Source organism: Panthera onca, chromosome A2 (genome assembly GCF_046562875.1).
Source record: "Panthera onca isolate mPanOnc1 chromosome A2, mPanOnc1 haplotype 2, whole genome shotgun sequence".
NCBI classification, from domain to species: Eukaryota; Metazoa; Chordata; class Mammalia; order Carnivora; family Felidae; genus Panthera; species Panthera onca.
The window spans coordinates 143727106-143862125 of record NC_138340.1 but is presented as its reverse complement, the minus strand read 5'-3'; the positions used below and the strand labels follow the sequence as shown (position 1 = coordinate 143862125).

The 135020-nt window shown below is 39.1% G+C and overlaps 1 protein-coding gene across 4 annotated transcripts; it reads left to right on the top strand.

Annotated features, from left to right (window-relative positions):
• The first annotated feature begins 36060 nt into the window (after nt 1-36060).
• Nucleotides 36061-83796, top strand: ZNF800 (zinc finger protein 800). 4 transcript variants are annotated; one of them, XM_060633026.3, is made up of 6 exons: nt 36061-36985; nt 37463-37581; nt 42668-42763; nt 51453-51596; nt 53770-55462; nt 83487-83796. In XM_060633026.3, the coding sequence occupies exons 2-6, from the start codon at nt 37521-37523 to the stop codon at nt 83671-83673; spliced, it is 2181 nt and encodes a 726-aa protein (XP_060489009.2). In that variant the 5' UTR covers nt 36061-36985; nt 37463-37520; the 3' UTR covers nt 83674-83796. The 4 variants fall into 4 exon arrangements, with proteins under 4 accessions (XP_060489009.2, XP_060489013.2, XP_060489011.2 ...); XM_060633030.3 differs by lacking the exon at nt 83487-83796 and adding an exon at nt 75491-76022; XM_060633028.3 differs by lacking the exon at nt 83487-83796 and adding an exon at nt 56711-60816.
• Nucleotides 83797-135020: the final 51224 nt, after the last annotated feature.

Here is a 135020-nt window from a genome sequence, read left to right as displayed (position 1 = left end):
ATATCCCCAAGAGAAATGAAATTATACATCTGTACAGAAACTTGTACACAAATGTCTATTCATAATGTCCAAAAGTAGAAATAACCAAATGCCTGTTAACTGATGAATGGATCAATAAAATGTGATAAATCTATAAAATGGAATTTTTTGGCAATAAAAAGGAATGAAGTACTGATATGTAGATGAACCTTGAAACCATTATGCTAAGAAGTCAGACACAGAAGGGCATATATTGTATGATTATATTTGTGTGAAAATTGCCCATTTCTAGAATAGGCGAATCCTAGAGACAAAAAGTATATTAGTGGTTGCCTGGGGCTGAGGGGAGAGGGCCTGTTGTTGGGGAGAAATGGAAATGACTGCTAATGGGTTCAGGGGTTCTTTTGGGGGTGATGAAAATGTCCAAAAATTGCGACGTTTGTACAACACCCATGAATGTACTAAAAACTACTGAGTTGTGCAATTTACATAGCTAAATTGTGTTTATGTCAATAAAGAAGAGGGTTAGAAAGGGTAGTGGGCGAATGTGTCTGTCTCAGCCCTGGGTTACTGGCAGCTACAAAAACGAAACAGTTCTGGAAAGGAAGTTCCCATCCTGTTTGATTAGTGGGCATGGCAGCTCTGTGTCAGACCTGCTGGGTTTTACCAGCAGCCCTAAGACCTAAGATCTGTCCTCCACTTCCCTAAGATAGCTCCGGCTTGGTAGTCTGGACACGGCCATTTGTGGGAAACACTGATCTTACTCCTACCCCAGATTAGATGGCTCAGTTCCCTGCTGCAGCCTGGGAAATCCTTCTCACTGAGGGCAAGGGGCCACGAGAGGGCCACGGTGAAGAGGGGTTAGAGACAGGCTGGTGGCTATGGAGGGGAGCAGAGAAGAATGCATCCAGTTTTCTTTTGAGGGAGGACAGTATTTGAGAGAGAGGAGATAATCTTTGGCATCTTGTGCAGAATAAGCAAAATTATAAGTTTGTTTTCTTTTTTTTTTTTTTTTTTTTTTTAATTTTTTTTTTTTCAATGTTTTTTTATTTATTTTTGGGACAGAGAGAGACAGAGCATGAAAGGGGGAGGGGCAGAGAGAGAGGGAGACACAGAATCGGAAACAGGCTCCAGGCTCTGAGCCATCAGCCCAGAGCCCGACGCGGGGCTCGAACTCACGGACCGCGAGATCGTGACCTGGCTGAAGTCGGAGGCTTAACCGACTGCGCCACCCAGGCGCCCCTATAAGTTTGTTTTCAAAAGCCAAACTCAAAATATTGTATGCTTTTCAAGTGATATAAACCTCATGTTGCTTTTCAAGTCGCTTCCAAATTCATGTACTTAAATCACTTTATATATGTTGTGAAAATTACAGTGATTCAAGAGACATCCTGAATTATTATGTGGGAGAATGTTAATAGACACGATCAGAAGACAAAAACAGAAATGGAAGTAATTCAAAATGGTTTGATATTCTGAATGAAACCAGTATCGATTAGGGATGAAAAAATTTTAATGCAGTTGGCTTCAAATGGTAACAGAGCATATGGGCTCTCAGTTGTTATCCATAGAAAGGGATGAAAAAACACACTGACTTCAGTGAGCATGGAGGTAGTCCTTACGACATTCCAGCAGAGGTTCCTTATCAAGCTGCACCTGTGGTGCAATTCACGCTTCTGTTGCTGGTGGCCGACTGGCTCAGCGCCACACTGTTTTGCCCGCAGCATCAGAGTTCTCGTCTCTTCCTATGTTGAAGTTATATGATTTGACTAGGCTGCTAGCACTTGTGCGATGGGTTTTTCTTAAAATATTTTCACCAGCAGAGGGGCACCTGGATGGCTCAGACGGTTAGGTGTCCCACTCTTGATTTCCGCTCAGGTCATGATCTCATGGTTGGTGAGTTCGATCTTCACACTGGATTCACTCTCTCTCCCTCTACTCCCTCTCCCCCTGCTCATGTTCTCTTTGTCTCTAAAATAAATAAATAAATAGATAGATAGATAGATAGATAGATAAATAAGTAAGTATTTTAATCAGCATGAATTCTGTAGTCAGTCCAACTCCCAGCATTTGCCTCTGCGTGGTAGGCCAGTAATGCCCAAACTTTGCTGCACATTGATTCTCTTGATGATCTCTAAATATGCTGATGCATGGCTCCTACTCCCAGATATTTTGGTTTAAGAGGTATGGTATACAACCTGATCATTGAGATTTCAAAAATTCCCCAGATGGTCCTCTGCAGCAAAATTTGGGCACGACGGTACTGTACTATTATTTAAAGACTCCACGTAAGCCACTCCCAGACCAAAAGGGAAGAGCATTAACCCTGGCAAGTCACTGTATACGGAGAATAAGACTATTATATTATGCAGTAGCATGTAAAGGCAAGTAGTAAGAGATGTTCCAGTGACACCATTTAAATACTTCTTACTACAATTTTTTTTTTTTTTCAGTTCTTAATTTTATTTAACGCCGTTATTCTTAGCTCCGGGCTAAATGCTTTCTCTTGCTTCTTGGCATTAATAGCTTTTACGTATTTTTGTAAACTTATCTCTTTATTCTGTCATCTCGTGGCAGGTTCTGCATATTTAATTTAATTTCTTGGTCTTTTTGATGAATGGATCCCTGAAGGCTCCTATTTATATGCTTTGCTAGCCATACTGTTCACAGGTTTCTTTCTTGTGTGCCCAGCTTGAACGTGGCATGGGACTGGATGGTCTCAGCGAGCAGGGAGGAAAGGCAGTGTTCTGCCTCCATACCCAGCCCAAATCAGCACTGACATGGTTTTCACTCACGTCACTGGAAACCAAATCTCTAATTTGTTTCCCATTATCATTCCAAGGGCTCTCCCGTTTCTCCACTGCTGTTCCTCCTTGCCATTTATTGCTTTCCAGGCTTCTCTATGATTGAATAACTATGCAGAAAAGAATTCCCCCGGAGGTATTAGATTGAATTTTTTCTCAAGATTAAAAAAAATGTCCTGTTTATTAATGAATTGTACGGGCAGTTTGTATCTGGGTTGGCCTGTTTTTGCAACCCTCCCTCTTGCTTTGCCAAGATACTATTTGAAATATGACTTAATATGCCTTGAACTTCCTTTTGGAAACTATTAATATATTAAATAACGTCAGAACCAAAGTAACAATAGACCAACATCCCTGTTGCCTTAAATGGGTAGGCTTTTTATTTTTTTCACTCACAGTTCTACCTAATGTCTGTATTTCTTTTACTCACTTTTTCTGGTTATAAAAATAATATGTAATCATATGAAAAAAAAATTGAAATTACAGAATAATATTTTTTAAATTGAGACAGAAATCACCTATAGTTATATTGACATAATTACTGCCAATATTTTGGTGTATTTATTCTTAACCTTTCTCCTATATACATTTTTCAAATTTTTATGAGGAAATTTTTAAATATATAAAAAAATGGAAACACCAGCGCAAGGAACACTTATCTATCTATACATATACTTACAACCTAGATTTGACTGTTTTTAGAATTTTGTAATAAAATATTCATATCCCTCCATTTTTTCCCCCTGTGTAATTGGCAAGAGTAATTATGGTATGAAATTTTGGTTCTTTTGAATATCATCTTTTCATCTTAATAGTTTGCGCATCCTCTGAGATTCTTGCCTGAATAAATGATTTCATTCGGGATTGCAAAATGGTGTTTTCTAATTCTGTTCCCTCTACATTTATTAGCTGGAATTATTTTGTAAAGAGCAGCTTTTCTTCACAAACTTTGGTTCCTCCTAAAAAGACAGGGCAAATGCTTACTAATTTCCCTTTATTTACTAATTTTCAGAGTAAACAATTAGTGTGATATTTCATAGTTGTATTATAAGCCATGAAGCTGAGATCCTAATGCATCTATGGTTTCTAGCCTTCTTTTTAGTTACTATGCTAGTTTATTGGAGTTAGCATTTTCCTGTACTTAAAATGATTTGTCAATATCTCCTTTAATGGCTACATATAATTTTTCTGTATAGTTGGATCAAAGTTCTTTCCTATTAAGTATTTAGAGTGTTTCCAGTTATTCATGGTCACCAGAAATGTTTTTGCAATATTTTGTGCCTAGATTTTTGCTTAACTTTTGGATTATTTCTGTAGGATAGAGTCTATTTTCTTAAAACCCAGATTAAGCATGTAGCTATGAAGAACTGGCTCACATGTATAATGGGTCTTTGTTAAAAGCTGGTTTCCCCCTTTAAGACCCAATGCTCATCAGTGCTGTAGTTTCCCCCAGGATTCCTTGTGTTTTGTTTCACTTGCCATGTGTATGTTCTCTTTCTAAATGATTCATAAGCCCTCTGAGGTCAGGTATTGTGTTTTCTTTCTCTGCGTATCCCTAGCATCGTGCGTTATGTTTAACTCACCATAGACACTGAAGAAATCTTCGTTGATTAATGATGGTGATTTTGTGATTTTTTTTTCTTTTTTTGCCATATTGTGGTAAATTTAGTAGCCTTAGCGTCACTAGAGCTGGCTGTGATTTTGAAGGCTTCTGTCTGATGGAAGGCTCACTCACGTAGGTCTATCCTCCTATTGAAATGTTTTGTGGAGGCCTGGGTGGCTCAGTCGGTTAAGTGTCTGACTCTTGATTTTTGGCTCAGGTCATGATTTCACAGTTTGGTTTGTGAAATCGAGATGTCTGTCAGGCTCCCTGCTGAGGGCACAGAGCCTGCTTGGGATTCTCTCTCTCCCTCTCCCTCTCCCTCTCCGCCCCTCCCCTGCGTGTGTGCATGCCCTCTCTCTCTCTTTAGATAAATAAATAAATAAAAAATAATTTCGTGTATGAAGTACAGGATTGGCAAAGGTGATGCTATTGTGTTTCCTAAATTACTCCTATGTCCTAGATAATATATTGTAACGTTGGTGCTGACGATTGTTTATGATAACACAAAATTGACTACATCTTCTGCAGTATACTGCTGAGAGCTCCTAGGTGTGGACCAATTAGTGAGCAATGTGGCTGGATGTCCCTCTCCATAGTGTGGCAGTATCTTCTCCTGGGAAGATTTCATTGACAGATGAGTCTGCATAGAAGGGGGGAGGAATTATCTTCAGACAGCCAAGTTAAAGGAGATAAAAGCTTTATTACCTACCTCGTTATTATTTACTTGGTATTGCTAGACATCAGTGATGCCCCCCAAACGACTACTTTTTAATGACTGATTTTTATGAAATGATTGTTTATCAGTGGTAAAACTTTCTCTTTGAGGATCCTTTGGTTTTAGTTCAATTAGGTTAAAGTTGATATTTAGATCAACATTATTACTTATAACCTATTTAAATAATCTGTCTTTGTTGTACTTCACATATATTCTCTTTTTAAAAAATTCACAATTTTTTTTTTTTTTTTAGTTTGAAACATTTTATATTTAGGAATGTCTAGACCTGAAAGTATGACATGTTTTTTAGAGTAACATTGGCAGATGGACAGAATTATTCTCTATGAGCAAATTATATCTCTGTTGTATAGACCACAAAGTTTTAAAATGCATGATTATATTTTCCTTTTTCATTGTTTTGAAATGAGAGAGAATTTCTTTTTTTAAAATTTTTTTAGTGTTTATTTTTGAGAAAGAGAAAGCAGTATGAGTGGGGAGGGACAGAGAGGGAAAGAGACACAGAATCTGAAGCAGGCTCGAGGCTCTGAGCTGTCAGCACAGGGCCTGATGCGGGGCTCAAACCCGTGAATTGTGATATCATGACCTGAGCTGAAGTCAAAAGCTCAACCAACTGAGCCACCCGGGTGCCCCTGTAATGAGACAGAATTTCTTAAATAGACTGTATCTATAGTGAGGACAGGAATCATGTCTTACTAATAAAATTGAATCTCTAGAGCCCAGTGTAGCATATCATAGATGCTCAATAAATTTTTCTTTAAAAAAATTTTTTTAAATGTTTATTTATTTTTGAGAGAGAGAGACAGAGAGAGAGAGAGAGCGAGTGGGGGAAGGGCAGAGAGAGAGGGAGACACAGAATCCGAAGCAGGCTCTAGGCTCTGAGTTGTCAGCACAGAGCCCGATGAGGGGCTCGAACCCACAAACCATGAGATCGTGACCTGAGGCGAAGCCAGACGCCTAACTGACAGAGCCACCCAGGCACCCCTCAATACATTTTTCTTGAGTCGAAGAATGAATTTGTCTCTGTTGCTGTCATTGGTGCCTAATCAAAGAACAAATAAAGTAGCTCCTCTAGTCTCTGAACAACCTAAAATCCTTTGTGGTTCTTAGAATAAATGATGAGCGATAGGTGATGGGGACTGAGGAATGCAGTTGTGATGAGCATGGGGTGGTGTATGTAAGTATTGAGTCACTGGATTGTGCATCTGAAACTAATATTGCACTATTTGTTGACTAACTGGAATTTATTTATTTTATTTTATTAAAAAAATTTTTTTAACATTTATTCATTTTTGAAAGACAGAGATAGAGTGTGAATGGGGAAGGGGCAGAGAGAGAGGGAGACACAGAATTCGAAGCAGGTTCCAGACTCCAAGCTGTCAGCATGGAGCCAGATGCGGGGCTTGAACCGCAAGATCATGACCTGAGCTGAAGTTGGTCCCCCAACCGAGTCACCCAGGTGCCCCTGACTAACTGGAATTTAAATAAAAACTAAAAAAGTGTAAAGTTATAATTAGAAGAGCATAAACAAATAGAATAGATGGTAGTAATGCTTTCTTTTAAGTTAAAATGAAGTACTCTAATCTCTGTCTTTTGGGCCAAAGTAGATATTGCCATTTTTTTTTTTTAAGGAGTTTTACACAACACATACACACATCATGGAAAAATACATCAGAATTAATTAAACTGCAGTATTTTCTATGCTTTATAAACATTAGCCCCATTCATTATCATAATATCCTTATAAAACAAATATTATCATCTTCTGCAAATAGGTGGTTAAATTGAAGGACCGTGTCTGCAGTGAATATGCTGAGTCATTTAGTGTCCTAAGAGTTTTCTTGTTCTTATATTAGGTACACAGAATCCATCTGTAGTTTTGATGAAATGCTATTTTCCATTATTATTAATTATGGTTAGTACAAATAATTTTTTTAATTCTGGGAACTATCAAACTTAAAAAAAAAAGAGAGAATAGGAGGTAGGTGAAATATCCTCTACTGGACGAAGATTATAATTAGCAAAGCCAAAAATGCAGTGAAGTAAGAGAAACTAACCACTAAATTGCGATCCCTAGTATATTTGTACTTACCACCAACCACCTTGTTGATGTTACATATCAAATATTAGTGACCTAGAACTATGACTTCTGTTCCCCTCTCTAGTTACCCTAAGACTCAGCTCTCCCTGTACACCTGTCTGACTTGTCAAACTCCAAAAGGTGGCTCTGGAACTGTGCCTTTCATCCATTTCATATAGTCCATCTTCCTTAACTGACTTACTTCCAATACTCCATTTATCCCCGTGAAACCAAGTGACCCGATGTATACCTAAATGCACACCTGCATAGCCATCCAGCTGTCTTTATCCCTGTTTATCCCCAAAATGGTTTGACAGAAGAATGTACCAATGGTTTCTGGAGGGAAACTATATAGGTTGGACAGATGGTTCAAGTGCTAGATCAGATTTTGTTTCCTTCTAGGATTTTTTTTTTTTTTTTTTTTTTTTTTTACCACTAGCCTCCAACCACCCCACTCTGGAAACTGTTCCAGGACAGAAACTCCTCCTAGGCCTAGTTTAAAACCTCCCCAACCAAGCCATCTGGAAAAAGATTGTGAGCTGAAAAAAAAGATAAGGAGTATGTAGGGGAAAGGTGTATATGTGGCAGACAGACTGTGACAAGGACAAGTTCTAGGCTCAATTCTGAAGACAAATTGTAATTCTTTGAATTACACTTTTTCCATTCCCTTCTTTAGTTATTTCATGCTACCTGGGGCACTTGCGTCAGGAGAGAAAACAATAAAAGTAATTACTCTAAAATTTTATGGTCTCACTATGATATCATTTCTTTTTATATAATATTATTTCTTTTTTATAGCCTCTGTGATGTAGTTAATAGTACTTACATTTTACAGCTGAAAAAAGTGGAGTTCAAAGCAGTTAAGTGATTCATAGAATCAGTAAATGGCGGAAATTGGACTTAATCCAGGGCTTTTGATGCTAACTAAACCACAGTGCAAAGACAATAAATAGCACCGTATATGGGAAATGACAAAAATGAACATAAGAAAAGAGGCCATATTTAAGATTTCAAAAAGTTAGCCTAACAACATTACAGAGTCATTATTTGGGTAGGAGATTGTCGAGAAATGAAATGCCAAACTTTCTTCTAGCTCACTAGATTGGTACAAGTCAACCCTGTAAAAGGTTGTGCTTCATTGATTTCAGAAATGACAACTACTGCAGTAATAAGAATGGAGGCCCATAAAATTCACAGGAAGTACCTAAAGGAAATCTAAATGAAAAACATTTAAAAATGGAAACAATAGATCTATGTTAAGGAAAACACATCTTGAAGAATCAAAGTGAGGAAAATAAAAGAATTTCAATCTCAGTTGCTGCAAGAGTAAGTAACTAAAGTATGGCTCCCTTCTCATTACAGCGTAACTGCTAATCAACCAAACTGCCATCAAAAGCCCATGGAACTGAGGACCATTAAGTATGATGAGGGGATACATACAATGCCTCCATGTATTATGAAAAGAGTCCTCTATATATTCCAAAGCATATTCTTTACTTAGTGTAAAAAACATTTTGGGGTGCCTGGGTGGCTCAGTCGGTTGAGCGTCCAACTTCAGCTCAGGTCATGATCTCGCGGTCGGTGAGTTCGAGCCCCGCTCTGTGCTGACAACTCAGAGCCTGGAGCCTGTTTCAGATTCTGTGTCTCCCTCTCTCTCTGACCCTCTCCCATTCATGCTGTGTCTCTCCCTGTCTCAAAAACAAATAAACGTTAAAAAAAAAATAAAACATTTTGCCATCTTAAAAAACCCTATTACAATTAAAATAAATCTTTCTGGACTGCTTCCCTAGAATATTTCCTAATTTCCATGTGATGCATTCAGTCCATCTGTGACTTGTTAGAAGGAAAAGATGAAAAACAATGGGAAAAAAAGTCTCTGTTCAATCCTGTTCATTGAAAATGCTTTCTATGTCAATTTATTAAAGAAAAAAATTTGTACCTGTCAAGAGTCAGAGGCTTAACTGACTTAGCCACCCTGGCGCCCCTTATCTTAATATTTTAAAGAAAAAATATTAAAACTAAAATATAAGGACAAGAATAAAATACATTTATAATAATTCTGCCCAGAACTAACTACTGTTAACATTTTGGCATATTACTTATTTAGATTTCAAAATGCTAAATGGAATAGGTTATGCTTCAAAACGATTATTTTCATAGAAATGGCACTTTTTAAAAACAGAATATAAGGTCAAAACTTTGAAAAAAATTGAAGTGCCAATTATTTGTAATTACATAATTGCTCAATTAGGATTGTTCTCTCTCAATGCTCACAGACTCTTGGTATCGAAAGGTACCCAAAAGACCAAAATACAGGAATCACTTCAATAGGTGGTATTGAATCTTTGACAGAAGATGATTTAATAATTGGCTTGGGTCATTCTGACAACCTTCCCCTTTAAATCATTTTACTTATTAAAGATTTTGGACTCAGTATTTAAAGACTCTTTCAAAATTGAAGCAAATATTTGTTATAGAGCAGAGCTAAAACATAGGTGTGCATCAGAATCACCTGGAGGGCTTACTAAAACCCAGATTGCAGAGTTTCTCATTCAGTCTGGGGCTTGGATGTTGCATTTCTAACAAGTCCTCATCCCATGTGGTGCTAGTGCTGCTTCCCTGGGGATCACACTTTGAGAATCACTGATATAGGGCATACTTATGTAAATGCAGCTTAGGGGGCACCTGGGTGGCTCAGTCAGTTAAGCCTCCGACTTTTGATTTTGGCTGGGGTCATGGTCTCCGGGTTTGTGAATTTGAGCACCGCCCCCTCTTGGGCTCCTCACTGACATCTTAGGATCCTGTTTGGGATTCTGTCTCCCTCTCTCTCTGCCCCTCCCCCACTTGTGCGCGCGCGCGCGCGCGCTCTCTCTCTCTCAAAATAAATAAAAATAAACTTAAATACATACATAAATAAATAAATGTAGCTTAGAAGAGGCAACTTCTCCTAACACTGCAAAAAATAGTTTCGTGCGTACAATTAACACGTTCCGTTTCACACCATAGAGGTGAGCGGTAGGTTTTATTTAGGGGTTTTAAAATGAAATTTAAAAACTGATTTTAATGAGGATGCAGGAACAAACTCGAATATAAAGTAAGGGTTCAGTTTAATGCTGTATAGGTATGAGAGAAAAAAAAAAAACCCCACAATTCATTCAAAAGAAAACCTCCCAAATCCCAGAATTTCCTACTTTGGTGCAGGTTGTCCATAAAAGCATGGAGGGTGTATGCCAGTTTACGAATCAGTATGTAGGGTGAACACTTCTGTTTCTCATGTGCTAAACTCCTGCTCTTTGAATTTTCCTCTCCAAACCCTAAACCTTATCAGCGTGAAACTCTTTCCCTTCTCTTCCCTGTGATCAGTATCTGGCCACTCTCACAGATACTCCTAGTCCAGAAGACTCATACATTTTCTGCTTTATAAAATATCTGCAGAGCACAAGACAAGAATGAGTTTCAGGGGGTCTCAGACCTTTGCCAGACAACCACGCACCAATGCACTACCTCTATAAAACTTTGTATTTCTTTTTTTTTTAATGTTTTTATTTTTGAGAGAGAGAGAGAGAGAGAGAGAGAGAGAGAGAGAGAGAGAGAGAGAATGTGAGTGGGGGAGGGGCAGAGAGAGAGAGGGAAACAACAGAATATGAGGCAGGCTCTGAGCTGTCAGCACAGAGTCCGATGTGGGGCTGGAACCCATGAACCGTGAGATCATGACCTGGGCTGAAGTCACTTAACTGACTGAGCCACCCAGGTACCCCAAAACTTTGTATTTCAAATTGTCATTAATGAATGTCTTTATGGCCTTTGAGGCAGGATACTGGTTTGGGGATGAAGTGACCTCCATTCCAGCTCTAGTCCTGCTGTGACTCAGTTGTTAACTTGAGGCAAATTGCTTAACTCCTTCCGTGTAGCGTTTAAGAGTTCATGACTTTGGTGCCAAACAGACCTGGGTTTGAATCCCAGTTTCTGGTACCAACTGGCTTTGGGAATCTGTAAAAATGGGGATAATAACAACTAACAAATATGAAGGGCAGGGTATCGACATTAGAATATATATATATATTCTATATATTTGGGCTGTCTTTATCCTTGTTTATCCCCAAAATACACTCCTCACAGTGCACACAGTAGGTGCTCAATACTGCTCATTACTATTACCATCCATAAAATGGTAGGGCTGGATTGGATAATGGATGCTTGGGCACATTTCACCCCTACGATGCAATAATTTTAGCCTGAAATATATCGTTGAAAAATAATTATGGCTGTATTAGTCTTGCCATGGCTGCCATAACAAAGAATGACAGACTAGCTGGCTTAAATGACAGAAATTTATTTTCTCACAGTTGTGGAGGCTGCAAGTCCAAGTCAAGGTGTCAGCAGGGTTGGCTCCTTCTGAGGCCTTTCTCTTTGGTGCGTAGATGGCTGCCTTCTTCCTAAGAAGGTCTTCACGTCGTTTTTTTTCTCTGTGTATATATTTGTGTCCAAATTTCCTCTTCTTATATGGAAACCAGTCATGTTGAATTAGGGTCCACCCTAATGACCTCAGTTTAACATAATTACCTCTTCGAAGACCCTGTCTCCAAATACAGCCACCTTCTGAGGTATGGAGGTGAGGGCTTGAACATATGCATTTTAAGGGGACCCAATTTAGCCCATAGCAATGGCTAAGCAAGGAATGTGGGTTGTGGGTTTTTGTTTTTTTTTTTCCCTACTGGGGTTGATGAAGAATTAGGAGTTTTATTTTTGCTTTGGTGTGTCGTTTTATGGTGAGCCTTTGGCTAGCCAAAACCAAAACACAAAAGAAACCCAAACGCCATGACCACCACCAGCACGATGTAGAGGAAAGCAGTGGCATTAATAATGTATTCTGTATTATGTTTTACACTTTACAAAATATTTTTAATACATATGTTGAAGTAGTCTAAACTGTGGTGACGAATGGACTCGAGCCTGGACTCAGTGCAACAGAAGTTTATTCCTCTCGCCTCTAATAGCCCTGGGCCGCTGTTGAGGTCAGCGTGTGACTCTCCTCCACGTTGTCCGAGAGACTCCTTTCATCTGTGATTCTGTTCTCCCCTAGCAGTGTTTTTGTTTTTGTTTTTTTTTAAGTCAGGTTTATTTAGATGTAATTTAACATATAGTGAAATTCTACCCCCATGTCCTTTTTTTTTTTTTTTTTTTTTTTTTTTTTTAAGTAGGCTTCACATCCAGCACAGAGCCCAATACAGGCTTTGAACTCATGACCCTGAGATCAAGACCTGAGCTGAGATCAAGAGTCAGATGCTTAACCGACTCAGCCACCCAGGTGCCCCTGAAATTCTCCCTTTTTTCGGTGTGCAGTTCAAATAGTTTCTATGAACATATACAGCTGTATGGCTGTCATCAGCTTTGAGATCTAGAACGTCACCAGCTCTCCAAAAAGTACCCGTGTAGCCCTTTGCAGTCAATCTCCTTTCCTCCCCCACTGATTTCTGTCCCTATAAATTTGCCTTTTCCAGAATGACATGTAGATGGGATCACATAGTAAATAGGCTTTTATGTCCAGATTTTTTTCACCTTGGCATAATCCGGGGTCTTAGGCTTTTTGTGTCATGGGCCGCTTTGGCAGTCTGGTTGAGCCTCTAAACTTCCTTCTTGGAATAATGTTTACAAATGCATAGAATAAAATATTTACGATTACATAACGAAAATTATGTTGAAATGTAGTTATTTAAGTTTTAAAAGAGCTAATTTGTGATATAGTATTATAGGTACTTTTTTTTTTTTAATTTTTTTTTCAACGTTTTTTATTTATTTTTGGGACAGAGAGAGACAGAGCATGAACGGGGGAGGGGCAGAGAGAGAGGGAGACACAGAATTGGAAACAGGCTCCAGGCTCCGAGCCATCAGCCCAGAGCCCGACGCGGGGCTTGAACTCACGGACCACGAGATCGTGACCTGGCTGAAGTCGGATGCTTAACCGACTGCGCCACCCAGGCGCCCCAATACTTTTTATGAATTCCTTAAATAATAAGATCTAGACATGAGTCTAATAACTACTATAACATCAAAGTAGTGATGAACACACTGTATTTTGAGATATCTCCAACAATTGTAATGAAATATGACAATATTGCTGATTTTTATTGGTGAAAGAGTCAGATGTTGGTCTTGGTGATGTGCTTTCTTGTTGCCTTCATTACTAATGACAGGAAAAAAATAATGCAAGGAAATGCAGCGTTTTAAATAGAGGTTAGTGGAAATAAAGGTTTAAAGATTTTTCTCATTTGTATCACAGACTCTCTGAATTCTATCCATAGACCCTTTGGGGCTCCATGTACCCCAGACTAAGAATTCCTATTTCTAGGGCCTCCTCATCACTTACAACCAGCCTATAGAATGGGAAGGGAATAGAGAAGTAGTTGAGGGAGATGTTTCTGGGCCTGGCCTGGCAGTGGCATATGTCATTTCTGCTCACATTTTGTCACAGAGAACTTAGTCATATGGCTCCACCTATCTGCAAGAAAGACAAGAAACATAGTCTAGCTGTGTACCCAAGGATGAAGTGAAGGGATTTTGGTGGCTGGCTTGTCGTCTGTCAGGCTAACTTATTTAATTTAACCCTTATAGGATACCACCTTACATGATAACATCATGAATGATAAAAGCATGCTTTTGAAAAGTTTAATGATAACATAATTTAGTTAGTAAGTTAGAAACTCAGGAAAAAAATCTGGATCTTCTTATTCCAAATCCTAAACTGTTTGTGCTATGTCTTGGTGTCCTTATGACGCCATGGGATTGAAGCATCACTCCAAAGATCTATGTGCATGAAAATATCGCCTCCTTTTCTAGGGTGCCACTGTGCTTGGGGCTTAAAGCTATGTGGCTACTGTCTTGAAACTCAATAATTTTATCTTTGAATTGGTGTTTTGTAGGTGAGGTCTGATGGGACAGTGGAGCACTCACTGGGGTTTTGGAGCCTTGGTTCACATGCAGTGCCACCTGCCACCCCCTCCCTTAGGTTCTTGGCTACCTGCTCTCTGCCCCCTGGGACCTGGGCCCACCTTGCCTCTTCCTCCCCACTCTTGCCCCAAGATCATCACTATCCTCTGCCTGGTCCAGCAACCAGGCAGCCTCAGCAGAAAGGGGGAAACCTGCATTCTCTTGTTCCCTTCTGCCCCTGGGAGCGGCCTGGGTACAGGTGCAGGTGGGGCAGAGTCAGGTGCATGTCCTTGTGGTGTCTCGAGTGGCGGCACCCCAGCATCTTTGGCAGGTGCATTGGAGGGACCGTCCCTCTTGAACAGGCACTGAGTGTGTACTGGTGTGGAAGTTATAATCTTTTGGGGGTTGCTTGTCCTCTTTGTTTTGGGGCACTGGTTCCAAGCCCCTTCATCTTCATTTTGCACTGGACCTTGCAAATGATGTAGCTATTCCTGTGTGGGGATCCCAGTGAAAGGCACTATGCTGAATTATACAACAGAGGCATCTGCCATTGTGTCAGAAGTTTTTTGTTTCTTGTTTTTTTTTTTTTTTAATCCAACACAGATTTACCTAGAAGGGATGGAAGGATCCTTTATCAGTCTCCTACAACCACATTACCATGGATCAAGTTCATTAATTTTGCAAATTATGATCAAAGATCAAAGCTTAGAAACTGATCCTGAGGAAATCCAGAACTGGAAGATTTCTGCAGGTAAATGCCATGATAATAAACCCTGACAGGTAGTCGCAGGATGGGCCAAACAGCAAGGTTGGCAGGCTCAGGCAAAGTGTCTACAGGACTCCAGAGGATCTGGGCCAAGAAAGGCAAAAAAGAGACAGGGAAGTATGTGAGGCGGGCTGTGCAAGGGGAAGAAGCAGGACAAGGAAGAGAAGGGAAGAGCCAAAAGGCAATTCTCCTTTACTGCATAATTTTGCTTGGTCTGGGGTTTGCTTTGAAGACTCTTAATCTTGAGGAAAATGGCAGCAGGAAGCTGAGGTGTATGTCAGCAGTGTTTATATGCTCAAATCTAAAAGTAGCAATTTCTTGACACTTTGAAGTTTGGCTGGTAATTTTGCACATTCTTCCAAGATGAGTAGTTGTATCTCTATTGCTATTATATAGCCTCTCACAAAAAAACATTCACAGTGACTTATGGACGCTTACAATTGTCCAAGACTTTTGTTATTTTTCTTCCTTAGTATCAAGAAGAAAAATGAGCAGGAGGACTAGAAATTGAAACTAGAAGTCGTGGTTGCCACATCACTATTCAAAACCACTCTTTTACTTCCTTTCCCACAACCATAATTTCACAGACAAAGCATTACTGCTTCAAGCAAGAAGGTAAATGCTATGAGTTGAATTGTATCCTCTCGCCTCCAAATGTATGTGTTAAAGTCCTAACCCCCAGTACCTCAGAATGTGGCCTTATTTGGACATAGGGTTGTTGCAGAGTGATTGGTTAAGATGAAGTCATACTGGAATAGGGTTGATCCTTACTCCAATAGAACTGGTGTCCTTATACAAAGGGGAAATTTGGGCACAGATACGGGTACACTAGGAGAGCATCATGTGAACATTGTTAGGCTTTCACAAGACAAAGAACTATCAGAAATTAGGAGAGAGGCCTGGAACAGATCCTTTCCTCATGTCTTCAAAGGAAGTGTGGTCCTGCCGACACCTTGATCTTGTACGTGGAGGCTCCAGAAATAGGAGACAATAAATATCTTTTGTTTAAACCACTCTGTGGTTACTTTACATGGCAGCCTTAGAAAACTAATACAGTAAGCAAAAGGATTGCTGAATCTGTGCAATAAGAAGTCATATTTCATAGAGATTCTCCATTTTAGGGGCACCTGGGTGCTCAGTCCACTGAGTGTTTAGCTCTTAATATTGACTCAGGTCACGATCTCAGGATCGTGGGATCAAGCCCTGTGTAGGGCTCTGTACTGACAGCTCAGAGCATGCTTGGGATTCTCTCTCTCCATTTCTCTTTGCCCCTCCCCAGCCTCCAAATAAATAAATACACATTAAAAAAAGATTCTCCATTTTATTAATTACTGGTGAAACAAGAAGAAACAGAAAGCATGTATTACCAAGATACACAGAGTAAACTAAAAATTGCAATCAAGTAATCAGCCAGCAAATGACCCCCAAAACCCTAAATTGTTTTATTTTAGTTATAATCCTTAATGAATCACAGAATCTTCTGTCTGAAAGGGACAAAGAAATCCATCCTTGGTTCTTCTCTTTGTTTATCACCAATAGGAACAGATGTATTTTTTCTTATTGAATGTTTCCCATGCAAAGATTATGATCCTTCTCAGGAATCTTTTTCTTGGCCATCTTGATGTAGGTATTCCATCCCATACAGTTTATATCTACAGGAGGTAGATATAAATAATGTGAGTCAGTTGATGACTCTTTCCTCCTCTCTGGTCTGGAATGACAATAACCATATTGGTGGCTGGATCTACAATACGATGTTCATTAAATAATTCACATGTCACCAATGTGACTCTTATTGCTGTAATACTATGTGATAATTATAGGTGATGTCTTGAGATTGGGCCTAATTCAACTTTGTCAAATTATATATTTAACATAAAATGGGAGGATTCAGATTGAGAAAGCAAGAATGCATAAAGCCTCCATATTTTCCAGTTCATGCAACAGCAACTGCACTCCAATTCTAAGACCTGCCTGCCTTTATTAGCTAGAAACTGTAGAGACCCAGTCCACAGCTAAGTACCTATGCGGCTTGGAGATGGTCAGTACATAAAGTTAGAATACAAAGGAATTAGATCCGGGGTGCCCAGGTGGTTCGGTCGGTTGTCAGACTCTTGATATGGGCTCAGGTCATGATCCCGGATTGAGCCCTGCTTTGAGCCCTCGGGCTCCCTGCTGGGCATGGAGCTTGCTTAAGATCCTCTCTCTCTCTTCCTCTGCCCCTCTCCCTTGTTCTTGTTCTCTCTCTCTCTCTCTCTCTCTCTCTCTAAATAAATAAATAAATAAATAAATAAATGGATTAGATTCTTAAGATCACTAAGCCACTCCCCAATTGTATGTTTCATGTCTTTGTAAATTATACTATTTTATGCTGTTAATCCCTTAAGGTCCCAGATGACTCTTAGTGACAAAGGATGAATATAATGATACCTTGTCCCCTGGGGGAACATGGGGGAATATCAGCCATGTCTTCACTAGATTTCAGAGAAAACCAGAAAGGGTTTTATGTTTCTCTTGAGTCAGTACATGAGCCTCTCACAGTCCATTATCTACACTATCAGCTGTAGTTTATAAAACCCAAACATGACTATGTTACCTTCTACCCTGCTTAAAACGTTTATAGTTAGCAATCATTAAAATACCAATTTTAATTTGGCCTTTAAGTCATGAGTTTATCATCTACGTTAGAAGGTAAGCTTTGAGGCTTACTGCCCTGGGATGAGAAAGAAGTTTCCTGACTTTTTAACTCTTGAAACCAGGCTTGGGCTAGAGATGATTATCTAAATTTCTGTAGTGTGTAAAGAACCAAGCTTACTAATTTGAGATCACAGAGTGTGCCAAGGTGTAGAGAGGCTAACCCATCCTCCTATGATAGGATAGCCAGCCCATGAAGCTTGCTGTCCTATGGTGGATGAAGGTTTGGTGTAGAGCAGTGGTTCTCAACCTTCTCAGATCCAGTGTCCCATTTTCGTAACTAATGTTTTATAATGCTTCCCTTATCATCCTGCAATGAAAGGCATAGATAATGTAAATTATCTCCACATAGAATTCCAAAAAATCAATATAATAACCTAAGCCTAATATAAAGGAGAAATAAAGGGAAAGTAATTTATTATAAAATAATAAGTTTTTCTAGCCTAGACATGTCTAGACCAGAAGACATAATGAGGGGGTCATATGCTTGAATCTTGTTTCAGTGAAAAAGTTTGAATTTAAGAGAAGTAAAAAACTCTTCTGTATAAGAAATACAAGAAAATGAAAGGGCAGAAATACAAGTGGAAATGAAAAATAAAAACCAGAATTAGGATATGTAATACCAAGAGACACTTAATTATATATGATAAGAGAAAGGGAAATAACCATAATTGAAGTGTGGATAATAGCCAAGACAAATTATAGATAGTTGAAATGGAGAAAATGAGGAAATAAGATATTGGTACAAATGAATTTGGTTTTATTTCTTATACAATGTAAAATAATTCCCTTTATTATGACATCAGTGATCAAGTGTCACGCACACACAAAACCTATCTCCTGCCTTAAAATTCCTCTGCATCCCATCTCTGGTCTTTAAAAAGACCCTGGATACTATATTCTTAGGCAAAGAGGAAGAAGGCAGATTGAAAAACAATACCATATCAGAAGAAGGTTGTTTGACAGGCTTCTGGGAACAGAGTCAAAGTAAGATTAAAAAACAACAGGCTGTTACAAATTACAGTACCTAATTTTAATATGTAATTTTCACAGCACAGGCAATGGTGTGTTATATAACATTTAAAAAGTTAGAAATGATGTGAAATATTTTTAAAAACTTATTATTAACATGTGGTGAGATCCTTGTGTTTCAAACTCTGTTAAAAGGAGTCTCAAACTCCCTCAGGTACATATTTGCATGTCATAGGAACAAACGGAGACTGATATAGAAAAGCATGTTACACCAGTAATTCAAATACCATGAGGGCACTGCCACTGGTGATATGTTCTGAAATAATGAAGAAATCTTGCTAAACTTCCAAACAAAACAAGGTATAAGCAACACTCAATTTACATAGTAGTTGCATTTCTTGAATTCACTGTATATTAAAATCATGAAAAAATACTTCATGATTACAGCTGACTGTTGAACAATGTAGATTCTTTTGGAATAAAAAGAATCTGCTTATATGCAGATTCTTTTTGATAAATACAGTACAGTACTGTAAATGTATTTTCTCTTCTTCATGATTTTCTTAATATTTTTTGTTCTCTAGCTTACTTTATTGTAAGAATGAAGTATATAATACATTTAACATACAGAGTATGTGTTAATTGACAGTTTATGATTGGTAAGACTTCCCATCGACCATATGCTATTAATAGTCACATTTGGGGGGAGTGAAAAGTTATACGTGGATTTTCAACTGCGCTGTCAGCACCTAGCCCTAACCCTTGTGTTGTTCAAGGGTCAAGGGTATATGTAAACTGGAATTCGATTCTAGGCTCAGATAATAAGCAATTTTTCCACCTTTCTGTAAGCCTAGTGGGTTGTTAAAACATCAGGCATATTTCTCCAGAGAAGATATACAAATGGCCAATAAACACACGAAAAGATGTTCAACATCGTTAGCTATATTTGGGAAATACAAATCAAAACCACAATGAGATAGTACTTCATATTAACTAGAATGGTTATAATACAGACAGACAATAACAAGGATTAGCAAGGATATGGAGAAATTGAAAACTTCATCCACTGCTGGCAAGAATGTAAAATGGTGCAGTTACTTTGAAAAATAGTCCGCATTTCCTCAAAAAGCTAAACAGTTACCTTGTGACCCAGTAACTACACTCCTAGGCATATACCCAAGAGAAATGAAAACATATCTCCACAAAAACATGTCTATGAATGTTCCAGCAGCACTATTTATAATAGTCAAAAGTGGAAAAAAAACCCTAAGTGTTCATCAACTGATGAATGGATAAATAAAATGTGACATATTCATACGATAGAATATTATTTGGCAATCAAAAACTTGAAGTACTAATACGTGTTACAACAGGGGTGAACCTTGAAAACGTTACACTAAGTGAACGAAGTCAGACACAAAGGATCAAATATTATATATGGCCAATTATACAACATATTCAGGATAGGCAAATCCATACAGAGGGGACGTAGATTTATGGTTGCCTTGGGATAGGGGGTTGAGGTGAAATGGGGGGTCATTGCTAATGGCCACAGGATTTCTTTTGGGGGTAATGAAATGTTCTAAGATTGTAGTGATAGTTGCATAACTTTGTAAATATACTAAAAGAATTGAATAATACTTTGTGAGTTTTATCTCAGTAAAGCTGTCATTAAAAAAATGTCAGACTGGGGACACCTGGGTGGCTCAGCGGTTAAGCATTGGACTTGTGATTTCGGCTCAGGTCATGATCTCACAGTTCATGAAATTGAGCCCTGCATCGGGTTCTGTTCTGACAGCCCAGAGCCTGCTTGGGGTTTCTCTCTCCTTTCCCTCTGCCTCTCTGTCTCTCTTTCCCCACCACCCCGCTCCCCCCCCCCCCCCGTCTGTCTGTCTCTCTCTCAAAATAAATAAATAAATAAATAAACGTTAAAAAGAAATGTCAGATGGAATGCTGCACCGAGTGTCCTAAGCACTGTGAGACGTCTGGTATCTTCTATACTGTTCTACTAAATGCTAGTTGCAGCTGCCAATCATTGTGACAACCAATAATACCTCCACAGAGTTCCAAACATCCCCTCTAGAGAGTCACTGAACTGTGGAAGAAGCAAAAATAAAGTCTACCCATGTCGGTGGACTAGATGGGTAAAGCAGAAATGAGGGTGTGAAGATAATTGGACAAATCCTCTTTATTCTGAGTTCCCAAAACTCTGGAGAGGAGATCACACATGATACCCTTCTCCTGGCCTCATCCATTTTGGGCAGGTATGTTCAATAAACTGGGAGGAACAACAGGAGTGGACAGATTATTCATCCACTCATTGTTTGGGATCCTGGCAGGAAGCTGCAGCACAGGGCAGTCCTGCACCCACTTGGGGGAGTACACACCATAGTTAAAGGATGCTGTGGTGTGTTTAGTCAGAGAGGTTTAGTTTGCATTCCTGGTTCTCCCTCAGTTCCATGTGGCCTGGATGCTGAGTTTAGAGCTGGCAGGCCTGTTATGGACAGTCTGCCAGAGGCTGGACAGAATATGTGGCAAACATACAGCTTGATCCCAGGAGAGGCTGGGCAGGGACTGAGGGGGGCACTACTGGGGCTCTGGCTATGCAGAGTGAAGAACAGTCCAGATGTTCATCTACTACAGATGTTAACAGTGAGCATTAAGAAGACATCCATATGACCCAGCAATTCCACTCTATGGTATATATCCAAGAGATATGAAAATAACAGGGCACCTGGGTGGCTCAGTTGGTTGGGCGTCCAACTCCAGCTCGGGTCATGATCTCACGGTTCGTGGGTTCGAGCCCTGTGCCCTGCATTGGGTTCTGTGCTGACAGCTCAGAGCCTGGAGCCTGCTTCAAATTCTGTGTCTCCCTCTCTCTCTGCACCTCCCTCACTGGTGCTCTGTCTCTCTCAAAATAAATAAACATTAAAAAAAAAGAGGGGCGCCTGGGTGGCGCAGTCGGTTAAGCGTCCGACTTCAGCCAGGTCACGATCTCGCGGTCCGTGAGTTCGAGCCCCGCGTCGGGCTCTGGGCTGATGGCTCGGAGCCTGGAGCCTGTTTCCGATTCTGTGTCTCCCTCTCTCTCTGCCCCTCCCCCGTTCATGCTCTGTCTCTCTCTGTCCCAAAAATAAAAAAAAAAAAAAAAAAAAAAAAAAAAAAAAAAAGAAAAGAATATGCCCACACAAAAACTTGTACGCAAATTGTTCATGGCAACATTTAATCGTAATAGCCCAAAATGGAAACAACCCAAAGTCCATCAACTAATGAGTAGATAAATAAAATATGGTGTATCCATACAATAGAATATTATTTAGCAATCAAAAGAAATGAAGTACTGATACATGCTACATGAATAAATCTTGAAAACATAATGCCAAGTGAAAGAAGCCACACATAAAAGACCACATACTATATGATTCCATTTATGTGGGTGTCCAGAAGAGACATATCCATAGAGACAAGAAGTAGATGAGTGGTTGCCCTAGACTGTGGGGAGACAGGAATAGGGAGTTACTAATAGGTACAGGATTTCTTTTTGGTCAGTGAAAAGGGTATGAATTACATAGTGGTGATAGTTGCACAATTCTACAAGTATACTAAAACTGGGTTTCACCACTGAATTGTTCATTTTAAAAGGGGAGTTTTATTATATCAATTATATAATGTCTGATATCTCAGTTTCATTATATGTACATGTAAACACGTACAACATAATGACAATACATTCTGTGTGCGTGTTTGAATGTAATGATTAGATCTCTAACCTTGACTACACATGCGGACGCTTTTTCTTTGCTCTGAAGATAAAGGACCTGTACACATGGCCTGCAAAGGTCTTTCCATCCTTATGCCACACCACGTCCAGTGTGCAAAGTCACACTCGCCATCCTTCTTCCATAAGAACTTTGCACTTGCCAGGCCCTCTTTCATCCTCACTTCATTCTGGATAATTCCATGTCACTTCCTTTTTGCAAGCCTTCCCTGACCTCCCTGACAAGGTCAAATCTCACTATTATATTCTCTCATGGCACCATGTGTCTTATTATACCACTTATATTATGCACATTATATTTGCATTGTCATGAGTGATTTTTGGGTTAATAGCTCTCTCTTCAATTAGTCTGTAAACTCCTTGAGGGCTAGTACAATCATGTCTGGTTTTGCTTCCCCCCCATACACCCTGGAGCAGCATCTGACACACCATGCCTGATCTATTTATAGAGATCAATACATATTCATTGAATGAGTTAATAACTCCCTTTCTCTCTAGTCCCTTTCATGCTGCTTCTGAGTTTATTTCCACTTCTGCCCACGTGTTCATTTAGTCAAAAATGTCCATTGAGTGCCTACTGTGTGCCAGACTGTATATGGTTGCCTGTGACTAACGAAATGATAACTAGTTTAATCAGTTGTGACTGTAAAGGTAGGAGTCCATTTACCTACAAAAGATTCTGAATAGGCCTCACGGATACAGGAATTCATTTGCTCGTAGCATGACTATACCGACAGCGCCAGTGGAGGGTTTTGTAGACTTTTCCTTCAGAGTTTTCAATATATTATTCTTGGTAATGTCAGTCACCTAAATCGCATAGTCTTGACTGTTTTTTTCTAGCTCCTAACCTAGTCCTGCTACCAACATCCACCTCATCTGCAAATTTAATTTTGTAGCGAATTGAACTATTGGAGTATGTAAGAACCAGGCACACTAACTACAAAAGTTTCTATCCTATCTGAAAACTGCAAAAAGTCAGCTACTTGACTGTCATGAATGATTTTGATTATTCAAGTAATTGTATTCTCTTAATGAATCATATTGTATGCATTTTTTAAATTTATTTGATAAATAAATCATAGCAAATGACATTCTTATATACTATGTATATCTGTACTAGCTCCGTAAGTATAAGTAGTAATGTATTTTTGGTAGAGGTATGGTTCCTCAGTGTTGACAATTATGAGTTTTCTGCTGAATGCTTACTAGAAGGAATTTTTTTTTCCTTTTAAAGTTGTTTTAGCATCTTTAATCAGAAAGTAAATTAATGAAAGCATGTGCATGGAAACAGTAGATTTCATATAATCTGGGGGAGATAGCAATTGTACAACTGTAAATTCCATGAGGGTCAGGTCACGGTTTTTGTTTCAGCTCATCGTGATATCTTCCCATTCCTAGGACTGTTACTGGAATAAAGCAAGTCCTCACTAAACACTGTTACATGAGTGAATCAAAATACTCTAACTCAATAGTTGATATTTTTAGAGGATGAAGTAATGAAATTTTGCCTAGTCAGCAAACACTTCAAGTACATATGGGGGATGGAAGAGGAATTATGTCTGTCCCATATACTCATCCTTGCTGGGTATGAAAGGCTCAGGAAGGCCAATTTCTTTTCTTTTTTCTTAAGTTTATTTGTTTTGAGAGAGAGAAAGAGTGAGCACGAACTAGGGAGGGACAGAGAAAGAGGGAGAGAGAGAATCCCAAACAGGCTCTACATTGCCAGCAGAGCCTGATAAAGGGCTCAAACTCACCGAGCTGTGAGATCATGCCCTGAGCTGAAATCAAGAGTCAGATGCTTAAAAGACCGAGCCCCCTGGGTGCCCCAGGAAGGCCAATTTCAATGCAATTGAATAAAGTGGAATGTATTATCTCAGGAGGTGGTAAATTCCCTGTTACTCAGAAATGTTCAAACTTTAGCTGGGCCTTTGATAGGAATATTGTAAGGGAGATGCAAGTTTTAGACGGAAGGTTAGAGCTTAAAAAGATGACTTTGAAGGTATTTCCAACCCTGACATTGTGCAAAGATGATTGGTAATTGAGCCAAATCTTTATTCCTCTAACCTCATATAGTACAAAATACAGTAAATTTGAACAAACTTTTCTCACATGAGCCATGTAATAGTAAATCAGACTTATATTCTCTTGCTTCTCCTAATTCAAAGTTAGAATATATATTTTACTCACTGGTTTCTTTCATAAACGGAGACACAAACCAACAACCTACCTATTAAAGCCAATTACTTTTCCTTTCTCCTCACCACCTCTTTACATTTTTTTCTTGGATCCCCCCCAACCCCCAATTTTTAACACAAGGATGATGTAGGGATGAACAAATAGACTACAAAATATTTTCTGTAGACTCTTTTTTAGTACTCAGAGGACATGAGGTCTTTGTTTTCTTTCAGTGACATCCTAAGACACAGTTAGATGAGATACAAATATCTCAGATGTTTTCCAAATAAAATATAGCACTGAAGTTGAAGAGTCTTTGGACATTCACAAGTGGTTGGCTTGTGCATTATTTGCATCTTCACTCATCTGGCTAGGTGCCATGTTTATTTTTTATTTTTTATTTTTTTTAATTTTTTTTTCAACGTTTTTTATTTTATTTTTGGGACAGAGAGAGACAGAGCATGAACGGGGGAGGGTCAGAGAGAGAGGGAGACACAGAATCGGAAACAGGCTCCAGGCTCCGAGCCATCAGCCCAGAGCCTGACGCGGGGCTCGAACTCACAGACCGCGAGATCGTGGCCTGGCTGAAGTCGGACGCTTAACCGACTGCGCCACCCAGGCGCCCCACTAGGTGCCATGTTTAAAATGACCTTCCTATGACCAGAAAGACCACAATTTAAAAAAGGAAGGATTTTGGGGTTCCTTGGTGGCTCAGTCGGTTAAGCATCCAACTTCAGCTTAGGTCATGATCTCACTGTTCACACGTCTGGTGCTGTGCTCACAGCTCAGAGCCTGGAGCCTGCTTCAGATTCTGTGTCTCCCTCTCTCTCTGTCCCTTCCCCACTTGTGCTCCCGCTCTCTCTCTCAAAAATAAGTAAACATTAAAAAATAAAAAATAAAAAAGGAGGGACTTCAATGAGATCTTCTCTCACATTACTGTATAACTGTTCTCAGTTTCACAAGTGATGAAGAAAAGAGAACTAACATTAATGGGGGATTTTTCAATTTTCTATAGCAATTGTTCCTTTTTTAAAAAAATTTCTGAGAAATGCAAAGCGAGTTTATTCCAATAAATGAAACTGTCATTCCTGACTGTGTTGGCACATTGTCTCTTCTAGCAATAAGATGTTTAGAAAGACGCTGAATTTGACCCACTTTTTTTTTTCCTTCAAAGGCATTTCTTTGAGAAAAGAGAGTGACCGTAGATTTAGATACTCCCCCACAAAGTACTAAGAAGAAAGTGTCATTCTGTGGCATTGAAAACAGTGATATTAACTCCAGCCTGTAGGTGTCATGAGCTGATTTAGTCCTGCCTGGCAACACAGGTCTTACAGAGAATCTTGCCCCTCTGGATCCTGTGGTGCTTTCTCCTAAATAGAAGCTACTCTGCTTGAGTGGAGGGAGTAATTTCTCAAGGCTCTTTTCCAAAATTCTTACCAATCTAACTTTTTCTTACTCCATATATGACAATTACAATACTGAAATTGCTTTATGAACAGTCTGTTCTGATGACTCGAAAGAAGAAACATTCAGCAAGCTTCCTGACTATATAAAATACCATCTACTTTCATATGCTCTAATTTTAGAGATTTCTCATATTCAAGGTATACAACTTTCATCTGAAAAAATTAGAAAGTTTGGGGCGCCTGGGTGGCTTAGTTGGTTAACTGTCCAACTGCGGCTCGGGTCGTGATCTCACGGTCCATGAGTTCGAGACCTGCTCTGTGCTGACAGCTCAGAGCCTGGAGCCTGCTTCGGATTCTGTGTCTCCCTCTCTCTCTGCTCTTCCCCTGCTCATGCTCTGTCTCTCAAAAATAAATAAACTTGAAAAAAAATAGAAAGTTGGAATGGGAAAATTAATGTTAATTTAAGATATGAATGATCGTTTTGCAGAAATTGTTTTAGAAATTATTTAACATCTTGGATAAATATAAGTTCAGAGGGGCGCCTGGGTGGCTTGGTCGGTTGGGTGTCCGACTTCAGCTCAGGTCATGATCTCACGGTCCGTGAGTTCAAGCCCCGCGTCGGGCTCTGTGCTGACAGCTCAGAGCCTGGAGCCTGTTTCAGATTCTGTGTCTCCCTCTCTCTCTGCCCCTCCCCTGTTCATGCTCTGTCTCTCTCTGTCTCAAAAAGAAATAAACGTCAAAAAAATAAAAAATAAAAAAATATATATAAGTTCAGAAACCAACCATTTACTTAAAGTGTTTCACTGAAATAGTATTTTGTTGTAGGTTACGGTCTGATTGACAGTAGTCTATGTATTCAGCTGGAATTAAGACCTGAGACATATGTATGGATTTTTAACTTTTGACTCAGTTTCTAGAAGCCAAAAGCGTACATTTTTCCTGATACTCTGTCATTAGAGAAGATTTTGGATTTGGTAGTTCCAATCAATACGCTAATGAAGTGAGAGTTACATAAAGAAGTTAACTTCATTCTGTTCTACAGTCTTGAACTACAGCCTTATTTACTCAGTCTTGCAAATAAACCCCTTTGGCCATAAGGAGGAGCAGTTGGGAGAATGAATGAAAAACTCACAATGCCTTTTTAATGATGTAATATCAAGTGCAAAACTCTTCAATGACTATCTATTTAAATAGAATCATAAAACATTTACAATTTAGAATTTAGAATGCATTACCTTGCAAATACATAGCAATAGATAATCTATTAGCCAGCTATCCTTAAGGAATAGGTTTTGGAAATATCACATTTACTTGGGAAAAAACCAACACATTATTATTATTTTTTAAAGTTCATTTTGAGAGAGAGAGAGAGAGAGAGAGAGAGAGAGAGAGTGTGAATGAGTGGGGAAGGGACAGAGAGAGAGGAAGAGAGAATCTGTGCTGTCACCACAGAGCCTGATGTGGGGCTCAAACTCAGGAACTGTGAGATGAGGACTGGAGCCGAAATAGAGTCTGATGCTTAACCACCTGAGCCACCCAGGCACCCCCAAACCAACACGTTATTATTCATCCTCTATAATGCTCTCTTCTCTAATTCAAGTGAGTTGAAAAACTGTTGCTGCAAATGCTCCCTTGCCTTGTCCCCTGTTGTGTATGACACCTTATAATTCCAGGGTTTCAATCATCTCTTCTGTGCTTGTCTTATGTGATTATTATGAAATAATATACTTTTTTACATGTTATCATTTAGATTGGGAACCTCAAGGTGCCTGGGTGGCTCAGTCGGCTAAGCGTCTGACTTCAGCTCAGGTCACGGTCTCACAGTTCGTGGGTTCGAGCCCCGCGTCGGGCTCTGTGATGACAGCTCAGAGCCTGGAGCCTGTTTCGGATTCTGTGTCTCCCTCTCTCTCTGGCCCTCCCCCGTTCATGCTCTATCTCTCTCTGTCTCAAAAATAAATAAACGTTAAAAAAAGATTGGGAACCTCAATAATTAGACTAGAAACTGCAAGAGGATAAAAACGTCCTAAATTATTCATGGATGCATTCGTAGGACCTAGTGTATAGGCACTAAGTAAATTTTGACTACAGGGAAGAAAACTTGTCTTACTATATATTCTCAGTTTGGCAGGATGTTTGAAATATAACAGATACTCAGTAAATGTTGGTTGAATGGATTTTCCAATAATAAATTAGTTCACAGGATAATTATAAACTTTTTTTTTCAACTTCATATAACGTAAGAGTAAACCAGAAAAACAGTTTCCAGTTACACAATTGATTATTAGTTTTTAATTATAAGTTAGAAATAAAGATTCAATTCAATTAACTTTTATTCTTTTACTTTTGTTTTGATAATTTCTAAAACCTACATAGAATTCTCAAGAATACTGGTTAAAAGGAGTCTCTATAATAAAACCATTGCTATATCTTCACAAATTACTTATTCATAACAAAAATAGAACTGTATAGTGGAGAAACTGAACGACCACTTAAACCAGTGATGAAGATTAATATCAAACAGATATCACATGCTTCTGGTTGTGATACGCAGGAGAAAGACACCACATCCCTTATGTTGTATTCCATTCAAAATATATAAAACCTTAATCTAATCATGAAGAAACATCAGACAATCCCCAACTGACTCTTTCTATAAAACAACTGGCCTATATTCATCAAAATGTGGTTGTCACGAAAGACAAAGACTGAAGAATGGTTCCAGGTTGAAGGGAAGTAAAGAGATAGAACTAAATGCAGTATGTGGTTTTGGATTGGGTTTTATATTGGAGCAAATAAAAAAGATTCACAAAAGGCATTATCAGGATAACTGACATAGTTATAATAATATAACAATATAATATAAATATCATATATAGTAATAACTATAGATGTAATAAAAGTATAGTTGTCCCTTGAGCAACTCAGGAGTTAGGGGTGCTGACCCCCACTTACCCCTCACAGTTAAAAATCCATATATAACTTTTGGCTCCCCCAAAACATTACTCGTTGCATGTTGACCAGAAGACTTATCAATAGCATAAACCATCAATTAACACGTTTTGAGTGTCATCTGTATTACATACTCTATTCTTACAATAAAATAAGCTAGCGAAAAGAAAATGTTAAGAAAATCATGAGGAAAAATACATATATAGTACTATATTGTGTTATTGAAAAAAGTCATGTATAAGTGGACCCATGCAGTTCAAACCTGTATTGCTCAAGGGTCAGCTGTATTGTATCAAATCATGAGTGTGTGTGTGTGTGTGTGTGTGCGTGTGTGTGTGTGTTTCAGTAGGCTGTATGCCCAACATAGAGCTCTGACTCATGACCCCGAGATCAAGAGTCGTATGCTCCACTGACTAAACCAGCCAGGCTCCCCAAATCATGTTTAATCAGACCAAATCAAATCAAATTTAAATAAAATCAAATTTATCATGTTAAATTTCCTAAATTTGATAACTGTACTGTGGTTATGTAAGATAATATCCTTCATTTTGGAAAATACACCCCGAAGTAATAAGGGATGTGAAGGGGCATGATGTAGGCAACCTACTCTTGGATGGCTCAAAAATCAAATATGTGCATAGAGAAAGAGAAAGAAAACAAATATGAGAAAATATTAACAATTGATGAACTTTGTATTCTTGCAATTTGTGTCTAAATTTGAAATTATTTCAAAATTAAAACTAAAAAAAATCTAAACATAACAGCCACCACCCCTCAAAAAAACAAAAACAAAGTCATGGATGGTTTTACATGATGAATGGTTAATAGTTTCAAGTATCAATATGCTACATATTCTACAGCATTAGTACACAGTATACAATAGGAGTTCCTTTAATTGTCCTTGTATGATTGTTCTCTACATTGGAAATGAGTGTCCTTTTAGGCCAAGGGCCTTACTAAACCAAACTCCTAAAATTGATTTTCCCCACTAATTTTTTCTTATTGTATTTATTGCTAATCCAATCACTCAAGCGCATCCAGTAACTTTTAATGGTTGCTTATCATGTGACAGTAGTGTGCTAGATGATGGCAAAACAAAGAGGAGTAAGTTATGGTCTGTGTTCTTGATGAATTCTAAATGATGTGAGAATCAGATATTTAATCAGAATGGTGTACCACAGGAGAAGTAATGTGGAGCAATTATTTATCTGTGGAAACTGGTTTCATGGAAGGAATGACATCCGAAGTGGGTCTTGAAGGAGGAGTAAGAGTTTTCTAGATGGAGAGAAAACATATTTCCAGGCATAAGGAGTAGCATGTGCAAAGGCACAAAACCAGTCCAATAATCGTTTCTAATTTCTGATTTCTAAGTGTAGTTCACAGGCATTGAAACCTAGGTCAGCTACTTTAAAAAATATTTTTATTGCGAAATATTATACACATTCACAAAAATGCATGAAACTATCAGCTTACTGAATTATTATAAAGCAAATATATATGTAATGATCATTGAGGTAAACATCTATAAAATGGCCAGTAACGCCCAAATTGGTACCCTTTGCCAACCTTCTCCTTCCCCCCAAAGGTAACTACTATTATTTAAAAAATTTTTTTTAATGTATATATATTTTTGAGAGAGAGAAACAGAGTGTAAGTGGGTGAGGGGCAGAGAGAGAGGGAGACACAGAATCCGAAGCAGGTTCCAGGCTCTGAGCTGTCAGGGCAGAGCCCAGTGCGGGGCTCGAGCTCAAGAACTGCAAGATCATGACCTGAGCTGAAGTTGGACCCTTAACCAACTGAGCCACTCAGGTGCCCTATACTATTCTATTATTTTAATAGTTGCTTTAACAAATGGATATGTGCACACAACTGACACCTCTATCATCTCCCTCTAAAATTCCCTTGTGTCCTTCACTCCTTCCCCACCCAGTTTAACTACTTTTTGCTTTGTTGATTTCTGAAAAGGGTGAGAAATACAGTGTGTTTAGAGCATAAAGTTATGAAGTTGTGGGCGGGCCAGGTATAATAACGAGTATTTATTATTATTATATCTGTACTGTATTCCCGATCCTGCTGGGTGCTTTATTCATTAACTGATTTCTCACTACACTGAAAATAGCATACGCCTGAGGAAACTGAGGCTCAAAAGAGGTTCTCACTAGCCTACAGACACAAAACCCATGAGTGATGGGTAAGGCTAACTAAAATCCAGATTTTTTTGACCCCAAAGTGCATGCAGTTTTCATGCTCCTTGTTAAGATTTGACTCCTTGTAGAAAATTGGCAGTCAATGGGGATTTTAAATTGGAGAGTAGTACTAGATTTGTTTGGACCACAATTCTGTTGATAGTGTGGAATAATTGAGGGAGAGAGAGATGGCCAGTAGGGAGACCATGGCAGTAGTTATTGCAATGGTTCAGAGATGAGGTTTTAGACTAGAGAATTGGTGGTGCATATGGAGATAGGAAACTGTATTTGCTTGACCTTTCTGAGGTATAACCAATTGTTTATGGTGCTGGGTTAGACATTGGGAATAAGCAAGATAAGAAACCTGTATACAAGTAACTTTCATTACTTTGTATTTGTGCATGTGATCTTCTTTATGACTCCAAGGCTTCTGTCTTGAGAGCCTAAATGGATAGGATGTTGATTAAAATTTGGAAGAGGAAGAGCAGTTTGGTGAGAAGTTCGGTTTTGGTCTTGTTAATTTTGAGATGCTGGGGGAAATTTAGATGGTCTGTCTCCTGGGTAGTTAGAAATAGAGTTTAGAGAGGCTCCAGGGACAGGTCTGACCTGGAGAGAAAATTTTAGTAATAATTAGCATATATGTAACTTGAAGCATAGGACCTGGACTCATACCTATATTTAAATCTTGGCTCAGACACTAATTATCTGTTTCTCTTTATGTAAAATGGGATAATATCTAACCCAGGATCTTTGTTAAGGATTCAGTGAAAAACTAGAAAGCACTTAGCACATTGTCTGAGTTCAAAAAGTGACAAAATTGTCATTAGCTATTATTATTAGATTACAACACAGACTTATAAACAAACTCCATTATAACAAAAAGCAGTTTTTAAAAATGGGATTCACTTAAATGCTATCTGAAACGCATTTGAATGGCAGACTTGTTTGTCAAGGATGGTTTGGTGCCCACGAGGCAGCATGGTACATGCATTATGTCACCTGGCTAGCGAGACCTAAATGTGCATTAGTGCCAGGAATGAAAGATACAAGTCCATGTCAGAGACTTTCTGGTAGGCGACTTATCTCCAGGGCAGCAACCCAGGTATAACCTACTCCTTCCTCTCCTTAAAATAAACATCTTAGGAAAAGCATTATCGTCTTTTTTCATATTATGTTGCTGGCCCAACACTTAGGTGTTAAATTCTATATAGTTGATAATCAATTGTTTAATATTCCTCCCTCCAAATCAATTTTTCCATGACTGTTTTTAAACTTAGTCTCTATTTTGGCTCAAAATTTGATTTGTACCTAATTATGAACTTATTTGTATTGTAAAATGACACATCATTAGGAAAGCTAGCAAAATTTAGACCAGAGTAAATGTTCTATAGGAACCATAATTGCTCTTACTTGGTGTTAGGTTTTTATGCTGTGATTTAGTGGGATGTTTGAAACAGATGGAAAAACCTTTGAAAAAGTAACAAAATGATTAAAAAAGAAGTCCACTTAGAAAAGTTGAGGAATCATCAAAGTTTATCTACACAGGGCCACCAAATTGGCCCACCTAAAGAATACATTTGATTACTGTCTCCTTGTTTTGCTATTCTTTGTTTTTTTAAATGTTTATTTTTGAGAGAGAGAGACAGAGGGGCAGAGAGAGAAGGAATCACAGAATCTGAAGCAGGCTCCAGGCTCTGAGCTGTCAGCACAGAGCCTGACGCGGGGCTCGAACTCACGGACCGCGAAATCATGACCTGAGGCTGAAGTCAGACACTTAACCGACTGAGCCACCCAGGTACCCCTTGTGTAGCTATTCTTAAAGGAATCATACAGCATTAAAAAAATTCAGCAGCTTTAGCCAGTATCATTCTTGAAATGATCTGTGAGTGTATACAAAGATCATCACAATAATTCTCCCATTCCTATATGCATGTCCTTTTGAAATGGGACTTTGCTGTTCTTCCCATCAAGAGGGGACTCTCTGCTGTCCTTTTGATCTACTTTGACTAATAGAATGTGGTAGAAGTGAGATCATGTAACTTCTGCAAGAGGTCTTATAGCTTCCTGTTTGTACCTGCCTGACATGCTGCCTAGATATGAAGAAGCCCAGGCTAATCTCGAGGAAGAAAGGCTAGGGGGTAAGTACAGACAATAGTCAATACCAACAACCAGTCAGGAGTGTGCCCAGTTAAGATCAGATGACTATATGCATGATCCCAGACAAGGCCAGTCGAAATCACTGATGTATAGAATTGAGAGTACATAAAATGGTTTTAAAGAACTATTTCTCGGGTGGTTTCTTATGCAGTAATAATGTGTATGTGTGTGTGTGTGTGTGTGTGTGTGTGTGTGTGTGTGTGGATTTACGGTAGAATTTTCCTGCCTTGAAGATGAGACAATAATTTTAAACCATAAAATGGTCTTGGGTTAATCATTGGGATGTGCTTCCAGACTTTAGAGATCAAAAAGTTCCTTAAAGCTGTAATAGTGTGTCATGTAGGTTGTTGCAGTGAACAAGGAAAGGGGAAGACAGATACTTTTTCAGGGATGATTTGTGCAGAGTCGTTTTAGAGGTAGGATGATAATTCTAGATGTCCAAAGTCTAAGCTCTAGAGCCCTGTGAAATTTCAATTAAATTCTTGTGATTTAGCAACTCCATTTCCACTTCATAAACTTGTACATAGCATTTTAATACATTTCACAACTGACAGGATCTACTGGCTCATCTTTCACATACAGTGTGATCCAAAAATGGCTATGATGTGGAGGGGCGCCTGGGTGGCTCAGTCAGTTAAACGTCCAACTCTTGATTTCAGCTCAGGTCATGATCTCATGGTTTATCAGTTTGAGCCCTACACCAGGCTCTGCACTGACCTCATGGAGCCTGCCTAGGATTCGCTGCTCCCTCTCTCTCTGCCACTCCCCGCTTGCTCTCTTGGGAATAAACATTAAAAAAAAAAAATGGCTATGATATAGTGTAGACAACACAGAATAGGCAATACAGCATAAAGGCTAAGGTCATGAATTTCAGAGCCATACTGCTTGGGTTCAAATGCTGGCTCAGTTGTCTGTCAGCTGTATGTTTTTGCCTCGGTTTCCCTACCTGTAGAATGAAAGGATAACAAATCTCATTGAATTGTTGATAGGATTAAATGAGTTATTCTTGAGCTTAATACACTAATTAATAAATGTCGGATACTAGTATTGTTACAGAAGGCTCTGTTACTCTGTTACCTTCAGCAAATCAGTTAATCTCTGTTTTCTCACTTACAAAATAAGGTTTACAAGATAATTTCCATGGTTTCTTTTTATATTTAAAATTCTATAATTCAGTGTTCAATCTTTTACCCAGTGTTCAATATTTTACCCACACAAACATTCCAACCATGTCTATAATTCTAATTTCTCAAAAATTGCTTAAAATTTATTCCATTAGCTGGGGCGTCTGGGTGGCTCAGTCGGTTGAGCACCGACTTCGGCTCAGGTCACGATCTCGCGGTCCGTGAGTTCGAGCCCCGCATCGGGCCCCTGTGCTGACAGCTCAGAGCCCCGGAGCCTGTTTCAGATTCTGTGTCTCCCTCTCTCTGACCCTCCCCCATTCATGCTCTGTCTCTCTGTCTCAAAAATAAATAAACGTTAAAAAAAAATTAAAAAATAAAATTTATTCTATTAGCAAGCAGTTTTGGGAACCCTCTAGTACCAGGGTTACCCTGTAGGTTACTCAGGAAGCTAACCATTCTTTACTCATATGTGGGCAGCAAACATTTAGAACTCACATATCTGAAGCAGTGACTTTTCAGGTTTATGGCAACTTAAAATTGTATGTTCATTTTTTAACTTGTGCTAAGTGTGCTTATAAAAGTAGGAAAAGATCCTCTGAAAATGAAAATATTTCACCTTAAATTTTACCAAAGAACTCCAATGTTAAAAATTACTGTTCAGGTGTCACATTTTTTTCGATACGCTTAAGTATACTGGATACAATTAAATATTACACAAAAGGATTTTTATTGGCTGCATAACAAACACCGTCACATGGACGTACCATAATTTCTTTTACATATAAGTTGTGGCATTACATTTTAGTTTGACGTTGTGTGATGCTTCTTGACAATGGCACAGAAAAAAATGATCCAACATAACACTCATGTGACTGGTGTGTAAATGTCCAGTACCTGGAATTCCTTTAAAAAGGTGGATCGCTTTCCTTCCTTTTCCTGTCACCCCTATAATCAAGCTGCTACAATCGCTCAAGACCTATGCAGATGCTCCGTTCAGTATTTTTACAATAAGTTTATCAATTAATTACTGGACCGACCACAAACTTCCTTATGCATTTTGAAAACATTTCAGCCACAGTTTGCTCTTCCAAAATACACACTGAGCCTACCTACTGCTAAACTGCTCTTTCAGGACCCAGCAAACCGACAATGTCGGCGCGAGGAGCTAACAATGCGAATGGGCTTTTTTCTCCCTTCAAATTTCCCGACCGTCGGTGGACACGTATTTGCTAGGAGAACCAGAATTCCGTTCTGGGCGGTGAGGAGGCAGCCTCTCCGGCCCCAAGAGGCGGCCACACGGGTTTGCGGAATTTGACAGACGACCTCGATCTTCGGGGATTTTCCGAGCAGGACGCGGGCGCCGAAGAGGAGGGAAAGTGCATACTGCCCATGTGACGCACCTTCGCCTTCAGGTCCCAGAAGCGCAGTGCCGCTGCAGTCCATGCCTATCCTCCACCACTAGTTTTCCTCCCAAAGACCTGATGAAAACCACCGAGTTCTGGGAGGCACGCTTCGAAAATTGTTGGTTTTTTTTTTTTTTTTTAAATCGACTTTTACCATTTTATAAGTGTGCTGACAATCTTTTCGGAGTCACCACTACTTACGGCTCACCCATTTGCCAACCTTTCCCTACAGTTCATTCCCGTGCTTTTCCAACCCTCCCAGGTTTGGTTCCACTCAAAGGAGAAAAGCGAGAGCAACAGTTTGGTCGCCCATCAGCCCGTCCGTCTCCCGGGCACAAAACGACCCGGGGCTTCGGCTCTCCGTCGGCCCGCAGGAGGACGCGCGTACGAGGGGCCGGCCCGGGACACCGGTCGCGGCCCGAGGGCCACCGGCCAAGGTTCCCTCGCCTGGCCCGGCCGCGGCGCGTAGCCTCCCCACAGGCCCGGGCGCCCGGCCGGGCGCATGCGCGCGGCGCTCCCGGGCGTGCCGGCCACACTCCCCCCACCCACTCGGAGAGCTTGTCACTTCCTGCCCTCGCCCCATCTCCGTCCGGGGTCAGTCAGTCGCTCCCTGTCGCTGCGGGAGTCTCTGCTTCCCCCTTCCTACCCGCTCCGCGGCGGTAGCTCAGGCTCTTCGGGGAGGGGGAGACGGAGAGAGAGAGAGAGACTGACTTAATAAAGTTTCCTGAAACAACAACTACTACCAAAAAAGGCCCAAGGTGGGGGGGACCCCCATTCTTCCCCGCCCTCTCCAAAAGCCTGAGGGACCGTTGCAGGTGGAGCGGCGCTGGGGGGAGCCGGGCTCCGGCGGCAGCCGTTGCCCCGGCGAGGGGCGCCCAGGTCCTGCCCGCCGTGGTTCCGGCTCCTTCGGTGGCGGCTGCGGCTTCTGCAGGGCGGTTCCTCCTGTCAACTGCCTGCGCCCGCGCGCCACCCGCCCGCCCAGCTCCACAGCGCGGAGGGACGCCGTGAGCCGCCGCCTCCGTCGCCGTCGCCTCGGGCCGCGGAGGGACGTGGTGAGCTGTGGCGCTTCCGCGTCAGCGCCGGCGGGGACTCTTTGGGAGCGCGTCGGGCCCGAACCCCGGTTCCCTTCGCGTGGTCCGCCGAGGCTGCGCCAGGTGGGGCCCGAAGCCGCCTCCCACGCCAGGCTGTCCCCGCGGCTGCCCGGCCTGCCTTCCTTCCTTCCGCCTGCCCGCCGGCCCGCCCTAGGAGTTAAGTAAGTTGGGCGCACTTGGTTATGGGGACGGGGGCTCCGCCGGAGAGACCCCAACGCACGTGCGTGGCGGGAGAGCGCGGCGAGGGCCGGCCTCCGGCGGGAGTCGCACCTCGGCCGCCCCTGTCGCCGCGCCCGCCGCCCCGCGGGCCCCGGCGCCGGCCGTGCCCGCCGCGCTCCGCGCCTCCGTCTCCGCGCGCGCCCGCCCGGGCCGGCGAGGCCGCTGCCGCCCGCGCAGCCGGCCAGGCCCTCGCCTTGCGCTGCGCGCCCCGGGCTGCGTTTCCGGGTAGGGCGGTGAACCTGTGCGGGAGTTTGGGCTGGAGAAGCCTTCGTGCATGTTTCTTTTTCAGCTCTAGAGGAAGGTGCGGGTCCGTGGAGGGAAAACGGAGCGCGCGGGTGGAGGGAACGTATCTGGAAAATAGAACCAGAGCCCCCCCAGGAAGTTCAGGGTGAGTGACGGGTTTGTGCTTCTTTCAACAGCCAAGCCGCAATGAAGAGCTTCTTACAGTGAAAGGAAAGTAGGTCTCGCCCACTGAAAATGCCTTTAAGGGACAAATACTGTCAGACTGACCACCATCATCACGGATGCTGTGAACCAGGTATACTCCTTTCTTCTCCAGTCACTTTGCCCTCCGTCAGGGTCACTTTGCCTTGTGTTTCCTTCCTGCCCGAGAAGTCATTTCTAAGGAAGCAGGCTATAATTTTCCCCAGCATAAAACTAGTTATGAAACCAAAAGCTTGTACAAACAAGAGGTTTCCCCTGCTTGATCCCTTAAAAAAAGTACTGCAAGTGTCACCTTAAATCTTTTCCACAAGATCAATCACTCAGTCCCTTTTCCTGCTTTCAAGGCAGCCTGCAGTTAGTAGTATACCCCCTTGCCCTTTGAATGTTTAAAACTGAAGAGAAAGGAGAAAATAGGTAATAGAATGCTAGCATTTGTCTTCGTGAAAGTGGATTCATTTAAACTTTTGAAAGTTAAAGTTTCTCATGCGTTTTTATCAGGGAATAGCGGTTAGAGCCAAAAAATGAGTTTAGTTTGGGCTAAAAAGTTTGTTAAACTCAACTTGTTGGAAGAATCCGCTCTTTGCTCACTGCAGCCTTTAAAAATTTTTTTGGACAGAACACAGTGTATGGCAGAATAAAAAAAGCTGATTTTTTTAGGTAGAATACATAAGTGTTTTTACTTAAGGATCCGTAAGGATAGTGTACTCAGTGGAACTGTTTTTAGTTGGATTTATGGAATGAAAAAGTTCCTTTTTTGAGTCTCATGAAGAATATTAGAAAACTTTGATAAATGGAGCATATAAACTGTTAAGTTTTTCTAGTTGTTAGAAGTTTGATGTGTTTTGTCACAAACATATAGAGGTACAACTTACAAGGGAATCATTGAATACATATGTGACCAGACCAGACAGAGGCTCTTCTAGTTTAAAGGCAGGTGTTTATCATTATTTTTGACCTAAAAGGTATTAGAACTTTTTACACTTGTGCTTGTTTTTTGTTGGAGTATTTTAACCGCTCTAGTGTACTTGGTCCTATATCACAGTAGACTTCATTTCAAGTAGTGAACTTTTTTGACTAATGGGAAAAAAATGGTAGTGGTAAAGAGGAAGAACTCCCATTTTCAGAAAACTTTGGTACACATGAGAATGAAATTTGCTGTGACCCATCCCCCCCACTGGCTGGCTGGAAATCAGTAATAACTTACTTCTGCTAATAAAATAGTCCCAGGATGGGACCCAGTTTCTGTTCAACTGTCCCTGACCTATGTAATTTTCGGCACCCCTCCATACTGCATATTTTGTGTGTCATTTATGTTTTACTAAATATTGGAGTTTGCTAGTTTTGAAGTAGAAGGCTGTGAATGCCTTTTATAATTGTGTTCTACTGACCTTTTATTCTAGTTTTGGGGGTTTTTTTGTTTTTGTTTTTTGTGGTTTTTTTTTTTTGAAAACATTTCAAGTCATTTAAGTTGAATTAGTTAATGAAATCATTTTGTTAAAGCTTCTTATTTAGGAAGAAGTTTATGTGTTTATTTTGTTTCTTTATTTCTTTGACAAGTTATTATTGAGCACCTGTTAGGTGCTAGGTACTGTCCAAGGCAAAGGGGATGTAAGTGGCGAACAAAACAGATAAGGTCATTCCCTTATAGAACTTTTGAGTGGGAAGAGATGGAGATAAAGTAAATAAGATAATTTGTGGCTGTACCTTATTTAGTGTATTCTGATAATTAAAGTTTCCTAGAGACTTCAGTGTCTTTTTAAAGGTGTTTTTCACAGTTGAACTTTTTAATATGTATTGGAACCTCTTTGCTTTTTCTCCCTCATTAACAAATCATCTAAGTTGCATTAATTTTAAAAGTTAAACTTTCTTCTGTGAGAAACTTTTTCAGTGACCAGGTCAAAAGTAGTTAGTGTCTCTTTGCTTTCTTAGCTAGAATTAAACACTTTCCAAAGACTACTTTGGTGGAAAGCTAAAAGTTTGTTAACCTATAGAGTAGTTAATTGTCATTATTTCAGAGGAAGTTATGTGCTGAGTGGGAGGATATTTCCAGTACCAAGAGGAATATGTTATGATGTGCTAGTTTTTGAAAGAAGATGCCTTCTGAAGGCACACCAAGATAATATGGTGTTTGAGAAATTCTTCTAATGGCCAATTACCAGAGGTCTGTTCTCTTGAATTATGAATGGGGGGTGGGGGGTGGGGGAGGGTTCCTGGATGGGAGCACTGTGTTCCTGAGGAGGCCTTGAGAGGATGGTCAATTCGTAGTGAAGGGTGGTGTTATAAGCCTGTCAGTGTGTGTGAAGTACTTTTTTAGTTATGTTTTAAGAATGTTCCTGACAGAAATTTTCAAATATTCAGAAGTAGAGAGAATGGTATAAGGAACCTGATATAACCGACACACAACTCCCATCAGTTATTAACACATGGACAATATCTTTTCGTCCTGTATTCTCCCCTTCTCCGCAGTTCCCTTCTCCACCCTCCAGCTACTTCCCTGTGCTCTATTGTTTGTAAGTAAATGCCAGATGAAAGATCTTTTAAAGCACTCGTTTTAAGCTAGGAGAGACTGTTGCAAAAGTAGGTATTTGATTCTGGGAAATGTGTTCTTGGAAGGATGTAAAGACAGATGTTAACTTCTGAGTGTTTGGGTGTTTTGATTGGAGGGTGATGATGGTTTTTTTCCTAATGGTCATGTAAACTGATCTTGGGAGGGATGATGGGATATATGAAAGGAAACTTTTATAAAGTACTAATATATAAATTTTTTTAGGGTTGAGAGTGTATTTTCAAGTGAAGAAGTTTTTTGTTTGTTTTGTTTTGTTTTTTTACAATGGGAACTACACAGATCTGTATATTAAGTGGATGTATCTGTGGATAAGTAAGCTAACCCTGGGGTTCTTACACACATGTTGATGTGTCTCGTGGTAGCAGTGTTCTGAAGGTGATTAGGTAACGAAATTTTGCTCTGGCTTTGAAATCAGATGTTGTCATGTGGAAGTGGAAGATGATGTATTATAGAAAGTTTTCTGGAGCATTTTTAAATGAGGAAAGGGGACTCTCAGGACGAGTTATCATTTCTTCCCCTTATCCCTTCCTTATTCATTACTGTTTTTTTATTGTCCCTTTCCAGATTTCTTGTCACTTATAGAGCCAAGCCTTGATGCTTTTGATTCTTTACAATTATAAAATTTTTACCCTCTTTTTGTAGTTAACTACTGTTTTTTTGTAAACTTTTGTCACATATTATAATGTACCAATAGTGAAAAGAGATTCATCTAATCCCAATAAATGGTATCATCGATTTATTTACAAACTTCTGCTCTTGTATCTTTAAGGGGTTGAATTCTCCTTCTCTTAGATTTTGGAGACAATTTTTCAGTTTTTTGTGTCAGAAAGCAGTTGATTTGTACATGCTGATGTTGGTCGTGGTGGTGGTGATAGAACATTTATTGAGCACTTACTATAACATAGGCTTTGTTTTAACCAGTTAACTAGTTTACTTGCATTAACTCATTTAATCCTCGTAAAACCCTGTGATTTGGGTACTTTTATTATCCCCATTTTAGAGATGAAAAAGAGATCAGAGAGTTTAATTTGCCTTAGTTGTATCTAATAAATGTCAGAAAAAAAAATTCGGTGCAGTAAGTCCAAGTCTAGAGTCTTTATGTTCTTAATCACTGCAGGTAGTACCAATATCAGTGTTCTCAGAGTGAATTGTGGGTGTGTGCATGTTATTCATTTAAAATACTCCTAGAGTATCTCTTAAAATTGGGAAAGTTGTACTTAATAAAATCACTTAGTCCTGAGACATAGTCCCTCCCGTTTGGTGACCACTGAGCACCAGACTTGAAGACTTAAAGAGAATCTAAGGCTGTGTGTATATACAGAGCACAGCAAGCTTTAGCCCCCTTATCAGAAAGCTAAATGCTGTCCAAGACCAGGTCCTGAAGCAGTAGCAGCACACATCATTGTTTTCCCTCTTAATTTTCCCACAGACTGGACGATCCTGGGTTTAAGATGGTAATAGTTGAGTAGAACATTATAACATACTGAAAAAAGAGTTAATTAAAGTGGCTGGTGTTTTGTGCCACAATCATGTCTTTATTTGGTATCTGATGGGAAAACTCAGTTTTCCTTCGCAGTTACTTTTTATCATAATCTAATTTATTACATAATTACACTGTGAGCCTGAGAATTTTGGAAGAGACCTTTGTATATGAAAATGAAAAAATTTATTTTTAAAGTGGAAATATTATTTTTACTCATTATAGAAATGTGTTTTTTCTAGCATGCACTCTTCTAAAAGCCCAGGCAGGCTCTGAAGCACTAGTGAAGTATGAGACAGAAAGTGAAAATCACCCCTGTAAAACCCGCCGACAGAACCCTTGTTTTGTTGGTATCCCACCAGACTTTTTGTGTTTATATTAACGTCTGCACATACACACATGTATGTTAAATTTCTTTCTGTATTTATTGAAATACACATTAATATGAGTGAGATCATATTCCACAACCTGTTTTTGTTGCTTAATCTATTACTGACATTCTTTGTTGTTAGTATACGTAGATCTAGCTCATGCTTTCTAACAGCCATGAAGGATTCCATTGTAGGGATATTTCATAGTTTATTTAGTCTGGTTCCTGTTGAGAGACTTTTAAATTTGAATTTTTTTCTGAATTATTTACAGCGCTACAGAGTGCTGCAGTGAACATTTTTGAACATCTATCATTGTGCACTTCACTAGTTCTTTCCTTAGGCAGTGGTTTTTGAGTTTTGCTCTCATAATTGCCCGTACAGTTGTACTAGATTGTCCAGAGGGTTTTGGAATGGTTTATGAGATGTGGCTAGGCCATGATTGCCCTAGAATTTTGGTTAAATACAGTAGTTCTTCTTCAAGGGGAATAAAAAGGCAGACATGACAAATAGGTACTAAGTAATACCAAAATAGTAAATCTTTGTGTTTGAAGCCTTACATAGCTTTAATTTAGCCTTGAATTGAGGGTAATTTTATTTTTTCCCATTATTTCATTTTGCCTTACAAAGATGCTGGTGAAATATATACGAACAAGTGTGATTATCGTTAACATGATTGTAGCAAACCATTGTTTTACTTTAATAGTAAATGATTTAAATAACCCTTTTTTGTGGGGATTGGGGTGGGTGTTTGTCTTCCATGTAGTTTATATCCTGGAACCTGGAGATGCTCCTTTGTTACAGCAACCACTACAGACATCCAAATCTGGTATTCAGCAAATAATTGAGTGCTTTCGATCAGGTATGAATGTTTTAGGATGTATTTTTCAATCTTCACATAGTAGTTAAAAACTACCTAGAAATCCTGAGAATTAATTTTTTTTAAATATTAAAATGTATACATTGGTTTTATAGAATACTTTTAATTGCCATATTTTAAAAAAGTGGGTGAATATTGACTTGATCTAGATTCTTTTTCAGTACTATGTATTATATATTCATATGGAAATAAGCTTGTTTATTATGGTTTAAAGAAATACATGTGGTATTTTTATTGGTAAAGTGCCTCTTAATGATTTATTTTTATTTTTTGGCATATTCTTTATAAACTCTCAAAGGTGAATTCTACTGGGTCTTTAAAAGCATTGGCAGAGTAGACTATTCACAGCGTCTGAGATGTCACTTATTTTAGGTTAATTACTTTATCATCACTCTTTATGTGACTCCCCTTCTTTGGCCTAACCCTGGAGTTTCAATATCTTAAATAGAGCACCAGATAGGAAAAATACATATTCCAGCCCTGGGATCTTCGGATACAAGTGTTTAGCTTTTCTTTCTATTAGATTATTATAGTATTTGTATGTATAATAAGGGTACTTGTGCGGGTGCAATCCAATGCTTTAAAATAGTTGTTGCTTACTACATATACATAAGTGAGAACTGTCAGAACTGTGTTATCAGTAAGATCTTAGGTTGCTTTGATTCTTATAATCCACTTATCCACCTTTTGTAGATTTGGCTTCTTTGACGTCGTAGACTGTTGAGTTAGATATAAATAAGCAAACACACATGATTGATGGGACACCTAACTGATGGAAACTTAGAAGATTAGAATATCTTTTGTTATTATTCTAAAGCTTACTATTTTAATGAAAAATTTCTAAGATTCAAAGGAAAAGATAATTTATATGTAATAACTTGTTTTGTGTTAATAAATTCTTTGAGGTGCTTGTTTTTAAGTCATTGTAAAGAGAAGTGGCATCTGTTTGCTTTATTTTAGGATCTAAGAAATAGATTGTTCCTTAATCTAAAATAAAAAAGGTTTTCTGACTTTATAATATCTATTTCTTGGACTTTTCATCTATAGTCCTCATGGCATTGCTTTTATTTATATTTAATTTAGTTAAGTATTGAGTGTATACACATGCCTTGCTCATGTTGGATGCTGGTAAACCTATTTAGGTTTACCTAAATAGGTGGTAAACCTACTCAAAGATGTTTTTTGTTTTTTTTTTTACTTTTGATAGTTGCCCTTCATTAACAGAAGTAACTGATAAGTCAGATTTTCCTTTAGTAAAGACAACTACAATTTTACTTATTAGGAGCCGTATTTACAATATATTTCTGGCGTAACAGGAGAATGGTTAGTTTTTGTAGTATAAGAGTTTTTGTTAGCTACTTTTAATAGAGAAATAATTCCTTTTGCGCTTTCTCCTGGAAATGAAGATAATAGCTTTTCACATTTAGTTATATTCTTTGCTGTAGGTTTTTAAAATCCAGAATTTACAGAGAAAGACAAATCCCATATGATTTCACTAATATGTGGAATTAAAGAAACAAAACAGATGAACTGTGGGGGGCCAGGGAAGAGAAGAGAGGGAAACAAACCACAAGAGGTTCTTAATGATAGAGAACAAACTGAGGGTCGATGAAAGGAGGTGAGTAGGAGGTTGGCTAGATGGGTGATGGGTACTAAGGGCACTTGTTGTGATGAGTGCTGGGTATTGAATTCAAGTGATGAATCACTGAATTCTACTCCTGAAACCAATATTGCACTCTATGTTAGGTAAATAAAATTTGAATAAAATTTAAAAATCCAGAATTTGAAATTAATAAGGTTATTTTATACTACTTCAATTTATTATAGTCTTATTTGATTAAGTAAGAATTGGTTCATTCATAAATGCTTTGTCTTGTAAAATATCCCTTTCCAAGAAGATCCTGTTTAGAATCTGTGTTTAACTGTGGAAGGTAAATATTTAAAAATGAAATTGTTTTCTTTTGCACTGTGGTCATATCTGTTTTCTGTGTTTGCTATTTCTTTACAATCAGAGCTAAAGGAAAGGGTCCATGAAATGGGTAAAATGTTTTTTTTTTAAATGTCCCCAGCAGATTTGCCTTCTGAGTTATGTTTTATTTAGGCAAATTTTGAAAGTACTATAAATTTAAAGTACCCACTAATGTAAATTAGAAGTGATTTAGAAATATGCTTAGCGATACAAAGAAACTAACTTTGTATTTAAAAAAAGATTTTTTTTTTACTTCGTTAACGCGTCTCAGTACTAAGCAATTTTAATTTCCTCAAGATCGTAATCTCTCACATATCTGTGTAATCTAAAATCTACTAAGATAGCTCTTTAGCACTGAAGTATCCAGGTCCTGGCTGACTGAAACTTGGGGTGGATAGAATGGAAGCTTGGCCTGCATGACTTAGGGACCAAGATCCATTCTCACCCTGTAAGTTCCTCCTGGTTCCATTCTACTCCCAACCACACCTTCAGTGACTCATTTCTTTCTAGGCTCTTTCCTGTACAGCTGGGTCACACACATTGCATTTAAAGAACCATCTGAAGTCCATGCTTTTGCTCTTGTTAACCTATAGAAACTAAATCAGGTTGGGTATTAGTAATGGCTTAGGATATCTAGCTTAATCTTTAAGCTCAGTTAGTTGTCTTCAGCTACTGTATCATCTCTAAGTGACTCACCTTCTTCAGCCTACACTGGACTGTCTGTGATCTGATATGAATTCCTACCCAAGCTGGAAGTTCATAAAAGGCTGAGGAAGGAGTTCTCTCATTTTTCAAGTCCACAGCCCCCTGTGTGCTATACTGACTGCTTGATCAGGTTTGACTTGTTCTCTTTGCCTCACACTTCAGTTTTTGCTTTGGACTGTTTTGCTGGCTTTAAGTTATCCTTCTTGACCTCTAATATCTCTTTATTTCTGGCTGCTTCACTTGTAAATTAATTTGAGTAGTTTTTTTTTTTTTTTTGGAATTAAGTAATATTCCTGTATTGGAGTAAATAATGTTACTGGATTAAGTCATAAATGCCTGTGGTTTAAAAAAATAATGAAGTACAAAAGGATATAAAAAATATAAAAATGAGTCTCTTTGCTCAGGCAACCACTGCTACATGGTTTGTGTGTTTTCTTCCAAGGTTGTCTATACATATAGCCCTCATACCCCGCCCCCCCCCCCCCCCCGTATGAGTAATAGCTGACTCTGCGCCCTGTTACGTATTTTTGCTTTAACAGTACATTTCACTGTTGTTTGACATCTGTTCGTAGAGAGATGCCTTATTATTTGAGGCTGCCTATTTTGCTCCAGACTATAGATTTTCTACTCTGAAATCCCTAATGGTTGGGTGACTTTGAGACATACTGTTTGCTCTGAATCCTTGGCTTCCGGTACTGCCTTGACTGGGCCCTGCCTTTTGCCCGAGTGCTGCCTTAGCTGTGTTGGTTCTTCTAGGATCAATCTGTGTGACTTGGCATCCTCAAATTTCCTCCTTTCTATTAACACTTTTAGCTTCCTTCCTTCCTGATCTCTCTCCCCAAACTGAAGCAGAATTTTAAGTAACAGCAACAACAACAAAAAGATGTACTTGCATGAGACGTTTATTAAAATTGATTTAATTGAGCTTAATAGTCTTTTTTAGTCTCTCAGCCTTCTGCTAGAGGCAAAGGAGCTATTGAATATCCTAAGGGTAGAAACAGAAAAATGGAGAGAAAAGACAATGATAATTATTTAGTTTGGTATTCAAAACTGGTCTTTAATATGAAGTTGATACCTTTTTTTGAATCCTTATAATATATAATATTGAAAAAAGAGGTAATATATAATATCGTAGAAAAAAGATTCTGCCTATAGAATACAGTACTGTGCAAGGAAGGGCATCTTTTCTGAATCTTAGGGAGGAGTAAATTGTAGTGAAAAATGAGAATTAGCTTTTGTGATATTTGCTATTGCCATTATCATCTTAAGTTTAGGTTTGGTCATTTAACTTCTTAGAAGAGTTTATTTTGTTTTGTTTTTGTACTATTTAAAGCAACATTACTTGTATTTAGTGTAAGCTGTGACTGGATGGTGATGCCTCCCTCAGTCCTGACTCTGCAAACAAAAACTTAGCTTGGAAGTATGATTTATCATAGATACATAAGAGAGTGCCATGGATTTTGTTTTTGTTTTTTGGTTGTTACATGACAACTGTAGGAAATTTAAAATCAGACTAGATATTTTTTTGGATGAATAAGAAAGGTGTAGATTTATTTGTTTGATTTGTTGTTCTTACATTCTTCTTCAAAGCATATCATCTGGGGCTGTGTTCCTAGGAGAGCAGTCATTTATATTAGTTTGGAAATTTCTTAAGGGCACAGATCAGATCCTTCACTTCTGTGTTTCCAGTGAATAGCATTGTGACCTGATATTTAATAGGTGTTCAGTAAATGTTTGTTATACTAAACTAAAAGATTCACCAAGTAGGCACTAGAATAATTTTATTCTACTTATGAATTTACTGTAGTGTGTGGCAGTGTTCCATAATTAACCTAGTAATTTTTTTTAACCAGCTGGTTTTAAGATAATAATTAAAATTTTCTTAAGTTTTCCCTGTTTTTTACCTTCAAGAACTTTTGTTAAGAGAAGATCAGCTAGAAATTTCCTTTGTATACCGGCCTTGAAAATCAGTTTTGACACAAATTATGGATTTGCTTGCAGTGTTGAGATGATACTGTGTTTAAACAGTCATGCTAAAAATGAGCTCATGTGTGAATCATCAATAAAGCAAACAGTATACCACTTAAAAATAATTATTGCTACAATTTAGGGACGCCTGGTGGCTCAGTTGGTTGAGTGTCCAGCTCTTGATTTTGGCTCAGCTCATGATCTCACAGATTGTGCCCTGCATCAGGCTCTGCGCTGACAGTGCCCAGCCTGCTTGGGATTCTCTCTGTCCCTCTCTCTATCTGCTCCTCCTCCACGTGCGTGCATATGCACGCATGCTCTCTCTCACAAAATAAATACATAAACATTTAAAAATCCATTATTGCCACAATTTAAAATGGTCATTGACCAACATATTCATATATTAAGAAAAAAATGAAAGCTTATCTTTCTAGCACAGAAGAGTTATAATTAATATCACATCATGTAAGGTGACTGCAGTCTACCCTACTGTAGAACTGAATACTGATTTCCTTTGAAAAAATCTTGTAAACATTTTTCTCAGAACATACAGAATATTTGACATTAAGGAATAGCACATGACTAAATCCTTGATGAGGTTTAAGTAATTTTTATGAGCACCTATTATGAGAATCTGAAATATTCACTAATTAGCTAATTTCTAGGCATCAAAAACTTACCCTTTGGAGGGCTGGTTTTTTGGAAAGATACTGATTAATGATCTATGTAAGCAGTAAATAGTGCATCCTAAGATAGTTTTAAAACCTGAGGCAAGAAAAAGTTATTAATATCGGAAAAGGAATAATTAGGAGTAAGATACCCTGGCTCTTTCTGAATCAAGAGCTGTGGAAGAACTTTATGTTGCTGTTTAGATGACCATGTCTGTTGTTGTCTCAGGTGGTAGAAAGTTTTAGCTATTGACAGAGGCAGAGTTGATTGGCTGTGCCTAATTGTTAGTGAGCAAAGCAATAAGAAAATAGTAGCTGATTAGACCATTAAGACCGCATGGGAAAAACAACAAAACCTTAAATGGCAACTGCTAACTTAGGGAAAAACTTCTGTTGTCTGTATTTATGGAATGGGTGACCTCTTATTTTTCTCATTTGTAAAATGTATAAGTTGAATTAGAAACTCTTTGAGGTCTAGGGGCGCCTGGGTGGCTCAGTCAGTTGAGCGTCTGACTTTGGCTCAGGTCATGACCTCACGTTCATGGTGAAGTTCAAGCCCTGCAGGTTCTGTGCCTACAGCTCAGAGCCTGGAGCCTGCTTTGGATTCCTTGTCTCCCTCTCTCTTTGCCCCTCCCCTGCTTATGCTCTGTCTCTCAAAAACTAAAATGAAACATTAAAAAAAAATCTTTGAAGTCTCTTGACTTCCCAGTCAACTTTACAATAGGCTAAAAGAAAGTTTAATTTATAGAGAAGGTTTTCTTTAACATAGAGTTCTCCAATATGTCATTTGACAAACATCAGTCACGCATGGTTCTGAGGGCTGGGAATACAGTGGGAAGAATAAAGATACCTTCTCTTTCCTCTTTGAGCTTCCACTTTAATGGGAGTACAGAAAAATAATTACAAGAAAGTGGAATAATATAGTATAGATGTACAGTGTGCTATGGGAGTAGGGGTGAAGAATTCTTAAAAAACAGGAGCGATCAGAAGGCTTCCTGGAGGAAACAACTAACTTGGAATTTGAAGGATTGCTGGAAGTGAGCCAGACCAGGGAAATGGGAGATTGTTATAGGCAGAGAGAAAAACCTAGGTGAAGGCCTGAAAAGTGAGAGAGCGAGAAATTGGTGGGCCTGTGGCTCTGAAAGAAATTTGATGTACCTGGATCAACACGACATGCTTGTGTCTGTGCATGTGCATGTTGATGTGTGTGTGCATGTATGTGTGTAGGTGGGGTGGGGTGGGGGGAGCATTTGTGAATGAGTATTAAGATTGATTGGTTCAGGTTAGAGCTAGAGACTTGTTTTAGGGGGATGTTTATTGGGAACAGATATACACTCTACTGAATATAACTAGCTCTATAACTAGGACTAAATAAGAATCTATACGTAGATATAGACTTTTTTATGGTTGAGAGAATCTTACAGACAAAGTGAGAGCTCTGATTTAAGGATGCAGTCTTATATTTTTAGCAGTAACTTTTTTATGTATAACCTCATACTTTCTATTTAAATCTTCAACTGAATTCTTACGTTAAACCTAGTTCAGGTTATTTTTGCATTGCTCTTCAATCTTTTTTGACTGTCTTTAAAGGCAGAATTGAATCTTTAGTATGGGTCTAGCAGGTAATTTAATTTAGAATTGAAGTGTGCAAAAACTTTCTATGTTTTCTTTTTACTTTACTACACTTAACCGTACTTGGGAATTATAGGTAGATCAAGTAGAGAGGTTTATCTAAAATATTTTTATCATTAGTCTACCTCTCATAGTTTGTCACTTAGGAGATTATGAACTAAATATGTTAGCAGTCTATTGTCAATATATTTTGTAATTCGAAGTGGAATAAAATGTGTGTGTGTATGAGTTTACTTTTATATAAAGAATATACTCAAGCTGTCCTCTGAATCTTTTTAAATTTGTGTTTTCTGATTGTGTGGTAATATGGTTTAGTGCAGTAAACATTGATTTGAATTTGAGAAATGGTGGAAATAATTTCATTATATATATATTTTTTTTTCCAGTAGAAACCCAGATGTGTAATTTAATTTTTCTGGGATTTAGGTTCATATTTTCTTTTCATGATTCTGTAAGATACATTTGGTTTGGTTTGTTCATTTTACAAGGTGGATAGTAAAGTATGTTTGCTCTTTAGTAGTCCCAGAGCTTAACAGAATGTCAAGTGCTTGCTGAGTGATAGAACACTTTATACCTAGATAGTCTTAAAGTTGTTTTTCAAGACACTTTTGTTTTTTCCTCTTTAGTTTAAGTCAATATCATTATCATCTTTTTTATTTGAGGAAATTAAAGGCTAATTAACTAGTAAAGCACTGCAGATCAATTTTGTCAATTTACCTGTGGCAAAACCTTGTAGGAAATAATGACAAAAGATCTTCTGTTTGTGTTTTATTCCTGGCGGATATTTTTACTTTAAAGATTAGATGCTTGTTGCCATTTATTTTTTTTTCTTGCCTTTTGACCTTCTGTCATAATGCTTAGATTCCCTAGATCTGTGGCATTTCTTCAACTTATCTTTATTGAGCATTGTGAGAGCTGAACACTTTAGTTGTAAATAAGACAGGTTTGGTTTTGGCTGCTTTTGTGTTTATAATCTAGTGGGGAAGACAGGCTTTAAGTTAGTTTAAAGTGTAGAACTATCAGTATTTAATTAATTGCACTTGAAGTGAGTTTTTGAGGGAGAAAGAATTTGAATAAATGTATAGTGGTCTCAAGAGGCCTAAGCAAAATTCATGTTATGAATAAGGATTCTGTACTCTCACACTCAATGGCCAGAATTCCATATTGGCGTAGAACCTGAAGTAATTTGAGTTTTAAAAAAATCACAGGCAGTCTTGGGACACAGTTCTGACTTTCTTTAAGGAATCAGGGGAAAATGTATTACAGAACTCCATCTTCATTTCACTGCAGAAGAGAGCTGTAGGAACCAGCCAGATACTTTGGCAGGGAGTAAAGGGGTAGGGGAGGAAGGGGCATGTTTAATTCTTCTTTCCCATTCCAGATCTATTGAATCAGAATCTCTGGAGGTGGGTCATGTACATCTTTATTCCCAGGTCATTGTGATGATCAACCAGATGTTGGAGTGACTGTTGGGATATCCTAAGAATTGATTGGCTGCTGAATTAGAAAAAGAATATCAGTTTTAGCTGTCATAATATTCAAATGATGATGCGATTTTGCTTAAAATTTAGTTTATAACTTAGTTCCGAATACACTATGGTAGAAGTTGGCAATGTCTGTATTTTATTTTCAAAGAGTAATTGCACTTTGGATTGTCAACAGTGGTTGCCAAGTTAAAAGTGCGTGTTTTAAAGTTATCTTTTGTGTTTTCTTTTTTTTTTTCCTTCAGGAACTAAACAACTTAAGCATATTTTATTAAAAGACGTGGACACTATTTTTGAATGTAAATTATGCCGCAGTCTCTTCAGAGGATTACCAAATTTAATTACCCATAAAAAATTCTACTGCCCACCAAGTCTCCAGATGGATGACAGTAAGTTTTATTCATATATTCAGTTATGCATTTTATAGTTAGTTAAGTATTCATATACTGTAGCTGTATGTTTGTGTTAAAATGGTATTGATAATTTAATGATGGAGAATAAAATTAAACACTCGACTTAATGTTTTATTCATTTTCTTAGATAGGTACTTTCATATGAGCGCTTTTTGCTTCGGTTTTTCTAAAGATATAGGAGGTTCGATTTATGAGTATATTTATTTGTATTAAAATACTGGGTATTGTTTTTGAATGTTTATGTAGACCAGATAGTATATATTCAGGATTTTTCTAAGTTAAAATATGAGTGCTTTAAGGGACTATTGATATTTTTCATTTTCACTTCTTTAACAACGTTTTACATATGACTGTTAATTTACTAAGATTACTGTTAAGTAAATGAGGCTAGAAATAGGGCAAAGAATGAGTAAATGAGTTGATTTCTTGGGGATGGTGAAGAGCTTTAAAAAATATTAATCATTCCATTTTTTTCTGGGTCTTGGTTTGAAGATTAGTTTTGTTCTCAGTTAAATTTATTTATAGATCAGTCATTTTATCAGAAATTAGATTGTCTTATAGGCTAACTTGAGATCTGAAATAGCTTTATGTGACAGAGGCAGGTTGAGGCTAATAATGTCTTTGTGGAGCCACATGTTTGTTGGATTAAGTATACCGACCATGTACGATTAAGTACGCAGTATACATAATGGTATTATTTTCTTGCTATAAAGAACCGGTACAAATTCCTTAAAATATTTTATTAAGTAATAGGTTACATTCATTATGTCTTGTTCAGGAGTTTAACTCTTTGCGGACTTAGAAATTTATAGAATTTGTTTTCTCGGTTTGATACTATAGTTGCATTATAGATTTTGTGTACTTTTCAATTTAACTTTTTTGGGATGGGAATGAAATGAAAACTCCAAATATCTAAAGTACCACTTTAATTACTAGCATGAAGTTGATATAAAGTATATTATAGCACATAATTGAAACAAAAATTCCTCTATTTGGAAATTTTTCTTACCACTGTTATATCTTGCTATACTTGTTTTTAATCATTGAGATATAAATGAAAAGGCAGTCTATGGGGATAAGTTTTAAACCTGACCTTTTAATAATTGAAGTACTAGTAGAAAATTAGTTATTTCTGATAGTTACTCTTTGCAATTTTTTAGTGTAGAGTTGACTTTTAGATATATAGATAAATGGATTCGTTGGATTATTGTGTACTTCTCTTGGCAATACTCACTCTAGAAATACTTCTGTTAAAGTGTTATCCTTCCTGTAGACACTCCTTTATCCATTTTAATTAGGAAGATCACTAGAAGAGCAATAGTGAATCATTTCTTGATTTCTAAATGGATAGCCAGATTTGATGCTGTATTTGTGGCCAGATTTTAGAGTTGTGTGTGGAAACATAACTAGTGTTAGATAGTTCTGGGATATATAATAGGAATATTTGGTCTCCCATAAGGGATGTAATTATTGTACAAATAAAACTAGCTCTGTTTTTTGAGTAAAAATCTATAGTTTTTAATCAGTTGCTTTAATGGTATTGTGTCATGTTAAGAAAACATTGAATAGGACTGAGTTTAGCACTTCTATACATGTCATTCATATTTATATCCTACAGATTTTTCTTTTCCAGTTCTATCAGATGTCTATACAAGTAGACTATTTATTATGGATTAAGTTAATAGGACTGCTGTTATGTTTCCTAAAAAAAGAATCACTTTTATATAGAATAGTACATTCTTCATGATGTTTTATCCATCTTGGGTTGTAAGAACTTTGATGTGCCTTTGCGAGCCTAAAAATTTTAGACTAAAAATTTGAAATACTGTTTTTATTGTTTAGGACACTCGTGTATTTGTATTAAGGGCACTTAGAAGTGGAAGTAGCTCTTCAGATTGCATTTATTCCTTAACATTTGTGTGCCATGATGAGATTTTAAATTAATTTTAGTTTAATTAATACTAATTTTTGTAAAACTACATTAAATGTATAAATTATAAAATACAGAAAAGTAGATAATGCTCATAAAAAAATACAAACCAGTAATGTAATAAGTTTTAAGGTAGAAGTTCATAATACAACTTTAAATATTAGAGAGCTAGAGCAGGCTAATTATTTCAGATTAAAATGTTGTTTTTTTTCTTAACAGACCTTCCTGATGTAAATGATAAACAAAGTCAAGCCATAAACGATCTCCTAGAAGCCATATATCCAAGTGTGGACAAGCGAGAATATATTATTAAGCTAGAACCCATAGAAACTAATCAAAATGCAGTGTTTCAGTATATTTCAAGGACTGATAATCCTACTGAAGTCACAGAGTCAAGCAATACTCCTGAACAAACCGAAGTTCAAATACAGGAAGCTAGCACTGAACAGTCTAAAACAGTACCAGTTATAGATACAGAGGTGGAAACTGTAGAGCCCCCTCCTGTTGAGATTGTTGCAGATGAAGTTGCACCTACATCTGATGAGCAACCTCAGGAATCACAGGCTGACTTGGAAACTTCTGACAATTCTGATTTTGGTCACCAGTTGATATGTTGTCTTTGTAGAAAAGAATTCAATTCCAGACGAGGCGTTCGTCGTCACATTCGAAAAGTACACAAGAAAAAGATGGAAGAACTAAAAAAGTACATTGAAACACGAAAGAATCCAAACCAGTCCTCTAAAGGACGCAGTAAGAATGTTCTAGTTCCATTAAGTAGGAGTTGTCCAGTATGTTGTAAATCATTTGCTACAAAAGCGAATGTAAGGAGGCATTTTGATGAAGTTCATAGAGGACTAAGGAGGGATTCAATTACTCCTGATATAGCAACAAAGCCTGGGCAACCTTTGTTCCTGGATTCTGTTTCTCCTAAAAAATCTTTTAAGACTCGAAAACAAAAGTCGTCTTCAAAGGCTGAATACAATTTAACTGCATGCAAATGCCTCCTTTGCAAGAGGAAATATAGTTCACAAATAATGCTTAAAAGACATATGCAAATTGTCCACAAGATAACTCTTTCTGGAACAAACTCTAAAAGAGAGAAAGGCCCTAATAATACTGCCAGCAGTTCAGAAATAAAAGTTAAAGTTGAACCAGCAGATTCTGTAGAATCTTCACCCCCTTCCATTACCCATTCTCCACAGAATGAATTAAAGGGAACAAATCATTCAAATGAAAAAAAGAACACACCGGCAGCACAGAAAAATAAAGTTAAACAAGACTCTGAAAGCCCTAAATCAACTAGTCCGTCTGCTGCAGGTGGCCAGCAGAAAACCAGGAAACCAAAACTTTCAGCTGGCTTTGACTTTAAGCAACTTTACTGTAAACTTTGTAAACGTCAGTTTACTTCCAAACAGAACTTGACTAAACACATTGAGTTGCACACAGATGGGAATAACATTTATGTTAAATTCTACAAGTGTCCTCTTTGCACTTATGAAACTCGTCGGAAGCGCGATGTGATACGACATATAACTGTGGTTCATAAAAAGTCATCCCGCTATCTTGGGAAAATAACAGCCAGTTTAGAGATCAGAGCTATAAAGAAGCCCATTGATTTTGTTCTAAATAAAGTGGCAAAAAGAGGCCCTTCGAGGGATGAGGCAAAACATAGTGATTCAAAACATGATGGCACTTCTAACTCTCCTAGTAAAAAGTATGAAGTAGCTGACGTTGGTATTGAAGTAAAAGTCACAAAAAACTTTTCTCTTCACAGATGCAATAAATGTGGAAAGGCATTTGCCAAAAAGACTTATCTTGAACATCATAAGAAAACTCATAAGGCAAATGCTTCCAATTCACCTGAAGGAAACAAAACCAAAGGCCGAAGTACAAGATCTAAGGCTCTTGTCTGGTGAGGAACAGTTACAGAGTTTTGCTTTTTTCCCCCCATCGAACTAAAAAAAATCATTTGACCATAATTTATAGCTGGTTCCATTTTAATACATGTTTGCTTCCATATATCTTATGGCATTGGGAACTGCAAGAGTAATGTGCATATTGCATTTACCTCTTCAGTGACCTTTATTCCAGTGGCTTGGGAACAAAAGTTAACTTCAGAACTTATCTTCCACAGGACAATGCATTATAGTTCTAGGTAGATGGCACAGGGTCAGTGCTTTCCTCTCAATGTTGTAAAATATATGTTTATATTGGCTTATGTTTACAATAGAAGTCTTCTGTTTAACTAACTTTGCACAGGTTTAATTTGATTTAGTGACTTAGTCTACTAATGAATACATTGTAGGAAAAGTTAAATATATTAGAATGAATTTGTGAAGGCGATAATTATAGGAAAAAAGTCTTTTGAGGCACTGTAATTATTGTAAAAATTAATCTGTGACGGCTAAATAAAGTGCTGCACTAAGAAAAAGAAAATCCCCAAATTGGATTTAGAACAATTAGCATTTATTATTTATGTTTAACATAGTGCTTCCAGTCAAAGGGGGGAACTTGATAAACAAAAGTTTGGATTTTTTTTTTTTCCTTCTCCTTAGGAGTGTGTGTTAGTTACTGTTTTTAGTTTTGATCTGCGGAAAAAGTGATTATTTAGGTTCAAAATCTTACTTTTCGCTTTTTGTTTAAACAGACTTTTTGTGATCATTTCAACATAGTTAATATTATTAAGTAGGTTTTTTTTTTTTTGTTTTTTTTTTTTTAATCTTTTTTTGTGGTTGTGCGTTGCAAGAAAAGGAGAATCCCTATTGGGAAAAAAGAAAAAAATTTACTTTTTTAGAAGGTTTTGGAATAAATGTAGATTTTTAAAAATGCAATATGAAATAAGGAGTAGACTCCCTCTACTTGTTTTTGCAAGTCTATCTATATTTTTAAAAGTTTACCTTCAGTACCTGTGTCCCCTGTATTAAGGCATTTAATATATTTAATTAGTATTAAATTAGTTTGGGATTCAGGTTCTAAGCAGTATACTTAGTTTGAGTACTGAGTAGGTTAAATGTTGTGATTTGAGTATCACACATGTTTTTATTTGTGTGGAAACTTGAGGTGAAACCATCCTTTAGAAGTGATTTACTGTTGTATAATTTTTAAAACAAGGTTTTATTGGTAAACTCAAAAGTGTTCATTTATTCCCATTTCTCCTCAGATAACTTCAAGTGATGTACGAAAAGGTTTGGAGTTCATTTTTGTGGAAAGACTTTAAATTGGTGTTAGAACCACTAAACGTCTTCAAATGGTACTATGAGAAAAAAAGGAAAAACATTTTCATAAATATTCGACTGTAACTGCTGTTTTCTGACTAAAATAATAACCATCTAACCACTTGTTTCTAAGGCACTGCCTCTTCCAGCACTTTCAAGTAGCTGTGACATTACATATTGTCATCACAGGCCATCAGCTAACCACCCTTGACCTTGTGCATTTGGTCTGCAGTTCCTACAAAAATGTTGCAAATTTTGTTTTCCAAACAATTTGTTGATTAAAGCAATCAACAACCTGAAGAATATATCACCACTGGTGATTTTTAATTGACAGAGACTTTATATCTTAGTGACTTTAGTTTTGTTTCACTTTATTTGGCAAAATTTTCATCTGAATTGTACAGATCTATTTCCTAGTGAGTGTATGTTAGGACCAAAAGAGAAATTAGTATCAACATATTATAAATATTTAGCCTACTAAGTATTTGTAATTATTTTTACATTCATTTATTTCTAACTTGTTCTCCAGCACTTAAATGTTTGAAAGTTTCATTCTAAAATATATTCAGCAGAAAGTTCCAGTTCATTTTCGTCCATGGATCATTATTTTTATTTGTCAACATCTGAGGTTTTTATGAAAATTAAACATTCCCCTTTTTTTCTTTAAATTTTATACAAAGCACTTTAATAATAGATGCAACTTAATTTTTCAGTTTCTGTATATTTTTTTTTTAAAGACCACACATTTACTAATGTTAGTATGAAGGTAGTAAATAGCTTACTGATATTTTATGGATGCAGACAATCCATGCACAACCACTTCTTATGATATTAGTTTAATTCTTTAAATATTGCTAAAAAAGGAAGATGGGAGTATAAACCCTGAAGTTTTTTCTCCCAAGTAAAATCTTAAATGACTACTTTCGATGATATTTGATTCCTACTGTAAAATTTGGAAAATAATGAATTCTTGTCCATTTTTGTAATCAAGATTTTAGGAAAAACAGAAGTACATCTATCTTTATGAAATATTGGGCAGGTTTTTGTGTATCAATATTTTGTACTTTTTAGGGAATATTTTATTTTTTAGTAATTTTTGTCAAATTCTAATTTTAAAAGGTACAGCAGAGAACATACCATGTTTTTATATAGGTTCATACCTGTACTTAGGAGGGACCCTGTCCATCTATATACTTCTTGTAAAAATTTTAAAGTGTTGAAGATCCACAAGGTCATAATAAAATGCTTCTATAGCTAGAAAAACATTTACCCTTCCCAGTGCTTTGCACTAAAATATACTGTGAAAGGAAACTAGAAAGACTGTAACTGTTGCTGGAAATGTTCTATATTGAATGTACATGCTCTTGTTGGAAAAATGTACTATATGTGATGGAAATAAACCAGACTCAAAATTATTTCAGCTAAATGTGCTTCAACAAAGGTGCATTGGTTGAAACTTAAATGTTTTATCAAATTTAAATTTATTCAGTGACTATGAGCAGCTACACTTGAATTATACCCTAATAGTTTTATTTTTAAGAATTAGAGTGATAATTTCTCTTTAATTTAAAAACAGATTTACTTTTCCACATATGGAAAACTTGTACTTCTATACCTAACTTTAATGATTAATATCATAATATATTTAGGGAACTAAATGTGTAGGTGGTATTTCATTTATAAACCATCTTCATTAGTTGCACATTATTAAATCTGTATGTTTGACTTTTGCAAGGTGTTATCTTTTATACATTCTTACACACAAGACATCTTCCAAAGATACATTCCAGACTTAAGTACCTACAACCAGTGAAAAGATATGAGTATTCCTAAAAAGTTTGGGGGTAGTTCTTTGCTACAGCCTCTCATCTATATGTCAGCCTATCGTTCTCTACTTTACTTGTTAAATACCGTAGGGAATAAAGAAAAATAGCCTGATGTTGATGGAGGGGAGCCCAATTACTGGAATTCCTTTATTTCAACTCCCCTATTTCCACAATACTATTCATAGTTTGTCTCCACCCATAACTCTAGGCCCACAGAGCAGGAATTTCGAAGGAGGAATTGAGGGTTCCAAGGACTGTCAAAAGGTTTCATCTGGGTCTTAGAGGAAGAAATAGAACTATGTCAGGATGCGTCTGTCTAAATTAGAATTGCCTAGAGAGATTGGGAATATTTTATCATAGTAGCCAAATCAATGGATCATGGCAGAGAGGAGTTAGAGGCTAAACAAGTTTAGAGAGGTGGAATGAACAAGTAAGAAGTTATTAGATGTTCTTTGTTCTTCCTATTTCTTTCTGGTCTTCATCTTTATTTTTTGGTTTTATTTTGATTCAGGATCTGTCTTCTCAGAGGCTGAGGCTTGAGACTCTTAAGGAGAAGAGTCCTAGGAAATTTGTGGCAGAAGCTTTTCTGCATGCAAATATAAGCAAATATTTGTAGCACTTTTTGTTGTGGGGAGGAGTAGTTAAGCAGGTAAAGAGCCATCAGAAACTGCTTATTTTATATTAAAACCTATCTTTGGCTACCAATTCTATCTACCTTTGCTATTATTTGATCAATCAAGAGTTTTCCTGTAGAATTCAACTCCTCGTTTCCTGAGATACATTCCATATGTCGTAAGTGTGGTGGAAGAGGAAAAACAATGAAAAGTATGGCTTGCATTTCAACTTCATAAGTTTGGGTAGTGCAAGTGAGAGCTGGATGAGGTATGGCTGACACTGGGCAGGTGTTTATTAGAACATGGAGATATATACCTTGAATGTATGATAACTTTTTTTTTTTCATGTCTCTGTTTCCCCCTCTTTCCTCCCAACTTCAGGAAGAAAGCCTCCTCTTGAAGAATATATATATTCTTTATTCTTGTAGAATATATAAATTCTTGGCCTACTTTTGTACATATGAGCTGAGTTTTTGGCTTGTATTATTGAAAAGTACTTCACTTTTTTTAGGGATATGTATTTGTTATATTGTTTTATGATCAATAGGCTGTTCTACTCATTTTGCTTGAAAGAGCCCATGGATGCAGTAGCAGGGAGTTTTGTGGTCTTTCTAGGGCTTGAGTTTACCAATAGGTGTTATGGCAAGAAAGTATTGAGATAGACACAAGTGGCTATCATTTCCTATTGTGAAGTTGCAAAAGATGTTTTCAAATAGCATGACCTCTGAAAAAGAAATGCTTCTTAAACTTTAGAAATCAGGTTTCCAGGTTTCCTACAGTGGCCAATGGAAGTATTCTCGATCCTTAGTTAGGAGTTTTAGAAGTTCCTTTTTTTTAATGGAATCCATAGATTACCAGGATTATGATTTAGCTGTGACTCTAAGAGTTGATCTGAAGCCGAGCTCTAAGATACGTGTAGCAAAATGTTGGCTGTTGTATTATACAAAATCCTTCTGTACTCTGTGCTATTCTTTCCCTCTTCTCCAACTTTAGAAACCTAAGGATTAGAAAGAAGTAAGGATCAGCAGTCTTAAGAATGGCTGTTGTTTGGTTTCTAAGGAATTAGGCACATGATATAACGTAGAATAAAACATGTTTCACTTAAACTCACCTGCAATTATTTTGACTTTTCTAACTTTCAAATTCACTCCTGTCTCCTAGAATTTGTTTCTGTACTATTTTACTCTGAGTTCTCTTCTGAATTTCTGGCTTTTCTTTTTTTTTTTTTTTTTTTTTGCTTCTCTACCAAGTACCAAGATAGCAAAAATGTTTTTTGAGAAGGTAAGAGGGTGGAAAGTCAGCTCATTTCTTCCTGAATATTTTTCATTCTAAATTTGATTTGTCAGGCTTATTATTTCTTTTCAAACTGCTTCTTCTGCATATATTCACCACCATGCACCCCAAGCAGAGGTGAACTTAATGAAGACCATAGTTGTGTCTGGTTGGGAAAATGCCTGAAGTTGGAGGTTTTACTGTTTGTGCCCACTCAGTAGAGTTAATTTGCTTGATTGTTTATATTTGAAGTCAGGGACTATGTCTTGATAATTTTGTTTAGTGCCTAGCACATTTTCATGTATACGCAGGCACTGTGAATAAAAACTTGATATTCAAGTGAGTGGTAGCTTTTTCCATCTCAGAATCGTGCTGGCATATACTTTGAGACTTCGGGTTTTAATTTCATAAACTTTTAATGTTTATTTATTTTTGAGGGAGGGACGGAGAGAGAGAGAGAGAGAGAGACAGGCAGACAGGCAAAGAGGGAGACAGAGAATCTGAAGCAGGCTCCAGGCTCTGAGCTGTCAGCACAGAGCCTGACGTGGGGCTTGAACTCATGGACTGTGAGATCATGACCTGAGCTGAAGTCGGACGCTTAACCGACTGAGCCACCCAGGTGCCCCATCATTTCATAAGCTTTTATTATTTCAATATTGATTTTACTTATTTTAGAAAATGCTGCCAGTACTAAGATGATAGTTTGTAATAATAAACAGAACTCTTCATATTAGATAACAATAATGAGTATTCATGGAGTGCTGACTGTATGCCACGTACTCTGCTATCCTTTACGTGCATAATGCCCCTCATCGACCAAGAAGACCCACCAATAAGATCCACCAGTAAGAACTGTTACTTCATAATCTCCATTTTATAGAATTCTGAGTTTCAACGTAGAATTTCAGTGATTTACTTAAGTTCACATAGCTAGGGAATAACAGAATTGAGACTTGACACTAGGTCTTGACTACAAAGCATGTGCTCTTAATCCGTGCGCGTTACATTTGCACATTGTACTGTTTGCAAAGCACATCTACCACATTACCTTATTGGCAGCTTAGTGTAATGATCTGGAGCTAGATAAGTTGGTGAAATTTTTGTATCCACACATTATTTCCTGTGTGGCTTTGTACTAGTTACTTGATCATTCTGTGTCCTAGTTACCTCATCTGTGAAACGGGGATAATATCTACCTTACGGGGTTCTGAGGATAAAATGAAAAATACGTGAAACATTTAAAGTAGTGCTTGGCATGTTACAATAAATGTTGGATATGGTTACCATAAGTGATTTTCATAGCATTGGAAATGTGTAATGTTTTTATTACCACTTAAAGTTTAGATTGAAATGGGTGCATTAGAAGAGAACTTTATTGCTACACATCAGATTTTAACTCTTGCTTTGTATTTAATTGGGACAATGAAGACAACCGACTGTATTATTATTTGCTGTCAATTTTCTTCTGATCAGATATTACTAGTTTACCATTCTCATAAATTTTTCACTCATCTTGAAAAAAGGTATTAGGTAGTTTTAAGCACATTCATTTTAAGTTTGGCTTTGTTTTTATGGTTACTCCCCAGAATAATCCATCTGTCTTAAAATTCTTATTAGTATCTGTCCCATCACACAAAAATTTTATTGTTGGTCATGTGCAGAATATTGACATGGAGCTAATATTAATTGATTAACATAGCTGAAACATTTCTGTAAAAGTATATATGCAGTACTATTTGAAAGAAAGCTTCAGTTATGGAATGAGTAGATTCTTCAGGAGAGCATGATTTGGGCTAAGTCAGGAATTTCTTGGGTAAATGTGTCCTGAAGAGGTAAGAAGTGGTACTTTCAAAAGTCTTACCCCTGGTAGTCATTAGTGGCAGTACTCCAAATTTCACCGAGGCCCAAGTACTGTTAGATTATCTGCCGAAAGGGTTTACGCACATACCCAGTTGTTCCTGCTTTTACTTTTTTAACAATAAGATAATGATTTTAGAAACTTTTGTATTTAGGGACTTGTATAATTTGCAACACCAGAGAACGTTTGTCCCTAGGTTTGGATGAACCTTCGTATTCTGAACTTCAGATCAAGTGCTGGGGTTCCAGCGCCTGTGTTGTATGGCTTCTTAGTGATGCTGATACTCAAATACTTGTGTCAGGTATCTGGAGCATATTCCTGGCACACAAAACACTGTGATGCGTAAGGCGTACAATGATAATGCTTGAAAAAATAGCCAAACCAAAATAAACCAAAAAACAAAAACAAAAAAAACCCCTTACTTTGAATGCTTGAGCAATAATAACATGAAGCTATCCGGGTGTCCTGCTTTATATAATCTCATTAGCACTTTCAATACAAGAGTGTGTAATGATGTTAGGTCGAGAGGAAAAGTTATTACACCAAAATGAACCCTAAGTGCATGGAACTGTTATTACAACTCAGGTTTTGAATATTCGTTTTTAATCTCTGCTATCTGTGGGATTATACTGAAAATAAATTAGCTCTGAGAAATGGAACTGTGGCTTTTAGTCAGACTTTCTAAAGTGTGCAAAAATATTTTTTTAAAGAAGTTTGAGACTCTTCTTGCATAGATTGGGCCTTTGGTAAACCTGAACCCCAAAATACCTGTTAGGTGTGACTAGTAGCTTTTATTTTGGATGGAAGGAAAAAGCAAGGAATGCTTTTCTTCTAAGAAAAAAAATAGTGAAGCACTAGGAAGATATTGTATGCACAAGTGATTGAATTATATGAAAAAATACTTTTAGGGAAAGGATTTTTATGTCATTTCCTTGAATTTTTGACATAAGTTGTTAGGGGCTTTTTATAAAAGCTTCTGTAGGAGAGTGGCTATGTCATTTTCAAGCCTTTTGATCATTGGAGATTGGTTGAATTCCTTGAAATTTAATGTGCTGGGCATTTGCAGATGGTTGAGACTTTCTGAGCTTTGTCCTTTCCTTTGAATGGACAGACTTCAAGGTGATAAGATAGTCTAATGAGAGTGTCATAAAGATGGTCAAAAACATACTTAGTGAAATTTATGCATAATTTTCAGTGTATCGTCAAGTTAAACTTTTTCTGAAACATTTTCGCATTTTTCCAATTTGCCCTTTCTTTGCTTGTCCATCGTGACTAGTCAACTGTTGTTGCGTATGATTATGAGAGAACAAAATCACTTATTTGCCATAAAATGTGGACATAAACAGATTATTGTACACACAGGAGGAAGAGATGATTTTGTTTCCTGTAGCTCCCTTGGATCTCTTTTTAATCTTTAAGTGCACAATTGTAATGATATAAATTGTTAAATTTAAAGGTTTAAGATACATCTCTGAAGCCCCACCCCCACCCCCCCTTTTTAAAAACGGTTAACTAGAGCAAAGTAACAGTGTAACACTGTGTCTTCAAATCACAGATGCTACAAGATGGAACTAAGACCCACAATGCTTAGATTACCACCCACCCAGTTTGCCTTGTCATCTAATTGCAGCTCTGTTGAGTGTATGTGCACTCATATATAAAAATACTGTGCCATGCTTTATTTTATTTTTATTTTATTTTATTTTATTTTATTTTATTTTATTTTATTATTTATTTTTGGTTGCAAGCAGAGTTTTACTTGGTCTGTAGCTAGTAATGAAAGGCTTATTAGAAAGCTTCATGTGGGAAAATAAGGGAGATTGAAACTGGCTTCACCATATAGATTTCAACTAGGTGTTAACAGAACCTGGAAAAAATCAATGCAGCTGTAGTGACTGGGTATGGTCCTCTTAGCAGCAGCAATATATTCTCTGCTGTTATTGCCCTTCTCAGACTCTGTTTTTACTTTTTATTTTTAAACTAATAACCTTATTCTGTATCTTTTCAATGTGGTTATAACTGCCTCATTACTTCTGCTGCCTGCCTTCTCTGCTTTTCAGCTACTTTCCATATAGCTCGTAAGAAAAAAATCTGATTAAGTTAGGTTTATTCCCTGTCGGGCAAATCTCCCATGCCAGGTCTTTTCATCGGTTGCTGGCCATAAGTTGCTCTTCATAGATTGGCTCCTTTTGGGATATGTGCTCCCCCATTGCTCCTGTCATTGGTGATCACGGTGGCAGAGTCAGTGGCATAAAACCTATTCCTGAACCCAATAAAAGGAATCTTGGTGGGAATCTTTTAAAAGAGGGATCTGAATAGTTCTGGAATGTAATCTTTCCAGTACACATGATTAGATAGAATTAGATAAAGGGGATTAAGAGTACTCTTCCTGAGGGGCGCCTTGGTGGCTCAGGCGCCTGGGTGGCTCAGTCGGTTGAGCGTCCGACTTTGGCTCAGGTCATATCTCGCCGTTCATGAGTGCAAGCCCCATGTCGGGCTCTGTGCTGACAGCTCGGAGCCTGGAACCTGCTTCGGATTCTGTGTCTCCCTCTCTCTGCCCCTTCCCCACTTATGCTCTGTCTCTCTCTCTGTCTCTCAAAGGTGAATAAACGTTAAAAAAAAAAAAAAGTACTCTTCCCGGGATGAGCACTGAGTAATGAATAGAATTGTTGAATCATACTGTACACCTGAAACTAATATAACACTGTATGTTAATTATACTTCAGTTAAGAAAGTCAGAGTTGGTAGGTACCAGATTTGTGGTGTTAATCTGTCTTGCTCTAAAAAAAAAATAAACTAAAACTAAAAAGGTGATAGAATTAAAAGTAACCTGGGACTTTGAGTGTTCTGTCAGTGCAGCATCAGTCCTTTCCATCCTGAGAAAATGTGGAAAAGAGTTTTCTAATCAGCGTCTGCAGTTCCTTTTCTGAACTGCCTGGTGCTGTTTCCATCTTCAGCTTTGCAGATTCATAGAAGTTTTCACTCTGAAAGAACCATTACATCTCCTGTACCAGCGTATTAGACCATTCTGTCAATTGCTGCTGCTTTCCACACACCTCCAATTATGCTGTATAGTTTGCATTGGTGATTTAGTGAACCTTTAAGTATTGCTTCTGTTTTTCTACTTGTATTTTCCATGTTTGGGTTCACTCTGCAATAGCTGTTTTATATCTTCTCATTCATTCCTTCAATGACACATACCGTTGGTTGAGTGTCCATCATGTGCCTGATACTATTCCAGTCTTTTGGGGCAACAGAATTGTAACAATGGTTAAAGCATGGATTTTTAAGAATGATGCAGACCTGAGTTCAAGTCCTGGCTCCTTTACTTGCTAGTTACTTAATCTTTCTAAGCTTGAGTTTTTGTCTGTAAAATGATAATACTAGAAACTACCTTATAGGTAGGTTTGTTGTGGGAATTTATACAAATTTAGTGATATATTGTATTTTATATACTCAGCACAATGCATGGCTCAAGTAAGAGCTCAATAAATATGCATTATTACTGTTGTAGTAATCACTAAAATTATTATCAATTTGCTCTGAAATACTTTCTAGCACTTAGTGTCTGGTTATCTTGCTTTGCCATTTGTGGTTCGTTGCCTTTTTGTTGGCATTAATCCAACCGTTTAATGAAAAGTCAGATGTAACATCCGTGATAAAGCCAAGATACCCAGCAGTTTATTAAGGTAAAACATACTATTTTATGGTCTTTAATCTGCTGCCACTTTTAATAGCACCTTCTGCTGATTGTTAAAGAATTTGTTGAACCTTTCATATAATTTTGCTTCTCTGTGGCTGTTTTATAGAAGCATGTATAGTTTGAGTATAGAAACTCAAAGCAGCTTTTGGTTTTATTCTTTTGTTGTAAACATTAGGCTGTGGGTACATGAACATACTCTGAATTTACAAGCAAGAATTATGTCTTCTGTTTGCATCACCAGTGCCTCACAGTGTAGTTGGCATATAACAGGTGCTTAGAGAATGTTGAAGGAAGGAAAACGGAAGGCAGGAACAGGACATCAGGGATCTTCAGGCTTATCATTAGTCCACAAATATACCTTTGCTTTTAAGCTTCCTTCCCATTACATCATCTTCTGATCTGTATAGTTTCTCTACCTGTGAGCTCCTCTTTGTTTCTGTTACTGCTGGCTTCTGTTGCCTGCCTTCTTTGTGTGAACCTCTTAGCTTCTGCCATTGCTACTCAGTGATGGTGACAGATTCAAACTCATGGCAGTGCTGTATTGACTGTATATGCTGTAAGTAATCCATAATCAATTGCACACTGTATGGATGCACATTTAGTGATTTTTTTGGCTGGTTCTTTTAAAGGTTTACTTTTGTTTAATTCATGTTTATTGAATTCTTTGAAATTCAGCTCACATTTCACTTCCTATTCCATTCCCAGATCTCAACAAAAAGCAGGCAACTAATTGTTGATATTAGTTGTTGATATTGCTGCTTCTGTCATTTGTGTAATCTTAGAAATTGGGATTGATTAGTTATTTTGTTTATGTAATTCTCACATTGCCTACTTTAGAACTTTTGCACTGTCCTTAAGGCCTCCAGCTGTATTTTTGCTCCCTTGGTAAGAAGCAGCTTAGCCTGTATCATGGCAAAAGATAGAGGCATTTCTTTATGCTCCCCTTCTGCATCACACTTACTTTCTTGTCTTCTATTCCTTCTTTGATTCTTTGCAGAAAGAAGTGTTCTTCTTTTCCAAGTCCAACACTTCTGCCCTTTTTCCCCCAAGACCTTCCTTCAACAACCCTCCTCTCTTTTCCCCTCCCCATCTTCTGTCTTCCTTTCCACAAGCTTCTCCCCCTCAGCCCACAAATATGCTCAAATTCCTTTCAGCCAGAAAGTAAACTTTACCTACATACTACCTTCAATCTAGTTACTGCCATCTGTTCCTGCTTCCTTTCACTGTCAGGCTTCCACGTGCTTTCATACTGCTCTGTTTTAGCACCACTTTCACTATAACTTTGTATGTCCTTGTCTTCCTTCTCCTTTAGACTATAAAGCTCTTAGATATGTGTGTTGATCACCATTGATTCCTCAGGGCCTAGGACAGTTCCTGGTCCATAGTAGGCATTCAGTAAATATTTGTTGAATGAATGAACAATATAGTGCCATGCCTATACCACTCACTTGTGAACCATCTGCAATTTTTTTCTACCCCTACATTTCTATTAAAAGTTCACTTGAAGGACATCAATGCCCACATAAATGCTACATCTGGTGGCTTCTCGCTTTTCATCATTCTTGACCTCTTCATGACCATTAATACTTATAAATTTACTTTTCCCAGATTTTTACGGTCACTTATAACTGGGTCACCTTGGGATAATCTCAGCATGGTATTGCGTCAAAAACAAACAAACAAACAAACATCTTTGTTTCCAAAAACCTTTGGAAAATAATGAACCTATTTACTATTTTACAGAAATTTCATAAGGAGATAGAAAGGTACAATTACATAAAGCTTAAATCCTCATACAACTTGGCAGCTTCCTCCAATCTCTCTTCTGTAACATTTCTCCCAAAACATTCTGTGAACTTTCTATCCAAAACCCCTTGACCACTTTTCCCATCTTTATTTTCGTCTAAGAATAACTTTCCAGTTTAAATCACTTTAGCCTCTCAGGTTTTTCCAGTTCTTTTCATACCCATTATCCTGCTCAGGATTCTAAAAGTCTAGGAACATTCTCTTGATTTCATCTGGTTTGCCGTTACTAACTTTGCATGATTTTGCTTAATCTTGAAGCTTTAGATCAGACACTATGTCCTCCAGTGAGTATTTCCCTGACTTCCAAAGTTTGGCTAGGTTTCCCCTGAGTATGTTTCTATAGAACCTCATCAATAACTATATTGAAATGATCTATTTGTGCCTCTTTCTTAGACTATAAGCATCTTAAGGGTAGGGCTCCTATCTTTTCTTCATACCCCTGGCATCTTATAATGCATCTGGAACATGGTGGATGTTGATAAATATTTATTGAACTGATGCTTCTGTGAACTCTGAGCCTTTCTTGCCTTTGGCATTTGTTAGTAGGCCTTTAAATGTGGGTCAAACTTTCCTGAGTCCTTTTTCTTTTTTTTATACCGTCTCAGTGATTTCTTTACTTCCAGAGCATCAGTTATCATTTCTGTGAAGATGACCCCAAACCTGTTCTCTAGCCTGGCTGTTCTCCTGATTATAAGACCATTTGATTTCAAAGTTGCATGTCAGACATCTCTATAAAATGTTTCTCCAGTATCTTAAATGCAACAAAAACTCAGTAAACCAAACTTGTTATCTTCCCGTTAAACTTGTTCCTTCTTTATGTGTTCCCTGTGTCAGTTCTTCACACTCCTACCCTCCCAGTTGTCTAGACTAATTAGAATCCTAGGAAATACCTGGACTTTTTTTTTTTTTTTTTTTTTCCTTTCTCTCACACTCTTCACGTAATCAGTGATCAACGCCTGTTCATCTTTCCTGTGACTGTTTTTTACATTTGGCTCTTCCTTGCCATCTCCATCTTTAGTAGTTTAGTTTGGACTCTTATCTCTTACCTACACTATTGTATTAGTCTTGTAACTGACCTCCTCTCTAATCTGTCTTCCATGCTGCTGTCAGAATTATCTTCCTAAAACACAGATGTGCTGTTACTGTATGTTCCTTACTTGACTGATTTATTCATTCTCAGGTGTCAGCTTGTCACTTCTAAAGAAAGACAACCTAAAGTATGTCTCCCTTGTAGTTCTGTTTCATATTCCTTTCCTACTTGTCATCTAATACAGTTTGTAATTATGCTTATATTTGTGCATTGACTTGTTTAATGTCTGTCTTCCCAGTGGAGAAATTTATGTAAGAGACTGAGTGAGGATAGTTATGTAGACACTGTGCCTAGCACAATACTCGGGACATGGTAATGCTTTAAAAATATTTGTTGAATGAGTGGATGAATGATAGCTTATCAGTATAGGCAAATAGGAGATAGCAAAGGCAGAGAAATTACAGGGTCCTAGAATCTTCTACATCCTCATAGACCTTCGTCTGTAGTTCTAGTTTTTCTGTAATAGTAATGGGCTTCTCCCTTCTGTCTATTGCATTTATTTCCATGAGGATGGGAGTCAACAATTACCCCACACTCACACTAATGCTGATGTGACTGCAGTTGATTTGGGGGCCACTGGGTGGTGGCAGCTAGATTTGTTTACCCGGTATTGATGCATAGGTGGTGCCCTAGGCATGCAGGCAAACAGGTATTTGCTAGGTTGAATTAACCCAGATTCCCTTTTAGCTCCTTGAGTGATGCAAGCCTTTATACCACATGTTAATTAAAGTGCTTATTACTTGTAGGACTAGTTGTATTTGAAATGAGGTGTTTATTTGCCTTTTAAAGATTGAAGATTTCAATTGAACGAACTTTCATTGAATAGAAGCTGAATAAATCATTTGAAAATATTATCTAGGGGTAGGTCAGTAATAATAAGCAAATTAAACTTTTTGTCCACCCTGTGAGGCCTGCCCAGGTTTCAAAGATCAAGGAATTTTATAAGTATTCTTCAGATTTTACTATTTCATAGATTGACCAGCTTCATCCATTCAGTAGGCATATAGAGTTCCTGCCTTGTGTAAGGCGCTGATTTAGGTGCTAGGGTTACAGAGGTAAGAAACAGTTCTTCCTCTTTTTTTTTTTTTCTTTCAACATATGAAATTTATTGTCAAAATGGTTTCCATACAACACCCAGTGCTCATCCCAAAAGGTGCCCTCCCCAATACCCATCACCCACCCTCCCCTCCCTCCCACCCCCCATCAACCCTCAGTTTGTTCTCAGTTTTTAAGAGTCTCTCATGCTTCGGCTCTCTCCCACTCTAACCTCTTTTTTTTTTTTTTCCCTTCCGCTCCCCCATGGGTTTCTGTCAAGTTTCTCAGGATCCACATAAGAGTGAAACCATATGGTATCTGTCTTTCTCTGTATGGCTTATTTCACTTAGCATCACACTCTCCAGTTCCATCCACGTTGCTACAAAGGGCCATATTTCGTTCTTTCTCATGGCCACGTAGTACTCCATTGTGTATATAAACCACGATTTCTTTATCCATTCATCAGTTGATGGACATTTAGGCTCTTTCCACAATTTGGCTATTGTTGTGAGTGCTGCTATAAACATTGGGGTACAAGTGCCCCTATGCATCAGTACTCCTGTATCCCTTGGGTAAATTCCTAGCAGTGCTATTGCTGGGTCATAGGGTAGGTCTATTTTTAATTTTTTGAGGAACCTCCACTGTTTTCCAGAGTGGCTGCACCAGTTTGCATTCCCACCAACAGTGCAAGAGGGTTCCCGTTTCTCCACATCCTTGCCAGCATCTATAGTCTCCTGATTTGTTCATTTTGGCGACTCTGACTGGTGTGAGGTGATATCTGAGTGTGGTTTTGATTTGTATTTCCCTGATAAGGAGCGACGTTGAGCATCTTTTCATGTGCCTGTTGGCCATCCGGATGTCTTCTTTAGAGAAGTGTCTATTCATGTTTTCTGCCCATTTCTTCACTGGGTTATTTGTTTTTCAGGTGTGGAGTTTGGTGAGCTCTTTATAGATTTTGGATACTAGCCCTTTGTCCGATATGTCATTTGCAAATATCTTTTCCCATTCCGTTGGTTGCCTTTTAGTTTTGTTGATTGTTTCCTTTGCTGTGCAGAAGCTTTTTATCTTCACAAGGTCCCAGTAATTCATTTTTGCTTTTAATTCCCTTGCCTTTGGGGATGTGTCGAGTAAGAGATTGCTACGGCTGAGGTCAGAGAGGTCTTTTCCTGCTTTCTCCTCTAGGGTTTTGATGGTTTCCTGTCTCACATTCAGGTCCTTTATCCATTCTGAGTTTATTTTTGTGAATGGTGTGAGAAAGTGGTCTAGTTTCAACCTTCTGCATGTTGCTGTCCAGTTCTCCCAGCACCATTTGTTAAAGAGACTGTCTTTTTTCCATTGGATGTTCTTTCCTGCTTTGTCAAAGATGAGTTGGCCATACGTTTGTGGGTCTCGTTCTGGGGTTTCTATTCTATTCCATTGGTCTATGTGTCTGTTTTTGTGCCACAGTTCTTCCTCTTAAGTATCATAGAAAAGAACAAATTATAAGGATACACAGAAGTGCAATATTAAAGCACACTGAGGAGTTGGGGAAGGCTTTTCATAATTCCTAAATTCATTCTTGAATTGCGTTTTGAAAGAGGCAGAAAAACTTCCAGGTGGGTACAGACACATGAGACCACACGTAGACCAAGGGAAGGAAGATGAGACAGAGTGATGGCCAAGTCAAGAAAGATCTTATGTACCAAGTAAGTAGTTTGAATCAAATTTTCAAGATTAAGGGTAGTTATTGAAGGATTTTAAGCAGGGGTATTTGATAGCATTGAGGAGATTGAATTGGGATAGAGAGTAAGATTTGTGGTGGGGAAATCAAATAGAAGCCACTTTTAGAAATCTAAATAGGAAGTGATAAGGGCCTAAATTTAGGTAAGGCAATGAAACTGAGGAGACAGATATGGACACTATAATTATTTCAGAAGTGTAATTTTCCAGGCAGTGGAGATGAATAAGGAATGTGACTGCCAGGTTTGGGAATATTGGTTGGGCAGGTGGGTCAGTCCATTCTTCAAGGTAGGAAACATAGGAGGAGGAACATTTTCTGGGGAGAAATGTTGAATTAAAGTTTAGATGTGTTGAGTTTGAGATGCTTATGGGACATCTCACTGGAGATGCTTAGTAGGACTAGGAGATACAGACTGGAGGTCAAGAGAGAGATTTGTCCAGAGACTTGAGATTTATGAGTCATTAGTGCACATATATTTTAAGCCATAGGTTATGAAGAGGTTGCAAAGAAGGATAAATACACTCCGCATATCATACTATTTCTCACATTCTGGTTTAGTGTGTAAGTTAGGTTGGTGCCTTTCTATTTCAGTTTTTCATTTGGGAAATGATGTTTGACTAGCACTGATTCTCTGCTCCAACCGCTACCACTCTCCACTGCCATTTATACAGTCTATAATATAACTTATATTTGATATTACTCTAAGAAATGCTGGGTAATTAAATTGTAACACTATTAGGCAATGTGAACGAATTTAGAGGACTTTAAAAAAATCTGTAAGACCTATTTTAAAAGATTATTTTTAGAAAGGAAATAACCTTCTTAAAATAATAAAACAACCTGTTAGTGTTCTGAGACTGAACAAGGTGTGTTTGTTGAGTTCCATACCTTTCATATGTTCGGGATTTGTTTGTGATTTAGTCCCTGTGCTTCTGATCAAGGCAGAAACTATTTCTGAAAACTAGGAGGAAGCCATGTCACTAAACTAACAGAATCTGACATAATCCATATGATAAACTTAATTTAGTATCCACAGCCAGATTCTAAGGGGGAAAATATGCTATTAAATATTGAACAGATGATTGAAATATATTGATTTTATTTTGCCAAGCTACATTTTTTTGGATGGGTCAATATTTAAGATAACAGTTAAAAGCTAGGTCCTGCATTGTCATATATGTTTCTGTGGCCCTCACTGGTTTCTCCCAATTTCTTTTCACTTCTTTCTGAAGGGAGAATCTAACAATGGAACTTTAGATCTTGCCATTTAGATAGCCGCTAGAATTCTCCGCAAGTGGAGGTTTTTGTCCCTTCAGAACTGACATGGAACAATCTGTTTACCTGGCACGGACCAATGGATGTTGAGGAGAGTGTGTAGAATGAGTTTTAAGAAGTCAGCCCTGCTTGGGGCTGAAAGTAATGACGTTGTACTGTAAACCATTTGAGCTGTCCAACTTTTGATTAACTTTTAAAATCTGCCTTTGAAGGGAAGGATTCCTGGGAGACTTTCTGTGTCAGGTTTTAATAGAGTAAATTTATGGATGAGTTAGGACCCTTAAAAACTAAAGTCAATAATAGAAATGCTGACAGACTTGAACTAGAAGAGGACAGCTATAATAAAACAACATTTTATTATAACCTTATAATCTATAGTAAAATGGGGGGGGGGACATTTAAAGTTTTCTGTTCTAATGTTTTGAAAATGGTTTCATTTTCTTGTTATTTGAACTTTAATAATGGGCATTAGCATAAACTGAATATCCATGTCAAAACAAGGTACATTGCCATAGCATAGAATTATTTTAAAGTGTTTTTTTTGTAATGTTTATTTTCTTTTTTTGAGAGAGAGAGACAGGGTGAGTAGGGGAGGGGCAGAGAGAGGGAGACATAGAGTCTGAAGCAGACTCCAGGCTCTGAGCTGTCAGCACAGCCTGACGCGGGGCTCGAACCCATGAACCATGAGATCATGACCTGAGCCGAAGTCTGATGCTTAACCGACTGAGCCACCCAGGCGCCCTGTGTAGAATTATTTTAAATCATAAACTTTTAAGACTTGTTTCAAATCTTTTTTTCTAAATAAATTTGTTTCTAAACATTGCTTTTTTTTTCAATATACCCATTTTCACCTCAGTAAGTCACTAAAAGATTATTGAATAAAGGTATTTCGGCACTTGAAAGTTTGTAACAAAAATGCAGAGTGGAATAGAATTTTAGAATACATATTGTCTGCACTGAGGACTTCATTTGTTTAATAACCTTTATATTTGTTGATATTCTTTCTTGCCCCGTGCCAACATTTTAGACATTTTGTGTAGAAATTTCTTACAAGATTTATCATGTTACCAAAAACACACCCAGATTCTTTATCCAGAAGATAATGAATACCTTGAAGTTATGCCAAAATTAATATATTAAGTGGTTAAACATTATTCTCTTAGCTTTACTAGATCACTGGGAGATAGAAGGTAGTGTTTTGCTTTGTTTTGTGTTGTTTTGGCATTCCTTCTGATGCAGTAAAATCCACAGCACTTTATTTCATCTGCTAGCCCCAATTCACAGACTTAATCGATAGAAAAGTAAAACTGGCACCTCTTGATTTCCCGGTTTTGTGTATCTTGGGTGGAGCTGACTTCTAAGTGTGTGAAGGTTGTGATAGGAAATGATGCTAGGTACTTGCAAGAAAATACTGGAAGAGGGTTGCCAAACGTTTTCTCATACCTCAGCGCCCTGCCCTATTAAAAGTTGCATCTAGATGCATAGTGATCTTGTATTTAGCCTGTTCAGTCACTTTTGATACAGTGCTAGTGTGTCGTCACTCCTACGTAGTAGGAGTCTGCAGAGAAAATTTGCCAACCCTGATTCTCACGCGTTTGGCAAAGTTACCATTTAAAATCAAAGTATGATTAAAACTAAATTCATCATCCTACTACGAGCGCCGACTTGGTCCATGCTGCCATCATCTTGTTCCTTATCACACAGGGTTCAAAATCCTCTTTCTTTTGTGACTCTGTTCTTGGCAGCTCCAACCCATGGTGACCTCTTCCTTTGATGAACTCACAACATTTACCTTACCACTTATTATTCACTCTCACCCTGTGTGTTACTATGGCATCATTATTTAGAGTGTGCCCCACGATTAGACTCTAAGCCCTTTGAGGCCCAACAGTTTTTCTCCGCAGCATGTGGGATAATGAATGAACGGATCCCCAGGCCTCTTCCTGTTTTCTGTTCTCCAGCTGTCAGTTTGGGTGTCTTTTCTGTCACCTCTTTGTGTCCTACTTTGGTCTAAACCTTCTATTGCTCTCCTCTTGGCTACTCTGGTTCTGTTAGTATCTTGTTTATGAAGATTATCAATGATTTTGGGAGATTCTTGGGCTAACTTTATGGGAATAGGAGGTGATTTTTCAGCTTTTTTTCTTAGGATCCATTTTTAAACTCTACTGCAAAAATTCTACCTTTTTACAATTATTTTTAATATTTGTTCATTTATCAAGTATATTCTAGGAGTCTATATCTTGGAAGCCATAGTTTAGATATATAAAAAAGGAGGATTAACCTGAAAGAAAGAAGAGAAACATTGTTGCCAAACAGAAAGTTTATTCTCAGACTCTTTTGCTTGCTATGTTGCCTTTTTTTTTTTTTTTTATAGCCTCATGGGAACAGAGCAGGCGGAAGTGTAAGTAATTACAATATTGTGTTATATAAGTCACTGCAAAGTAAGGCTTATAGTTATTTTTTTTTTTTAGCCACCTGGCATTTTGTATATGCTGTTTTTTGAGCCATAATTCTGTTGAATTGCAGATGGGGACTCTAGAGATTTAGCATACCCTCATTCTAAAGTGGAAAAAGTTGAGGTAAGTGGTTGCACAAGGTCACATGTGTAGTTAATGAAGAATTCAGGAATAGAGGCCAGCTATCTCTTAAAGATTAGTAGGTAATGACACATACATGTAAAAAAAAAAAAAATAAGAAAAAAACGGTACTATGAGGTGTTCTGTGAAAGGTAAGTTTTCTTCCTATCCCATCTCTCATTCTCTACCCCAGAGTCAAATTACCAGTTTCTTGGGCTTTCAAGAGCTGTCCTATGTATATATAACCATATAAATGTATACCTTCCCCTTTATGCAAATGGTAGCATGTTTGTATACACTTTTCTGTACCTTGCTTTTTCCCCCCACTTTTTCACATGGCAGTATGTCTGAATTTTGTGGACACTGGATATTTTTATTCTTTGGTCCATGAACTTTCATGTTACTATATTGTCTATCATTTAAACAAATAGTTTTTGTTCATATGAATGGACAAATTATTAAATCATTTTTTGTTTCTAGTATACATTGAGTTTCTTATGTGACCATAATGTAGTATTTCACATTGCTTTCAGAAAGAGATCATGGTTATTGATTTATTTTATGGTATATGTTGAAGTTAAAAGATAAGTGAAATATATATAATAATTATTATTGCTAGTTACCAATAACAGCTAATTAGGAAATTTTCATTTGAAAAAGAAGTGACAGGTACAGTTTTCAGGGAAATGATCTACCTTTAGACTTGTATAAAAATCTTTCTGGTATGTACAAAAATCTTTCTCAGTGCCAGTGAAAGGCAATGATGTTATAAATACCAAACCACAAATGTTTATTTTCTAAATTTTTAAATACCTTTTTTTCCATTTTTTAGAAAGATTTTATTTGTAAGTAGTTTCTATACCTAACATGGGACTTGAGCTCACAACCACAAAATCAAGAGTTGCATGCTTCACCGACTGAGCCAGCCAGGCGCCCCTATTTTCTGAATTTTTAAATCTCCAACCTCATATGCAAATAACAGAAATAATTTTTCATTTGTTTCTCAAAATGGATTGTAACTATATGTGTTACTCTTGATATGACTCATGATCATCTGTATAAAAATGTATTCTTAATTTTGATCATTCTGGGTTTCTCTTGGCTAACTTATGTATCAGTGCAATTATTGCTTTATTTATTAGAGATTAATGGGGCCTAAAGAACTCCTTGATTTTAGATCTTTTCAACCAAACCATATCACAAAAGGCAAACCCACTAAAAAAAAATGTGTCCCATGCCAGATGTCCATGATAGGATTTATAGAGGTTAAGTATTTATATTTGGATTTTACTTTAGACAGTAATCCTGCATTCTCCCTAAAGGTGGCAGTACTTCTCAATGCATTGTTTACTGAGTAATTCTTTTTGAAAACAGTATTAATTATAATTCCATTACTGATTGGAAAAAAGTTAATCATACTAAAAGTATATTTCCGTAATACTTTCACAATAGTTAAGATTCAGTAGTAGAACAAATAAGATCGTAGTTTTGAGGTTTATAGCATTAGTGCAGCTTTTATGTGTATTATCTTCAAACTGGACAGTTCTAATTGCATTCTGACTTTGGAATTCTTGGTGTAAGATTGAGAGCTAAAGTCTTGTCAAAAATTGTGATTAAGTCATGGTAGAACCTTGCTATATTTCTAGGTCTCTCTTCTATGGAGATATTATCAGGAAACAAAAACTGACAAAACACCCCAAACAAAAACCAGAACCCTTAAATAACTGTGTATTGTGTGAGACATGGGAATTTTTTTTTTTAGTGTTTTTTTTTTTTTTATTTTAAGAAAGAGCACACACAAGTTGGGGAGGGGCAGAAAGAGAGAGAGAGAGAGAGAGAGAGAGAGAGAGAGAGAGAGAATTTCAAGCAGGCTTCACGCTCAGCCTGCTGCAGGGCTTGATCCCACAACCTTGGGATAATGACCTGAGCCAAAATCAAGAGGGGGATGCTCAACTGACTGAGCCATCCAGGCACCTGGGAAATGTTTTGATATTTATTGTTTGGTATAAATTTATATGTCTAAATTTTACTTGAATTTTTTTTTCCTTAGGTGGCTAACTTCTTTTAACAAGTGAAATAAATACTTATTGGTGCTACTAAAAAAAAACAATCTTGGGGCACCTGGGTGGCTCAGTTGGTTGAGCTTCCGACTCCTGATTTTGGCTCAAGTCACGATCCCAGGGTCATGGGATCAAGCCCCATGTCGGGCTCCACACTGAGTGTGGAGCCTGCTTAAGATTCTCTCCCTCTCTCTCTTTCTCTCTCTCTGCCCCTCTCCCTTGCTTGCACTCTCTCTCTCTCTCTCTCTGTCTCTAAATCAGTCAATCCTCAATCTTGAGCCTTTTCTGCTGTAAAAACAAAGCTCTGAATTCACAAGGTGGTGCCCTGGAGTCTGGAGAAACACTATGTTTTGTCCTCCTTTTTCCATCATTTTCATTCCTAAATGGTTCGTGTGTGCACACATGCGCGTGCGCTGTATGCATGTGCACGTGTGTGTGTTTAGTATGTGTTCGAAATCACATAGCATTGTATTTTGAAGATGGTGAACAAGATAGAGAGGCCAGCCTCCCCTCCAGGCCTCACAGGTCACTTTGACATGGCTATTACTTTCTAAGGCTGGCCTTGATTATTGGTTGATCTAGCAAGGTGACTGGGTGCTAGAGAACTGTGTCATCTAACGAGCCTCCTAGATACTGGTGTATAAATATTACAGTGCTAGTTTTTTAATTTGCAGGGAGAGGTATCAGACGCACTGGCTTCTCATGTTTATGGCTCATGTATTTTCTCCAAACAGGCAAATCTAGTCTACTAAATTGTAATCAGAAGGTTGCTTGATGGACATTGAGTCAGCTCACAGTGACCCAAATCAGCAAGTTCTGGTAGTGTGATGCATTCATCTTTCCCAAGGAATATATTTGCCACTCAGATGTTCAAATTTCAGAGCATCCTTTTTACTAGACCAGGCTGCAGACAGATGGCCAGCTTTTGATTTCTTGATTTCTTTTCTTACATAGTTACCATGGACTATCTCCTTTAGCACATTTTTTTCCATTGGAGTTTAATAAATTTGCATTAATACTTATAAAACACTTAGCCCAGTGCCTGGCATACAGTAATTAAATAATAACTAATATTAATAAGTATAACTGGTGTTGAGTTCAGGTCACATTGATACTTGTAATATCAAAGTCAGTCTTTTGGGCCATTTCTTTAGATGACTGATCTGTCTCATCTTTTACACTTTGAGCTATTTTCATTCTTTATTCTTTAAGTCTTTTAACTCCCTCCTTAATTTCATTTACCCTTAATATGGAATCCATAAGCTAATTAGGACAATCCTTTTTAGCTCTGAATGACTTTGCTACCATTTTGTTTTTGAGACTTTCTTTTTCAAGTTTCAGTTTTTTGCTCCCAAATACCTCATTCTCCACAGTTCCCCATCTGCAATGTGAGTCTATTAAAAGAGATGATCTTCAAGTTACTGCTTAGCTCTAGAATATGTATAATTTTATATCTTATTTGAACAGATGATGTTTCAGTTATAGCCCTTTCCCTCTAATCATGCTTACCTTCATTTCAAGCTCTGCTTAAATTCTTTCTCATAGAATGTAAAGTTATTTTGAAAATGGTAGCAGCATCTGGATTCTTAGAATAGCAGGATTGCCGTGGAATTGGGAGGTAATGGTTGAAAAACCCAGAGGGAGAGGTATGATGGTGGTGAATTCAGCAGTTGACAGTGACGTTACAGGTAGGACACACAGCTGGCGAATCAAAATGTTTTGTATGGAAATGGGTACAGAAAGGAACAGATGAGTTGGTCACTGCAGCAACAATGAGCATTGTCAGCCTTCCCCTCTCCATCCATCTGGGGATCAGTTATTCTTTTAAGAGTGGCGGAATGATTTAGGAAAACAGTGGAGACATTGCCATAGCTTTTTCTGGTATTCGTAAAAATACAGATTATGGTGCATTTTTGAAGCTGGTGGTCTCAGAACCACACTTGGAGCCAAAGGTCCTGGGTAGTTACTGTTGTGGGAGTTCAGAAAGTGGAGAGATCATTTCAGACTGTAATGATCAGGGAAAGCTCGTCGGGAGTGGCTTTGGTCTGGGTCTTGAGGGGTGGAAAGTGTTTGAATAGACGTAAGGAGGGAGAAAACATTTTTTTGATGGGTGAAATGCCAAGAACAAAAGCATAGAGGTGAGAAATAATCATACATGATAGGGGAGTGGAGTGGTATAGAGTTTCTTAAATATGGTCCATGAAAGAGAATTGAAGCAGTGCTTCTGTCAAATACCACTAACTCCAGAATTAGAAGAAAACGGATGCTGTGCCATTTTTGTTCAGCATGCAACTGGATAAACTATTGATGCCTCTCAGTGCATCAAGCTTCACATTTTCATGTGCTCCCTGATGCCCTCAAGAAAGAATTCCATTTTGGGACCCTTTTTGGAAATTGGAAAGACTGTCAACAGTTTCAAAATAATCCTGTCTTTCTCTCTCTCTAATATTCAAATGGAAGAAAAAAAAATACTAGCACTCTGAGGGCAAATGTGCACTCATCATATCAGGCATACGTCATGGTTTTCCTGCTTTGATGAGGGAAGGCTAGCCACACGTGTCTGTGTCTCATTACTTTCCGTATCAGCTGCTGTCACTACCTTTCCAACAGGTACTACCAAGAAATAGGAACAGAATATGATGTTTTTCTCTACTAGGCAGAGGTTTGCTGCCTTTCAAGAGGTCTTAATTTAATTTGAAAGCAGGGGAAATAACATTACTTGACTCTAGGTTGAAAGCCTTGGAGGAGGGGTTCGTGGGTGGCTCAGTCAGTTAAGCGTATGACTGTTGGTTTTGGCTCAGGTCATGATATCATGGTTGGTGAGTTTGAGCCCCGCATGGGGCTCTGCACTGGCAGTGAATAGCCTGCTTGGGATTCTTTCTCCTTTTCTCTCTGCCCCTCCCACTCTCTCTCTAATAAATAAACTTAAAAAAAAATTTTTTTTTTAAGTGTTGGAGGAATTTAGTGTTGCAGTACAGAGGTAACCTTAACCTGACAAAGCGTTCTTTGGAATTCTGCTTGGGTTCTGTGTACCTTTGGGATTCAAAGATTTCACTGCTTGTTGCCATGGAGAAAAAAGTTCTAACTGATTATCAAAGAAGACGTACGTGTTGCTGTATCAAAGACCATATCATAATTTTACTTCAATAAGCCAAATATAATTGAAATTTACTACTGAGCAGTTAGAAGCTTTTAAATTAATTTTCTTCAGGAAGCCATTTTTCTTTTACAAAAAATAACAATATGAGGGAGGTATAATCCTTTGTAAATATTGTTTTTTATACATTGCTTATGTTCAGGAAATCAGTTTCCAGTGCAGTGAAATAAAGTATATGGTGTATGCATTTCTGTGCATAATTCTGGAGGACAAAGCCCATATCTTTAATCAGAATCTCAGACTGGTCTTTGATTTTCCTGAAAGGCTAAGAACTAATAATTTAGCTAGTGTGAAGACAGTGGGATGCTGTGGATGAATCTGAGCAAAGGAATCATGGGAAATTAGAAAGCTCATGCGAAGAATGTGAGAAATAAAGCTTTGGCAGGACTGAAGGGTGATATAGGGATTCAGATTAGGTCCAGGGTCTGAGTTATCCTAATAATCTGAAGGCAGTTTTCTAGATAGAGCTTCTCAAAGGTAGGAACCCTCAGTAATCTTTTGGTCTTAGTGTCTAAGCACAGTACTGAGACAAACAGTACTCAAAAATGTCAAATAGACTCACTGTATGGAGAATGAAAGACGATAGCACCAAAAATAAATGCTCTTGCGTATCTGTATTCAATCCTGTTTATGTTAACTGATTTGGTGAAAAATAAGGTTTTTGGAGAAGAAATGCTTTATTAAAAAGCTCATAAACCATCTTTTTGTTCAGGAACAGTTAGTTAATACAAACTTTTTGGCCTCTCAGGATTTGTTCTCTGTAAATTTTATTTCTGAAAATCTTTTACTAAAAGTATGCCTCTAGACATGATAATTTTATCCAGTACCTTTAGAGAGAAGGAAACTTGCAGTATGGTGTGGTTGAGTAGGTCATCACTGATTTAAGCACTATTGTAATAAACATCTAAACTTGGATTTGTTCATCATTAAGTAAAATCAACCTGACAACTCTGAGGTCACTTCGGCTTAAAATATCATTGGAACTTCTCTCTCTTAAAAATAAATAAACATTAAATTTTTTTTTTTTAAAAAAGGGGCGCCTGGGTGGCTCAGTCGGTTAAACGTCCTACTTTGGTTCAGGTCATGATCTCACAGTTTGTGGGTTCAAGCCCCGCATCGGGCTCTGTGCTGACAGCTCAGGGCCTGGAGCCTGCTTCAGATTTTGTGTCTCCCTCTCTCTCTCTCTCTCTCTCTCTCTCTCTCTCTCTGCGCCCCTTCCCCACTCACACTCTGTGTGAGTATCTATCTTTTAAAAATAAAAAAAACATTAAAAAAAATTAAAAATATCATTGGAACTTATAATGTATCTTGTATCAAATTAACAACACAGCCCTGGAATCCCACCCCTATATTATATTAATATAATTTTATGGTCATCTTTATGCATTTTCCTGGGACAAGGTTTAGCAAAAACCAGGCTTCCTAGGTATTAATGACCGCTAAAAATTTAAATGTATTATATTGGAAGACCAAGATGTTTAGACTAGTTCATTGTAACATTTTAATTTGGCTCCCACTAAGTTCTTTGAAGTCAAAGAGACAATTATTGAATATGTTGTTAAAACGTTGGTATTCTGTAAAACATTTGTTCCAAAAATATAATTGTTTTTTTCTGTTTTTAGTAAACTTTGTGTTCCCAAGTCTAACAAACCAAATTAGGTTTGTTAGAAACCCAGAAAGCTTTTTTCCCTCCTTTTTTTCTGAAGTAGAAATGATTACTAGAGTAAAATAAGGTATAACTTCACAAAAGACACTGCTTATGGTTAACTGCGTAATATTTAAGAGACAAGCTGCTTTGTAATACTCTGATGTACTCAGTACCTTTCAGGGAGATAAACTACTGGGGACCATCCATTCATTCTTAAAACCTGATGTCCACTAGTTTTCTAAACAATACGATTCTTTTCAGAAATTTGACTTGGGAGAAAGAATGGGAACATAAGAAGGGAATAAAGTTTTATTAAGTGTATTGTTTATTATAAAAATATGCTTATTGTATACAATTTGGGAAGCATATCAAGATTACCTGCGGCCTCATCACCTGGAGATGACCATTTGGGGTTTTTGTCTCCATTATTTTATACACGTGTGGTGTGCTGTGTATGTACACACATAAGTATACACCTCTCCACACACATTACAAATGGGGATGAGAACTGATTTTTTCATTCCGTCTAGTATAAATACTTTCCCATGTGATCAGGTATTATTTCCCAGCATTATTTTGATAGGCTAATATCTACTCTAAGAAAGAGTATAATCCGACTGACATCTTACTGTTGGATATAGGATAGTTCCCGTTTTTCTTTAAATTTTTTCTTTAATTTTCTTCGCCTTTGGTTTTGTTGTTTTTTTTTTTTTTTTTCCTGTTGTAGATACTGTACTGAACGCCCTGTATGGAAATTTTGTACGTATTCATAATTATTCCTTAGGGGAAAATTCTAAAACGAGAATCGGGTCAAAGTACGAAACGATTTAAGGGTTTTGATACGTTTTCTCTGATTGCTAAAACACATACGCGACTTCAGCCGGAGGCCGTTTTCCTCCGAGCGACACAGGTTTCTGGGCGTCTGCGGGACAGACAACCTGTTGGGCGGAAACGGCATCGCGCGGAGTTCGGGTTTGCGGCGCCCGGATTAGCTGGGAGGAGCCGGCGCGTGTGTCCCGTTTCTAACCGGCGTGTCTTTGTCTTTCTCCATGGGGACCGCTGCCGCCCGTGCGGGCCGAAGCCTCGGGAAGCCGTCGCCCCGCAGCGCCGCCGCCCTGCGCCCGGCCGCCCCGGGGAGCCGCTGCCCGCCCGCGGGCGCCGTCACCACGCGCCAGGCCGCCGCCAGCTGCCGCGCCAAGCTCCGCGGCGGCGCCGCCCGGGAGCGCCAGCACGCCGCCCGCGGCCTCGGGAAGCCCGCGCCGCCGTGAGCGCCGCCGCCCGGCCACCGGCGGGACCACGCCGGCGCTCCGCACCGCCCGAGGACCTCAGGCGCCCCCGCCGCGTCCCGCCTTCTTCCCCGCGCGCCCTGCAGACCGTCCCGGGCTCGGGCAAGTCCGCTCCGACGGCAGCGAACTCCGCGGTGTGCTCAGCTGTTCGCAGACCTCCCTTCACCCGCTCGCTGTGACCGAACCTGGCTCGCCTCACAACTCTTGCCCACGAAGCCCCTCAGGAGGACCGTGTGCCTTAGGGCCGGCGGGTCGGGAGGTTGGCCTCCTTGCTAGTCTTTGCTGCTCTCCGAGCGTAACTTCCTCATCCTGCCAAAACCCCGGCTTTTTTTTTTTTTTTTTTTTTTTAAGAATCTTCCCACTGGACGGTAGCAACCTCTTTCCCTCCTTGTAATTTATCCACTTCCTAGGCAGTTTCTTTCGTTATTCTTCAAAGGCCAGCTCCCGCTTTAGTCTTCTTCACCTCAAATCCTATCATCACCAAGCTCCTCCCCACCCCTGCCCCACTGTCTGCCAGAGATTGGTTTAGTGAGTGTGCAAATCCCCGATGACTGCGGGGTCACCGACACAGTCTGGAGTGTGTAATGTGTAACTGTGGTTGAACTCGAACTCCAACATCCTTGTAACTTCCCTCCTCGTAACTTCATCCCCAGTGACCATTTCTTCCCCTAGGAATCAGTCCTTGCCCCCATGGTTCTAGACTGCATCCCGGGAGATCCACGACCGGGTTTGCACTGAAGCCATGCTCCTCCTGGCTACTCCCAGTCCCTAACTGAGCCTCGTGTGGGTATTAGTGATGGTCCATTCATGTGACATGCAGGACTCCTCTAAGGAGCAACTTTGTCTCGGGGACTCCTCAGCAGCCTGGTTGAACTTTCTTAGAACCGGGCTGCGTGCAGTCTAAGGCTCTTCTTGCTGGATCCCCTTCTCCTTTCATAGGTGTCAGACTTGCATTATGGTATGAAGTCCTTCCCCTCCCTGCTCCTGTTTCCTTACCTTTCTCCTTCACAGATGTCCCCTCAATAAAACTCTTGCAAATTGAAGCCTGCCTTGGTGTCTGCTTCTAGAAGGACCTGAGCTAACAGGTTCTCAGACATTCCACTCTGATCATCTTCCTATCCTTCTGGATCCCTTGTTTACTGACAGCTAATTCATTAACTTCATTTTCCCCACCATCAGCCCCTGTTCTAGATTCACTTCCTTCCTTGTCTAGCCTGGATGCCACGGTCCATCATTATAATCCTTGAAATATAGTGCTCTCAGCAATCTTTAACCTCAATTTCTTCCAATTTACTTTCCCTGTAAACTCCCAGCTCTGGACAAACTTTACCATCTGCCTTCCATGGGCTTTATTGGGACAACCGAACATTTTCTTTAAGAAAATCACACAATGCAGTTAGTTTCACTTTCAACTCATGATTTCCAACCTCAAATTGGTGCTGTTGTTCCCACTGTAGTTTCAGTTTCCCACTTCTAATGCATATACCTTTTCATCTCTCCTCAAATTTTCTGATCCCTTCCTACCTGTTTACTTCAAACTTCCCTTGGAAAAGAGAAGATACTGCATAAAAACCTCCTCATCTTCCCGCCACAAAACCCTCCTACCCTCCAACCTCCCAACCCAGCTGCCTTGGTAACCTCCTCCTTCCTTTTTGTGACTATGGAGGAAATTTCAAATTCCAGCCCCTCTTCTTGTGCTCTGGATCCCATTCCCTGTCGCCTTTCCAAGGACTTTTCTCCTTAGGTTTTCCCCTTTCTCTCTTCTACATCATCAGTCCCTGTCTTGAATGGATCATTCTCATCTCCCTGCAGACATGTTCCAGCGTCCTCAATCTAAACCACGTCTTTCCCACCAATAGCCATTTCTCAGCTCTCCTTCGTAACCAAACTCTGTGGAGTTATCTTTATATATTGTCTTCATCTAATCTTCCAATTGCTTTCAATCCACAATGTGACTCCCCTTGCCCCACCACTGAAAGTGTCCTTGTGAAGATTACCAGTCACTTCCGTGTTATCCTAACAAAGGAGGATACCTTTCTGTCCTCACCTTGACCACTCTCTGCTTTTTAAATATTCTGTCTTCCTATCCAAGGCACTGTTGTCTCCTGGTTTTCCTCCTCCTTCACTGATCAGTGTTATACTTCTTCTGCCAGGCTTTGAGAAGTTGAGGTCTCTCACCTCCATTCAGCTCCCTCTTTTCTTTCCATGTACTTTCTCAGGACAGTCTTAACAATTTCCATCCATTTAAGTACTGTCTTTGTGCTAAAGGTTTCAACTTTGTTTCCCCCCTTGACCTGTAAATTCTAGACTCTTTCTAATTGTTTGCTTAATATCTTCCTTTGGATGACTCAGATCTTTCAAACTTAACATGTCCAAAATCTAATTCCTCATTCTCATCCCAAACCTGTTTCCTCTCACCTTCTCTATTACAGTAAGTAGCACCGCCGTCCAACAACCAAGCTCGAAACCTAGGAGTCATCCTTGATTCTTTGATGACTTCTTTTTTACATCAAATAGGCCAGCATAATCTATGAGCTTCATCTCCAAAATACACCTTTAATCTGTCTGCTTCTTTCCATTTTCAATGCTATTATTTAATCCTGATGAGTATTTTTTCTCACTTGATTACTGTGATAGCCAGTCATACCTATGATCATAACTTGAGTTGAGTAAATTGTTGCTCACAGGATAAAAGCTAAACCCCCTGCCATGGCCTACAGAGTGCTGTGTGAACTGACCCTTACTGTTCTCTCCACCCCCAACCATGCTCCCCTCTTTATTGCCCACTGTGATGCAGCTGCACTGGTTCCTCCAACATGCCAAGATCTATTTTGCACCTCAGGGGCTTAGGAAGTGCTGTTATCTCTGCTTACGCTGCTCTCCTTGGCTATCCTTTATGTGACACTTAAATACATCCTGAGAAAGCCCTGCCCACAGCATTGCTTGAAAGTAGTCCTCACCACTCTTCTCCCAGTTTTTTATTTGTTTCCTTCATTACTCAATCCCTTTTCTCAATTTGTAACTTTATTTATTTGTTTATTTACTTTTTGTATGTGTGTCTGTTTCTCATTCTGGAATGAATGAGGGAAGAGACTGTGTCTGGATGTCTAGATTCTTCAACACTGTATGTCCAGCCCCTAGCACAACTTGGCACATATCAGATGCACAATAAATACCTGTTGAAGGAACAAATAAACACCTTTGCTAATTTTTTAGTTGGGAGTTCACTTTTTATTGATTTCTAAGAGCTCTTTATATATTAAAATAATCAACTATTTGTTCAATATGCTGCAGACATTATGCCCCTTGTCATATATGTACGAATTTAATTCATGATGTCTTTGATATATAGAAATATTACATTTTCCATTTAGATAAATCTATCTTTTCTTTCATGATTTCTGGTCTTGGTGATATGTTTTAAAAAAGTCTTCTCCATCTCAATGTTATATATATTTGTTTATGTTTTCTTTTCTCTTAATTTTTAAAGATTGAAATCTTTACTCCAAATGGAATTTATTTTTGATATAGATGTGATTAAGGCTCTAACTATTTATTTAGTTGTTGCATCATCGTTTATTGAAAACTCCCTCTTCCATTGTTTTAAACCACATTTACCAAATATTAAATTCTTAAATACACTTGGAGTGTTTTCTGGATTTATTGTTTGTTTGTTGGTTGCCTGGTAGTCTTCTCTATTCCCGAGCCATGCTGTTTTAATTACTGTCATTTCATAATTTGCCTTATTATGTGATTAACTTTTTAATGGGGCAAACGTTACTCTGGGGCAAACATTACTCTTCTTTTTCAGCTCTATTTGTGCATTTATTCCTTCAGATAAACTTCAGCTGTCTTTCAGTCAAGTTCCAAGAGAAATTCTATTAGCATTTTGTTTAGAATTGCTTTAATGTTATAAATTAATTGGAGGAAAATTGCCATCTTTGTAATATTAATTTCTCCATTCAGGAACTTGTCACATGTCAAGGTTGTTGAAGGCTTCCAAGGTATATACCAAGGTATACCAATATACCAATATACAATATACCAAGGTATATTCCTTGGTAATTTTGTAGGTCCTCCATATTTCTTGTTAATCATTAGGTATGCCATATCTTTGTTGGGGTCATTTTCTCTTTATGTTTTATAACTGGTTGCTCCTTGTAGGCTCAAGCTATTGATTTTTGGTAATTCTTTTGAACTCTTCCATTAATCCTCCTAGTTGATTCTCTTCTAAGTAGACAATCATTTGAAGTGTAATTAATGATAATTTTCTCTCTTCCTTTACAATATTTATACCTCATATGTTAAATAAATGATGGTATTAATTTTGCTTTTATTCCTGACTTTTGAGGAATGTCATTAGTATTTCACCACTTTTAATGTTAGCTGTTGGATTGAAATAGAGGTCTCCATTAGGTTAAGGAAATGGTTTCCTGGCTCACGTATGCTAAGCATTTTATTGAAAGTTGTTGAATTATATTAAACATATTCTGGGAAACTAGAGATGATCATATGGTTTTACTTCCTTGACCTATTATTACAATAAATCATATTAATAGATTTCTTAATGTTGGATTATTTCTGCATGAGATGCTTCCTATTTCATTATGGTGGGCTTTTTCCTCTTTCAGTATAATATAATAATGTTGAATTCAGCTTCTTACATTCTATGTAGGATAATTGCATTTATATTCATGGATAAGATTGGATGGTAGTTTTAAATTTTTTAATTCTATTTTTATCAGCTTCAAAAAATCATCTTCTCTGCTCTAGATTAGTATAGAGTATAGGAATAGCTTATTCTTTGAGGATTTGGAAGAACTCACCCATAGTACTGTTTATACTCCAAACTTTTTTTCAGGGTAGGTGAGTGGAAGATTACTCTGAAAACATTGAAGTTTTTCTTCCATAACTTTGGCCTAGGGAGGTTAACTACTATTTCTTGAGTATCAATTTAAAAAATAATATTTTTAGAGAAAATAATGCATTTTCATAGAATTTTAAAATCAGCAGACTTTTATATATAATTATTGCAATTAAAAATATTTTTCTCTATATTTATAGTTATAGCTCCTTTCTGATTTCTAATTTTTTAGCTGCATTTTTCTTTTTTTATTAGACTTGCCAGTCTTTTAAATGAACCAACATGTAGCTATGTCATAAATTCTATTTTGACTATTTTTTACATCAGTAATGTAACTTTTACTCTTAATTAATTCCTTCTTTATTATTTTCTTAAGTTTTTTTTGTTTTCTTAATGTTTCTTTGTAATTGATGACTTAGTTCATTTATTTTTATTTCTTTCTTATTTAATAATAGGATATATAAGGCTATAAATTTACCTGTGAGAACAGCTTTGACTGCATCTCAAAAGTTTTGGTATGTAGTCTCTTAATTGTTGCTGTTTTAAAATAATGGATTATAATTGCTGTTTTTATTTCATTTTTGACTGGTGTTATTTAGGATAGTGTTGTCAGGTTTTGTTTTTGTGAATCCTGATTTCTTTTTAATAAAGAATAAATTTATTAATATTTATGTTGCTATTTTAATAAAGAGCTAACTTTGTTTGGAAAAAGCGAAGCTATCTGTGAAGTGGTCTTATCTGAAGTTATATGCAAGCATTACCTAGAGTTCCTTCTTACAAGATCCTCCCCAAAACTCCCAACTAGTGGTGTCTATACTAATTATTGACAAGAGGGATTTTGCATACTAATACCAATAATTTACTGGAATTGTGATTTCTCTATAATGTCCTAGTTACTCACATAAAAGGCAAGAAAGAGCTTTCAAAATATTTATTGAACCCCAAATCCTCATAATATGGAACTTATATGATCATTTAATAATTAGAAAAACTCATTATCAAAGTATATGAACTCAAGAAGGATTTGAAAACTGTGAGTACGGAATTTGTCACAAAATTTTGGCATTAAGAACAATTTTCCTTTGGACTTGGAAAAAGTAATTTAAAAAACATTTATTTTTATAATTACAAATGAGGTTTATGTACATAAATAAAAATTATCTGTAACTCTATCACTCAGAAAAAAACACTGTTAACATTTTTTATATTTTTTTCTAGGACTGTTTCTGTACATTGCTCTTTCTTTCTTTTTGATAGAACTGGGATCATATTCCTTTGCATCTTGGTTTTGTGTCTTCACTTGTTTTTTGTGAGAACTTTCCTATGCTATTGGAAGTGTAGATGATTGGGAATTAATTTATTTCACTATTAGCAGTATAAGGATTGGGGTCTTCCTGCTGTGGTTTCCACTGCCCAGACTGCTTGCTTTTCCAACCTGGTCTTTGAAGACTCTCCTGGTAGTCTTCTATGTAATTTCTTTGTTTCTTAAACTGGAATGAGTAGTTTCTGTCACTTGCACTCAAGAACTCTGATAATGAGGTTTTGTTTTGATTGATAGCATTTTCAACATTCTTGTGCTGAAAGAAATCTCATGCACGTGTGTGCAGGCATGTGCATGTGTGTGTATGCATACACCCACACCCACACACCCATACTAATTTGGGGCAATATTTTGCCTACTTTATTGGTGAATCTGGAGGTTCACGGCCATATTCTTATACTGAAGGCTCTGAGAAGTTCTGCATTAAAGTAAAAGGTTTGCTTTAAAAGTATGTATTTCAAACATTTCATTATAGAATACTTTTTTTTAAATAGAACTGTTAATATTTTTTTTTATAAAACTTCAGGAAATACTGATTTTGTTTATTAGCTAGCAACATTTTGATGGCACTTTCACTTGGCTTCCACACAGCAGTAATAATTGAATTAGTACGGATAGTATAATTCTCAATTGAGTTAGAAAATAGAACAAGTTTATTTTCTGGTGCCTTTATTGTTGTGTATGAAAGAGGTAGTCCCAGCTAGGCCTGCGGATCTGATCTCAGGATTGCCCTCAGATCCAGGTAAGAGAGGCCTCTGTTTTGGGACTCATGCTTTACAGGGCCCTTGTTCGGTTACTCTTACTTTGCCAGGACAAATGAGTCTGGGGAGCCAAGGGAATATGCCCACCTGGACTCGGAGTCCTCTTCTGTAGAGTATATTCTGGGTGCCCGGAACTCCAAAGTCTCAATCCACACAGCTGTCTGGAGCTTCTTTCAGGTCCATCCTGTTGTGCCATCAGTTAAACACTCATAGGGCCCCAAAGTGGCCAAAGGATGGCATTTGCAGGGGTGTGGACACAGCTTGGTTCTGCAGGCTGGAGAGTCCATACAGGTCCATGTGAGGCCCCGCACAGTGTGGGATGCAGCTGGGACCGTGGGATAGGGACCGGTTATGACTAGGCCACCATGCTCCAGTATGGGACTCTGAGGAATCCAAGAATTCTTGATTTAAATGTGGTCTTCTAGGAAATTATGAAGATATATGTGTGAGCATAGAACAACAGAACTCATTTCATGGTTTTTTCTTGGTGTGTAACTTTAAAATATTTGGACGTCTGAGACACAAGCTTGCCCCTGCAAATATTAGGGGTCAGACTGGTGCTTGGGGGGCTAGAAGCAAAAGTTGCAATCCTGGGAGCAGTGGCACACTGGGAAGTCTTAGGGCCTCAGAGGAAAGTGGCCTCTGGTGCCACTTGGGTGATAGAAGCTGGGTGCCATGACATTCAGCCTGATGCAGCCCTAAAGCTTGGCATGAAGCACTGGAGCCTTTTGTCCGGAATGAACCACAACCTGGCCAGTATCTCAGGAGTGACCATAGACCTCAGTGGGTTAGCCTAGAGGCCCTTGCTCCACTTAAGGGTCTTAAGCACTCCAGAAGCATCCAGAATTCTGGGTTCCAAAAGCCTTCCCCAAACATGATTCCCCTCCCCGCACCCCCGTCGAGTGAGAAGTTCAGAATCAGATTCAATTTTACTTGGAAATTAAAGAAATAGGCCATCTTTTATGCCTGACTGTGGTGGCACGAGAGTCACACTTTGTAACAAGTGAAAAATGGTGCGAAAAGAAACTCCGAGTGTCTTGGAGGAGTGAATCAGAGGGGCCTCCCTTGGTCTGGACGTTCGGGTGAAGTTCTTGGAAGAAGTGCCATTTAGCTGAGAGGTGGACAATGAGCAGAGTTTCCAGGGACAGCATTCAAGACAGGATAAGAGGAAGGACATTGCAAAGAGGAGAGAAGACCGTATGGGGAGGTTGGAGGTGGGAGAGAACGTGATGGATTAGAACTGAATGGAGGTCTGTGTGGTGTGGGAGTTGGAAGCAAGATGGACACTGTGGCAGGATAAGATCGGGGAAGGATGCAGAGGCCTGATCACGTAGGGGTCTGTAAACCATGCCATGAGCTTCTTCAGGAAAACAACCAGACTGTTTTTTTTGTTTTTTTTTTTATCTTCAGTGAGCTCGTGGTCTAGTGGAGAAAAAAAAAATCCAGTAAGAAGATTATTATTATTATGTTTAATGTCTTTTTATTATTTGTTTTTGACAGAGGGTGAGCAGGAGAGGGGCAGAGAGGGAGACACAGAATCCGAAGCAGGCTCCAGGCTCTGAGCTGTCAGCACAGAGCCCGACGTGGGGCTCAAACTCACAAACTGTGAAATTATGACCTGAGCCAAAGTCAGACACTTAACCGACTGAGCCACCCACGTGCCCTATCCAGTAAGAAAATTATTAAATACAGAGAGGAAACTGCTATGCTAAAGATACACGCACTGTTATCTGGGATCATGGAAAAAGGAGCACTTAAATATTGCTGAGGGACTCAGAGGAAAGTTTATTTTCAAGGACATAAGTGCTTGAATAGAACCAGAAGGACTGAGTGGGAGTTTCCCAGTGAACAAACGGTTGGTGAAAGAAAGAGAAAGGAAATAGCCAAGGGCACAAAGACTTGGGGGACTGAAATTATTCCCTATGGATGGAATTAGGGTGTATGCCTTATTACATTGCTTGGATGTTTTTCTCTGGGTGATGGCAGGTATTTACAGACCTCCAAGTAAGGACATGGCATGATTAGAAAGATCATTCCGAGGACAATGTGAAGGGTGGGTTTGCGGGACATGTAACTGGTGCTGGAGGATATAGTAAAAACTTACTGCCGTAATCCAGGTGTGAGGTGAGATTCCTGAAAGAGAGAGTTGGTAGTGCAGGTGGGAAGAAGATGGGGAGAAGAGATGATTTGGAAATGGAAGGAACCAACAGGTTTTCTCAGATCTTTGTGTCTTACTCATCTCATCTCGACTTTAGACAACAGGCCATGAAAAACAGGCCATTCTGGGGTCGCCTTGGTGGCTCAGTTGGTTGAGTGTCTGACTTGATTTTGGTTCAGGTCATGATCTCACAGTTAGTGGGTTCAAGCCCCGCATGAACTGCTTGGGATTCTTCTCTCTTTCCCTCCCTTTCTACCCCTCCCCCACTCATTCTCTCTCAGTCTCCGTCTCAAAATAAATAAATATTTAAAATAAAAATAGATCATTCTGTGATGACCCCATTCACAGTAATGTTTCAGTGACTGATGACAGTTAGCTGTCCTTTCTCAGAGGACTTTGGACTTAAAAGAGTATGCCTGGAATGGGCAAGGAATGTGTCGAATGATGCGATTTCAGGTGCTTTGAATCTTGGCAGAAAGGTAATTATTGGATGGGGAAAGGAAGAAGAACCTTATTGCTTCCTTTAGTTCAGTGGCTCTTAACTGGGGACACCTTTGGCCAGCCAGGAGACATTTGGCAGTACCTGGAGACATTTTTGGTTGTCACAACTTGGGTTAGGAGTGCTGGTGTTTAGAGGTGGGGGATGCTGCTAAACATCCCATGATGCGTAGGACTTCCCCCACCCCCCACCAAAATTTATCCGGCCCCGTAGGCAATATTGCTGAGGTTGAGAAACCTTCCTTAAATCATTACAATAATGGCTCTATATTAAGACTTGTCCTATATCTAAGAATTACATAATTATTAGGTCGAACAATTATGACTTGAGGGATGAAACCATAAAGTGACTTCTGTTCTTGTCAGCTCTCCCTTTACAGTGGTTCTGTGGGGCTTATTCTTGTCCTGGCCTTGGATAAAAACTTGGGCAGCTGTCATGAATTTTCTGTTCAGGGTTACACAACGAAAACAGTCCTATATTCATTTTTAACCACAAAGTACGTTCTCAAGTCAGTAATCAAAATGTCTAGTCTCCTGTAATAATCAATAATCCAAGCTTGATTCAAGGTTGAGCCTTCCCCTAGTCTCTTCCCCAAAGGCTGTGGTGGAGGAAGAGGATGAGGAGGCTTCTCCCCACTTTCCAGGTTTACTGCTCCTACCTTCTCCTAGCTTGCCCAGCCTCTAGGGTCAGAGCACAGGGAGCGAGGAAGCGAAGGGGGCCAGGAAAGTTCTTAATGAGTTGAGAGCGTCTTGAGTTGGTGTGGAATTTCCTGGGCCTGGCAGGTGTTTACAGTTGATTCTAGCTCCTTGGATATTTCTAGGGGCCTCTCACCTAGAATTCCCTTCTGTGAGTCATGCAGTCTCCCCTAGCACAGGGCTTCTTAAAAAGCCATCTGTGGTAAAGAACCAGGATTTTTGGGTCTGTGAAAGAAAAAGGGAACAATAGTTTCCAATTATTTCCGATCTGCTGTGGACAGATTGTTTTGAAAATATACAATAAAAATGAATTGCGGGTAAAATAAAATGAACAGAAAAAAGACATACAAAATGAAACAAAGACAGAGAAAATATAAACACGCCTTTTAAATGACCACATTCTACAGACATTAAATTACTCGGTCAAAGTGCTATACAATTTTCTGAAAGCTTACTTTTGATTTCTGTACTTTTTCAACATCATAGACCAATAACAAGCAGTCTGTGGACCAGCACCAGTTCTCAGACTGAAGAGCACTGATGTAGCTCGTTGTTGACTCTTTACCTAGTTGCCTGAGAGATGGCGACATTTGGCTTCTCTCCTCTGCAGCATGTCTGCTCCCTACACTGACTATCCTTCCTCCATTACTCCCATTGTCCCTGTCATTTGGTCAACAGAAAACATTAAGGCATCCTTTGCTATGACGTGGCCCCAGGGCACAGATTACCCAACGGGGCTGCCTCCTTTGGCTCATGCTCCCAGCTGCTGGCCAACAAGTACTCTTTGGGTGCGGTCAGCAGAATAATGCGCCTCCTCACCCACCAAGGTGTCCAGGCCTGGTCCCCAGAATTCATACATGTTACTTTACATGGCGAAAAGGGTTGGGCAAAACAGATGTGATTAAGTTAATGGTTTTAAAATGGGGAGCGTAGCTTGGATTCTCCAGGTGTGCCCAGTGTAATCCTAGCCGTCCTTATAAGGGTGGGGGGGGGGGGGTTGCAGGAAAACGCGAGAAGATGTGATGGCAGAAGCGGAGGCTGGAGTAATACACCAAAATAGGTGAGCAGCCTCCAGACGCTGGAAAAGGAAGGACATTGATTCTCCTGTAGAGCCTCCAGAAGGAATACAGCTGCACTGACACTTTGATTTTAGCCTGCTGAGACTTCTTATCTGCAGAGAGGTAAGATAATCAATTTGTGTCATTTGGATCCACTAAATTTGTGATAATTTGTTACAGTAGCAGCGAAAACAAACAAGAGTCAGAGCCCAGCTCACTATAGGTCGGAACTTGGGTGGTTGTGCTCAAAGTATCTCTACTTTGACCTGCCTGAAGTCAGACTGCAGTTTCATTTGTAAACAGCCCAGTGCTTACATGCTTGGCGGAACTCCCCTGTGAACAGCTTCATTGCTTGTTAGTGAAAGAAATAAAAAAACAAAGCAAAACAAAAAAAATTTGAAGTCTGAACTGTGGTGGCAGTGCTTAATGACCAGTTTATTGGTTTTGAGCTGAATGAAAACTATTCCCCAAATTATAAACCTTAAATCTGCAATTTTACTTCTATGCCAACTCTTTAACGGCATTGTTTCTGTCTAAAAGGGATATGCAATTAGCAATTTAATTTATTTGATTGCTTGATAATTTTCTCTTATACTATTCTTTCATTAAAATACTGTCAAGTGTGGGGCGCCTGGGTGGCTCAGTTGGTTAAGCATCCGACTTCAGCCCAGGTCATCATCTCATGGTCCATGGGTTCGAGCCCCGCATTGGGCTCTGTGCTGACAGCTCAGAGCCTGGAGCCTGCTAAGGATTCTGTGTGTCCCTCTCTCCCTGACCCTCCCCCGTTCATGCTCTGTCTCTCTCTGTCTCAAGAATAAATAAACATTAAAAAAAATTAAAAAAATACTGTCAAGTGCTTTGTAGAAATCAGATTTCATGCAAATAATATAATTAATTCTTCTCTGTTGGCTTTTGCTTGTAGTGTTAGCAGAAATCTGAAAATGATATATGCAAACCCAAGTTTCTCAGGATAAAGCAACACTTAAAAGTAGTTTGCTATCGTTTTACTTACCTGACTTCTCACTATTCTATGCTATAATGATTATTAATCATTGTGCACAAGAAATCAATCGCAATGGCCTAATGCTAATCTTTCAAAAGCACTTTGGCTATTACATGGTTCCATTTTTTAAGTCAGTAGAAGGTCTGTGTTTAATAAAGGTAGACTGAGGCTCAGAAAGAACAGTGAGGCTAAGACTTCAAGTTCACAGCCCTCAGAAATATTCCTATTCATGCTTCATAATTTAGATATTTGCTGACTACTTAGAATGTAAGGCAGTGCATTAAATTCAATAGAATGTCAGAAATTATTTTTCTTGATTAATTGTCCAGGAGATATCTCTAGGTAATTGGGTGATCATCCTCTCGCATGTGACTATTTCCAGGAGATGCCCACCTCAGCACTGTATCATATATATAAGATCAAGAAACCAAAGGGAAAAGTAGAGATCTGTAACTTGAAAAAATCCATCATGAAAGAACTGATCTCCTGGCTGATGCAAATGCTTTAGAATAATCAGACTGTTAAAAAATGTCATGCTTTCTTTAAAAAAGATTTTTTTTTTTTTTGATACTCTGAGTTCCCGTGTAAGTTGAAAAGATGATAAAGGAGCTAAAAGAGAAATGGTTTGCTTTTGAGCTGTCACTGTTCTGGGGCCCCCATCAAAGAAACTCAGTTCATTTTGATTGAGCAAGTTAATAGAAATGAATGAAGAGAATGGAATTGAAAATGGAAAGAGAGTGTGGTTCAATAGGATAAGCAAAAGGGGTCGCCTGGGTGGCTCAGTCGGTTGAACACCTGACCTCGGCTCAGGTCACGATCTCACGGTCTGTGAGTTCAAGCCCCGCATCGGGCTCTGTGCTGACAGCTCAGAGCCTGGAGCCTGTTTCAGATTCTGCGTCTCCCTCTCTCTCTGCCTCTCCCCTGCTCATGCTCTGTCTCTCTCTCTGTCAAAAATAAATAAACATAAATTTTTTTTTTTTTAAAAATTGGATAAGCAAAAGACTGGGACATATCTGACATCTAATAGTTTTGGCCACAGACACTACCTTTATCTTTTGATGCTGACTCCTTGATTATGAATCAAATGGAATCCGTGGGACTCCTTTAACTCTGTGTTCTTGGAGAACATAAATTAATAAAAGCAAAATACTTACAATATAATGGGGCATTGAAAGTCCCACTACATTATATATTATGGTTAAAGACAGAAAGAGGGCCAATGTTGACAGAGAAAACAAACTGGACCTATCAGTTAGGGTCCTGTTTGAACTTCTATTATTCAAGGCTAATCTTTTACTGGTTTTCGGTATGAGTTTTTCCTTTAATTACTTAGAAGTTTGGAGTAATTCATAATCTATTTAAAGATCTACTCATAGACTAGAGCTTCACATGCTTTTATTGCAGAAATGCAAGTTATCAATACTTTTCTAGGCTGTGACCAGAAGCCACATTTTAAGTTGTCCCTTAAACAAAAATTCTCATTAAATGACCAAACATAAGGCCAATTAAGACCCACTGTTCTTTTCAGCAGTATACACTGGTACTACTCTTTAAGCTTCCACTTACATTAAATTTATTCCCGTTATTTTAGCCGTATAGCAGAAAAGGGAATTTTAAAGATCACTGTCACTTATGTGTATAAGTGATCCCTGAAATGACAGTGGAACCGACTCTTTTCAGACAGCCTGTAGGCTCCGAGGAGATAAACCCTGGACTTCCTGGAGTCCTCCACGGTTCATTCCTTTCCAGATGAGTTTTTTGTTTCTTTTACATTTTACACCCCGACATGAGTGGCAGTGGTGACATGGTGTCATTGGCTTTCAGCACACACACGGTCACAGTTTCTCATCCAGTCCTCTCGACAATCAAGTGATGTACATTGTTGGCACGACACGTTGAGTTTGATTTAAATTTTTTTTTTAATGTTTATTTTTGAAGGAGAGAGACAGAGCATGAGCAGGGGAGGGGCAGAGAGAGAGGGAGACGCAGAATCTGAAGCAGCCTCCAGGCTCTGTCAGCACAGAGCCCAACTGGGGGCTCAATGTTGGGGCTGGAACTCACGAGCCGTGAGATCATGACCTAAGCTGAAGTCAGACGCTTAACCGACTGAGCTTAACCAACTTGCCGAGGTGAGACCACGGGAACCCCACCCGCATGCAGGACAGCAGTTTGTGGGCCCCGCGGAGGCTCACTCTGCCTGGCTACGAGGGTGTGGTAGTCCGTGGCCTCCACTCGCAAACCTTTCAGCACGCGAAGGTTGGCTTCGAAGCCATGCTGCAGCAGGACATGTGGTGTGGACAAGTTCTGTGAAGGCCGAGTGAGGTGCAGGTGACTGGAGACGGATGGAATGTGGGAAGCACAGATTGTCAGCCTGCTGCCTTCATGTGCTGCTCAGGTGTGGACCTTTGCCTGACTCCTTTAGGGACAAAGTTTTTGGGCCTTTGAGGGGGCTGAGGTTGGGGAGGTGTTCTGTCCTTCCCAATCACCAAATGATTCCCTGGTTACGATTCGAAAGGAAATGAATTTCATGCAGAAGTACATGGTCAACATATTATGGGTTGGGTGCTTAGAAGAGATAATGATTTCCACACTTGAAGAAAAATGTAAGCCCAGGCTTGATGAAGAGCTGTATGAGAAAGCTCATGCTGCTACATGAGAGAATCCTGTCTCTAAGAAGAAACTTAACAGAGTTTAAAAGAAAAGATAGAATTCTCTTAAAATGTGTCTTGTTTGGAAGAAAGATCAGGTTGCTCAGAAGGTAGCCAGCACCCTCAGGGTTCAGGAATAGGCCTAAACTGACCAGTAAAATCTCAATTCTTCATGAAAAATTCTTTGGCTAAGAATAAATTTATTGGTCAAGAAAAAAGAATTCTTCAAAAACATTTCTCTATGATTCAGCGTTGAAAAGTTATGTACAAAGAAAAGCACACAAAGCGATAGGACCTACATTTGGAATTAGGGAATCAAGTATTCATTTTTAGGGGAATAACTGCAATTCTACCCTTTCATACAAAGTAAAACCAAATGCTCTAAGGTACCCAAGAAGAATCCTTAAGAAAGCAAGCAGATGAAGCTATGGTATGTTTCTTCTTTTGGTATATGCAAAATGACTACCTCTTGTAAGCCAAGCAAAGTCCCTGAAGGCAGAATTTCTCACATCCCCTGGACTAGGTGACAGATTTTTAAAGCAGTGAGGGAAGCTGGTGGGGATAATCAGGCCTGGTGCAGGCCTGCCGTGAAGACATCACACATGAACTCATCAGAAGCTTTCTGCTACCTTTGAGTAGAAACTCCTTAAGTTCCAGTAGCTTCTGATTTTATGGAGGGAGACAAAGTGTGAGTTTAGTCAAAGTGGTTAGTAAATTCTAGTCAAACCCAGGTGTTCTTTGACCTGTTTTGAAATTATTCCATCATTGAAACAGTGCTAGAAAAGATCAAGATCAGGTGAGCACAGATTTCTTGACACCTGTCTGAGTATAAAAGGAATTCTTTCAATAAGTATAAAATACAAATTCCACCTGATAAGAAAGCAGTGTTACTTATTTTTCTGTAGTCCCTACAAGGGTGGCATTTTAGGTTCCATGAAACGCGTTAGTTTCTCTGGAATTTGGAGTCTTGCACAGCATCAGGCACCCTGGGGGAGGTGACTCTCTGACTGGAAGAATGAATGGTGCCGTGGCCCCTGGAACCGGTGGCATTTTTCATGGGCACGCAGGTGGATTAACTGTGTCTCTGAGTCCCATTAAGTCTTGAATTTGTTCCAGTTATTGCACATACTAACCAAAGCGGGCTTGTATGCCTCATGGGAGGAGACTTAGTGATGCAGAAGAAAGGAGAGACAGTAGCTCCGAATGTGAAATCTTTCTCTGTTCTAGCACTAGTCCCAGGATGTGCTATCGTAGAGGACGTTAAAACCACGGGCTTGGGGTACCTGTGTGGCTCGGACGGTTAAGCGTCTGACTCTTGATTTAGGTTCAGGCCGTGATCTCATGGTTCGTGAGTCCAAGCCCCACACTGGGCTTTGCACTGACAGTGTGTAGAATCCCAGTGCTTGGGATTCTCTCTCCCTACCTCTCTCTCTCTTCCTCCCCCCGATTGTGCTCTGTCTCTAAAAATAAATAAGTAAACTGAGAAAAGTGAAACCATGGGTGTTAGAGTCAGGCAAGTACAGGTGGTACCACTGGCTTGATGTGTGGCCTTGACAGTTACTAAGTAGCAGTAGTTTCACAAATAAAACGATGATAATAATAAAGGAAGCCCTATACATTGGGGCCATGTGCTTAGCACAGCATCTGGCAAATACTAAGTGCCCAAGGAATGCTATTATGAGTGTTAAGGTAAAGACAGAAGGAATTATTGTTTCCCCTCTCTAAATTAGGGAGAAGAGAATGGATGGATCACGAAAGGCTGGTGAGCACACGGAGCAACCAGAGCTCTCTTACATTCGTGGTTGCTGGGGGTGTGTAGTGGTACGATTACTTTGGAAGAGAGTCTGGCAGTTTCTCATAAGATTATATAGACATCTGCCCTGTGACCCAGGAATTTCACTTCCAGGTGAAATTCTAAGGGGAATTAATATGGCTACCCAAAGACTTGCCGAAGTATATTCACGTCAGCTTTCTTCATAATAGCTAAATATTGGAAATATTTGAGGCGTTCTTAGGAGGATGGTGGTACTAACTGTGGTTAGCAACATGCATATATTATCTATGGTATCTAACTGTGGCATCTGCATCCATACATATGACATGCAACGGAACACTACTTAGCAGTAAAAAGGAACGGACTTCCAGTACTCACAAAAACATGCGTGAATCTCAACGCTATACTGAGTAAAAGAAGCTTTACACAAAGGAACACGGAAAGTATGATTCCATTTTGAAAAAGTTTTAGAATAGGCAAAACTGATCTATTGTGAAAAAAATCAGAACAGTTGTGGCCTCTGGTGTGGGGCTGGGCATTGACTGGAGGGAAGCCCGAGGGCACTTTCTGGGATGATGTTTCTGTCCTAGACCTTGACAGGGGTTTGGGTTAGCCAGGTGTGTGCATTTGTTGATAAACAATAAATGAATTAAAGTTTGTGCATTTTGGGGCGCCTGGGTAGCTCAGTCAGTTGAGTGTCCAATTTCGGCTCAGGTCATGATCTCACAGTTTGTGGGTTTGAGCCCCGCGTCAGGCTCTGTGCTGACAGCTCGGAGCCTGGAACCTGCTTCAGATTCTGTCTGTCTGTCTCTCTCTCTGCCCCTCCCCTCCTCGTGCTCTGTCTCTGTCTCTCAAAAATAAATAAATGTTAAAAAATGCAAAAAAAAAAAATTGTGCATTTCACTGTATGTAAACCGTATACCAAAAGGAGAAAAGAGCTATAAATGAATACTGAAGTCTGACAGTATGCAGGCTGACGTGCTCAGGAACGTACTAGTTACAAGTGTACTAATGCCTGCAATTTTGACACGCATCAAAAATAGGACAGGTTGATGGATGGGTAGAAGGATGGAGAGATGGATTGGTATGTTATAACGCAAATATAGATAAAATGTTCATTGTTGGATTTGGGGGGGAGTGTACAGGTATAGTGTACAATGATTTCACAGTTATTTCAACTTTTCTCTATATTTGAAAAGTTTCATAACAATATGACGGGAAAACATGGCATATTTACACTTGTATGGTGATCATGGTCCTCTTCCTGGAGTTGGGAGATCAGGGCATTCATCCTCCAGTTAGACCTGGTACTCTTGAGCTTTTCTTCTTCCCACAAAGTTCTGCTCTCCTTGCAGTTCCCTCTTATCGGGGTTTGATTGCTGGATATTTCCTATGCTCTCTGAAGCACTTGAATGCTCTGGATGTTTCAGCCTCTCGGCTTCTCAGCTGTTACTGATGGCGGTTCCTTGGGCCACTCCAATTCCTGTCCTTCGTTGATCTCACCTGTTTCCTTGAGTCTACTGAATTCTCCCACTGCTGCCCTGCAACCTGGTTCTGTCTCCACAGCCCGCAGACCTCACCTAAGAGGGCAGGGGAGGGAAGAACCCAGTCCTCCCGGCTGCTCGGTTTATCCAATCCCACTTCCTAATGAACGTGTGTCGTGTGTGCTTGAGGATGTTAGCCACCGGGGCAGCTCTTCTTTTACTCTAGGAGTTGGCATACGAGACCCACCGCACAAGGAAGGGGCTGTTACACTGGTGTGGTGTGTAAGGGACACCCATCTGGAAGGGGGAACACCTGACTTCTTGCCTTGCTCTTTCTTCCATTAACTCATCATGCAACCCTGGATCATTTACACTCGAGGCCTCGGCCCCTTAATCTGTAAGATGAGGGATGAGAGGAGAGACCCTGCAAAGGCTGCTTCAACACCGAAATTCTGAGTCCAGGCGGTTAGATCAATGCCCAGTTCGAACTTTGCCCTACGTGACCTTGGGAAAGCTCCTCATATTTTTTGTTGTTTCAATAAAACTTTATTTACAAAATAGGCAGTGGGCATAATACTGTGAATGTCCCCTTTTTTTTTTAAGTTAACATATTTGTTGAAGTCTTATTCTCCTTATTTGCAAAGTAGGAGCAATAATTACAATAATTATTTATCGCTCAGAAATTTCCTTGCAGATTGAAGTAAGTAAGCATGGAGAGACCTTGCACAAGTCCGGGCACACAGTACACGCCTCAGTGCTACTGGCTCCCGCTGCTACTACCTTTGCTACTGGTGCTCCTCCGGCTCCTCTCCCTCCTCCCACTCAGGAAAACTGGAAAGCTACCACCGATGCAGGTAGCTGCAAACAGCTTCCAAAGGCTTCCTGTTTCTTTTTCTCTGTTGGAGAGAACATTATTGTTATTTTTTTCCGTTTGAATAAAGTTAACGGAGATATCCTCTCTCTGATTTATGTTTGCTACCTTTATATCTGCAGTAACTTTAGGGGGGGTATGCTCTTTTATTGTTTGGCCGTGTTGATTTTTCAGAAGAAGTATCATATTAAAACTAAGTACCCGTTTTAATTCCACATTCTCTTCGTAATCTTTCATCTTCTAAAGGCAACAATCTTCATATTCTTTCTTCAGCAAATCATAAGGAGTAAACTGAAAAATCAATTCTTCTGAAGAAAGGAGAAAAAGAAGTGTTATTAAGAAGTAAAGAATAGTCTGAGGATGACTGAGGAGATCAATGGAACCATCGGAGATATTGTTAGTTTCTAACTAAAAACTAAACCATCCCCTCAGGCTGCTGCTGCTGCTGCTGCTGAACATCTGTCCCCATTGGAATCAGTCCGCAGAAATTAGGCAGTACCCATTAGCCTCAGCTCTCGGGGTCTCTGCCTTTTACCTTTCACTCTGTTTTTTGTTTGTTTTGTTTTTTTTAATGTTTATTTTTGAGAGACGGAGCATGGGGGAGGGCCAGAAAGACAGGGGTCAGAGGATCTGAAGCATGAGCCCCCTGTGGTGCTGAACTCACAAACCATGAGATCATGACCTGAGCTGAAGTCAGATGATTAACAAACAGCCACCCAGGTGCCCCAACAAGAACAAAAACTGAGACTATTAATCCAGTTAGGTGAATGCAATTAAAAAAATAATTCTAGGGGCGCTTGAGTGGCTCAGTTGGTTAAGCATCCAACTTCAGCGTAGGTCATGATCTCATGGTTTGTGGGTTCGAATCCCACGTCGGGGTCTCTGCTGTCAGCACGCAGCCCACTTCAGATCCTCTGTTCCCTTCTCGCTTTGCCCCTCCCCCACTTGCACGTGCTCTCTCTCTCTCAAAATAATTCTAGCATAAGAAATGAGCTACTTTTAGCTATCCAATATTCTATACTATTTAGAAGCATTTGAGTAGAAATTTTAGAAGCCAGAGAGTACAACTTTTAACCCAAAAGATGAATTATACTTCTAAAATAAATAATAAAATTTCCAGAATGCTAGGAGTGTAGAATCATGAGTGAAAATAAGGTGGTAGTATTTGATCAGAAGCCCCTGATATACATAACCTTTGTCTTGGGGCAATCTGCCATGTCTTCAAAGAGCTTGTGGGAAATATGGGCACAGAGGACAGAAAACTGCAGGGGTCCACTTATAACTTTGGTGCCAAACCCTCCAGTGCAGGATCCCCTTGGCCGCCGCCAGAGGCAACTGTGTATCTAGTACAAGGCAGGCGGAAAGTCTGCTCTTTATCTGAAGTTCACTTCCAAGTCTCAGTCTCACCACCACTGGCAAGGAAAGGCCAGTTTAGAGCAAGCCAGCCCTGGCCCCTCCTTAGGCCCTGTCAGGCTGGCACAGAAATTCCCTGGCTGGGAGGTAGGGTGTATTTCAACTTGGGAGATGCCAGACCCCAGGTCTCCCCCAGCACACTGGAGCCAGTTGGGAGGAAAGAAAGCATGGGGTGGGGGCGGAAATAAAATTCGTAGCCAAGAAGCCCACAGCTGTTGCTGGGCTTCTGAATCTTGAATGAGACTGAACCGCATCCTCCAGCGAGGAAGAAGGGTTGCAGCTAACGCTATTATTAACACAGCTCTGGACACTTCCTGAACTTACAGGTGAAGGCTCTCAGTGAGTCAGCTGTGGAAAGGGGAGGGGGAAAGTGAAGCAGGGATGAATCTTTCTCTTCATTTTCATGACTCCCCCAGGAACTTGAGGGTGACGATGGCAGTATTCTGCAAGGGACCCCAAGAAGAGCCTCGTAGAAAAAAACCGCAGGATTTCTCTGACAATCAGTCTGAGGAGGTATTGTCTCAGCCAAAGAGACCTTACTGACCTCGGAAGGCTAAAAAGGGCCACCTGGTTACATGACTCCTAGGGCTAGTGGGTCAGATTGGGAACATCAGCACCTTTTCTGAGGAGACTGACACGGGTATAACATATAAGTTTGCAAAAGTAACAAAAAAATGAGATTTTTTTCTTTTTTAAAAGATTTAATATAGGATATCTTTCAGAAACAAATCTAAGTGCAGATGAAATTTGAGTCGGTGTATCATCCAGCGTTTTAGGAATGAATGTATATCACTATGGTGGGAAGTATTCCTATGAGATACTTGTTTTGAAAGCAGACTGTAGGTCTTGTGAAAAACAACAATGACTAATGAATCAAAATATGGTACATATAGGTCTCAGAGAGGTCAAATGAAAGCTTTGGCTCTAGCCACAGATATACTAACTAGACCAATTTTCCTGGAGACATAATCCACCAGGAAATCAGAATATGGAGATCCCTGGTGAGAGTCTTTTGTCAAACTAGTTATAAAAGGAGAGAGTTTGTGTTAAATCTACAAAGAGGAGAGGTGACAGGAATTCCCATATTATTCCCACACTATTTCTGAAAGCTAAGTCCATCAATCTTTTTTTTAATTTTTAATATTAGAGAGAGAGACAGAGAGAAAGAATGAACAGGGGAGGGGTACAGAGAGAGAGAATCTCAGATGGGTTCCACACTCAGCACAGAGCCTGACACGGGGCTCGATTCTACAACCCTGAGATCATGATCTGAGTCAAAATCAAGAGTAAGATGCCACCCAGGTGCCCCAAGTTGTTATGATTAAATATAAGCCTGTAAAATGAAGCATTTCCTATTTTTAAATATTTATTTTTGAGAGAGAGACAGAGTGTGAGTGGGGGAGGGACAGAGACAGGGAGACACAGAATCTGAAGCAGGCTCCGGGTTCTGAGCTGTGAGCACAGAGCCCAATGGAGGGCTTGAACCCACAAGCTGTGAGATCGTGACCTGAGCCAAAGTCAGACGCTTAACCCACTGAGCCACCCAGGTGTCCCAAAGCATTTCCTCTTGTATTTCTCAAGTTAAAGAGTACATACTAGAGACTCTGTACTTTACCCAGCCACTCAAACTGTGGGAAAGGACATTCAAGAGAGAAGAACCTTGTCCTTCCACCATGAATATCTCAGGGTGCTCAGGGTGAAGTCCCCAAGACTGTCGTGATGAAGGAGCCATCTCCCCCCCCCCCCCCCCACTGGCTGCTCCCTCACTGTCACGTTGGACACTTGTGGCTGGCAGAAGGTCCTCTGTTGTTTATGGCACATTGGGAGCACAGCTTGGTTACTAATCCCTTTTATTCCAATTTTCTCAGTAACGCTTTGTGATTAGGGTTTTCTAAAAATTGTACCACTAGTTACTATATGAGAACAGGCAGGATAAAAGAAACAGGGAAAGTCCACAGTTAGAAAGCAAAAGTCTGAGGTTTTTCAAGGTGAAATGTTCATCTTGGCGCTATGAAATCTGAATTCCTAGCCTGCAGCTGAGAGGGGGGTGGGAAACAGGGAGAAAGAGACATCTGAGAAATATATAGTGAGTGTTTTGTTTGTGGCAGCCATGATATTCAGATAGTTACAAATTTCAAGTGGTCAAAAACATACATAGCAGTCTTGAGAATCAAACAAATCCATTCAAGGTAACTCAGTCACTGTCAGAGTCCTCCTTCCTCCACTCTTCCCCTTCTCCCCCACTGTTTACCTCAAGGGGCTTATCCACCATCCTGGCATGGGGGAAGGCTTCTGGGCTTTCTCAATTCTCTGTGGGCATCTACATTTTTATGGCTCATCATCTGTTCTCTTAGGCACAAGCCATACATGGCAAGTTCCCCAGAAACTCAGTATCTCCCTCTCCAGATCTGGTCCCAACCAGGGCTCTTTTTGGGACTTGCTATTCTGAGTGTCGGCAACATCCTCCTGGTCCCTCCTGGTTAATCTGTGGCCTCAGCTAGGAGTCAGCTTGCATGGAACACAGTTACTCCTCGGTAGCTTTGCTGACTTTCAATCCTCAGCTGCCTTTAGTGCCTCTCTGGGTTTCTTGGAGGCCCCCGGAATTGAGGTAGGGGAGTGGTATTTATCTCAGTCTAGCTCTGGTTCAGATGGCCACCTGCTGCTTCCACTCCACTGCAGCTGCAGGCTAGTGAAGGGTATACTGAGCCCCCCCCCCCCCCCCCCCTTCCAAAGACGATGGCAAGCAGGGCCCACCTCTGACTCTGGTCTCAGATCCCCAGCCTACTGGATAACTTCTACAGCTCGTCCCTACGGTGTTTACCGAGGGAGCAGGCAGAGACAGTGTATGTCCTCTAGGCCTCTGTGAAATGGTTATGTACTGCACAATGGTGTCACATCTAAGGGAGCTCTATTCACATCATAGACATCACTGATGTGTACATTTATTATGATAATCTTCTGGAAAATAAAAGCCATGTGTCTTGAGGAATGAGCACTTTTTTCTCATTCACGCAGGCATCACATGGACACATGTTGGTTGTAAGTACCCAGCCCAATATGGAAACCCTCCTTCTCTCTCCAGAGTGCTTTCCCTGACCCGTATCTCCCCGGCATGTGGTAGCAAATTGGCTCTTAAATCAGTACACACCCTTTCCCATTCTCTGGCTTACTGTTACACCTAGAGTCTCTCAGCCTAGCTCTTGGTATTCAAACTAAGATCTTGAAATCCACCCCCATCAACCCCTTCCCTCTAAACATTCTTTCTCACCAATGCCTGGCTTTCAAAATGAAAAGTCAGAGCTTTCAAAGCTCTATTTGGAATTCAAAGCTGGAGATTTGAATTTGTTCATGCTGGATTTCATGACGGATAAAGAGAAAAATTTCTTGGTGGATGAAAGACAGGGAAGCACAGGTCTTGGCTAAGGAGAGATAAAGAAACCATCACGGCTCTCTGGGCTTGTTGAGCTAACAGGACAGAAGGGGTGGGAGAGACACAGTCCAGTGACAATGGCAAGGTGCCGGTGGCCTTGGGATGGCAAGGGGGTGGGGGTCCTCTGTGCTGTTCTCACAAGACTTCATTCAGAGTGGGATAGATTTGGACCAAGGATGGAGAGCCACCACAATGATCCCATCTCAGTTCAAGTTCTGTTTATACCGCTCAGGTTTGAGACATGGCTTCTGGGAAACAGCCCCGTATGAGAGACATGGCCACAAGAAGCAGGCTCTTTCTGAGCACAGGTATGAGCGGTGTGAGACCATAGAGGAACAGCCATGAACAGAAACGGATGGAGCTTGTAATAGCCTCCGAGGCTCGCCGAGGGGCACATCAAATGAGCACCCAGGGTAGAACAGGCAGCAGGCTACTATGACTTGGATTCCTTCTAGCCCATCAGAAACCACATCGCCGGAAGTGTCTTTCGCCAGAGGAGGACGATGTGCTATAATCACCTCTCCGTGGTACCTCCGCACAAGCGCTCCGCTCCCGCACCCGCCGCTGGGCTGGCCTCCTTGGTTTCTGAAAAGCACAGTCCTGCTTCCTGCCTCTCTGTTTTCTCTGCTTTGTTCCTACCCAACCAGCTACCGAGGCTCACAGCTGAACTGCATTTCCTGGCCTCCCCGCCCTCACGCCAGCCTGGGAGGGAAGTGAAGTGTGAGAGCCTCATTATTACCTATGATTCCAGAGAACTACAAAACCCTGCTGTGTTGCCACTAGGTTTGCTGTCTGGTTAGAACAGTCTTTTTAAGAACGTGAGATTTAGAAAAGAAAAAGGCGAAACAGCAGAAAACCTGTAATATTTTTACTATTGTTGCTGCAAATTTTACTCTATAATCTATGGAAACAAGCTCTTAATCACAGGACTTTTAAAGGTATGTTTTTTCAAGAGCAGCTAGCTAGAAGATCGAGGTTAATTTTCTACCTTATTTAGGAATGCTAAGTATATAATGAACCTTTGCAAGTACAACTTCCATATATGGCTGTCATCTGAGTTCATGTCAGTGAAGTCCCTTATTGGTAAGTGTCCTCATGTGGGCCTGATTTTATTATCCTGGTTAACTGTGTCGGCCAGCTTCCGTGGGGAGGAGAGAAGGGAGGAGAACGGATAGGTATGGCGTGCCTAATGTGTGTGAGCTGCTGTGCTAGGTGCTTAACGTTTGTGATCTCATTTATTATCCCTAACAGTTTTGTAAAGTATGGATTACTCTGCCCGTTTTATAGGGGAGGAAAAGGAGGCTCCTCCGAGAACTGATGTGACTGGATCAAGGTAACACAGCTAGGAAGTAGGATTTGAATCCAGGACTGTCTGGCTCCAAAGCCTGGGATCACTTGGTCAGTATGTGGCCCTGGGTAGTCCAAAGAGGCCAACCTATTCCAGATTCTAGCATGTCATGATGTTTTAGCACAACTTTGGAAAACCACTAGTCCCCCCCAGTTTTACTTGGTTCCTAACGTTTACGCCAGCCCTGTTCTATTAAGCGGTGTTACCCATACGTCTTCCTAGACCCTCCCACCAACCCTTTTAAATACTAACCTAAGCCCCTATTTACAGCAGACACAATATCACATCAAATAGCTTTAAGGGATTATCTAGAAAACGTCATTAAAGAAACCTATTACTTCTTTTTCAGTTTGTTTTATAATGAGGTCACTTATCTTTCTATATTAACAGGTGGACTTACTTCACTAATATTTCTTACACAGTAGAAACATCTTTAGGTTTCTTCAATACAACATTTATAGTGATTCTCCCACAACTCACCTCTCAATCCTGTTCATCTGTATCACCAGCAAATGGTCAGCTTTGAAACATTACATCACAAAGGACACACATGTATATTGCTCAGGGGACAAATGCTACCCACTTAAGTGAACTTTGATAACACCTTAAAAACATTTTTTTTAATGTTTACTTTTGAGAGAGAATGTGAGGGGGGAGGGGCAGAGAGTGAGGGAGACACAGAATCTGAAGCAGGCTCCAGGCTCTGAACGGTCAGGGTCAGCACAGAGCCTGACGTGGGGCTTGAACCCATAAACCGCGAAATCATGACCTGAGCCAAATTTGGGTGCTTAATTGACTGAGCTACCCAGGTGCCCCGATAATACCTTTTTAAATATATTAATAATGATTTTTTATTCGTTAAATAAATTATCAAAAAGCAAATGGACTTGATAATAACTTTGATAGCATTTATATGTGATCCATGTAAATGAACTTTGATAGTATCTTTTATTTTAATATGGATAATGTCACTTGTAGGTGGCAGTGCCTCCAGAGAGATTTGCCAAGTCAAATGGTAAATTGTGAGTTATTTCTGTGTATGACTTGTACATTTTATTTGCTTGTTCTTTCTTTCATTCACCCAGTTAGTTATTTTATTTTCAAAGGCAAACATGGTCTGGAATACTGGCCAGTACAGTATAAACTTCGGTTAAATAAGCAAGCAAAAGATTAGAGCTTTTCTAATCAAGTGGTTACTATTTAATGGCTGGTTCATGTGATGGGATTAGAATACCACTATTAATATCCTGGACTAAAACTCAAAAGAGCCAGACTGAAAGGAAACACCTGTGTACATAGCCTTCCCACAGTACCTCTTTCTAGAACCCTTGCTTCAGGGAGCCATACTCACGTGCTGGCTCTGATTGTCACTTATATGGGTTGGAATGACAAGGGTCCCACTGGACTAGCAAGAAGGGCCTGTGTGTGTGACTTATTGCCGCTCAGAAATCAGTGTGTTTTTCTTGTAGGAGCTGACACATGGTGTAAGTCAGTAAGTTTCCAGCTTTGATGCACACAAAAATCACCTGGGATGCTTGTTGAAAATATGGATTCCTAGGTCCTACCATAGAATTTGGATTTGACAATGTTGGGGTGGACCCAGGAACCAGCTTTATAACCAGCATTCATGATCCCAAAGCAAATACCCTGGACTAACCTAAAAAACCAGCATTTTAAGCCAGAGATGACTCGAGGTTGGATTACTGAGATCTAGATCATGGTTCTTCCACTTACTCTATGACTTTGGGTGAGTTACACAACCATTCTATACCTCAGTTTTCCAAATAAAAAGGGTGGAGGTAATTCATGGGGTATAAATTAAGTGTGTTAATCTACTTAAAGCTCTTAGGGATATGCAGGTATACAATTGATGCTAAATAAGTTTTTTTTTAATTTAATTTTAATTTTTAAAAAATTTATCTCCAAATTAGTATAGATGCTAAATAAATATTAATTGTTAGGAACTGGAGGAAGATTTCATTGCTCTGGGACTTTTTTGAAATTTCTTTGAACTTATATTCTGAGATTTCTCAGCCCAGAATAGACCAGAGATCTGGTCATACGGTGCTCGTACCTGCCATAATTGGACCACCACTTGGGTGCTTTTGCTAAGGTATTTTTCCTTAGCTCAAGATTATCAGGGAGAGGGGCAACAGGGGGTCCATGGGGAAGCACATACCTCTGAGCTATCTGATGATGAGATACTTCCCAAATACATTATTTAGGCAAAGCAAAACCATGTGAACTATGTACAGAGCAAGATACTGCAAAGTGAATCTTGAAACAGGGGTCAGGTTAACAATCTCTTTACCTTTCAGTGTCTTTTTGTGTTGATTTCATATATAATGTCTAGGTTCCTCATAGCACCCATTGGAGGACTGGAGAAATATTCCTACAAGCAGAAATCTTCTAAAATTATTATTTTTTTAAATTATTGTATGTTTAATGCACTGAGTGACTAACATGCTCCTTCAAGCATCACTAAGGAGTGAAAAGTCCTAGTTTCTGGCAAGAAGGCCAGTAGCTATGCAGCTTTCTACAGAGCAGAAGCATCTCCACCATAAACCGTTTCATTAAAAATGCTACATACTTACATTGCCTGTTGCTTAGTTTAAATAAGAACATACGGCCGTAGTCCATCTTGAACATACTGCTAGTAACTAATTTTAACATTATTATTCATGTATTTTTCTTGTGACAGAAAGAAAGAGTTTCTGCTCTTCAGGTTTCCTAAAGGTGAAGACCTAGAACAGGACAAGTCCCCACACATGCTTCTCTGCAACTTCCCCACTCATGCTCTGTACTCTGACTCTTGAATAGCAAGGCCCCATAACACATAGGGTTTCCTCTTCAGCTGACCACACAAGAAACAAAGATTAAAAAAAACAAAACCCAAACTCATGGTTCTTGGCCTTCCTGTCCATCTGCATGGCGGTGGTCCTGCATCAGTAGTGAATTTGCAGTGTTCTGGACAGAAACCTCACCACTCTTCATTTCTTACAAAAATAAAAGTTAGGGGATGTGGTGCAATTTTTCTGCAAGCCTCTCAGAATACAGGATAGAGTTCATAACTTGTAAAGGATATGTTAACCTTTTTTTTTTTTTTAAATAATGGTTAATTTGAAATGTACTATTGATGTGTCTCCTGTTCTTTCTTTCATATTAGCAAGTAAATTATTTGCTATCTTGGTTTATCAGTGATTATACCTCAGATTGTATCTCTAGAATAGAGTTCATTCAGTAGTGTAGTCTTTTAAGGTTATAAACTAGGCAAATCTTATGGTATAGTTTAATCACTAGGCATTTATCCATGATCTACAATGTGTTACAGGGTGAGGGGATAAGAGAACAGGGTGTATTCTTTAAAATTTTTTTTTAATGTTTATTTATTTTTGAGAGAGAGAGAACGCAAGCAGGGGAGGGGCAGAGTGAAAGGCAGGCACAGAATCTGAAGTAGGCTCCAGGCTCTGAGCTGTCAGCACAGAGCCCAACGCGGGACTCGAACTCACAAACCTTGAAATCGTGACCTGAACTGAAGTTGGACACTTAACCAGCTGAGCCACCCAGGTGCCCCATAAGAACAGGGTGTATTCTTGCCTTCCAGGGCTCCTAGTGTGGTAGGCAAGATAATGTGAAACTACTCAAATAATTCTGAGACAAGGAAAGTTTTGATAAATGCCATAACAGAGGTAAAAAATTATAATAGAAACATGATTACAGTATATGCTTTACTGTAACAATGAGCATTTCCAATTAATTTAAGGTTTTGTAGTCTCAAAATTATAAAGCTAGAAGGATGTTTAGAAATTATCTAGTTTAAATCCCTCTTGTACAGGGTGGGTCTAGAATATCTTGTCATACCAAACAGTAAGATAGTTCTCAAAGGCTACTTTGGTAGTGTCAAAAGGATGCAGGAGTCAACTTGAAGAGGAATCCATTGGCCAAAGATGGGACAATTTGAGGTTTATTAAAGACAAGAAACTCCATAGATTGAAACCATATGTTTCAATATGTTTAAATAATATGTTAAACTAATGAGTTCATAATGATATAAAATTATTGGTAATATTCAGAAGATGACAGGGAGGTAATTATCTTAGAACTTTTTTTTAAAAGGAAAGAATAAAGCATTTCTTATACAAACTATATCAGTGGGTACACTGGGTAACTAAATAGTAGATGCACTAAGCATCTGTTTATAAAAATATGCCAGCTGATAAATGAAGATGAAATGTAGAAGTTAGAATATCACCATTCTACTACTCCCAATGAATTAATGGATTTGGCAATGAGTGTCAATGGCTGCTAACATCACAAAAAGAGAGACAACATGACCACCTACAGACTGACCAAAGGGATTGAGCCCAAGTCTGATCAAGTATTTGGATCCAGCTGCCATATGCAGGACATAGAGAGGACAGAAGCACATGTTGAACTGCACCAGACTGTGGGAAACCAGACTAACTGGTATGACTTCTCCATCAGATAACATGTGAGGGGGGAGAAAAACCCAGAAGGGAAAATCTATAGACTGAAAGAGAATTTAAAAGACATTTAAAGTTTTTGAAAATGGGCAAGACTGGGGGCACCTGGGTGGCTCAGTCAGTTAAGTATCCAACTTCGGCTCAGGTCCTGATCTCACAGTTCATGAGTTCGAGCCCCACATCAGGCTCTGTGCTGACAGCTCAGAGCCTGGAGCCTGCTTTAGATTCTGCATCTCCTTCTCTCTCTGCCCCTCTGTCTCTCTCTCAAAAATAAATAAACACTAAAAGAAAATGGGCAAGACTAAATTATTGAGTCTAAAAAAAAAAAAAGTATAAGGCAGTGCTAACTATCTAAGGGAAGATAGAGGTTACTTTTGGAGGGAAGGAGGAGGCTGTGATTGGGATAGGGAATACGGATAAGCTACTGGAGTGGTTGGCAAAGGGCAATTTCTTGACCTAGATGATAGTTACAAGAGTGTTTACTTTCTAATATTCATTAAGCAATGCACTTGTGTGAGGTTTTATGTATCTGTGTTTCATTTTATAGTAACAAGGTAAAAGAAAAGTCTAAAAAGCCTAAAGACTAAGCCTGCCCATCAATCACAGAGTGTTACTTTTCTCCCTAAATTTCATTCTGTGCCTATTTATCAACATCTCAGCTCACTCGTAAGCTCTAATGAACAGGGTGATCACGTACCCAGTTTGCCAGGGACAAGTCCCGATTTGTTTATAGTCCTGGAGTAATTATTAAATAGTGTTTTCTTTCTCAGAAGTGTCTCAGTGTGAACAGTAAAGTATATGGTCACTCTACTAATAAATAGCACTCTCTCTTTTCTGTCTAGTTTCAGATCTATTGAGAATAATGCAGGAATAAGACTGATAGCAAAATGTCAGCTTAATAACTGATAAAGCTATTGGAGAATATAGCTCTACATCTTGCCAATGGTTTTGTTCAGGATTAGGCAGATTTACCACCTAGCTACAGGCAGCACAGAACAACCTTGCTGCCACTGTTCTTGCCTCCCATCCATGGCGGGGCGGGGTGGGGGGGGGGCGCTGCCCACACCATGGACAAGCAGAGGAATTAAGAAAGGCCAGTAGTATTGCTCCCATGGTGCATCCTCTAGTTTCTTTGGTCTTTGTCTTTTTACCTTTCATTGACTTGAACACTTTTGAAGAATATTGACTTGTTATTTTGTAGGATGTAATTCAATTTACATTTTTCTGATTTTTCCTCATTATTAAATTTAGATTATGCATTTTTGGCAAGAATACCACAGAAATGATATTGTATCCTTTTCAGTGCATCATATTGCGAGGCACAGAGTTAATCTGCCCCATTACTGGTGATGTCAACTTTAATCACTTGTTGAAAGAGATGTCTGTCAGGTTTTTCCAAAAAGTTACTCTTATTGCCATTATTAGTAATACAAATCATATGGAAAGATAGATACTTTGAGACTCTGTAATTATCCTGTCTCTCATAAAATTTTCACTCACAAATTTTAGCATTTGTCAAAATGCTATATTACTATGGTGTTTGCCAACTAGATTTTCTTTCTTTCTTTCTTTCTTTCTTTCTTTCTTTCTTTCTTTCTTTCTTTTTCTTTCTTTCTAAAGATTTTACTTTTAAGTAATTTCTACACCTATCTAATCCATGACCCCAAGATCAAGAGTTGCATGCTCCACTCATTGAGCCAGCCAGGCACCCCTCCAAATAGATTTTCTATTTTCACGATCCCTTCACCCAATATTTGCTAGTTGAAAATCCATTGTACAGAAGAGATTTCATTTTACGTATGTTCATATGTATGTATTTAATTTATTTATATTGCTCCGAACTCTGGACTTTTATTTTAGTCCATGGTTATAACCAATTACTCTCCTTTTTTGTTGTTGTTGGTCTAATTGTCTCAGATCTGACTATTGGGAGCCCCTTCAAGTTGGGTACTGTGACCTTTTAACATATTTGAAGTTATTGCTATTTGAGACTAAAATGCTAAAAATATTCATTCAAATCCAAAGGGGCTCATGCCTGCTTTTTGGGATGCTGACTCTGTGGTCCAAGATGGCTCCTTAACAGAGTAGGCTATGCCAGCAGCTGAACCCAGGAGAGTCCCCATTTCTGACAGGCCGTCTCACCTACCATCGTATTCCCATCGTTTCACAGGTATTTAGATCTTTCCTGGCCCCTTTCAATGACTCTATAGCTGTGCCAAGTGGCAGAAGCACAGGGTCCTTCCTTCGGTGCACTTCCCATGGCCGGTCTGGCTATGTATAACCTAAGATAGCCTTCTTGGCAGGATAGCAAGAGGATGAAGCTTCTATAACCTCTGCTACTTCTTTGCCTATAAGTTGTTCCTAAAAACTTCATTTTGCACTTACATCATGCAGTGTCTATGCCCTGTCCATGCCAACTCATCCCCTAATGCAATCCTATCATTTAGATATATTCATGTAATAATTTTAAAGAATATCAAAAGTTGCCCCCTGGTGAAATTAATTATTATAAGTACCTCACTAGACTTAAGCTGTGGATGTTTTCACAATATTATATGTGACATTTTATACTGGTTGATAGTGTTTCTACATTTTAATGGCATAAAAATGAACACTACCCAAACACAATATTATGAAAGAGTAAAAAATGGATGAAAGCAATAGTAAGTCAACACTGAATCCAAGTACAATGTACAATAAAAAAATCACCCAGTCCAGGGGCGCCTGGCTGGCTCAGTCAGTTACAGCATGCAGCTCTTGATCTCTGGGTTGTGAGTTTGGGCCCCACATTGGGTGTAGAGATTACTTAAAATTAAAAAAAAAATACCTAGTCCAAATTAAGTTTTGGGAAACTCTAAAAATTAGATTATTTCAAGCATGGGCTATTAAGAAGCAAATATTAACTGTACAAAATTAACTGTTTTTATGACACAATGTTTTATTCAATTTGGTTTTAATTTTTTGTTGTTTATATAATGGGACTTCACTTTTTATAAAAGAATTTTTTAAGAATTGAGAAGTAAGGATTACTTACAATATTCTTTTATAATAATTTTCATATTTTGTAAAGACTTACTTTAATTTTTTAAATGCCTTACAGACCCTAATGGATATGTTATATTATGTTGGAGGTGTTCTGTGATGAAGGAGATTGAGACTCTTGACGTCTTTTCAAGGAGGAAAATATAACACCTATTCAGAGTCAAAATCATATTTGGTTTTGTAGGGACTAAAAGCATAAAATGCAGTGTCCACTTTTGATTCAATTATGTAGTCTATGTGGAGGTATAGCCGGGTGGGGTTGAGTGGAGGCTCTGAAATGAGACCTGAATTTAGTCCTAAATCCCACAATCATGAGCTGCGTGACCTTAGACCACGTTCCCAACTTTCATGAAGCTTGTGTAAAATGGCAATGTTTGTAGGACCGAATTGGATAATATTCATAAACAGCTTAGCACAGTGAGTAGACCATAATGAGCCCTCTGTAAGTGTGAGCTGTTACCATGATCTGAAACCAAACAATTGGGCAGGCATTTAATTATACATTTAATATGGAAGTGATGCCAATGAAAATGATCAATAGTTTAGTGGTTTTACAGAAACCTGGGGCCGGCTCCCTTTACATACATCAATGAATCTGAGATTTTAAAAGCTCCGTGCCTGGGGCATTCTCAAGGATCTCAACTCTCATCTATCATAATTAACTCCGTTGTAACCACTGAACTGACACTGTGGATTCATCAGTGCCTGGAAAGCTGATATAAAAAACACGTTATGGAGGCGTTCAGAAGGTGGAAGAACGTTATCCTGAGGTAGAGCAGAACTGTTGAGAAAAAGGTGTTATCTTTTCTCACACACAGTTTGACCACTTCAAGTTCAAATGCATGCGGGTTGATTTAAAATGCCTGGTAGTGTCATTTAGGTGTTTCTTAAAAAGGCTTTTGAAGACTTTACTTTAAGCTGTAACTTTAGAGCCTGTAGAGCCAAACAGATGTTTTCGTGGACTCAGGGTGAGTAATGTCCTCCTGTGGCCTGAGTCATAACTCATCAAATATTGCTCTAGTGGCCTGGAAGAGGCCATATATCTCTGAGTATGCACTGGGGATGTACTTTAATGCCACAGGATCTGGTTCACTATCCAAAAACATATTTAGAGCTTAAAATGAAAACCCCAATGGGAAACCCATGCTTTAAATACATTTCTGGAGGATCTTCCTTAAATCAGCCAACCATTAACTCTCAAGGTGTCGATGCCATTTGTGCTCAGAACAAAGCTCTTGTGGGAACAGAATTGTTACTAATTTTAATTTTTCAGTAAATCCATTAGCACCTTTGTCCTAACGGTAGTGATAGCAGCTGAATCTTGGTGGTACGGGTTGTTTTTGTGTTGTTGCATATGGCTCCAGAGCGCTTGTTTTGGTGTGTTTTTGCATTTTTCCATGAATTGCCTCAAGTAATTAGTTTAGTGGGATATTGCCTTGGCTAGTTTAACTGCTCTCGTAATTCTCGGAAATATTTGAAGCATGGAATAGGTATGGCCAGTCTAGCCTCCTTGTTGTTATTCTCCCCACAAAATGATCAGACTAGCAGGTCAATGAAGAGAAATGCTAACTTTTTAGCTTCCCATTTTCTCATCAGATATCCTTGATCACGGGGCTCAGGGTTATTATCTTAGGGGAGAGAAAAGTGCAGAAACAAATTCTTGACTTTGAACTCACAAACACACAATAGTTCCTTGATGTCTACAAAAGAGTGAAGGATTTAAATTGCAGAAGCCCGGGTTTTTGAAAGAGAAAAGGTATTTTGAGTTCCAGAAGGCTAAGCGATGGAAGGATTCAGAGCATCAAGTTTATATAATAGACAATAGATTTGGAAAGACAGCGTGAGAGTGAGAGCTAGTTCTTCTCCTAAAGGGCTGGGTGGGGGATGCTGATATGGCTCTAGGAGCAGGGATGCCCCATCCCAGCCTCCATCATGGACTACCAGTGACACCATTACCTAACGCATCTAGTAGTTACTAGGTGGCAAGCATCATTCTAAGTACATTACATATTTAAGTTCATTTGCTCTTCTCATCAACCTTATGAGATAGATCCCATTTTCAGGTGAAAAAACTGAGGTACAGAGTGTTCACAGTTTGTGTAGATAGACCCAAAGTCACAGTTTGTGTCAGAGCCAGTGTTTGTATTCAGGCGGTCTGGTTCTGGGGTCCTTGTTTAGCAATGACCAGTCCCTGGGGGAGGATGATAGCAGTTCAGTGTGTCGTGGAGGGTTCCAGGAGAAGGGAACACCTGTGCCTTGCTTCCTGGGCGAAGCCTGAGTGTGCAGCAAACCTCATGAACTCACTGTGAAGCAGCAGCAAAGCAGAGACAGCAGCTGGGCCAGTCTCGGTGAGAAAGGTTCTGATAGTTTGGAGTCTCCTGAAGCCCAGAGAACGGCCCACAATAATTTTCAGTGTCCCTGAGAGGGTTGTGGACGTGACTGAGAGAGGTTAGTGGTAAGGGTTCAGTGTAAGCAGGAGCAGTGAGGAAAAGCTGGAGGCCATAATGCACACTTGCACAAGGGCAGGGGATGCTGTGGAAAGAGGCCAATTACCAAAGACCAGCAGGTGGCGGTCGTCCTCATCGGGTGCGATGGAGGAGCTGCCTCAGTCCTCAATGCCTGCCGCAGGCAAACTCAGAACTTCACTGCCATTTCTTTTTTTTTTTTTTTTTTTTTTTAATTTTTTTTTTTCAACGTTTTTTATTTATTTTTGGGACAGAGAGAGACAGAGCATGAACGGGGGAGGGTCAGAGAGAGAGGGAGACACAGAATCAGAAACAGGCTCCAGGCTCTGAGCCATCAGCCCAGAGCCTGACGCGGGGCTCGAACTCACGGACCGCGAGATCGTGACCTGGCTGAAGTCGGACGCTTAACCAACTGCGCCACCCAGGCGCCCCTTCACTGCCATTTCAAGAGAATGAAAGGGAGACGGTGAAATGCTGAGTTTGTCTGATTTTATCCATGAAATGACTGAAGAATTAATAATGTCAATGAAATTAGGAAGATTAACTTTCCTGTTGCAGAGAGGGCTAGGAGCTTGAGGTAGAAGTTCAATTACAGGAAAAGTAAAGGCTATATTTTTGCACCCCTGATCATTGGCTTCTAAAAGCTGTATTCAGTATGATTCCATTGAAATCATATGCATTCAACACAAGAAGCTACCAGGTGAACTTTCTGTCATGTTTTCAAGTGGAAAGTGCTTGGTGTTGAGCCTCGTTTGATGAGATGGACGCTCAGTCCCTAGCTTCACATTTCTTGTGCAGACACAACTCCTTGAAAAGCAATTTCCACTCAATTGCATTTGCTTTTCTACGGGCCGGAAGCAGTTAAGGGAAATGAAGGACATTTCGATGCCAATGTTATGTTGGTTACTGATACCAAATGATTTCTGTATTAGGAACACTGTGGTCCATATTGTGGCAGTAAAACTACGTCACACCCGGCTATGGATGGGGCTAATGTGTCAGTTTATAGACCTTGTATTCCCCAGAGTGCCTTGTAACTCTGTGAGCTGTTCCCAAGTGCTCTCGTTTAGATTTGGATCCCTGAGAGAGCTGGAAAATCAAATGAATAAGCACACAAGCATGTGAAGAGGTACCTGGTTAATTATGCGTCTCAGGAACTAGACGTGCTCCATTTCTTTTTTCTGTTTCTTTCATAAAGTTGTTTTTTTTTTTTCTCTTGGTTGAATTTTTGTCAGAGAAACAAAAGGGGCTTCTATTTTCTGAATAGAGGAGAACAGATTACTTCAGTAGGAATTTATTGGCCTTGGAAAGAAGGTTAAATGGCCAAAGTGGGTCTGGGATGGACTCCTAAGTGAAGAACAGGCAGATTCTTATTGTTACCACAGCCATTTAATGTTTGCTGAGAGTCAGCAACGCAGAGAACTCTGTTCTGGATTTAACACACAATTATGTCTTCGTTTTGTTGCTAGTAAATCATCGCATTTGAAGTCTTTTCTGTCAAAAAGCTCTTCTCTGAACTTACATGCGTGGTCCTTTGCTAAATCAACATGCTGCCTTGGAGCCAGGAGAGGCTCCGAGTTGTTCCATCATTCTATACTTCAATTTCTTCCTCCTTGCTAAAATGGAGATAATATCTGCCGCAGACACATATCACAAAGATGTTAGAGTAATTTGTGAGTTATTACCTGAAAAGTACTTTAAGTATCTTAGGAGAAAAGAATCATAAAATGTCGACCAGCCTGACTTTCACACTGCCAACTAGGAGAGATTTCACCACCTAACAGGTCTCCCCAGGAACAGGATCGGAAGTTGTGATTTACAGGTCTCTGAATACACCCCCCACCCCCAATACACCTCATCCTGACGCATGGAGCTGCAAGACCCAGGAGTGCAGGCCCTTCCACCTGTGACATAATCTGTTTCAGTTCTCTTGTCTGTCCATTTAGAAAATGTAATTCACAGGATTGCCATATGGACTAAGTAATCAGGGTGCTTGCAAAGCCTTTTGCAAACAAAAAGTGCTACATATAAGTGAAGAATAATACTCAAGCACATGCATTTTGAATGCAGAGATATGGGTATTTGTCTGTTCAACCCTTTATTTGCAGGAAATGAATATGTTGGTTGAACTAAAGCCGTCTACAGCTTTTAAGACGACAGCTGTGAGATACTTAAAAACATATGCTGCTTCACATTTTGTCTGCTTGACACCACCAGATTGAAGATTTAAAATGAGTTGCAAAGAATTTCCAAGGTATTACATATTTTGAAGGCTTTTTCATAAAGGACACATCTTTGGGAAGTATAATTGACATATAACATTATATTAGTTTTAAGTGTACAACATAATGATTTGACATTTGTATACACTGAAATGATCACCAACAATAAATCTAGCTACCATCTGTCACTATACAAAGTTACACATAGTTTTAAAGGGCACAATTATTAATAGTCTATTTTGCCAAGCTACCTCTGTGATGTGCCTGCCACGGAAGGTTCTACCAAAATAACAGTGTGTCTGGTGGGTGACCAGAACTTCCCGGGACATGTAAGGAAGTCTTCAGTCTACAACAGGGACCGTTGTAATCTCAGATCAGCAACAGGCCCCCAAAAGTTGCACAGATCTGAATGCTGTTAGTTTGGTAGGACATGGTTCATTTTTAATCCCTTTATGGTGTTATAAACACAATATTTTTCTGTTATTTTTCTTAAGAGTTGGGGGCATACATTGTTTGCATTCTGGAGAGCTAATCAATGCCTGAATGTTATGGTTGCCTAGTAAATCCTGAAGAGAAGACCATCGTTGATAAAGAGTAGATACAGACAGGTGTTTCTTTCCTTGTGTGCTTTCCAACTTCCCTTCAAAACCCAGTGTCACTGAGGAAGATATTTTTACTCCCTAACTCTGAATTAGGAATATGTCTGACATATCATTGGAGCTCCAGAAGAGTTATTTTTTTGGTTATGTGTAGGTGGAGGTTCCCTGGCAGCAGACTCTGAAGAGCCAAAGTTCCAGGCCATTCCCTGGAGGTTCCAGGCCATTCCTACCAGCGTTCTTCTTGTTGGAGGACCACAGCCCTGAGCTTAGGAGAGGAGGTACTAACCAGTCATCGTGGCAATATTAAATCAGCAGGGAATAAAGGGAATGAAATAGCAAGTGAGGAGGCAGAGGGGCAGGTAAACTGGGGTGTCAAAGCTGACATCAAGGTGTGATCAAATGTGGGGATGGGAGAAGACCCTGGAGACTTGGTGCTGAGATTGGGAGGAGGTGTGGGTACAGGGTAGGAGTGGTCCAGTGAAAGAAATAGACACCAAATGCATTAGAAACATGGCCAGTGGTGGGAGAGGGAGATGGAAACAGGAATAGGCAACAGGGACAAAGTTCAGAAGTAAAATAAAAGTGAGACCTTCCTTGGAGCCAAGGAAAATGATGTGCCATGAACTCTGGAGTATAATTAATTCAGTCCTCTGCTCCTGCATGTCACCAAGGACAGACAAAACAACCGTGAGGCTCTGGGATTTTGGCCCCTGAATCTTAGTATATGAATCTAGGAGTGTTCCCCAAGAATGGGGATTTAGCATTCTGGATTCTGCTGTACCAGATGTCTCTTGAACTCTTCTATCAGTTTCTGGCCTTTTCTCCCTCAAAGCATGGAGAGAAGGAGTGAGAGGCAGAGGCAGAATAGATCCCTTACCCTTTGCTCCTTCCTCCTTTTAAACCTTCTCCTCTCCTACTACTCCTGCCAACAGTCTTTCCCAAGTAGAAAACATAAATTCTATGCATAATATATACAAGTCCATGGAAACAGGTATTGAATGGGGAGGCAGTTTAAGAGAAGGGGGAGTAGAGGGGTGTCTATGTGGCTTTGTTGGTTAAACCTCTGACTTCGGCTCAGGTCATGATCTCACAGTTCACAAGTTCGAGCCCTGTATTGGGCTCTGTGCTGACAGCTCAGAGCCTGGGGCCTGCTTTGGATTTTGTCTCCCTCTCTCTCTGCCCCTGCCCTGCTCACACTCTGTCTCTCTCTGTCTCAAAAATAAACAAACATTTATAAAAAGAAAGAAAAGTAAAGTAAAGTAAAGAAAAGAAAGAAAGAAGGGGAAGTAGAGATTTGACTGCACTCAATATTGGAGGCTCCACTAGGCCAAGAGAGAATATTATTGAAATTAATTGGCACATAGATGGACAATTGCTGGATTCCATCATGCTTCTCTTTCTCTCTGTTTTTTCTTATTTTATAGACTGTGACCTCTGTGTTAAGATGGGTCTGCAGGTGCCCCTTGCTTTGGTCCCCTTAAAATTTTGAAGCTGCCGGTCTGGCAGATTGAATCATCCATCTCCTTACCAGACTCAAGAAAAGAAGTTCTGTATCGCTTCTGCTCAGGCCCAGGCCTTGAGTGACAGGGAGAATTTCTGAGATACTTACACAGTCCAGGGCAGCCCAGAAGGAAGCTCCTAAAATTGGGCTTTTGAGAAAATAGGGTGGACATTTGGCTTTTGGGTCTTTGGCAGCACTTTACCCAGAGGCTAGTGGCTACCATAGCGTCCAAGATCCCTTGATGAGATCTGGCAGGCACAAATAATATTTCAGAGAGTATGTTGAAACTACTTAAATAAACTTCTCTAGCATTGAAGAAATGCTCATTCACAGAAAGTCAATAGGCTAATTATCCTTAGCTGTATATAGAAAGGCTCCCAAGGGCAGATTTGTACTTGACAGCACTTTGTCAGTTATTGTATTTATTTAACGGTAAGGAAACAAAATTTCTTTTAAAAATATCTTACAACTTTAATGGTCCCTCCCTGAATGAGAGAAAAACTGTATAGCTGGGATTAACAGCCCATCTTCACTTCTATGGAAATTTATAGCTGGCAAAGAATTGTCCAATATACCATCTTGTTTAGTCTTTACAACCGCCCTGTTCAATGATAAGAAACAGGGCTGTTAAGGGCTTTGTCCAGGGTCATGCAGCCAGCAGGGAGCAGAGTAGGATCGTCAGCTTTCAAATCTTATTTCTTGGTTCTTTGGTGCATCTTACACTTAGAATGAACTTGAACAAGGTGAATGTCAAGTCCTCAGCTCTCCCTAGGCTCCTCAAGCTGTTACGTGCACAAACTGTGACAGTTTGAGCTCCTTGAATTTCCTTTGGGAAACTCCCCAACATTTTCCTCTCTCATTATTCCTCTCTCCCTTTCTCTTTTTGTAAGAGTCTTGAGAGATTTTTATAATTTTGTGTTGAGTTATTTGGCTACGAATAACTTGTTTAATTTAAAGGCTGGCTGTGATGTCTTAGCAAGCACAGTGAATATACTCAGGAATCCCTGTAAGTGAGAATAATCTATCCTACGAGTTTTCAGATATAATAAAGATTTTAAGTGTATTGGATTCAATAATTAATAGAACCCATGTAATGCTATATATGGTAGCACTTATATGTTTGTTTATATTTATATAGCTACATACTAAGCATTTGTTTTCATTTTGCAGTTTCCTTTCCCTATATTTTTAGGGATCACATATTTTCATAGGTCTTCAGAAAGCATATTTTCAGTTTTCTCATCCATAAATTGGATATAATAATGGTACTTTAGTCATAGAGTTGTGATGATGACATCAATTTCAGTTAATAAGCTTGAAGTTCTCAGAACAATACCTAGCACATGAGAATAATGATTAGCTGCTATTATTATTATTATTATTATTATTATTATTATTACTCCTAGTAGACAAAGGAGCTTCCATTATATACCTCACCACAGAACATATTTGTAGGGAGCCATTAATTCGACAATTTGAATCCTAAAATAATCCGTGACTACTAGTTTATGCTGAATATCCAAATAATTTTGGAATATAGCTCTGAAGAAGTGACATGATTAAAGAGAAGAGACTGTATAAGGTAATTATAGTCAAATATAGCAAGGATGTTAATGGGAATGTCTTAAGGAGAGGCAAAAATCCTCTCTTCCCGGTAGAGTAAGATGATTAAAAGTATGGATATCCCGTTTCAAATATTGGCTTTGCGTTCACCCTCTGTGTGATCTTGGGTAAGTTATTGGAGCCCATCCATGGCTTTTATCTATCAGTGGAGATATGAGTAGTGTGTACATTGAGGGCCAAGAAGGAATAAATGAGATGGTGCCATAATGCTTCGCCCAGCACCTGGCACAGAGTGATGGTCAAAATATTGGTTGTTAGAATTATGATTGTAAGCTCAGGGTAGGAGCCCCAACAGCTGTGATTTTAATATAGTCTTTATATCTTGCTTATGCCAGTGTTTTGCAACCCTTAAAATCCTTGCCCATGCATGGCTGATTAAAAAAATCACATTCTTTGTCTTCCTTTTTTTTGAGATTCCCATACCGACTTAGGGGTGAACCTCCATTTGAGAATCAGTGTACAGTATATTCTTCATATTTCTTCCAGCCAAGCAAATGTTGTCAAGTATTGGTTTGCCCTTCATAGCTTCTATTATGCAAATATATATACACATATACATGATATATGTATAGTTTCTGTAATATAGAAATATAATATTGAATAAATTAAAAAAACTCTAAGTCACATTTTCTGATTTCTCTATCCAGTTTGTCTGAAATATAACCTATGTGCAAATAGGAGACAAAGTACAGCAGTTACTGTTTGTACTTTGTGTAAGAAATATGTAGTTGGTCTTCATCCCCATTCTAGTGCAGAGCATCTAAAATGCTTGGAATTTTTTAAGTGATGACAGCCATAAAGATGTCTTTTTTTATGTTAATTAGGTGACCTTGGGAACCCCACTTAAGGATGAGGGCTGGTTGCCTGTGGAACCAACCTTGTTATTAGAGGATTGGAACTTTCAGGCCTACCCCCAGAGGGGGTTGGAGATTTAGTTTGATGGCCAATGGCCAATGATTTCATCACTCATGACCATGTAATGAAGCCTTCATAAGAACCCAAAATGATGGGGTGTGAGAGCTTTCGGGCTGGTGAAAGCATGGGAATTAGGAGAGAGTGGAACACTTGGAGAGGGCATGGAAGTTTTGTGCCCTTGCCCCATACTGTGCCCATACCTTCTTCCATCTGGCTGTTCCTGATTTATGTCTGTTTATAATAAACCACTGATTTTTTAAGTAAAATGTTTCTTTGAGTTTTGTGAGCTGTTCTAGCAAATTAATTGAACCCAAGGAGAGGGTTATGGGAACCTCTGATTTTATAGCCAGTCAGTCACAAGCACAGGTAACAACCTGGGTTTTCAACTGGCTTCTGAAGGGAGTGGGAAGTGGCACTGTTGTAGGACTGAGACCTTAACCTGTGGAATCAGCTGCTATCTCTGGGTAGATAGTGTCAGAATTGAGTTCAACTGTAGGACATCCTGCTGGTGTTCAAGGTGCCTATGTGGAAAACTCCCTTGTCTACATTAAAATTGGGTCTCAGAACACCTTTTAGAGTTCAGTTCAGTTTGCCACAGCTTGGGAGAAAGCCCAAGTTTTCCAAGACAATTCACTAGTTGTCTATGCCTGTGTGTGTGTGTGTGTGTGTGTGTGTGTGTGTGAGATATTTAATGCATAATACTGTTGTAAGTCTCTTGTTTGAAAACTTTTGTCAAAAGTTATCTATTTTCCTTTTAAGAGAAATATACCTGTCCTTGATAATTAAAGTAATTTCTATTATTTTTTTTCATCATGTAATAATTTTCTATTTTAGCCCTAACTTCTTTTGTTTAAGTGTGAAATTTGTGAGTCAAATATGGAAAATGGTATAAAAAGCAAAATTATCTTTAATTCATTACTCTTCAGTTGTATTCATTTCCATAATAGGCTTCATGGTGAGAAAGTATTGACTTTAAGTCAGTTAATTTAGAAAGTTTTGTAAGAACTGAAAATCTGAAAATGGGGATAAAAGAAACAGGTAGAGAGAGCTGTACTGGGTAGGGATTGGTCCACCACCATGGGAAGAGCATATAGGACAGGTAAAAGCAAGTGCTCTGGAAAGGAGGAAAAAGTAAGTCATGGTTTCATGCAGTTGAGTGGGTAGAAATAAAGGAATGTTGGCATTAGAGGCCCCAAAAAGCATCACTAGATCTCAGTCACACAGACATGGAGATTTTTAATCCATGTCAGTAATTCCAGGAATCAATCCAAAGTGGCTACCTGGTTCCAAAAAGCCCTCTCTGCTTAAAAATCACTTTTGTACTGGGGCACCTGGGTGTCTCAGTTGATTAAGTGTCCAACTCAGCTCAGGTCATGATCTCATGGCTCTTCATGAGTTTGAGCCTCATGTCGGGCTCTGTGCTGACAGCTGAGAGCTTTGGAGCCTGCTAAGGATTCTGTGTGTGTCTCTCTCACTTTCTCTCTCTCTGCCCCTCCCCGCTCATGCTCTGTCTTTCTTTCCTTCAAAAATAAATAAATAAATAAATGAATACTAAAAAGATTAAAAAATCACTTTTGCACTGATGTTAAATATAAAAATACCCCACAGCTCTACATAGGTGTGTTTCTGAGCCTCTCCGTAATATCTCAGACCATAGAAAGATTATCTGCTCCTGAACTTATCTACAGATTTTTGCATTTATTTGCCTTACATAACAGTTTTCTGAAATGAGTTGCAAAGTAAGTTTTTATTATTTATTTATTTATTAAAAAAAATTTTTTTTTTTAACGTTTATTTATTTTTGAGACAGAGAGAGACAGAGCATGAATGGGGGAGGGGCAGAGAGAGAGGGAGACACAGAATCGGAAGCAGGCTCAGGCTCTGAGCCATCAGCCCAGAGCTCGCCGCGGGGCTCGAACTCACGGACCGCGAGATCGTGACCTGAGCTGAAGTTGGACGCTTAACCGACTGAGCCACCCAGGCGCCCCTATTTATTTATTTTTAATATGAAATTTATTGTCAAATTGGTTTCCATACAACACCCAGTGCTCATCCCAACAGGTACCCTCCTCAATGCCCATCACCCACCCCCCCTCCCTTCCACCCCCCCATCAGCCCTCAGTTTATTCTCAGTTTTTAAGAGCCTCTTATGGTTTGGCTCTCTCCCTTTTTTTTTCCTTCCCCTCCCCCATGGTTTTCTGTTTTGTCGCAACGTGGATGGAACTGGAGAGTGTTACGCTAAGTGAAATACAGATACCATATGTTTTCACCCTTATGTGGATCCCGAGAAACTTAACAAAATAAGTTTTTATAAACAAAATTATATATTTTTTAAATACTAGAGGAGCTCTCAATTTAAAAGAGCTCCAATAATTATTCTTTGATTTGATCACACCATAAGTTCAACTATACTAGGTTTTAAAAACAGGCAAAACACAAAGCAATTACAAGAGCTCTGGGAAGAGAGGATGAGAACAGAAGATTGTCTAAAATGGTTATAAATGGAGGGGTTGATGGCAGATTATATACATATTGTTTGGCAAATGCAAAATATCTCTGAAGGATTCACAAGAAACTGGTAACATTAGCTGCTTCTGGGAGAACGGGGGGGGGGATGGGGGATAAAGATAAAGAATAAAGAAGATTTTTTTCACTGTAAATGCTTTTGTATTACTTGAATTTTGAAACTTGTGGGTATGTTAATTATTTCCTCCTCTCAAGAAAAGATGATAAATACTGTAAATTGGCTTTGTGAAAAGATCAATCATTCATTTATGTATAACTACTTTTTAGGCCTTTTTTTTTTTTTTTTTTTTTTAAGAGAGAGAGAGAGAGAATAAGAGCAGGGTAGGGGCAGAGAGAGTGACAGAGAATCTTAAGCAGGCTCTACGCTCAGCATGGAACCCGATGTAGGGTTCTATCTCACAACCCCAAGATCATGACCTGAACGAAAATCAAGAGTGGGATGCTTAACCGACTGAGCCACCCAGGTGCCCCTTGGTGTCTGTCTTGTGCCAGCCATTTTTCCAGGCAATAGATTAATCACAGAAGACTTTTCTGAAGAGGTAGTGTGAAAGCTGGACCAGATTGTGCCAGGCAGAGGGAGTAAGTACAGAACTCCCAGGAGGGAATGGAATTCAACCATTTTTGAGTTTGTGGTCACTATGTGTGTATTTACAAGCATGTGTGTCTGTGTATACATACACACACGCACGCACACACACACACACACACATACATACATGTATACATACACACACACTCATGGCTCTGACTCTGGTCCGGTCACTGGGATGGCAGGATCAGCATTTCACCATGGTGTTAGAGAACTGTGGAACTATAAAACCACTTCTGGATTCTATTTTTCACACCTCCAGAGTTTGGCCCTCCATAGCCTCCATAAATACCACAGATAACACTTGGAGGAGCATACTAAGTCTCCTCTCAAGAGGCAAGCCTGAGGTTCCTTTCCCGGTAATCGGAGAGAACATTCAAAAAGGAAGAAGAAATGAGTTTTGGCCTTGTGCTTGGAATCACCTCTATGGATGCTCCCTTTGCATGGGCAAGGCATGGTCCCCATGAACAGGAGGATTTTGGAGAGATTTAATGAGACCAGGTAGCCTGTGAAAGTAGCTTGTATAATAATGCTTGAAGTAGTGATTTCATTGTCTCCTCCTCCACTTCTTTAGGGTAGGTCATAAAGAGGGCCATGTGATTTTTGATTTTTTTTTCTGTTTATTTAGCAACTTGCCACAGGTCAGGTACTGCTCTAAGCACTTTATATATTAATTTGTTTTATCCTCTTAACATCTTTATTGGTAGTCCCATTTCACTGACAATGAAACTGAGTCCTAGAAAGGTTAAACAGTTTGCTCTCGATCCACACAGCTGGGGGCACAGAGTTGCGTTTCAAACCCAGGCAGGTTGGCCTCAAAGTTGATGCCATTATTGACTATTTTGGCAAAGGAATACATTCAAACTTCCATATTTTCCATCTCAAATGATTTCCACTCAATTTTAGTACTGATGTAAACACTCTTAGAAAAATAATTTCACCATAGTGAGTACAAGCATTTAGATTATATGGCAATTAGAAGGGAGATGAAGAAGGAAGCGTATTAGCTTGTATGTTCAAGCAGAAGATTTGACCCAGCTTAGTTCAGTTTTCCAGATGAATCAAAAAAAAAAAAAAAAGGAATTAACACAGGGTAACATTTTATTGCACTCATTTCTTATTAGATAAACATGTTAATATAGTGCAGTTTTGTCCTTTTTGGATATGAAGGTTTAATATTTAAAGGACCCATCAACCTCATACAAGTATAATAGCACAGCAGACAAAGGGTCCCCATTCAATAGCCTGGCATTTGTCTATTGCATGGGAGAAATTTTATCTTATTGCACCATTACACTTTATTCAGGCAATATTAGCAAGTACAATGGCCCGTAAAGAAAAATTAACTTTCAATAAAAATATCAGGAATGTAGTAAAATATGAGAAGTTAACACCCTTGCTGCTAGGATCTCTAAAATGTACCACAAAGTTCTAGTAGTAAAACTTCTTTGAAATACGTGGTACCCAATGAGAGAGTTTTTGTGGAAAAATAAAATGTGACAGATACCTTTGTGCCCTTTTTAGCTGTTCCTGAACCCACTGAAGATTATGTGGTTCCTCCTAAATGCCTACCCATTTCCTTCATGCTCATATCTAACATTGTATCATTTCTCATTTAACTATGCAGAATTGAGAAAATGCATAATTTATAAAATCTTTCACTAGAATGTCAAGTGGCCTGAGCTGTGTGTTTCTAGAGCTGAATTTTCATTTCATGCACGGGTATAATGGCCTGTGACTGGAGGTCTAGGGCTACTGCTTTTTCTTCAGACCCTGGTCCACATCCAGCAACACAGTTTTGCACCTAAATGTCAGTAGGGTGGGACTTCGCCTACGGTCCAGTTAGGGCTGCATTCAGGTGTTAGCTTGGGAGCGTGTGTGCACACACCCATTCTCACACACACACAGAGCACACACGGTGACCTCCAGAGAGATCATACTGAGAGATGGTTACACAAATGTAGTAGAGCCCTTTGGCAAATTTTGTCCTGTTTTAAAGCTCTGTTGTAAAGAATAATCACTATAAGCCCAAGAAGAATCTATTCCTCTTGAAAATGATTAATCTATTAACATGTTTTTGGACTTAAGGTAATATCTTAGAATGTGTAATTGACATATTGTTTCTAGTGATAGGTAAGGAAACATGATACTGTGTCACTCCTCTGTTCAAAATCCTGCAACTACTCTCCATTTCACCCAGAATAGAAGCCAAGTCCTCAAGACAGCTTACAAGGCATCCCATCTTCATTTCCCCATCTTACAACCTTTGCTCTGGTTGTTCCCTGCTTGGAATGTTCTTCCCCTTGCTCACTCCCTCCTTTCCATCAAATCAGTTGAAATCCTTCTTTCTCAAAGAAGCCTACCTTGACCCACTTCTCCACCCCTGCTATCCTGATCCCATTTATCCTGCCTTTTTAAATGTTATATTTGACACTTTTACCCTAATGTATAATTCACTTATTTATTTTATTTATTGTTTACCACTTAGCTCCTTTTTCTAAAATTGCAAGCCCCATGAGGACAGGGATCTTTTCTTTTTCTCACGGATGGATCTCAAGGGCCTAGAAGGACTGCCAGCTGCACAGCTGTTGCTCAGTAAATATTTGCTGAGTGCATGATTGAATTAATTGAACGTCGATATCACAACAACAATCCTAAACACTATGATACCCATTTTCTAGATGAGAAAGCTAGAGCTCAGATTAAGTAATGTATCCAAAATAAAAGGAGTTACCAAGAGCCAGTGACAGGATCATGACAGGTCTGCCTGCCACCAAAGCCAGTGTGCTTTCTTCAGCACCAGCTTCACATCCTTTGTCATAATAGAGCTATACTTGATAAAAAACAGACTGAGTTATGGTTTGTCATGACATGACAGAGGCAATTCCACACAAACTGAGAGAAATTAGTGGTTTTTGTGATTCTAGTTTTGAACATGACCTTTTATGTACTTTTGAAGTCTTGGGGGACCATGTGATTGAGGATCAGAAAGAGGGGATGATTCCAGAAAGCTGCATTATAATATTCTTGAATTTGCATATAAAATAAACTAACCTAGAGAAGAAGGGAGAGAGATTAAGTAGATGTAATCAAAAGGGATCTGAAGTTAGCAATATGGTGTTCAATTTGGATTTTATTTTTAGGGTCCTATTCACCCAACACGTGTTAGAAATTTCCTGGGGAGTATATTAAAAATACAGATTCCTAGGCTCCATTCTGGAAACACTGGTTTAGTAAATCTATAGACCTAGAAATCTGCATTCTCATCAAGCTCTTCTGTGGTTTGGAAGCAGGTAGCCCAGATCACAGCCAGAAATCTGTCTTTAAGGCTTGTAAGTGAAAAAAAAAGTAACTTTAGAGATTTAGCAAGTCCCTAAAATATTCAGTATTTCAATTTTAATCTCTTTCTTTAAAAAAATGGAGGAGTCTGTCATATTAAGATACTCAAATTGGCTTAACTGCTCCCTTAAGGAGCCTTTGCCATTTGGTGGGTTAGTGATTGGAAGCTACTGACAGGGGTGGTGATTGAAATGCATAGTTCTCGTGTGCAACATGCCTTATGAAAATATTTGTTGACTTGAAATATAAGTGCTCTGCAACCTCTCTTGAAGAGCTCTCTAGAAGTAAAATATAACAATTATTTTCACTACTGTAGTTAAGTTGAAATGTTAATGTCTTAAGCATCTACATCCCTAGGCTGCTCTCCCAAGTTCTACAACTTATGAAGGCCCTAGAGGGATAGGAGTATTGAATCCATGCCTTTCACCATATAGAAAATTCTTCCTTTTTCTTGAACTCTTTGTTGTCACCATGGAGCTGAGAGATGTGCTTCAATGAAGACATGATTAAAATGAAGGCTAATCAATGAGTTTGCTAATAGTATCCTCCTATTTACGGTGACGTTCTGGTCAAAGCCCTCACACATGCACTCTCATTGCAGGTAAGGGTATGGTTGGCTCCCTGTTTTAAGTAGAACCTCATGGGTTTCAGTTTTGGAATTATATTACTGTAGCCCAGAGTGAGATCCTTATTTTAAAGCCACGAAATTTGATTTGTCACTTCATGAAGTTTAACTGATCTTGGGGTTGATTAAATCAAACTAGATTCATAGGATGTTTTATTAACACATAGGAATCCCAGTTCACCAAATTGCAGTGGAGGGACCACCACCCCTAGCTTGTTGAATGAGTAGTATGTCATCTTGGTGAGTACAGAGTTGGAGGAAATAGGGTGCTGCTGAAATGACATTTGATTTAGGTTAATATTAATTGCCGTGTTAGCTTTCTCCAGGTTAGGAATTTTTGGTCTAAGTAAGTCCTGACTATATTTAGGGCACTCTCTGCTTTCTTCTGAGCTGGTACCTGTATTTATTTTGATGACTCCCTTTATCAGTTACTCCAAACTTTTTTACAACACCACTTCTTTTTTTTTTTTTTTTTTTTTTTTTTTAATTTTTTTTTTTTCAACGTTTTTTATTTATTTTTGGGACAGAGAGAGACAGAGCATGAACGGGGGAGGGGCAGAGAGAGAGGGAGACACAGAATCAGAAACAGGCTCCAGGCTCCGAGCCATCAGCCCAGAGCCCGACGCGGGGCTTGAACTCACGGACCGCGAGATCGTGACCCGGCTGAAGTCGGACGCTTAACCGACTGCGCCACCCAGGCGCCCCTACAACACCACTTCTTAACAACATTTAACAACTTATTTACTGCTATATTTTGGTGATTTACTTTCTGACCTTTAATTTTATTGGGAAACTCTGTCTAAATCATTCATAGTGATAATGACAGCACATGACCTCATAAGGGACCTCATCTTGACATGACCCCGAGGATCAGAGTGGACACTTGAAGATATCTAGCTGTTAGTGGTGGACTCTAGACTAAAACCCAGTCCTCTGATTCCTAGTTATGAACTCTTTAATTCATACTCTCCCATACTCCTATGTCTAACTGAAGATATGGAACCAGTTTTCAGCTGTGGAACTAAGTACAACTAAGTAGCTCACCTAGGAAGGGAACTACCATCCCGATCTCGTTAACAGTATTTTAACCAAAGTAACCAAGTCTGAATGGGTTATCTCATATTACAAGTTCATTGTAATTATTAGAGGGATGAGGAAGCAATATGTTCTTTGTGTAGACGTCAATCTAATTACTATAGCTGCAGAGATTTGTCTAAGAATTTCAAAAGTTTTTATTTCCCATTTTCTTGAAATTTTCAAATATTAGTAATTGGCTTTAGTTTGGGAATTATTTTCTTCTTCAGTCTTAGAAAAGCACTGGCCCCTTTGAAGGCATATTTTTAGTATAGGTATAGAATTTCCAAGTTTAGTTTCCTTCAAACAGAAAGAGAACCATTACATTTGTTTTTTTTTAAAATTGGTAAAAAGGTGTACAAAGGCTTTTCATGTCCCTAGAATTTGAAAACAACTGAATTGTCCAAAACAGTATATTTCCTCATATTTCCTAGTACAGAGAATATATAATATAGGCACTTAATAAATATTGTTGAATGAATGAAAAAATATTTACTTTGGCCAGTGGAAAGAAGTATATGAATTATATTACTTCCCACTTCTTTGGTAGCACAGGATGAAAATAATGAGTCTCACAGATGAGAAGCCAGATATCAAAGTGGCTGGTTGTATTCTAGAGCCTGAGAACCAGGCAGAACTGTAGGTATTGTAGTCCCTAAATCACGAATGTTTCCCTATGATGTATCATGAAGATCTTTGATACTTTTTTTAAAGAGAAAATCAGGACTCTCATGCATATATAAAATCACCATTTACCAAAGATTTTATTTAATTCATTAATGAGGGAACCAGTAAGGTGTTAAAACTGGTTCAAAGAACATTTGAGTAGCTAGGCATTTATAGGCAATACTAAGATAAGATTAAGGGGTTATATACAAAACTGGTTAATATCCAACAGAACCATAAACCATAGCCTCTCTGGTTATCTATTTTACCAAACAAATATCTACAAGTTAACCTCTGCATCTGCAGAGTTGTAAACTGGCCTAGACAATAAA

Excerpts from the sequence above, each read along its gene's own strand:
- ZNF800 (XM_060633026.3), top strand. The coding sequence starts at position 37,521 with ATGCCTTTAAGGGACAAATACTGTCAGACTGACCACCATCATCACGGA. Across the intron at positions 42,764-51,452 it reads AATTGAGTGCTTTCGATCAG|GAACTAAACAACTTAAGCAT; the intron begins GTATGAATGTTT and ends TTTTTCCTTCAG. Across the intron at positions 55,463-83,486 it reads AGATCTAAGGCTCTTGTCTG|CCTCGGGAAGCCGTCGCCCC; the intron begins GTGAGGAACAGT and ends TGCGGGCCGAAG.